The sequence below is a fragment of the Arabidopsis lyrata genome, assembly GCF_000004255.2.
Source record: "Arabidopsis lyrata subsp. lyrata unplaced genomic scaffold ARALYscaffold_3, whole genome shotgun sequence".
Lineage (NCBI taxonomy): Eukaryota > Viridiplantae > Streptophyta > Magnoliopsida > Brassicales > Brassicaceae > Arabidopsis > Arabidopsis lyrata.
In genome coordinates this window covers 9,386,642-9,518,916 of record NW_003302553.1, presented here as the reverse complement: position 1 = coordinate 9,518,916, position 132,275 = coordinate 9,386,642, and the positions used below count along the sequence as shown (strand labels likewise).

Here is a 132,275-nt window from a genome sequence, read left to right as displayed (position 1 = left end):
ACAACCAAGCATTTGGAGCCATTGATCTCTTGACATTCACAGAATCAAGTATTTTACCATGTAATTCCTTGACAGCCTCTTCACACACAGAGCTAAATTCGATCAGGAAACATTCTAACTAGCTCAAATTCCAAGTAAATCGTCAAAAAATCTAGAAACCTGTAGGATTCTCGACATGTTTTGTTTCAGAGGTAAAGTTAGCTCTCAGCATCATCAACCCCGTCATAGGTGATTGAGCGTACAACTGATTACAAGTATCCATTTTTCCTATGAACCAAACAACTACTACTGATGATAAATTTCTTCAATCATTTAAAATTAGATTATGTGTGAAAATGAAGAGATCGTACCTGGAAATGCAGAGTGGGAAAGAGATCGATGGCTCGGCCGTTGAACAACATGAGAGGCATTGTATACAAATCTCACATCGGTCTCCATGAGAGCCACCCTAGCGATTCTACGAGAGTACGATAGATATTGCATGACTTCGGGATCAAGTGCAGAAGAAGAGTCTGCAAGAACTCAGGATTTTAGGGTTTATGAATTTTGCCCCCCAAAAGGATAGTATTTGCATAAAACACCCATTCTTATTATTTCTTTACACATGACCCCGTTATTTCTCTCAGATATACGTTAGTCCTCTCTCGTATAATAAGGGTTTTGCGCAAAAAAAAACTCAAACTAGTTCATTTTTGCAACATTACCATTCACTTCCAGAATTAAAAAAAAAAAACTAATATATGTGACTAGAAAAACGTTTACAAAATATGTGTAATGGTTATATTGCGTATTATTTTGGATTTCGTAGGATAAATCTGCATTTTTCGGAGATAGAAGGCAGAGCCGGCCTTAGGGACAGGCTGATGAAGCATCAGCTTGTGGCCCTCTTAAATATAAGTAAATTTTCGGCCTCCAATTTTAACAAAGTATCCTTTAGTTCAGGTGGTTACGTTTAAGTTAATAGAGAAAGTTGGTGCAGGCTTCGAAGTCATTATTGCTCTTTATAAAACTTTCAGTTTTTTTTAGCTTATTAATTTTATAGGTCCAAAAAAAATTGTTGCTTGTGGCCCATAAATTTGTTGGGCCGGCTCTGATAGAAGGTAAAGTTGCAAAAATGAGCAAATTGGAGAGTTTTTTAAAACAAAAATCCATACAATAATCATGACAAAATTTTCTATTTATCATAAATAATATATTTTAAAATTACTAAAAATTAAAAATTCAGTGTATTCAATCTGAGGATGGTTGAGTGCACAAGAACAGTTTCTTCGATGCAAGGACTCATGATGTTAGGGTTAACGGATTTTTCTCCCCAAAAATATAGTATTTGCATAAAACACCATATACTTGTTATTTCTTGCAGACATACGCTAGTCCCTCTCTCGTTAGAGTCAGAGAGACGACAAACACACAAAGTTACGAATATTATTACTTTCTCTCTACTTCAATTTACTAGTTATTTCTAAGATTAGAAAGTTTGATTTCGACATACAATATCTGGAAAACAGACGCGTCATGATTGAAATTATGATATATGTATAAAACAAACAAATAAAAGTATTTATTAAACACAACTTATTTTTAAAACAAATCATATGTGCTATCGAAGTGCATAGTACTATAGACATTCTTGAGTTTTCATAATTGTGAATAATTGCCAACTTGAAATTACAAACACGAAAGAGATTTTCGTTGTTTTTGGTACAAGATTATTTTATAACACTAGTAAATTTTCAATATATAAAAAGTAGCTTTCAAATTACTATAAAATTGAATATAGTTTTTTTAAATTGCTTATATAATTTAATATATTTATAAAAATTGCCTACCAACTCAAGTGAAAGTCGGATTAGGAATGTTTTGGCTATTAAATTTTTTTTTTTTTTAAAGTGTTTAAAGTCCAAATTAAAATTAAAAGAAGTTTTCACGGAAGTTCGAATTTAATAAATTTTATGAACATTTTTAAAAGCTGTTAAAGTGATAAAGCTCGATTGATATAAGTATGGTTTTAATACTTTTAATACTTAAAAGTAAAATAAAAGTTCCTACAATTTTTAAAACCTAAACACCAACCGGCCCCTAGTAGGATTTTGAGTATTGACACGTATTAATTGGTTTGGTTTTGGGGATGGCAAGTCGGTAATGAGATTGTAACAAGTGGTGATATATGTTTATATTTGGGAGAATCGATAGCTTTATCCAACAGGCCCATTCATGAATGGTGGTCACGTTACTCTCAATCTGTCATCATATTCTCTTGATCCTATTCCATGACACAGAATCGAGGAATATATATATATATCTTTTTATATATTTTTTAGTTAAATGAATAAAGGTCGATACATGCATATTATTAATGCATCATTATTCAAGTGTGGAACAATTTGGCGCTATTCAGGACAATGATATGGATTTCTGTAAGAATGTTAAAGACTTCAGGACAACGTTAACAACATTGTTTCCTATGTTATAATGAAGAAACAAAAAAAATAAAAAAATAAATAATAGGACTACTGACGACGGCTTTGTCTAGAGACTTGTAGATGATGACCAGTATCTTAAATTTAAATTTTTGGTGTTGGAGAAACAATAAATTTCAGGAGATTTTAAATTTAAAAAATTGGTCCCAAACAAGTGAATTTCAAATTGCAAAATGTCAACTCCAAAATTATAATTGTTTTCAAAAAAATATGAAAAATGGATATAGAATTTTCGAGTAGGTGAACATAGAATATCAAGAATATATCTATATATCTAGCTAGATGCGCCAATGCTCATATATAATATGACGATAAATGCTTCAAGAGGTCCAAAGATCGTCCACTAGTTTTATAGCGTGATTTATCTGACTGATCTTATTAGAATATTACTAATCATCAACGGTTTCGGTTACATCCGATTTTCGTGATTACCTCAGCTTTAGTTTCGATTCAAAGTTTGGATGATAAAGAGAATTAAGTATATAGTGTTTTGAGCCAATTAATCATCAACAGACATATCGTTGCATCTAGTTTGGTATCAACTTCAGAGGACACGTTCAGTGGCGGATGTAGAACATTTTTTAGTCCGGGGCACAATTTTATAAATTAATATAAAATAATAGTAAAAATAATGTTTATTATAAAATTATCCTACAAATGCATCATATTTTCCTTCATTTTATAGAATATTTTCATCACTATTTTATTCGTCATTTTACCAGACAGTTTTTTTCCAACAAGACTATCTAAAAATATTGTTTACCAACAATATCCATATGAATTAGTTATAAACGATTAACTTACAGTGCTCATGTCGTTATGTGATGTTCTTGGCTTCTTGCAACTTGAGAAGAAGATAAAAAAGAGTTGAAAATGACAAATTATGTTTATCTAGGTCAACAATGCTTTATGCATATGGTTTAAACTTTTTATATATGACTTTTTCCAACGAGCCTTTTTGTCGAATTTAGGAAAAGCAGTAGGGTTTTATGTGGATTGTTAGGTTAATAAATTTTTGGGCTGAAGCACTTTGGTTTTCTTTCTCAATTGGGCAGGGGCACGTTTCTGATCTTTTTCAATTGGATTAAAGAAATTTGCTGAAATTTTATAATTACTTCTATAATTACAAAAGCAAAAAAAAAAAGTAGTAGGGGGCACGTGCCTCCCCTTGTTATGCCTTAGATCCGCCCCTGGACACGTTTCGAGAATCAAAGTCAGAACAGTGTAGTACTTCAAATTCTAAAAATAATTATAGTATTACAAAAGGTAAAAAAGTAAAAACGAATGAAGTACACAAAATAAGAACTAATAATTTGTTTGTTTACTTAATCATCAAAGCATAAGTATACTTAGATTGCTCGTTGTGACGGAGAACTCTGTCCTTCAGGCCAATTTTAGCTAATTAATCATCAATGGTTGCGGTTATATTATATTTGGTGATTAATTACATCAAACATTCTTTCGATCAAATCGATAGGAGATTAAAATCTCTAATGAGGATATATGAATCCGAATCTTACCATTTACCTAGAATATGACTGTAGCACACTAAACCAATAGTAGCTAGCTACTTGAGGAATTTTGCAAATACAATTGCCATGTCGCCACTTGCATTACCGTACGGTTCTTTGTTTTTGGATTTTGGCTTCTTTGATATCTCAAGAGTCACAACGAATTCTATGTCCCGTCATCTTTAATTACATCATCTTAATCACTAAGAATATGAACTGTTTTGTTATAGTAAACCCAACATGCAATTACAAAACTTTAACAAATTAACAAAAACAACATGCAATATAATTACAAAACTGATCGAGCGTGCATGGAGTGTGAACAACTCTACTATGGACGATGTTTTAACTTAATAAAAAAAAAAACAAATTAATTATCTACTTTGAATTTGTGTTTCTGTCTAGTTCTTGTCATAAATGGCGACGTAAATCCCCCTGCGGCAAGAAAGTGATGATCGAAGAGAATCAATGCAAAGTTGACATTCCCTTAACACGTAATATTGATCCCCAAATATTGGAATTTTTTCTCTTCACACATCATCATGATCACAAGTTACTATATGCATATCTTGATCTCTATTCTCTTCACTCTCTTACTCACAATTTGTCAACTCTCCAGCATCATATCATCAGCTTCTCTTATCCACAATCCATCTTCCCACAAAATAAGATTCTCCCTTTAGCGTTGCTCCGTCATTAATCCAAAGATACCTCTATTCATAAAGATTACATGCGAGTATGTGTATATATAGAGTTCCAAGACTCACCTCTCCAAAACAAACTCATCAAAACAAAATTAAATCTCCAACCACTTCAAAGAAAAGAAATATATACATACCAAAAGAGTATTACTATACAAATGGATGTGGTAGCAAGATTAGCGTCGCAAAGAGCAGTGGTGATATTCAGCAAGAGTACGTGTTGCATGTCTCATGCAATTAAACGGTTGTTTTACGAGCAAGGTGTGAGCCCGGCGATTGTAGAGATCGACCAAGACATGTATGGGAAAGATATCGAGTGGGCCTTGGCGCGATTAGGCTGTAGCCCTACGGTTCCTGCGGTTTTTGTCGGAGGGAAATTCGTAGGAACGGCCAATACCGTCATGACTCTTCACCTCAATGGATCGTTGAAAATGTTGCTCAAGGAGGCTGGTGCTTTGTGGCTTTAGCACTCATTTGATCTTTACTTTGAGTCTTTGAAAGTCTCTTCACTTTATGTACGTTTAATTAAAGCATATGTGAAGAAGTACTACTTTGTATTGAGAGTTATTAAATATATGTCTATGTGGAGGTTGATTTAAGGATCAACTATAACCCATTAATTCACAATCCAAATACATGCAACTTTCCCTTCAAGAAAGTTGTGACGAACAAGCTAGTATAATGTTGATTATTAATAATTTTGGACATTTCTCGAAAACAACACATTTTATGTCTAGTTTTACAAAGCTATCATCAAAATCCTAAATTGTAAACATAACATAAATTTTGGAGATAAGCAAGCTTTACAAAAAAAAGAGTTTGCAGGCAAGTCCCCCCATATGTAAAAGAATTTCGTGCCCATGTCTAAGAGACCAAATAGCCTCACATAGTATTTGCAAACGGTAGAATCGAACTCATGACCATAACAAGTTTATGTCATTTTAATATTATAGTCGAGACTCGAGACCACTATGAAGATGCAGTTATTTTGGTGTTCTGTACTAGTCGTTGATGTAGTACAGAAAGTAGTACAAGATGTGATTCAGGAAGATGAGATGCATAACTACTGATGAGGAGCTCGAGTACTTGGGTGTTTGAGCGTTTGTCAAGTCAGGAAAAAGAAAATTATCTTTGTTTGAAGACAAAAGGAATCATGTAAGTAAAAGGAAGTGTGCTTGAAGAGAAAAGGAAATTGGCAAAAAGGAAAACCTTTTCCTTATGGGATTTGGAAACTTTCTCTTATGTGTGATTGGAAGAACTTGAGGCGCAAGTTTTTGTTTGTTATATAAGGGGGACGTGACCTTATGAGAATGTGGATTGGCAAGAGTAAAAATCCCAAAGAGATTTGATGTGAGAGATTGTGTGTGTGATCGTGTGCGACGTAGTTTCGCGGGTTTGTGCTTGTGTGATCAAGCTTATTTGTGTGTTGGTGTTGACGGTTCATATTGGAGAATCTTGGTGATCGTTGGGTTCGTTGGCTTGACGGTTCGTGTGTGGTGGTTGTTCCAGAGACTTGGAGAATTGAACTCTAGACTCAGGGGGAGTTTAGCTCAGGGTTAGGTTATCCTGATTAAATCTAGGCTCAGGAGAGTTTAGTTAAGGGTAGAGATTTATCCTTAAGATTTCATGTTGATAGAACGGAGCGGTGAATCAAGAGGGTTGTGCTTGGTTTACGCGTTTGCGAATAGGTTGTATTTGCTTTCTTGTTTTAGTGGAATCGAAATCTGGACTTGGTCCCGGTGAGTAGGAAAAACCGAACCTCGTTAACAAATTTCTTGTCTCGTTTACTTTCTGCAATTTATTTGACCTCATCCGTACTTACACACTATGCCAATATGCCCACACTATATTATCCAACATAACTGACAAGTCAAAATGTTTTAAAATATCATATATAAAAAATGATCATATAATAATTTAAAATTTGAAATCATGTTTTAAAGTTAACATTAAAATTTCTTAACATTGAAAAATCTTAGAAAGAGAGGCGAAAAAATAGAAGAGCAGCATATTTCAACCAAGAGTCGGAAGGTGCTATAACTTCGCCGTCACTTGGATTAAAGTTGACATGTTTCATTTTAAAGTTTGAATGGGGGATTTCTTCTCACATCCATCTTTTGATTTCATGAAAGAGCAAAGGATGGTTTCTTCAACAAATCCACAAACAAAGATTCTTGGCGACAATTTTCTGGCTAATCTTCCATCTCTTAATTAATTTGTTATACGTAACCGAGAAGACTTCTTTTTGTTATATTTTGGTGGTCCGCTATTTTTTTTTTTTTTTTTTTGTGAAACTTTGCTTAATATAAATAAACTCAAACTCCCAAAACAGAGGAGGAGGAACAAGATAACAGTGCTGACTTAGCAAGCAAATCAGCCTGAGAGTTTTCAATAAGAGGAATAAAATGAAACGAGACAGAGAGAAAGTTGGCCTTGAGAAGCTTGATGTCTTCCATAATGCCGTCAATCTCGTTAGCATGACCTTCGGCATTGAGGAGGAGCATAAGCTCTTGACAATCCGAGAAGCAGGCCACTCTTGATGCACCCAAAGCTAAAGTCGCCGAAATCGCCGCTTTTAAGCCAGTGACTCTGCTACAAGAGCAGAAGAAACAAAGGGTCTTGAGGAGGATCCATGTTGGATCAAAACCTTGGATGGATCCTTGATGATCCACCCCAAACCGCAACTACTGCTCTCCGCCTTCCATGCCGCATCAGAGAAGCAACACAGAGCATCACTGCGAGGGGGGTTGCGGATCTCACGAAGTTTGCTTGGCTGAGGAGGAGGAGAGAGAGCTCTGGCCTCTTGCCACGCTTTTGCTTCCTTAATAGCTCTGCGGACTGTATCTTCCTCAGAACAGAGTTAGTTTTCAAAAACCAGAATATTACGAGCCTTCCACAAGAACCAAAGCAACCAAGGGAAAAGATGAGTCAGCCCAACACCCACCGGAGGGAGAGTGATCACTTTGCGTGCTTCCACAAGAAGCTCTTTCACACTCCAAGGTTCACGCAAGATAGGCAGCCTATTAATTGGAAGGAGTTCCCACGTCCACCTTGCAAAAGGGCAATTAAAAAACAAGTGCTCAGCACTCTCCACTTCTCCACATATCTTACAATATGTATCAGCTTCCAACCCTCTAGCCGCCAGAGCCAAACCAACAGGGAGAGCGTTGCGAGCCACTTTCCACAGGAACATCTTTAGTTTTGGTGAAGTACGGACCTTCCAAACACTAGTTCCCCAATTGAACTTGTCGAGAAGAGGGAGGACTGTGCTGCTCCTGCTCAGATTGTAACCCGATTTGGTCGAATAAGACCCCGCTTTGACCGGGAGCCAGCGAAGCTTGTCTGGTTTTTTAACAGAACTCAAAACTATTTTGAGTATATTTTCCTCATAAAGAGGTACATGCAGCCTTATTGCTTCAAAATTCCATCTTGTAGAATTAGGAAGAAGGAGATCCTTGACCAAAAGATTGCAAGACAACAGAGGCGGTGGGCCCATTGGGCTTAAAGGGAGGGAGGAAGACAACCAAGGCGTATTCCACACACTAACAGACTCCCCATTTCCTATAATCCACCCCACACCTTGTTTTAAAAAATTTCGACCTTCAATGATCCCTCTCCAACCATGAGAAGCCGGTACAATGGACTCCATAAAGGAGGAGGAATGACAATATTTGCCCAAAAGAACTTGAGCGAGCAAGGACTCCGGATTACTCAAGAGAGACCAACCGATTTTTGCAAGAAGGGAGTCATTAAAGGTAGCAATATCTCTAAACCCCAACCCCCCACTATCCTTTGGCTTTGTGAGCTTACTCCATGCCACCCAACACATCTTTCTTTTATCCGGTTTTTCATTCCACCAAAAGCGGGTGAGAGCCGATTGGAGGCACTTGCAAAGGGACTGAGTTTTTGTAGTAGTTTGTTATTCTTTTATTTATCCATTTCTTCTCTTGGCTTTAAACCGGGGATATCTACAATTTTCCACATCCACGTTGGCAGGTGAAGCAGTCATGGAATTTTTCCAGTTTTCTTCGCTTGAATTCAAGAGGTTATCTTGTCGTAATCTAATTATTTAGTTGGTTTATTTCACTCGAACTTTAGTTGAGTATATCTTGAGGTTACCGATGTCGTCGAATAACAAACGACTCCAAAATTTTAAGAGATAGACACATCGAGCTAGAGTAATTAAGCATATATTTTAACTTTAGAAATCTACCAAGCATCAAGCGAGGACATTCCATATATTTTCGGTGAGCTTTGTGGTTTCTATCGACATAAAAAAAATTCTGATTAGAATGAAGAACTGGTGAATATACACAATTAAGATTTTTTATTGCATGTGTTTGCCGATTCTCTTTGTTAATTGTGGTGAATTTGCAACCGGATGAGTTTGTTTATATTTGTATCTTCTACCTTTACATGTTATTGTCATCAGCGGTGAGAATCTAAAAGAACCGATATTCAGTTAAAGTTTTTCCAGACGAAGATTTGTAGTTCATCGGAACTAGGTACAGAGACGGTAGTAATTGATGGAAGCCCTTACTGTTTTCCTCCAACATATGTCGCACACTTAGTTTTTGTTAAGGTTCATTACAACTTACAAGTGTATAATATGATGTAGATAACTTCATCCAATATTTTTCTTAGTAATATCCTATGTTCTAATAATGTCACGGGCTGTTTTTCTTTTCGTAGGCCCATTTAATTAGGGCTTTGTAAGATTTTTATGTCAAGATAGATTTTTGAGATATTACAGACGGTTAAATTTATTATTTGAAAAAATATTGCAAGCTTTTGAATAATTGTAGAGCAAACATGGTAAACAAAACTATCCATAAAGAGGTGTTCATGTACCAGCCTTCCCTTAAAACAATGTGTTTCTATTGAGCTGGATTGAAGCAGTTCAAACATAGCGATACCACGTGTCGCGTTTTAATTTGTAAGTGATATTACTTCCAACAACAATTTAATACCGGAGATTTTTTTCGATATTTGGTATATTACTTCCAACAACAATTATAATTTTCCTAATAAGTAATCTTTCGACAAATATTTCTTAGTTAGTTTACTTTTACCATTTAAACAACTTTTTCAAATAAGAAAATACATTGAACAACAAACTATTATCAAATCTATGTTCTCTATATAATATCTTATCCCAAGAGATATACTACAACGGGATCACCAAAGCTCTCGTTTCCAAATCTATTAAAAAAGGTATGCGATTTTTTATCCACACGTAGATGATAATGTCTGACAGTGATTTACTCACTAGTGTCGCCGTCGTTTCACCATCAAAATTTAGTTTCAATGAATACAATTGTGATTTTCAGTTTTGCACTAGTGTCACCGTCGGTTCACCACATATTTCTAATTGTCAAGTGAACGCGATTGAGATTTTCAGTTTTGTATTAGTTTCGCCGTTGTTATACCATAGAGTTTTAGTTTTTCAGTAAACGTGATTGTGATTTTCAGTTCTGGTGTTGCCGTCGATTTATCGTAAAATTTAATTTTCAAGTAAACACTTGTAGCGCTGAAAAGAAAACAAATCATTTTGGGGTTATGCTCTTTTTTTTGTATGGAAAAGCTTGTTAGATTTGATTTTGACCTTACAGATTTTTATCTGACTAACTGTCACCAGTTATCTATATATGTTGTTTCCAATATTGATTGCAGTGAAACAAACATATTTCTAATGATCATTTATATATTCATAATAATGTTCTCTCTGTTTTTTGTGGGTCTGGAAACATCAACAGATTCTCCTCGATGTTGACGTATAACACAATGATGGTTATCTACAAAGCTGCACCAATTGCGATCATAGCGATTCTAATCGCTCTCTTCTGGATTTCCAGAATGCTGTGTGGCAAAAACTCCCAGACCAGTTCAACCGGTAAGTCTCTCTTCTTGAAATTATAACCACACTTAGTGTTTTTATACATATGATGTACTAATAAAATGACAAAAAAGCTTTTTTAAAAATGTGTCTTTTCTATATATATATATAGAAGTAGAAGACAAAAACAAATAAACATTAAGTATTAGTTAATGTGCAAGTACTGTTACATATAGATTTAACTACTACACCTTTTGATGCTGATCATGTAAGTAATTACATCTTTTGATGCTCTTGTAATTCACGTCTACAAGTGACGCCACAACGCCTGATTGAGTTCTCGATGGAGGAATTAAGGCAAGCAACGAACAATTTCGACCTGGATAATAATCATCTTGGGTTTGGATGTTACGGATTAGTTTATACTGGGCTGATCGGAGACAGGATCGTTGCGATCAAAAGGGAGTGGCTTCATCTCCAGCCTAGATTCTTGGATGAGGTACACGAAGAAAAGTTTGTTGATTTTCACTGAAAATAATATATATGTATATGTGACATATTTGTGGTATGTGTCTCAGGTTTCTTACATGTCTAAAATCCAGCATGAAAATTTGGTTAATCTGATCGGTTATTGTTGCGAAGAAGGGAACCAATTGCTCGTCTTTGAGTATATGGTCAAGGGTAACGTGCGAGATTATCTTGGTGGTAAGTAATTAATGCATTATAGTGAACTCTTGAAATCTGATCCATACATCATTTTTTTCTGTGATATATCATCTCTCTTGTTCATTGAGTAGATTCTAGTGACTTCACGTTCAAGAAAAGGATATCTGTAGCTCTTGATGCAGCCAAAGGTAAATCAAAATGGATGATCCAAAACTCACATCAATTGTTTGTAGTGTCTTTCTACAAAATAATATTAAAAGTCTCTCTGTTTTTCAATTCAGGGTTGCTACACTTGCACAACTTAGATCCTCCAGTACAACACAAGAGATTTAGGACGGGTAAAGTTTTGCTTGATGCCGACCTCAATGCCAAGGTATCGGATGCGGGAATGTTGGGACTGCTTCAAGATCGTGATCTTCGTCTCCTTAATCCAAGGTATTAATTCACTTATGATAACTTTTATCAATATTCCTTCAAAGTCCTAACAAATATATTCTTGTGAAGATTTGATTTTTCTTATCTTTTCTATAGAGGTGGTTTAGAGGAGACCATTGATGTGTATAGCTTCGGGTTGTTCCTTCTAGAGCTTATCACTGGTGAAAAACCTGGACTGTTACAATCAACCTTTGAAATTATGCAATGGGTAATAGAAAAAAACCTCTCTTTCTCCATGGCAACCTTTTTTTCTTTTTTTTTTTTTTTAATTAAATTATTGTATGTACTTAAAAATATATTGTTTGGAAATGTATCTGTGATTTGTAGATACTTCTGCGACGTTCTACAAACACACTTTTGGATGATAATATGCCTGGAACGTTCACGAACCAATCGTTGGAGGCTTATATGAAGATTACTATAGAATGCTTGACATATCCCGCGATAGATCGCCCGAAGATGGATATGGTTGTGACCGAGCTTGAGACGATTTACCAGAATGAAGTCATCAATGAAGAGCATGAGGTTGCTCTAGGAAGTGAGCTTTTTAACATAACCATTCAGTGAGAGCGAGACATGTTGTTTGTATCAGTCTATTTCGAAACCTTAAAAGGCTATAATAAAAGATAAGACTATAATAATAAAAGATTTCAAACAGAATCCAATTTGGGTCTTGTAGACTAAACCGGTTTAGCCAATACAACCCCCGCATCGGATTCGAATAAATTTGGTTACAATAACCGGATTAAACCAAAACGGATTTAATTTGTAGGTTTGTTTAAAAAACTGATTGCATCTTCGCAAAATTATATAGAGAGAGTCTCTGCAACAAAATCGAAACAACGAAAATTTACATTTTATCGGATTTTTCTAATTTTTATTTTTATTTTAAAGTTTTTCGCGGTTATATCCCCAAAAATTGTTTCAATCTCTTGTTTTGCTGCTTCTTCATCTTCCACAATCGCTCCTTCGATCGCTCAAAACCCGTAGAAGCTCTGATCTGTTCATATTCCGATCTCTTCCCGGATTTCTCCGATTTCTCTCTGTAATTTATTCTTCAAGTCCCGGCGATGGCTTCCAAGTGATTTTGGATTCGTGTAGGTAAGCTCTTTCAATCCTCTCTATGATTTCTTTTCAAATAACTTTGAGCTTTAATCGTTCTTCCTGCAATTTTCGTTTTTTAATCGGTAGGAAAGTTTTCTGGATTAGGTGCGAAGTTTGTGAGTTCAAAATTTGGTTCTCTTTTTGTTTCTGGGGAATCTTCGCACTGAATATTGAGCTTTGGATTTCGAAATTCGAAGGGTGTCAGGTCTTGTGATTTGAATTCGCCTAAGTTTCAGTATTACTACCTACCTGGAGTTGCTTAATTTTCCAATTTGGATAAGTTGTTTCTTAAATCTTCTCTGGGTTTCATACTCTATTGAGCGCAAGTAGTGTTGACACTGATAATCAGCACTCTTTTTGGTGTGAGGTGGGTTTTGCATGTAGACTTTAGTTTCATTAGTCAGTTTCTTTGGAGATGATTCACTAATTAATAGGTGTATTTAATCTATAAGGATTGTTGAGCCTATGATTTATTGTGTTTGTATCTTGGTGAAATCTAAAATTGGTTTCAATTTTGGGAATGTTTCAGGTAACAGAAGAACTTAACTTATGGCGCCCTCAAGATCAAAGAAATCTAAGTACAAGAAAAAGCCCCGTGCTAAAGCTATTTCTCCTCACAAAGACGAAGATAGTATGAGCAAAACCAAACAACGGGTAAGCTATTTTCTCAATGTTTAACTGGATGACCTCAACTTTAGGTAGGGTTATGTATTGCTCAGCCTGAAATTTGATTGGGAAATTTTGCTTAGTTAGGCTGCAGAAGGATACCAATCTTTAGCATATACCTAGTTATTTGCTAGACTTTTGGGAGTTTACCCCTGATATCTGTTTCTTGATTGATCCACGTAATAACCTTTCTTTATTCTGGTTTCAGCATTTACTCAAATCTTTTCTGCGTTTAAGTTGTTGTTTCTGTTTCCATTCCTATTTCAAGGATGAGACATTGTTTTACCCTTGTCTCCAATGTTATGTGCGAGCAAATTTTTTGCTGTTATTCTGCGACCAATTTTATCAGCTGGTTTCCAAGCATATCTTATAGTGCTCCTTACTTGCAGAAGAGGAAGCTGTCAGATATGTTAGGTCCTCAGTGGAGCAAGGAAGAGTTGGAGCGCTTTTATGAAGGATACCGCAAATTCGGAAAAGAATGGAAAAAGGTTAGTTCAATTAGTAAAATAGACATCAATTAACATTTGGAATATGATTTGTAGTACAACATTACATTATTCCAAAAGAAGGGTAATAAACTGCTGCCATAGTTTCCGATAAATGTTATGGGTATGGTAATGTCATTTTTACAATAACTTTGGTTTGCAGAACCAGCAATATTTATGGTGTTTTTTCCTCTATGGTTGTAGGTGGCTGCATTTGTACATAGCCGTTCTGCAGAAATGGTAGAGGCCCTATACACTATGAATAAGGTCAGCATGTTCTCCTCCTTCTTTGATTTGTATTGTGATATTTTTCTAAACATTTTCAACTTATATTATGCCATCTGTACTTTAGGCTTACTTGTCTCTTCCGGAAGGCACTGCTTCTGTGGTTGGCCTAAATGCAATGATGACGGATCACTACTCTGTTTTGGTAAGAGTTTTAAACCATTCAAATATGGTTATAACTTACACGCACTTGGTCCAGTTCAGCATACTTATTTCCATTTGAAACTCAAAAAACAATTATACATGTCTTCCACCCGTTCGTATGGAACATCTGTCAACTAGAGGTTTGTTTGTTCAGATTTTGTCACTTGAAAATATAGTTTAGGCGTTTAGCTCAGGAAAGACAAATTCTTACATTCGTTTGGTTGGGTGTTTCTTTGTTAAGCATTATGCATATCTTAGAAACATGGCCAGCTAACTTTTTGAATTTTTGGGGACGTTAGTGACGTTGATTGTTGTTGAGCCTTGTAAGTAAAGTATTTCCATTTCTGTTGTGAAGGAATATAATGTGGTAGTATGGGGTGGGTTTGATTTCATATTGTTATGTAACTGAGTTCATCTCTTCTCTAGCATGGAGGAAGTGACAGTGAGCAGGAAAACAATGAAGGTATTGAAACTCCGAGGTCAGCCCCTAAGCGCTCTAGAGTAAAATCCTCAGATAATCCCTCTATAGGACTAGAGGGTCTGTCTGACCGCTTGCAATTTAGGTCCTCCTCAGGCTTCATGCCGTCACTGAAGAAGAGACGTACTGGTAGTGTTCTCGGTTTCTCTTTTCCTCAAAATCTGTTTACCCATTTCACAAGCACGAGTTGTGCGAGCACATACAATTCTATATATGCATGAGTCTTTTCTTGGCGCAATTTTTTTTTCTCAACTATTGCAGTCTTGCTGGTGTCGTACCATGTCGTTGATGCCTTTCAGAATCAGCTTAGATAGAACTACTCTTTCCTTTATTTTACCAGCATCAATATCGTACACTAGAAATTTGTAAAATAGAAGTATCTTGAGAAGATGCAACTCAAGTTAGTACCCTCCCTAAATGTATGAAGAAGGATAAAAATGATCTTCCTTCCCGGAATTTTATTGGCTCATTAACTATCTCTGTCCAATGGAAACGATCTAATGGTTGCTAACTTTTCTGTTAATCGTAATTTGCATGTGCCAAGAGACTGTGCCTCGTGCTGTTGGAAAAAGGACACCTAGAATTCCTATCTCATATACCCTTGAGAAGGATACTAGGGAAAGATATTTATCACCTGTTAAGAGAGGTCTAAATCAGAAGGGGGATGATACTGATGACGATATGGAACATGAGATAGCATTAGCATTGGCTGAGGCTTCACAGCGAGGTGGCTCTACAAAGAATTCCCACACACCAAATAGAAAAGCAAAGATGTACCCCCCTGATAAAAAGGGTGAAAGAATGGTAATCTCCTTTACTGTTACTTATGTTTCATGTACTCTCTTCATGAAGCTTGTGATTCTCAAAATGTGTGCTGCTTGTCTAGACTATAGGAAGAAGTTTTAAGGAACCTTGGTTTTCCTACATGATAGCCTATTGCAAAATCAAAGTAGAAGGAAATAAACCTTTTTATGTAAGTAGGAACTGTTTTATAGAAATATGGACTAATATATTTTGATATTCAGCGTGCCGATATTGACTTGGCGATTGCCAAGCTTCATGCCACTGATATGGAAGATGTCCGCTGTGAACCAAGCTTAGGAAGCACTGAAGCTGATAATGGGGATTATTCTGGAGGTAGAAATGACTTGATGCATGGAGAAGGTTCTAGTGCCGTGGAAAAGCAGCAAAAAGGAAGAACGTACTATAGGAGGAGATTAGGCATTAAAGAAGAAGATGCAAAAGAAGCCTGCAGTGGTACAGACGAAGCACCAAGCTTAGGCGCTCCCGATGAGAAATTTGAACCAGAAAGGGATGGGAAGTCTTTGAAATTCACGTATAAAGTTTCAAGGAGAAAAAGTAAAAAAAGTCTCTTTACTGCAGGTCTGTTCTAGTCTCTCACTTCGCTGTCTAAATTTACCTATATGCAATGCGTATGAATGTAGGAGAAAAAGGAATTCATAGAAACTTCAATTCCTTTATTCAAAGCACCCCTAGAAATGCAGGTGAAGACATGCCTATACTTAGGAAAACCATCAGTTAGAGTCCAGTTATCCAATTAAAGAAATAAGACTTCATCTCAACCAGCAGATACACTTATGAAAGTATATTGGAAATCATAATTTGACTTACTAGTGTATTTAGTGGTCACTCTATCTTGTGTTTGTCAACTTTATTATTTCTGATCAATGACAATTTTTTGGTCTTGATAAACTTCGGGAGCAACTACTGCCTGTTTCTGTTACCGAGCTTGGAATTAAACCAAATCCATAATGGATTATGATTTCATTCTTCCTGAAGATTCTCCTTAGCGATGACAATGTATAGAAGCTCCTTTGCGTCTGTTTGGAATTCAACTCATGACATTCATTTGAACTAATAATTATAGCCATTCTTTGCATATATGCATGGTAGTGTTGCCATGTTTCAATTTTTACTGTTTATACCGGCCCTTCAACTTCTTTTTCTTCTAAATGCTCTCTGCAGATGAAGACACAGCATGTGATGCTCTCCAGACGCTGGCAGATCTATCGCTGATGATGCCTGAAACTGCTACAGATACTGGTGGGATACATATGTTTGACCTATAAGCAATATACATTTAAAATTTTAAATGGGTGTCTAATTGGCCATAGCATATAATTACACTAATACGCAATTAAGTTCAGAGTCAGATTTACTTTCATGAAAATTCATGATTGTTAGCTAATTTCTCAATAATTTTGATGTAATTTCAGAGTCATCAGTTCAAGCTGAGGAAAAGAGAGCTGGAAAAGCTTATGTTTCAGATTTTAAAGGGACTGATCCAGCATCCATGTCTAAAAGTAGTTCTCTTAGAAACTCCAAACAGAGAAGATCCGGCACCAATGACCTTTGTGATACTGAACCCGAGCGAAAGAGTCCAAGTAGCTCTTTAATTCGAAAGAGACGGCAGAAAGTATTACCAGCTAAAGTAAGAGAAGATATATATATTTAGCAAAGACAGACTTGCTTGAATTGAACTGTTTTGTTGTCAGAATTCATGATCATGTTGAAGCTGTTCTCTTCCTGCAGCTGCAGGTTCTTAAAGATGAGCTTGCTGCAAGCTCAAAAGTCATAGAGCCTTGTAATAACAAGGTATGTGTCTTCTTGTTCAAAACAACTCTTGTAATTATACAGTATTCCACACAGTACCTATCGGCATGCTCTTTGGAATGTATTATATCTCTGACAACCAAATTATTTAATTATTTCCTTTTTTTTTTCATCGTGGAGTTTCTTTTGCAGCTTTTATCTTAGGACTGATTGTGATGTTGTAGGGAATAGGTGAGGAAAATAAGCCTGTTGGTAGAGGTAAACGGTCAGCAAGTATTCGAAACTCACATGAAAAGAAGTCTGTCAAACCTCATGATCGTACTTCGTCAAGTAACAACATAGTAGAAGAAGATGAGTCAGCTCCATCAAATGCAGTCATTAAAAAACAAGTTAACTTGCCAACTAAAGTTAGGAGCAGAAGAAAGATAGTAACTGAGAAACCTCTAACTATTGATGACGGGAAAATTTCTGAGACTCTAGTGAGTGAACTTACTGATGCTCAGACTCTATTCCCAAATGATACAGAAACTGCAGTGACACATCTGTCAATCTTAAGATCATTAACTTCTATGGAATTTAGTCTGTGAGTTCCCTGATTATATTTATACCATATCCTTTTAATCTGCAGGAGAAGTTTTCGCATTACACATCTAGTTTCCGAGCACGAAGATGGTGTCTTTTTGAGTGGTTCTACAGTGCAATTGACTATCCATGGTTTGCCAGACAAGAGTTTGTTGAGTATTTGGATCATGTAGGGTTGGGTCATGTTCCTAGATTAACTCGCGTTGAATGGGGTGTCATAAGGAGGTTATCACTAACTAAGATGCTGTTAATTTTCTACTTTTTTGTGTGTATATGGATGTTTCCTTAATCATACTTTGTTGGTGCAGTTCTCTTGGGAAACCGAGGCGATTTTCTGAACAGTTTTTGAAGGAGGAAAAAGAAAAGCTATACCTATACAGGGACTCTGTAAGAAAACATTATGATGAACTAAACACGGGCATGAGGGAAGGACTTCCAATGGATTTGGCCCGGCCTCTTAATGTTTCACAGAGAGTCATTTCCCTGCATCCAAAGTCAAGAGAGATTCATGACGGCAGTGTCCTAACTGTTGATCACTGTAGGTACCGGATTCAGTTTGACCACCCTGAATTAGGGGTAGAATTTGTTAAGGTACTCTTCCTTACACTGAAACTTTTTCTGAAAAATTACTGTGACTATGGAAAAATGAAAGTAAACAAAAGGATAAACTAATCGTAGCAGTTCACCTGCACATTTGTGAATATGACCAAAGTCTCAAATAGTTTTGGTGAATAGAATCGCTACTGAATTTCCTACAACTGTAATTGAGCACTTAATAGTTTATCAATTTATCTGTTACTTGCTTGAGAGTTAGAACGAATTTAGAAAGTTCATGACTTGAAAGTTGGAACGAATTTGAATGTTCATAATCTTTAGATAACATTTAAATCTCTCTTTTGGTGAAGGATACTGAATGCATGCCACTGAATCCTCTAGAAAACATGCCAGCATCGCTGGCAAGGCACTATGCTTTCTCAAATTATAACATTCAGAATCCCGTTGAGGAGAAAATGCATGAGCGGGCAAAGGAAAGCATGTTGGAAGGATATTCCAAACTTTCTTGTGAGACTGGCCGTCTCTTACCCTCACCAAATTATAACGTTAGCAATTCACTAAAGCAGGAAAAGGTTGGTATTTCTGACTATTATGCCATGCCTCATATTCAGCTTTTCTTTATTCTCCATTCTTTATGGAAATTCATTATTCTGCATACCTGGAGGAACTAGCTTAGTTTACTGGTTTCTTAAATATAGATGGATTTCCGTCTAAGGTATTCAATCTTTGGAATTTCTCTGCCTGATGTTGTGGACCAATAATTGTACCTAGCATCAGTCTACCCTGGGAGATTTACCTAGAGAGCTAGTTTGATAATTCAAGTCTCTTACCAATCTTATACAAAATATAATGTGAATGTTCTATTACAGTGCTTTCTGAGACTATAGCTAATGTTATTCCTCACATGCATCCAATTTCTCTTGTAATGCTTTGTTTAGCATTTGACTACAGTCATCTTAGCTACAGCTAAATTAAATCTTGCTAGATATATATCAATCATATACAACTTTTCCTTAAATTTGCAGGTAGATATCTCAAGTTCAAATCCACAAGCTCAAGATGGAGTCGATGAGGCTCTTGATTTACAATTGTTTAATTCTCAGCCCTCAAGTATTGGACATATCCAGGCAAGAGAAGCTGATGTCCAAGCTCTTTCTGAACTAACACGTGCACTTGACAAGAAGGTTTGACCAGTTAATTCTCAGTCTTCTATACATATGTGATATGTTTCCGTTCTTAGTCTTCTTCACCATAACTCTTTTATATTTTCCTTTTCAATGGCCTGGATGCATTTTTTATCTTTCCATATTCATAATAGGCGTGCTATCGTTAATCATTTCATTTCCTTCACATAATAAGTAGAGATTTCAAGAAGATGTGGTTGAATAGAATAAAAGTTTCTAATTGACTAATAAGAAAATAGGAAATTATAAATATGACTAATAAGCTTTAATGGACTCATAAATTTTTGAGGTTCGATATGTTACTCTTTAATTCACTCCATTTTTTTTTTGTTTCCTTCATGTCTTCCATGTTTGTGTAGCTCTTTCGATATTATGGTTTCCATTTCAACTAATTGTTAATCTACAACACTACAGGAGCTAGTTTTGAGGGAGCTAAAATGCATGAACGACGAGGTTGTGGAAAGTCAGAAAGATGGACATAATGCTCTGAAGGATTCCGAATCTTTTAAGAAACAATATGCAGCAGTTCTCTTTCAGCTAAGCGAAATCAATGAGCAGGCATGAGTTTATGAAGGAACTATATGAGTTATCTTGCTGTCTTTACTACATACTGTTTCTGATATTTCTCATTATATGTCTTGCTATGCACAGGTTTCATTGGCACTTCTTGGCTTGAGGCAACGAAATACTTACCAGGAGAATGTGCCATATGCATCAACAAAACGCATGAATAAATCAGGGGAACCTGATGGTCAGTTAACCTACGTAGACAATTATGTATCTGACACTAATGGATTCCATGTGTCTGAGATCGTCGAAAGTTCTAGAATAAAAGCACGGAAAATGGTATACAGAGCTGTACAGGTGTGTGTATAACGAGTTTACCTGTTTCTATGTTTGGGATCCACATATGACAAAGCTTTTTAGTTGATAATTTACTCATCATTGGTTGCACCTCGCAAGGTCTAAGTTCAACAGTTTCGGCTACGTAATGATTTTGTCTCTGTTTCTGGTGCAGGCATTGGCATTACTGAGGAAAGACGAAAATAATAATGTAAATATGGAAGAAGCCATTGATTTTGTAAATAATCAGCTCTCAATAGATCAAACAGAAGGATCATCAGTCCAGCAAACACAAGGTGCCCAGGATCAGCGCCTTCCCTCTACACCAAATCCACCTAGCTCAACTCCTGCCAATGATTCCCACCTAAACCCACCCGATCAAAATGACCTGCAAATCCCGTCTGAACTTGTGTCCCGATGTATGGCTACATTGCTTATGATTCAGGTGAAAATCTTAAACCCATTCAGTAATGTTTGTGCTGAGAGCCATCTGCACAGTTACATTATTAGGCTCGACCTTTCTCTTGACAGATTTAGACATTAGAAAAAGTTAAGTCCTTAATACTGTTCTTTCTGGTCTCACTCTGTGGTAGCTGCATTAGTCATCTTGTATTGTGTTCTTCTTCTGTTCTTAGTTTGTGATCCTGACACAGCAACCTTGTGAATGAAAAACACAATGCAGAAATGTACAGAGAGGCAATTCCCACCAAGTGAAGTGGCCCAGGTTCTAGACTCTGCGGTGGCAAGTTTACAGCCTTGCTGCTCACAAAACCTTCCTATCTATACAGAGATTCAGAAGTGCATGGGAATCATAAGAAACCAGATTCTAGCCCTCGTACCCTCCTAAAGTAAGACTCCTAAAGCCATAACTTTAACCTTTGTGTCTCTTCATAGTGCTTGTTTCTCTTGTAAAATCCCATATCTCCTTATAGGAAATCCTTTTATATATACCTCATTTATTTGGAGTGACTCACAAAACTTTTTCGATTTCACATTTATTTATATGTAACACATCATTTGTTAGATGGGACTGAATCGCGGTCCATTGTCATTGTCTTACAAGGTACTAACTAGTTTCATTCCATATCGTGTTTGAATAAATTACATTCTTGTACTATGTCTTCATCTTCTAATCTTTAAACCATTCCTTATCGTGTATGTTTAAACTCCATTCTTTGTTTAGTGTCGATTTTTTAGTTAGGAAAATATTTGCTTGAAAGTGACTTGAATTCAACAAATATGTAATGTAGACATTTCTTGTTTTGGACTGCAAGCACAGCCCTGAGTGGATAAGACTTGTCAATTGGTCCAGCCGGGTCCCTTTATGTTCCAATTCGGGATAGAAGATGTTTGGTTTGGCTCAGTCTGATTCCGAATCTAAATTGGTCCGGTCCTATTTTGGAGTCAGATAAAGTCGACTTAGGGTTTTTGTCTTTATTAACAAGGCAACAAAGAGTTAGAAAAAGAATAGAGTTTTCACTGTTGAAGTGACTCGTAATTTCGTATATATACACAGAGACTAAAGTGGTGAGAATAAATGGCTGCATGTGCAACAAAATTTTCTGAACAAGTGATTAATTGAGATTTGGCTTTTCTAACAAGGTAAACAATTTGATTCTATACGAGAATGATTAGGTTAAATCATTTTGATATGATATTTTGTTACATCATATGGTTCCACCATTTAACCTGCGTGTAAACACATCATCCTAGTGAACGCATTTGGGACAATAAGGACAAAGAATTAAGAACCCACAATGCATTTCTGATGTAATTATTAATGGGGGCATTATTAACTAATAATCAAAAAAAGTATATATTTTGTTCTTTGTCATGTAATGGAAGCCTTTTGTCGTTTGGCAAGACAAATAAAATAATAATGGACCCTTTTTCTTTATTTTGTCTTGTTTTCTTGTGATTTTATCTTCCAAAATCCAAATTGTCCAAATAAATCTTTGAGCATTCTCCTTCACATCCCGTGAAGGAGAAAACAAAAGACCAAGATTTGATTACACTCAAGTCGTAACTATATCTCTCTTAGAGACTAATTAATGAGATTCAAGACTTACGAATATAATCTTTGGAATATGTTTATAATGATACAAACTAATGAAACTAAATGCAATAATATAATTAACATATACATTGGATGGAATGTTATTTTTTTTTCTCTTTCTTTTGTTCCTTCTCGGCATATACATATACACACACACCTAATTCCACCCACACACATACATACCAAATATTACAAGTTGTATTAACATTGGGGAATTTAATCATGACACTAAAAACCCTAAGTGGGGGACATTCCTATACATTATACACACAAAAGTTGCAACAAATAATTTTTCTTAAAAAAAAGAAAGCAAATAAGTGGTAACTAGTTAATGGAGGGTGATGGGGTGAAACTAATATTAGTTTAATTGAGAATCTTGGCAAAATCAAGGGACTTCTTGCCTTGGAGCTTGTTGGAGACATAGTGATAACTATAGTCACCATGATTGTAGCTTCTATACTTGCATGGGTTGGTCTCATCATTAACCAACTCACTCATTGGTTCTATTTTAACCTCATAGTTTGGTGCATAGAATGTCACTATTGTAAGCCTCTCCTTTTCCCTGTTTGTTACTGCCCTATGCTCTACACTCTTGTACTTCCCATTACTTAGAACCTATACATATACATACATATACCCAAATTAAACACTTTATTAAAAATGTGATATAATAATTTTAGGAAATTGATATAGTAAAATTAATACCTCAATGGTATCACCAATGTTGATGACAAGGGCATTGGGAAGAGGTTTAACAGGGACCCAAGTGTTGTCTTTGAGGATCTGAAGGCCAACACAACTGTTCTTGCTCTGTTGAAGAACAGTGAGAGCACTTCCATCAGAATGTGGGCTAAGTCCCAAGACAAGATCAGGACTTGAACATGGAGGGTAATAATTCATTCTCACTGCTTGCACTGCCTCCCCAAACATTTCTTCAAACCTCTCTTCTTTTAGACCCAAGCTTAATGCGATGTACTTCAACAACCTCTTGCATAGTTCCCTTATCTCTTTTGAGTAACCTTCAAGACTTTCACTATAGATAGAGAAAAAAATAATTATTATATACTCAAACGCAGTCCAGAAAAATGGATTAAAATATAAAATAAAAATATCTAAGCTATGATTCATCCACTAAAGCTTTTTAAAATTTGAACCCTTATTATGTCGAACGCGGATGACATTTTTTAGTAGAAACTATTTGAATTTACGTGCCATATGCTCACAAATTCACTACACTATTCCTATATGATCACTTAAGAAGTTAAAATGAAAAAGTAAGCAAAACAAGTTATAGTAAAAAATACCTGAACCGGGCCGGTTTAGAGGGCCATAGTTTGGGGTTGCGAATTTGTGGGGGATGAACACCAAGGGCAAACATGTTGCACCAATCAAGTTTCTGATCTTCAGAGAAGATAAACGCTTGACCATAACCTTGTACGGTCCCTGGCTCCATTGGATACTTCTTCTTCTCCTCCAACGGCATATCAAAGAACTCCTTAGCCACTTTCTCTACATCTTCCACAACCTCCACTTCTATCCCATGATTTATAACCTATCTTGCAGTCAAAAAAACCAATCATGAGATTCATTGTTCTAAACTTTATTATATGGCCTAGTAAACCCAATTATATAAAAAAAATATTAATTGTCAAAACTTTATTATATGGCCTAGCTAGTAAACCCAATTATATGACTTTGATAAAAGAAAATATTTCTTGTTGAAGGAAAATAATATACCTGGAAAAATCCCCAGTCTTCACAAGCTTGTGAGAGCTTAAGAATCTCAAAGAAAAAATCATCATTGTGGGGTTTGGAGAGCTTAGAGAGATCAATAACAGGAATCTGATGATGAAGATGATGAGTCTTAAGAGACGACACAACGACTCCTCTCTCATACTCTTCTCTAATGAATCTCTCCGGAACTTTGTTTGGTTTGGATTTTATCAGTTCTTGAACATCATCTATTTGCCCAACTCTAATCGAAGAAATAGGTAGAGGAGCCATATTCTTGAAAGCAGACCAAGAAATAAAATTTGATTTTTGTTTGTGTGTTTGGTTTTGGACTTTAGCTCTTTGCTCTGTGAGTCGTGAGAGAGTGAGAGTCTAAATATATATATATATAGAAGAAATACTCTTGGAGGTCAGTGATGTTTATTATTGTTTGCATGTTGTGCGTATAATTGAGTATGTTGCAGGTTTTGTGGAGTTTGGGGTCCATTTTGTGCACTTTCGAAATTCTTTTTTACAAAAATAATAATATCAGAGAATCAACATTTGTTAAGTATGTAATGCTATTATTTTATCATTGATAACCAGTGGAGGAGGTAAGAGGAGATGAGGGTGGGACATGTGTTCCCAATAAAATTAGTATATGAAATTATGTTAGTGTAAATTGTATCGAATTTGGTGAAATATTTCGTTTAAATTAGTTTTTGGTTGTAATAAATTTGTATTTGAATTGGAGAAAGTTACTAGATTAACTCAAATTATGAGTTTAATTATTAGAGTGTCTTAAAAAATTTAGGGGTTAAATGAGTTGTTTTCGTGACCATAATACCCTTTCTCTCTTTGTTAGGAATAAAAAAAAAGTCAAAATTACCTTTAAATAAATAATAAAAACGTGGGCAAAAAATATTAGGAAAAAAAAATTATTTGAAAAGTCTGCTGGATAAGTTGTGACAGATTTAATTTCCATGACAGACTTATTTGTCTCCAACAGATTTTTTTGCGACAGATTTTTTTTCTCCCACAGACTTACTTGAAATAGGTGACGACAGATATTTAATTTGTAACAGATTTTTTCTCTACGACAGATTTATTTTATGATGACACCACATACTTTTGTAATTTTGACAGATTTATTAAAATATGTGGCAGATTTATTATTTCAGTGGCGTCAGACTTATATTTTTTGATAAAAATCTGTCATAATGTAGAAGATTTGTTAATGAAAAAATAATTACTAGTTTGACTTATTAGTGATAGCAGATTTATTTTATGTTATGACAATTTTTTTTGTTTTAACAAAAATCTGGAGTGTGATAGCAGATTTGTTATTTAAAAATATAAATTGCTAGAATGACATATACTCGCAACCAAAATGTTTTATGTTATGACAGATTTTTTTATATTATGACAGATTTCAGATTGGATATAAAAAAATTTGTCATTGATGACAGTTTTATTGATGAAGATAGAATTTTAATCTGCATAATCTGGTAATGACAGACATATTCTTACCGCGACAGACTTATTTATATTAAATGACTCATGTGTGGCTCTCATCTTGTTAATATATGATTAATTTTTTTCGTTTTAGATAAATATATTTATTTTTTCGAATTTCTATTTTTTTTTTCGTTTTGTATTTTTTATTTCATTTTATATTTTTTTCAATTTTTTTTTATTTTTTTTATTTTTTCGTTATATATAAAATTTTTAATCTAATTTTTTTATTCGTTTTGTATTTTTTTTCGTTTTATATTTTTTTTTTCAATTTTTATTTTTTATTTTGTTTTATATTTTTTTCGTTATATATATAATTTTTTTAATTTAATTTTTTTTCGTTTTATATTTTTTTTTTCAATTCTTTGTCGTTTTGTATTTTTTTTTTCGTTTTGTATTTTTTCAATTTTTTATTTAATTAAAATATTATATGTTAATTAGTTTATTTTAATAGAATTGAAAATAAAATGGGTATTTGGTCTTTTAACACAAAAATTGTGTTATTCTAGTAAACCACAATATTTGAGTGTTAATCTAGTTATTTTTCCCAAAATTTGGGTCAAACTAGGTAAATTTCAGTTTGAATTAATATGATCTACATATTTACTCCTATTATACGACCATGTTACTTTCATATTTAATTTTGTTTAATTGGCAAAAAATTTAACGAAAAGTGAATGAGACGATCGAGATGAGAGGTGACGTTTTATCCCCTACTTTAGCCTCTCTATGGAACCAATAAGTGATGAAAAAAATGCTGTGATACGAATTTTTCTGTATGCACCATAGTATGAACATATATTGTTATGTATGGTTTGCTTGCATTTATTACATTTAAAGGATAAAATAATGTGTAAGAGAGTCATAGGATCAGTGTTTTAGGAAAATCCAGCAAAAGAGAGATTCGTTATGTTACACTTTATTGACGGTATACGAAATGAGACAATGCTTACAAATTAAAAGTCAAGTTTCTTGAAAATTCAGTTTTCCTAAAGTTTGCCTTTTTTTTTTGTTTCTTTTCTCTTTCTCAAAAGCAAACGCAGACCAATTATAGTTGAAATTCACCTAACGTGCCAATTTGTTAGATTAATCGAAAAAAGACCATAATGTTAAGGTTATTGACATAATGACCATCTTATAACTCGAATCCATAGTCTCTTATATATTACGTTGCATCTAATTTCTATCTTACTTTTGATGCTTATAGTTATACATCTCGACAAAATTAACAACTAATATCATATTAACTTCTATAAATTTTCAATAATAATTGCCCATTTTATTTGTTATTTGGGATCATCAATAGTTGTATAGATCTCATTGCTAGTGTCCACCACAGATGCTTCTTTACAAATAGTGCTACTGAAATTAAATTAAATTAAATTTTGAGTCAAGCTTAATTATTGGTTCATAATCCGAAATCCTTTATTGGACCAAACCCAAAATTGAGCTTCTCTAGAAACATCATAAAAATATCATCACCTCTTCAAGTGTTTTAAGAATCCTATTCTTTGATTATCTAGATATATATGTCGAAAAATCTAGATATTATGGTTGAATTAATGTTCTATATATTACGATAAATATTCTTAGATATTTTGTAGTTTTGGATTCTATAAATAGTTCATCTTTCCTCCATTTTTAACCAAGTTAAACAAGTAAAATCAAAGCAATAATGGAATTTAAAAAATATATTTTCATAAGTTACGTTCTCTAAAGTTTCTCCTAAATTTTTCTAAGAGGGTTTATTCTTTTGATTTTCTCCATGGACGACCAAGGCTAGTGTTAATCACTATCGATGTTTCTTTACAATTACAACTCACAACTTTGGCTGTATTTTCAATGTCCATTTTTCATGTTCGATTAAGGCCAATATATCTAAAAGTGAACACATCAACTGAAATTATTTTTCAACCAAAGTTATTTTGATGAAAACAAACCAGTTGATCAAGTATATGATAGGTAAAGTATATAGATAAAACATTTCAAAAAAGCAATCTAATAAAAACAAATATATATATATATATATATATATATATATGTGTATATATCTCTAAGAATAATTTATGTAGACTGAGTAAGAAGTATATACGTGTATTAATTGAACGAGAAGGGTTACAAAAAGTATGATGAAGTGGTGGTGACTGAATTTCAACTTGCAAACCAATGTCTTAATTTGGAAGTCTTTACTCATACTTGAAACTTGTACGTCTCTCTCTCTCTCTCTCTCGACCTCTCGACCACGAAGATTGAAGATCAAAGTAGACTTGCAATCCAATGGGGAACAAAAGTACAAAATATATATATTAGAATAATTGTTTTTTTAAAGGAACAAAAAAAATAAAAGAGCACACTAAATGTGGAGAGGGTGAGCTTGAGGATATTAAAAATTGTGGGGTTGAAAAGAAGAAAGTGGGTACGTTAAGGTAGGGGCCATGCTTTGTGTTTATGAGTTTGAGAGAGAAAGTGATGTGCCGACCAAATCTAGTGATCTTCTCGTCGCATTTCCTTCCCACATTGTGCCTTCCTCTCTTTTTCTTTCTTTTACTATTTTTCCTTGTTACTCTTTACTTTTGCTTAAAGTAAGTTTCATATACTTATTTAACATAAAAAAATTTGAGGTTTATTCATACGGTGTATAACATTTGACTCACCAACCACAAACTTAGATTAAAATATTTACATATTTCTTTATTTTAACCATGTTTTTAATTTGTATTTACGTCAACACACGAGATTGTGATCAAGTCTAAAGACAATCTAGAAGTGTAGTGAAATTTTGTTTTAGAGGAATCTTTTCAGCTTTTTGACGAATTGTTTAGATGAATCTTTTTTATTACAACTTGAAAAAAAAGGCTAATGAGATCGAAATAATGAATCATAACTAAAGTTCCGTTTAGACGATAAAGATTACAATCTGTGGGAGGAGAAAAACAAAAAAAAATAAACTAGAAAGTAATAGTTATTCCGAAGAAAGAGGAATGTGTTTTGTTTGGTATCATGATTATGTCCAGCGACAAAAACACACAAGACTACTACTGGCTCAAGCAACAAAAAAAATATTTCGGAAATGCTACTTTTTCTCCTCTAAGCTAAGCAGAGAACCTCTCATTCTTTTCTTATCATTGGTAGACTTTTCTTCACCACCAGAACATAACGACCAGTGGAAATGTGCTCAAGATATATAATGAGAACAAAGCTATGAAAGTACTGCTATTCGTATTCCAATAAACCAAACCAAAGAGACTTTATTAAGGAGAGAATACTTACCTCTCAACCAAATGTCAAACCAAACCTAACTAGAAAATCTCCTCTTCAACAATCTGCCAAGACAGCCTTATAAAATCCATACCTCACTAACTGTTCTCTAACCAACTCACAAAAGCTACGTACAATCTGCTAGATTCAGGTACTAGGTTAGTTAAAGTATACCAATAGCTAAAGCTTGACCACCTCAACTTGTTCAAATAAAAACACACATAAAGATACATTATAAGCTACTAGATTGCATTTACATGAGAAATTCAATACTCTGATCAATGGAAAAGGCCGATAAATAGCATTTTCTCTCTTCTTCAACGTTGGGCTTATTCCTGGTTCGATATTGGTGTATCTTATTGCTTGCTTTCATTTGGGCTTTTAGTATCATCTTATTGTGGGCACCGGCACACACAAAAAGTGAAAAAAGTTTGTTAAATGAAAGATAAAAATCAAATTTATTTAAACCAAAAATAAAATCAAATTTATTTATGGAGAATTTGAATGTATAACCAAAAATAAAACTTAAATTAACAAACTAACCAAAAAAAAAATGTGAAGTGATATTCTATATATTTACTATAATATATACCAAAATACCCCTTCTTTTTCCTACAACCCCACCATCACCAACCACCATCTCTACCTCTATCTCCAGCCACCGTCGGCCACCACCGAGAACCACCACCGTCGGCCACCACCCCGGCTACCACCACCACCGACCTCCGCTGGCCACCACCACCCCCGAACTCCGCTGGCCACCACCACCCCGGCTACCACTACCACCAACCTTCACCGGCCACCACCACCACCGCTGCTGGCCACCACCACCGCTGCTGGCCACCACCACCGCTGCCGGCCACCACCACCACCACCCCGGCTACTACTACCACCAACCTCCGCCGGCCACCACCACCACCACCGCTGCTGGCCACCGCCTCCACCGCCAGCCACCACCACCGTCGACCACCACCACATGCCACCTCCCCTCTAGCCACCACTACAATGGCTAATTTGGTCATTATACTACCCTCTATGGTTAGTTACTATATTTTCAATATTAGTGTGTTAGTTTCTTAATTAATTTATCAGTTTTAGTTATACACCTAATTCACCCTTAATTTATTCACTAGGAAATTGACTCTAGAGCTTTTGTGGGAAAAAATACATTTTAAAATATAATTCACTTTACTTTTATTGCTTTATTTATTCTTTTTTTTTCGTCGATTGCTTTATTTATTCTATTTTAGTTTTCTAAACTAACTTGGAGAAAAGAAAAAAAAAAAAAAAAAAAAAAAAAAAACAAACTGTAAATGGCCCACCGCAACTTTTTTCTATAATATAAAAAATTTTGTCGTACGTGCGGCCCAGTCCCAAATATATATTTCAGATTCTTTCTTTACTTTACTTACTTTAATTGCTTTATCCATCTATCTTGGTTTTATAAAATTAGATAAGTTGACAAATGTTGATCCACGCCACACCATCTTTATTTCCAAATATTTGAATCAGATTTTTTTTTAAACAATCTTAATAAGATGGCGTGGTTCCAACATGTTAAATTATAGATTCATGCATAAATCTATTCACAAAGATCCAGAAGCGGTAACTCTTCATGGCCATGGATTCCAAAGAGTGTTCATTGTTGCCTTCTGAATTATGTGAAGAAATACTTTGTCGAGTTCCAACTAAATCTCTTATACGACTCAAGTTAACGTGCAAACGATGGCTCGCTCTTTTCCAAGACAAGAGGTTCATTTACAAGCACTTAGCTCTTCTTCAAGAACATATCATAAGAACCAATCATATGGTTAAGATCATCAACCCGGTAATTGGAGCTTGCTCATCTTTATCACTTCCTAACGAGTTTCAAGTTAGAGGTGACATTTATACTATGGTTCACTGCGACGGATTATTGTTATGCATTTTCGAATCAGGTTCAATGGCAGTTTGGAACCCATGTTTGAACCAGCTTAGATGGATCAAGCCCTTGACTTCTTCTTACAAGGGTTGCTGCTACGGCATTGGATACGACTGTTTGTCTCGAGATAACTACAAAATCTTGAAGTTCGTAAACGGTGCTTTTACGAAAAACGAGTATGCAAATACGGGATCTTACAAACCAGAAGTTGACATCTATGAGTTCAAGTCTAATTCTTGGAAAACTTTTAAAGTTTCTTTGGATTGGCATGTGGTTACGCATTGTAAAGGTGCGTCACTCAAAGGAAACATGTATTGGATTTCTAAATGGAATCGTAAACCCGATATCTTCATCCAAAGTTTTAACTTCTCTACAGAGACATTCGAGCCATTGTGCACTACTCTTCCCTTTGAGTATAGAGTATGTGATGTTGTAGCTTTATCAGCTTTCAGAGGAGACAATCTTTCTTTGTTACACCAAAGCAAAGAAACATCAAAGATCGAGGTATGGGTTACGAACAAGGTTAAGAACGGAGTGAGTATCTCATGGACCAAGTTCTTTATTGTGACAAGATCTGATCTCCCGGTGTTGGTGGCTTCTGAGAATATTTCTTATCCGGTGCATTTCATTGATAAGAATAATAGGATTGTAGTATGTTGTGAGGAAGTATTGGCAGATAGGAGAAACGTAGCCGTCAACATCTACGTTATTGGAGAGGATGAGATCAAAAGCCAAGATGAGATAGAACAGCATCAAATAGGTTTTAGTTGGCCTTATATCTCCGGCTATGCATATCTTCCAAGTCTTGTTCCGGTTCCATCATCGGAGGATAAACCCGAATAAAACTTTTAACGTTGTTTTCTTATATCTTTGTCTTTATTTATTATAAAGTCAAGTTTTTCCCAACATGTTAATTATAAAGACAATTCAAGAAATGTTGGAAAATTCAAGAAATGTTGATTTCTTTGATTTTTGGTCCATGAACCATATGATTGTAATAATAAAAAGATTTGGTGTTTATGTTTGTACTTTTGTCTCAATGAAACCGATAAATATAAATATATGAAACCATCATGTAAATTGTAATGGCACTCTTCCAACATAATGGTCTTTAAGGAAGATAATTAAAATGGACACTTTTCTAAGTTCTTAATGCAAAACAAACATTTTAATAGCAATGCGTTTTATTCTCTTTTATATATTGTCAAAAGTGTTAAATTGTAATTCTCCCTAGTTTTTCATCAAGAGCTATATTTTGCAATGGTAATTAACTAATTATTTCAAAGACTCAAAAGGGTTATATTGCAATATTAATAAACACATGGCTATTTTTTGCGATGGTAATTATTGTCAGAAATGTTATATTGCAATATCAATAAAAAGTGGCTATATTTTGCAACAGTAATTATAGTCAAAAGTATTATGTTGTAGATCTCCCTAGTTTGAGATTTAAATGTTTTTAATCTCAAACTTAATTTATTTTAATTCTCATTCATTTCTAACCAGATTTTGGTGTGAAATAAAGACACGTTAATGCATTATATGCATACCAATAGATTATTAATATTTTAGGATATGCTTTTTTGGGTGAAAATTTTAGGAAATACAATGTGCTAAATATAACGCATGGATACATCGTAGATTCGAAACTCATACCTCTTTTCCTTCCTTTTTTTCTTGAATTCTCATGGCTTCGTCTTCAGAGGTTTCATTTTTGCCTTCCTAATTATTGGAAGAAATACTTTGCGAAGTTCCAGCCGAATCTCTAACGCGATTCAGGTTAACATGCAAACGATGGTTGGCCCTATTCATGGACAAAAAATTTATCAACAATCATTTGGATTTCATTCAAGAACATTTCATACGACTCAACCTCAACCATATGGTTCAAATCATCAATCCAGTGACCCAAGCTCAATCATCTTTACCAATACCAAACAAGCTTAAAAAAAACGATATTATTAGTATGGTTCATTGTGATGGATTTATTATTATGCAAATTACAATTTTGCAAGCTGGTAGTTTGGAACCCATTTTTTCAATTAGTTAGAAAGATTTCTCCCATCAATCCTTACTCGTTTAATGATGTTTACGGCATCAGATATGTCAGTTCACCTTGTGAATACAAAATATTGAGGTTTTACGATGGAGAATTCGTAGATAGGTTTTAATAATTCAATCTCTCCTTCAAACCAAAGACCACGAACATTGGGCCTTCTCTTCAGCGAAACCTTGGCACCCTTAACTTGGCACCTTCTTATTCGCGAAATTCTTGAGGCACCGTCTTATTATGTCAGATTTGAGGGCTTTTTCCACACCGAGTTTTAGCCCATACCCCTATGTCCACAATTTTTGCAACCTAGGCCCTCATACCATTTATTAGACTTTCTAAGCCCATTCCAACTTCTCATTAGTATGATATTTGTCCGCTTTGGGTTTACATGCTCAAGTCCACACGAATTTGTATTGGATTCCTTCCCAAAAAGCATCATATTAGTAGGAGTTGAATTTTACTTATATATTATAAACTTCTTTTTTAAACTTTTGATGTGGAACATATTCTCCTCAAAGAAGAAGATTTATCATTGATAGACACATGCAAGCAAATATCTCAAATAATTAAAAAGCTGTATGATATTTACAATGAACAACTATTAACAAATATCTCACTAGCTCATCTTGTATTTTTCAAAACAACAATTTTGATCTATCAATAAGCAACGACCCACATATGAAATAAAGAATAGAGAGTTAATTGAAGTGTTAAATACATCATTTACGACCAAAGAACAACCCTAAATCATGATTAAAAATACCATATTTGCATTCAATGGCAAAAACAATGGATGACAAAATAATAATTCTAATAAAATAAATATGTTCTAATTATTTTTGGACTAAAACATTTAGTACAATACAGTCCTGTCAAATACCAACGTGTTGTGTCACCACCCAAATTTCAATCCGCATATAATATATTGTTGACGAAAACAAAAACAAAAAAATGGATGAATTTGAACAACTTTATCTTCTATTTAAAAATCACAAAATATACTTTGCACAATTCTTATAATTAAAATTTTAAATATCTTCTAGCTTAAGCTAGATTCCGTATGCATATTTTGCACAATTCTTATAACTAAAATTTGAAGTATCTTATAGCTTAAACTATGTTCTGTGTTGCTGAGAGTGTCGGGGAGTAGCTGCAATTCAGTGACAGAAGAAGCAAGATTCTTCACGTAGAGTTTCCGATATATTGGGGCAGGAGGCTGAGCCAAACTCCTAACAGCTACAGAGTCATAGATATGAAACAGATCTCCAGATAATGGTATGGTCCTCTAAGCTAACTCCACATCACGATACTCAACTTCCCTGCAAGTCCAGCAAAGAGAGATACTTAAATTCAAGCACATTAGGACGAAAATATCAAGAAAAAAAAACGGTAGTGACACGATAGAAGGAAAGCTCCTCCATCAGTGAATAAAGGACTAATGAAAGTTCGATAATGCTTACAATGGAAAGTAACAAGTATGCAAGGGTAGTGACATCATATTCATCATTATCGCAATGATACTGCATGCAATGGGAAGTAACAAGTGTGCAAGGTATTGCCGCCATTTTGATCACTATCGCATTGATAGTGCATGTAGTAGGAAGAAACAAGTGTTCAAGGTATCGCCATCATCCACATCACTATCGCATTGATAGTGCATGCAATGAGAAGTAACAACTGTGAAAGGTATTTTGTCATCATCCTTATCAATATTGTATTGATAGCATCTATGAACACAAGTAAACAGAGTACTTAAAAAATCGAATCAGCATAAATATATGATATACCAAGTGCACGCACATACACAAAACTTGTATAGTAAGAGAAACTGAAAGACAAAAACATATCCTTTACTCTTCAGGGAGTTGCTGAGAGTAGGGAGTTCTCCAATTGTTTATGTTTTTTTAAGTATATGAAAATTGAAAGTATGTGTTTAAAGCTTTGCTTAGACCACCGGAAATATATCGAACCGGCCTTGAATATGCACCATGATGAACAATCCACAAATATCTCGGTAGCTCATCTTGTATTTTTTCAAAACAACAATTCTAATCACTCTAAACAACAAACCATATATGAAAATAAAGCACCATAAAAATTACAATATTTGCATCCCTTAATTAATGTTGATCTACCTTAATTAAGATGGGCAGTTGCCACTCCCTTTTTAAAAAAATCTTTAAAGTGTTTTAAAGAGTTAATTTAATTGCACCTATAAAAAATTCCTTTGCTCAAGTATACATCTGGGCGGTCTCTCTCCACTAATCCGCGTTTATTTTCCTCCGAGAAGAGGATTAGAGAGAAGATAAGCTAAGGTCACATAAGGTAATTCAAAACGACATAGTAATGACTTTATGTTAAACGCCCTCTCAAAGCGAGGATGCGCGTGTAACCCTTTCAAGACGAACACGTTCTTCTTCTCTCAGCTGATGAAGGAGCTACTTCCACTACTACCCTTTGATTCCAATTCGAATTCTCCCCCTCCATTGTAATCATCGGATGCAGCAAAACAAACCTACAATTCGATTCTTGTCGTAATCAATTGGACTCTAAAAGAGAGAGAGAGAGAGACGGTGTGTGTGTGTTTCTGCGGTAATGGGTCAGCAATTGCGTCGAGCTGTTGGGAAAATCAAAGAAGTTGAGAGATCATCACCATCAAGGGTCGTCGTTGATCGGAGATCGCTTCCAACGGAGGAACTCAGCGCCGCGAATTCATCATCTCCGTCTACTGCCGCCGTTGATGGTGTTTCTGGTATAAAACCCTAAGTCTCTCGCATTTGGGTGTTCGAAAGTTTTCACCTTTTTAAACATTTAGATTGATGGTGAAGCTTGGGCTGCTTTTGATCTGAATTTGGGTATGTATCTGTTAGATAAAGGTCGAAGAACCAGTGAGGATAATGTTTTAGAGGAACGAGACCCGAAATACGATACAATGTTGAACCAAATGGTTGGGAGAATTAGAGCTAAACCTGGAGGCAAAGCTGAGATGGGAGAGGTTAGTTGTGTTTCCCTTGCTTTGTTTGTCTCTTTTTTGATTTGTTGATGCACTGATTCGATTCTCATCCGGACAAGTATGTGTTTTTGAATTTTGATATAGATCCATCTGATTACCTGCATTGATAGTTAGTGCTTTCTTAGTTATGTAGCTGTTGAGAATGGTTTAGGAACGATTTGTGTTGTCTTTAAGTCACATCTTGTGGAGTTTTTGTCAGTAGTCATGTAAAGGTTTTGTTACTGGTTGATTTTAAGGTTATAGGTAGATGGATTCAAAAGGTTTCATGAACAATCCTGGGTTGGTTTCTAAATCTGCTGTAGCATTTCTGGAATATATGTGAAGGTTTTTGCCCCACAGTCTCTGCGACATTCTAGAATTTTATATTGGACTGAACAAGTTCACATTTTAGAGTAACTGTTTTATGTAGCCTAACCAGATTAGGAAACCTTTGATAACGTATTGTGTCACACCAATGAAATAGTTAGCATAAGGAAGAAGTGAACAGATTTTGTCACATTTTATGCTGCTAATCTTAAAGCTGACAATGATTGGTGGTGTTATTTAAGGTTGAGGATAACAGATGAAATGTGGAAATGTAGAAAATGCAAAAGGGCCATATATGAATTTGTATTGTGAGTGATTATAGTTGCGGGTTTTGGTCTTTCCTGTGTTTAAGTCCAAGAAGACATATCAATCTGCATAAACAATGATAAGACTTTGTGATTTATATAGGCATCAGTAGTTGAAACATCGAAAAGGCCACTCCCAAAGCTCCGGAACACAACTCCTGAATCAACAAGATATGAAGAAAACCCGGTGCCTCAAGGAACATTGAACGTAGCACAAGTGCGACACATCATGCTTCTCTTTCAGGGAAAAGCTCAGGATCACCATGGTCCAATGAGTGTTAACCAGATAGCTGAAAAGTACCGGATCGATGTCTCTCAGGTACAGAAGATCACCCAGTTCCTCTCTTTGCCTACAGAGGTTACTGATAAGCAGAAGAAGCAATATGAATAAAAAGTAAAGGCTATGTTCGTTCATTTTCAGAAGTAATCAGAACTGGTTGGTTTCTTTTGTCCTTGCCAGTTTTAGAAAGTTTTGTGCGTCGATATGTAACACAGAACCAGAGATGACATTGTCTTCGATTTTTTTTTTCTCTGAGTAATAATGTAAAACTGTGTAGCTAAGAATACAAAACCATTTTTCAACCAAGCCATGATTCTTTGAAAAACAGCAGTCACACTTTGCTGATATGAATGAAATAGATTTATTAGTTAAAATCTACCGTTCCTAGTATGAAAGAGTTTGCATTATTGGTCTATTGTTCAAACAAGTATGAAAACTTATATTATTATTACTCAAAAGCAAAATAGAATAAGATTTACAAATAAAATTTGAAGAATTTTACAAGTTCATGTCAAATTTGCCTCAAACCAATCGGATGCCAGTTCATAGGCCACAAATGTTACAGCACCAGCTGGTGCAGCTTTTATGGTTGATGGAACAATGCCTTTGTAAAGGCCGTGCCAACCTTCTGATCTTAATATCTGCCCTAAACCGTCAAACATGTTCTTGTAAGCATTTAGCTCTACTCGGGCTCCATATTTTGGGTGACGTTGCAGACCTTCGACCTGCAGTGACAAACATTCTTGTATCAAACCTTGATGTTAGATCTAAAATGCTTTGTAAAATCACTTTAGGCTTCAGGTAACGCGGACTACAGTGGTCAAACACATTACGAACACAGAGCTAAAACACAAGCGGAAGTCAAATGGCAAGAAACTAACTTGGAATCTTTTCTTGACAACATCAAGCGGATGACAGACTAGTTTAGAAACAGTGCCAGAAGCTAAACCGGAAAGGAAGAGCTGAAAGCTAGAAAGACTATCACTTGGATTCGTTGAGCTTGATGAAGATGATCGGTATCGCTTATTATATACCTAGCGCAAAATGTATACCAACAGTGAGATTGAAAACTCCAGATACAGCTTAAGATAATCTGCTGCTTAGAACACAAAGTTGTGGTGGAGGCAATGGTGTGTATCTATGTTATATATTCCAAAGGAAAAAAAGATTGAGAACATTCATGAAGCTATAGCTTACCATACTCCAGCGTTTAAATGTGTCATAAGTGCCGAACTGCAGACCAGCATAAGGAATGATCTCGATCAAAGTTGGGGACAATCCTGCATACAACCCTTTGATTCCACGAGTTTGCACTATACTCAGAAATGCTGACCTCATATTTGGATATACCTACCCCCAAAAAAATTTGACATATCAATTGTCAATAGCTGATAGTATCATAGTAATTCATGGTTGAGTAAGACATATCAGTGAAATAGTAAAATTTTCTATGAATATCAGAGAGCTCCATAGATGGGTTTCAAGCTTTCTCAAAAAATGACTTTATTTATGTCATCTCAAGACAGTTTCTTTTTCCTTTCTTTCTCAAAATATATTGTTGACTTTGCGGGAGTAGACGTTATAGAGAACCCATAACTTATGTCATCACAATTTTTTACTGAAGAAACATTGTACCTTTGGCTCACCCTGGGAAGCCAATACAGTCCGCAATAGGTCAAATGGATACGATCCAACTGTTGCTGCACACCCTGCTAGTGCCCCGCTAATGTATGAAAGATAAGGGCTCAGTTGAGCATGATTTTCTGCAGAAGATCAGAATTCAGAATTCCTGTCAAAAACAACATGCTAAAATTTATCTCTTAACTTTCTGAGACATTGTGAATGGTTCTTTCTTATGTGGCTTGTGTAAAATTTCAAGGGGGTTGTAACATGTAGATGAATATATGAAGCCAAGTCATCTAGCCAAAAACAGCTCATTCAAAGTAGTTAAATCCACATGAACCCAAAAGTTTAGATATGTAAAAGAATCACATCTTGGATATATAATACACGTCACTAACAGATTTATTCAAAGTTAGTGATGTACCGGCCTTTGATGAACCAGCGGCAAAAGACTTCACCTTATGTAAAACTGCAAATTGTACGGATGTATAAGGCACAACCATAAGTAAAGCTGGGACATTTCCACGCCAAAAACCCTGCCATAAGCAACTTGATTTAAAAGTGTCTATAAGCCATAATTATGATGAAATCAATTCCAAAAGAAGTCTAGAATATGTCATTCATCCACTTATCAGTGTCCACAAAATTTTAGAAAGAAAAAGGCTATGAGTGCTCAAAATCTGCAGTTGACTATCATGTATCATAACCGTGGAGATTCTCGAACATCAGACAAGTCTAAATCAACGAGGCTGCATCGTCATCAAGATATATATAACACTACACAGTCCAACTCAACAAAATTAAGCTTACCATTAGAGATGATGAAAAAATCATATGAGAAAAGAATTGGTGTGAACACTTTGCATCGGTGACATTGGTAAATGACTCAGCATAAGAAAATATAAGAGTTAACACCTTCAAAAGAACAATATCTAAGCAAGGACTTACCGATAAACCTTCCTCTCTAAAGATATCCTTTGTTGTTCGAAACAAACCATTGTACTTTGGTTTCAGCGGAGAATCTTTTTTAGTCAGAGCCCATGAAGCTGTAGGCTCCAATTGAACCTGAAAATTTTCAATACTTTCACTTCAATGACCATTCCTTTTGCTCTTAATTCTCAAAGCAAAGATGTTCAACAACATGCCAAGACCTTTTCCGTGTTAAACTTATGCAAAGCAAACTCTCCCACAATCTATGTTGCTCCTTTTTCTTGAGTCATAATCTAAATCCACAAAACCCAATGAACTAAGAATCAATACTTACCTGAAATCTAATCTTGATAACATCAAGAGGAGAGGTAACCATACGTGAAATGGCACCAGCAACAGCACCAGCGGAAGCATCAATCACAGCACGTTTTAACTGTCCAGGCTCTTCTAACTCTGTACCACTCATGATCACCAGCTCCTTGCTATAACCTGAAATCATCGTGTCACAAAAATTGCATAGAAAAAGAGACTGAACCACAAAAATGGAAAATTAGATTGAAAAAAACAGAGGAATTAGGGTTCTATGTTAGAATCAGTCGATGTTGCAGATAAAACTAATTGAAAAGCAATAAACTACTCAAACTTTAATGAAATTCTCCAGAGAAACTATGTGGAAGAATTACAATGTAGAGAAATCGATTGTAAAAGAAATTGGAAAGAAAAAAAATTGATCGTTGTTGTGATTTAGATAAGTATATAAAAGAAAAGGAACGTACAAGGAAGGAACCGCCATGAAAGTGGTTATTGGAAGCTTTTAGGACTTTAGAGTAAATAAACAGAGGACTCTGTTACCGCCATTTATTGATGGGATCTCTAAAGAAGAAGAAGAAGAAGAACAATCCGTAGCTGAGAGCTACCAATAAAAACACAACTAAAAATAATAAAAGCAATAACACTAAAAAATAAAAGAGAAACTTTAAAATTTGTGGTTCTACAGAAAAAAGTTGTAAAAGCATGGACCTCAAATTAAGTCAAAGATAGTAGCTTAATAAACCAAACATTTATATTATACATGCTAAACCTTACACATGTAATTTCTACTTTGATTATATGAGAATTAATAAACCTAAATTGTGGAATATAGGAAAGACTTTATAATGATAATAAACAATGTTTAGAACAAAATAAAATTTTGGAAGATTATTATCCATTATGCATCAAATCATCAACATATCTATTGTATAACTATTCTTAAATGAAATTATTTAAAATTTATTAAGATTCTTATCCATTAATTTTCTATTTTAAGAAAATTTGATTTGTATGAAGTATTTTAATTTTGATCCATTTCATGCCAAAACAAAATCATATTATAATAAATAAATATCTTTTTTTTAGATAAAAGGTTTTCAAATTAAATTGCAGGGTAACAAATCATATATGATTTTTTGGATCATATAGTTTATAGAAAGTATGTATAGCGAAAGTAATGACTATGGATAAGGAGAGAATTAGTGATGTGTTATGCCACTAGTCTCCTCCAATGGATGATTCGTCGACCTCCTCTACCGCCACAACCCACAAGGCCACAACTGTCCACATTTCTTGAATCATTTTGAAATTGTTATTCCGATATGAAAACCTAATTGAAATTAGATATATATATCACATATTTTGAACTATAACACAACGTAACCAAGATTATATATATATACACCTTATAAACAGTGTTACAAACTCAAGTACAACATAAGGAGACATTGAAACACAAACACAAACAACACACAAGTAACACATAGGCAAAGTGCGTGAAAGACCTTATTTACCATTTACACACGTACAATGACAATTTCTAGAACAGAGCTTTTTTATAGCTCATTTTTATTTATTAGACTGAGACTTTGAGAAAAGATTAAAAACTTCACTTGGAAATGGGCTTGACATGGACTCCAACTTGGTGAATTATGTCAGCACCGGCTTTGCCATGGAACCCAACGACCTTGTGGCCATCTTCTTTGAGTAGGACGCTTTTGGCACCTTCAAGTCCAAAAGGTGGAGAGGTTCGCTTGTTAGTAGTGAACCTAAGCATCGTTATAATTTCACCTTCATTTCCAAATATGTTGTCGTAGTTAATCTCCACCGATGTTATATGTTCGTTCGGATATTCAAGCACGAACTGCAAAAGAAAAAAATAAGATTTTATGAAACAAAATTTTGATGTTGTATATACTGATTCTGCAATGTATATATATTTGACCTCTTCAGGTGCAAGTAGTGTTCTTTTCCCATGATCATTTCCGGGGACCTCCTTAGAGTCCTTGTCGTAGACGAACTTGACGTATGATACACCGGAATCGCCCTGACCTATATACACTTTCCTCACACCATCATGAGGACCATCGTCCCATGGATTTCCCACGTTACCACCTTTTGCTTCTAGTTTCTTGGCACCAGCTGATCCGGCTGACTGAGCTGATCCAGCTGGCTGAGTGGCTGAAGGAGTACGACTACCACCGGATGAAGGAGCGAAATAAGCTCCCAGAGCATGAAGAAGTTCGCCTACTCGTCCATGGAACCCAACTAGTTTGCCACCATTCTTGTCCTTGAGTTCATATTTTTGTGAACCCTCGAGTCCAAAGGGTGGTGAGATTTTTCCCTTGGATGTTTTGAAGATTAAGGAGGTGATAACTTCCGTGTCTTGCCCAAATATCTTGTCGGATTGCACCTCCACTGATGTGATGTAGTCGTCTGGATCAACCTCAAACTATACAAAGATTTCAAATGAGTTCATTCTTTGGCAAGGCAGGTCATAAGATAAGCAAACTGCAATGAATTTGAACTTTCTAGTTAAAATTTAAAAAAGGAACTAATCACACACACACCACTTCTGCTCCTAGCAAGGTCTTCTTTCCGTGTTCGCGTGATTCCTTCTTACCGTCCTTCTCGTACTCGAACTTGACATAAGTGACACCAGAATCACCTTGTCCAGTGTACACTCTTCTTACATGATCATGAGCACCATCGTCCCATGATGTTCCTCCTTTCCCACCTTGAGCATCAACTTTGTTGGCTTGACTCAAACCGGACGACGACGTGGAGGAGGGGGAAGGTAAGGGAGCAAAGTGGACGTCAATAGAGTTGAGGACATTGCTGCTAATTCCTTGAAAACCAGCAATCTGATTATCTTTGGGTGCATGAATGGAGAATTGGTTCCTTGTTTTGTTTCCGTAAGGACCATATTCGGTTTTATTGGTCTTAAAAGCCAAGGCTGCTATAGCATCTTCAGCCCCCGTAGTTTTGTAGTAGCCAGTAACATCTGTTATGTACTCGTCAGGGCTCAAGCTCACCTACAATAAAATAAAACATTCGATTAAACTAAACATTCGATTAAATATATAGTTTATATATATGGTAGACCAAAATTTTCCTAGCCCTAGATCATTTGTATATCCCTTTATTAGACCTAGCAGGACGGGACATCAAACCCCATCATTCTTTTTGTTTTTCATTTAGTAATTAAGTGAAAACTAATCAATATTAAGACAACCCCGTCAAGACCACAAAACCGACCAAACTAGACCAATTGCAACATCTATAAATCGAAATATCATATGTATAAATGGGGAAGGTCGTGATGAGTACTAACGCCGTCAGATTTCTTGCCAGGAGTGCCGTGACGGTGAGGGTTATGAGTGTCTCCGTCGTATTCAGCCTCTATGGAGTTGATAACATCTTCATATGTAATCTGCACTCTTTTCACCTTCATGTGCTTCCCGTCGTCCCAAGACATCGTTGCGGCCGCCATTGTATCTGACCATTTTACTACCGACTGTTAATTTTTATTTTTCATTAATAAAGGAAAACTGCTATATATGTACGTAATTTTCATTTATTAGGTAAATTTTTAGCATTTTCATTACACTTTTAAGATAATCGAAAAGAAAAAATAAAAAAGAATGAAGAAAATTAAGTTTTTCCTTTTGTAGTTGTAACTTGTAACGCTATAATAAATTCAAATAATGAAGTGAACCATTAGGAAAGAGAGGCTACGTACCTCTGTGTTTTTTTTTCTTTGGTTGACAAAAAGAGATGAGAGAGTTGGTGTGGTGATGACTGATGCATGCAAGTGTGTTTTTATATAGACAGGGAGACTTATTTAGATAGCGACTAACTCAAAACCAAACTTGTGGCGCTCTAAAGATCACACGTTACTCTATATGATAATTGTTCCACTTGTTGAAATTCTTGCGACATCCACTTATGACCCTTCAAATATCAAACACTTGGTCTCAATATACACATGTACTTCTACAGAATCATACACTCAATCTTAACATCCAGATGTAAAATTTATTCGACGTACACATCATGTGTAGCACATGTGAATATTACGAACACATGCGAATATTGCGCCTCAAAAAGAGGAGACTATTACACAAAAATGACAATGTGCATGCAATAGTGAGAGTGACAAAGAGACACTTGGACTTCAAGAACTCATCAATCTGCATGTAATAGTGTAAATACACTTGGCGGCCTCCAAATACAATTTTTGCTTTGAACTTCATCACCCGATCGGTGCTACGTACATGCATCATGTATGTATATATCTATAAATATATAACGATATTCTCCTTCTAAATTGATTCCATCAATAGTTTTCCACTTTGTTTTGAAATTTGACCAAAAGCACACTCGTGAGCTTTTACACAAAGAATCAACAATGAAGTTTCCTCTATTGGGGTTACTTTTGCTCCTAAGTATTGTCGGCTCTACGACAAGGGCCGAAGAAGGACCTGTTTGCCCGAAGACCGAAACTCTTAGCCGTGCAAGTTTTCCGGAGGGCTTTATGTTTGGTACCGCAACCGCAGCCTTTCAGGTACATGCATATGTATACGTACAAACTAGATAAAATATCCTACTAAGTTGGGATATTAACACAATTACAATGGGTGAAGTGAAGAATATGTTGGGAAATGTAACAATGAAAATTATGTATATATGTGGTGAATCTAGGTGGAAGGTGCAGTAAATGAAGGTTGCAGAGGTCCAAGCCTGTGGGATATCTACACCAAGAAATTTCCACGTCTGTCTCTCTTCTTTTCGACCACGAGCATATATATGTCCACTTATTAGTAGTTGAATTTTTATTTTTTCTTAACATGCCAAGAGGTGTTAACGACCAGTGTTATAACAAGGACTGTGTAGCTAACCATATATCTAATGAAAATAAATCACATGTTCGTACTATGTTAAACTGCAGATAGAGTTAAGAATCACAACGCTGACGAGGCCGTCGATTTCTACCATCGCTACAAGGTATTCCAGATCTCTTTCTTTTCATTTTAAAGGTTTGATCATTGATAATATTAGTTTCTAACGTTTAGTTTAAACAAGTGAAATATGATTGAAGTAGTCTACATAATTTTGGAACAACATTTTATCAAAACAGTATTAGAATAATTTTGAACAATGTAAGATGAATAGTGAAATCGAATCAGAATTAACTAAGTTGGTAACTATATAATACTTAGTAGAGAAGTGAATCATAAGGTTCTTCATAGAGATTTTTTCAAATAAGTTTATCGATTAGAAAGGCTCTAGGCTTTTATTTATTACTCCCTCTGTTTCAAATTATAAGATGTTTTAGGGATTTTTGTTTGTTTCAAAATATAAGAAGTTTTACAATTTTCAATGCACATATTAAATGTAATTAACATTTTTGACTATTTATATTCTGCAGTCACTTTTATAATTGGTTGATTTTTAAAAAATTAAATATTAAATGATAGTTTTTTTTAAAAAAAGCCAATTTTCTTAACTAAAACCTCCTATATTTTGACACCTCCTATATTTTGAAACAGGGCTCTACAAAGTCATATTTAAAATTTGTAACTAATGTTTCGTTTGCCTATTTAAATCAACAGGAGGATATCCAGTTGATGAAAAAGCTGAACACTGATGGTTTTAGACTTTCCATTTCGTGGCCAAGAATATTTCCTCGTAAGTTCAACCATTCATGAGTTTCTCAACAAATAAAAGTAGGCCACGAGAATTTTAGAATTATGATTGGTTCTAACAAGAGTTGGATACTGAATAATAATATAACAGATGGGAGGATGGAGAAAGGAATCAGCAAAGAAGGGGTTCAATTTTACCATGATCTTATAGATGAGCTCTTTAAAAATGGTCATTGATTCTATATCCATTATTATCTATTTATCGTATTAACATCTAGTAACTTAAAAAAAACTAACTCTTCACTAAATTATTGTTTCAGACATAACACCATTAGTAACGGTTTTTCATTGGGATACTCCCGCCGATTTGGAAGATGAATACGGTGGCTTTTTAAGCGAACGTATTGTGTGAGTTTATGCTTTGATTTCTAAAGATATTTGTACTAGGAATTGAAAAACAAAATGATTTAATCCACATTTGTAAATATCAAATATAATTATTTTCCTAACAATGTGAATAGGCCTGATTTTGTGGAGTACGCAAACTTCACGTTCCACGAGTACGGAGACAAAGTGAAACACTGGATTACGTTCAACGAGCCATGGGTCTTTAGCCGTTCGGGCTACGACGTTGGAAAGAAAGCACCCGGACGTTGTTCTCCTTACGTCAAAGACTTTGGACATCTTTGTCAAGATGGACGGTCAGGATTCGAACCTTATGTCGTCAGTCACAATTTACTTGTGGGTCATGCTGAAGCTGTTGATGCTTTCCGAAAATGCGAAAAAGTAAAAACAAAAATAAATTTAATCACATTCTTTACATGATATAAACCAACTTTGTTTTGAAGTTTCATTTACTTTGGTTTTTAAATAGTGCAAAGGTGGTAAAATCGGGATTGCTCATAGTCCGGCTTGGTTTGAACCGGAAGATGTGGAGGGAGGTCAAAATATGGTAAACCGTGTGCTAGATTTCATCATTGGCTGGTAAAACTCAAAACCATCAAATCTTGATAATTCTTTCATACTCGGTTTATTATATACACTATTCAAATATATGATGTATTTTTGTGATTATTTTTTCCTCAAGGCATTTGGATCCTACCACGTACGGAGATTATCCACAGTCTATGAAAGATACAGTTGGAACTCGGTTACCAAGATTTACAAATGCTCAAAAGGCAAAACTGAAAGATTCGACAGACTTCGTGGGAATAAACTATTACACTTCCTTCTTTTCAAAGACTGGCAAGCCTGATAGTCGGAACCCAACTTGGGCTACAGATGCTCTAGCCGAATTTGAACGTACGTAAGATTAGTTTATTTCGTTATTCATTTGCTAAGTTATTTATAGTGATAAATGGTTCATAAGTTTAAATGATTATGTTATATACTATCAATTGATATATGATTACTAAAACGAAAATTGTGAGATCTTTTCATAAAAAAAAAGAGCAATAATTATTCCATAAATTTATACTAGTTAAGTTCATCATATATTCTACATTCAAGAACTTTTTTACTTAAAACATTTTTCAGCGAAGACTGTGGATGGATCCATTAAAATTGGTAGCCAGGTACACTACTTAAACAAGAACTTCTTTACAAATTGGGATTTAATTGCTTTATAATTTCTCATTTCTTGTATATATATGTTGTAGCCCAACACTGCTAAGATGGCTGTATACGCAAAGGGTTTGAGGAAGCTCCTGAAATACATTAAGGACAGATACAACAACCCCGAGATCATAATCACTGAGAATGGTTACTAAAGAATCTAAAATCTTTTTATATAAAAATGGTATTTATACCGTTTTTCTATTTTTGTTGTTATTTCGAAAACATTTATAATAGGTTACGGGGAGGACCTTGGCGACAAAGATACAGATCTTAGCGTTGCTCTCAACGACCACAACAGGAAATACTATCTCCAGAGGCATCTTTTGGCCCTGAATGAGGCTATATGGTGAGATGATCAGTTACTCAGTTGTAGTTAATTAGGCTTTGATCTTTAGTAATAATTCAATTTTTTGAATCTTGCAGTGAAGACAAGGTGAATGTTACATCGTATTTCTTGTGGTCTTTAATGGACAACTTCGAGTGGCAAGATGGGTACACAGCAAGGTTCGGGGTTTACTACATCGACTTCAAGAACAACTTGACTCGTATGGAGAAAGAATCTGCAAAATGGCTTTCTGAATTCCTCAAACCTGGCCTGAAACCATCTAAGTCCTCGAAGCTCCATGAGGAGCTCTGAGTCGAGTTTCTCTGCAAGATCTCCAAGCAAAGCTTCAATCCCGCGGACAATAAAAGAAGGACGAGTTTGTCTCTGGTTTCTTCTTATGTTGTATAGTTTCTGCTGCAGTGTAATTAAGAGATGTTTTGAATAAAGAAATGGGTTACTATAATACCCAAATATATGTATGCAATATGTACAGTGTTTCATCCCTTGTTTGAAAAATCGCTAGGCGCTAGTCGGGCGTTCGGCATGGGCCTAGCGATTAATCGGAAAATCGGATTAAAATCGGGGATTAATCGGGGATTAATTTTAGGGTTATTTTAATATTTTTAAAATATATTAATTCAATATTGTTTTCAAAATTACAGTAAAAACAAATTTTTATGATTTTTATTAAAATTTGAATACAAGTTATGTAAAACATCACAAACTCCCAATTCAAATGATTGAATAACAAAAATAAAATATTTTTTTTATACTTGTAATCTAAAAAATAATCGGGGTATGTAAGATTAGGCGGGAAATAATCGGATTAGGCGGAAAATAATCGGATTAGGCGGAAAATAATCGGATTAGACGGAGAATAATCGGGTTACTGATTTTTTAGGGGATTAGTCATTAATCGAGGCGGAGAGGGTGGGCCTAGCGATTAAGCGGGGAGTAATCGGGGTTAGGCGGGGATTTTTAGAACAGGGGTTTCATCTATCCAAAGCTTTGATTTATGTGTGGAAGACAACATAATCTATTTGCAGAGTGATGCAAGAACCCGGCGAGGAGGTTCAAATGGTCTTCGAGAGTGAAGAACCGCCCAGTTATCGATAAGCAGAACATCTCCTCTCTGCCACGGAACAGCAACACATTCCTCTTCAAGGATTCTGAGACAGTCATGAACTATATCCTCGGGTAAAGGCTTTCCATCCCCAAAAGTCACAGCCTTTCTTGGATCATTCCGCTTATCCTCCCAGCCCGTATAAGCAGCTACCATACTATTAAACCATACTTTGCGGTTTCTCGACTCGTCATATTTGATAGCCGGTATCGGACCCATTACCGTCTTGGCTCCACCATCCTCTGTCCATTCCAATTTCATTCCCAAATTAGCCGCCCTGTCAAAGCAAGTTTTATCAAGAAAACCCTCTCAACAAACCCACCATTTAAAAATCTAAAACAGCTGATGATGAAGTACCTTTGCTCAGCAAGGTTCTTGTCATGGGTCAAGAAAGTAGATTTCCAACCACGTCCAATGGGAGATGAAGGATCATCATCTTCACCTAAAACCCTAACATAAAGCAAACCATGTTCCTCCAATCTTTGAACAAACTCTGGATGTTTCTCTTTCATTCTCTCATACACAACATGACTCAACACAATTGGAGTCTCTCCACCAGATTTAGGCTCAATCTCACAGTAAAAGAACAACTTTGATGGAAACTCAGGTACCTAAAACACACCATCTTCAAATTCCATAAAGCTCAACACTTTAGAGATAATTCAGATTCACATAATCAAATTCACATATACCTGAGCCATCTCGTGGTGAAAAGGAATCTTCTGATCAGGAGGAGATTCATTAGCAGTGAAGACACGGCCGACGACGCTAGTGCGAGGAGCAGCGCCTCCGACGTAAGGAAACTCATCGAAACCGAAAGCTTCAACGACGTCGTTGAAATCCTCGGCGGAATTCACCGGAAAACCTCTGAATATCACTGTTCCGGATTCGTGCAAGAGCGAATCGAGGTAGGGTTTCTGATTCTTGATACTCTGAGTGAATAGTGGAAGAGACACAGCAGGAATCGGAATCGACGAAGACGGTGGTGATATCACCGCCGGGAATGGTTTGGATTTGTAGTGCTTTTGCTGTGGGATTCGAGTTTCTTCCACCAACAATTCCGCCATTTTTGTTTTCTGAGTTTTTTTCTCAGTTATTTTCTATTTATATATTTTTGTTATTTAATACGTTTAAGATATAGATGAAATTTCAGTAAAAATATTTGAGCTTTGGTTTTTTTTTTTTTTTTTGGCTAAGAAGGTAAATATTTTATAAAAATAAAAAAAAATATTTAGAAATACAATCAAAAATCATAAGACCATCTTTATCAATGGATTTTTAGGAAAATCTTAAGATGATCTTAACATTTAATTGATTAAAATTAATTCTCAAATGCATTAAATCTAAGATGGGTTCCTTATCTAAGGAACAAAAAATTCTAAAAATTCTTAAGAACCAAAACTAAGAGACTATTGATAATAGTGCTCTAAGTAGTCTATGCAATGGTCTCATGGTAAAAAAGATTAAAACATGGAAGTATATATGAAAAACACATTTTCAGTCCATCGACGTACGACGCTAACACCAAAACTAACAGAGTTGGATAAAGTGATTAGGATTTTGAAGTTCTTCTTCTTAAGTTACAGAAGACGAAATACAACAAAGCAACTTGTAAAACACACATTTGATTTGAGCTTTGGTCTTCTAAATTTCTAATCCTAGAATAAAAGTTTTTTTTTTTTTTTTTACCGTTGATCCAACATAGATTGGTTTTTTGATGTGAAACACTCTCTATAATGTGTTAGAACTTAGAACATTTATCTCATACATATTTGTGTGAAAAGACCAATTAATGTATTTTACATACTTTATTTCATTTTTAGATATAGGATAACACATGATTCTAACAAGGAATATTCGAGAGACGAAAAAAAAAAAACGAATATTCGAGTCACAATTGGCCAAAGCACCACCCTAACATTGGAAGAATTTAAGCGGCTACACTTTTATTCGTCACAATTACTAGTAACACTACAACAACATAAAGTAGATATTGAACACTAAAAGTAATTAAGAGGCTTAATTAAGTTTACGAAGACGCTAACAACAACGACAACAAGTTCCCGGTGGAGGACGTGGGCATTCACAGCAGCGGCAAGCAGGACATGCCACTTTATCACTTCCAGTAACGTGAGAGTCTACAAAGCAAAATAATAATACAAAACATTAGGAATAAAATAAATTCATATTGAAAATGCTTTCATAAAATAATATGATTGATATTTCTTGATGATGTTTGTTAATGGTCTTGCCTGCTGGTGCGGTGGGACTTCTAGTAGCATGAACATCTTCAAATACGAATAGAAAACACACACAATTAAATTGATTGGTAAATTGTCAACTTAAATCAATTAATTGAGCAACTTAATTACTTACCAGCGATACAAGAACGAAAACTTGTCGGAGATAAAACCATGGATGTGATGAAAAGGATTAGAATCATTTTCTTCATAGAGCTATTATATTATTATTAGTCATAATGAGTTTTGAGTATGGTTTCTGGTTTTTATAAGCTTATATCTATCTAACTGTGTATTTATAGAATGTTAATGGATAACAAAGGAGATAAGAATTGACGAAAAATATTACATGTTCCCATGCATGGTCATGTGTTCAATTTTTGTTGTTTGAATCTTGTTATTTTATTTTGAAATAATGTGGTTAAAGCTTTTGGGCATGGATTTTTTGCCACTTAAATATCTGTGTAGAGAGACGTCAGTAATATTTAGTTATTTACAGAGGATATGATGTTTGAAGTCAAAGGCTTTAAAGCTACTATTAAATTCTTTTTGTTTGTAGTAATTGAAAGCTCGAAGTATGTTATCGTGTCATATGACTCAATACCAAAAAATTTCAATAATTGTTGAAGTTTGAACGATGAAGATATATTTTTGGGTGCTTTTTTTCTTATACGTTGTTTGGCTGCGTGTTAGTACTGACTTACTGTACAAAGTGGACTTTTACAAATATTATTCTTTTGCATGTTTATTCGTCAGCTTTAAAAGATACATTAATCTTTTCATTTAGTGAACATTGATTATTACGTTCAAATACTTCTAGTCAAATCTATACATGCACATACAACAAATATGTAAAAATAAAATAATGGGGGAAAGTCATTTGAGGTTGGTAAGTAAGTGACGAAGATGAAAGATACTAATCGGTTATGGAATAGTGAAGATATTTTTTTCCACACGATACTCTTGATCTTTTTTGTTAAGACATACCATAATTTTTGCATCTTCAACTTCTTTTCACATTAATATGATTTTCGCTGGATGTTTTCCACCCATATTTCGAAGAATCTTATTATAGTGTTCAAATATCCCACATTAGAAATTGACATATTTCTATACTAGTATGTAAAATCAATATATAAAGTTTATGGACTTATTATACCAATTGGTTTTGAATTGATCTCATCAACATCTTGTAATCAACAAATAATAAGAAGAATTATATTGATACAAAAATAAGGAGAAATGATACAAAAATGAGTACTCTAACTCACATTTTCACCAATGTGTTGAGTGACAAAAAAAACCTCGATCTTCTTACCAACAATCTCAAGTTTGTCATTTAAGACACTTTGTGCTGTAATTGAATCTTCAAGTTGGGCAAACTACTGAAGGGAAATAATATGTGTAAGGAATCCAAAACCTTTGTACGTGTTGCCCTGTTTCAAGGTCAAGCGTTAACTCAACAAGGTCAAAAAGACCAAACTTCGTGAATACCTCTCTAAGCCGCAACTCTGTCACGCTAGAATCAAGATTCTTCACATACAACTTCCTATATATACTTTTCTAAGCTGCAACTCTGTCATGCTGGATTCAAGGTTCTTCACATACAACTCTCTAAAGCCCACTTTTAGTTATTCATTTTAACTTTTTTTTTCTATTATAATCCGAAAGAACAAATTTTTAACATAGTTGTTAACTCAATAGGCTGTCGATATTTTATGGTAATTCATCACCTCTCCGAGGACATCAAAACTACCTTATAAACTTAAAATTGTTCAACAGAAACCAAGTTTTTCTTATTCAAACACACAATAAACTTTTTGTTTAATTATTCATACGTATTATATTACACATCACAATAGCTCATCTTAGAGCATAAGTCAGTCCTCAGGGACCGTCAGGACAACGACATGGGCAACAAAAACCAGGTGGAGCCGGTGCACAACATTCACACTGTGGACACATGAGAATAGGTGGTGACGGTGCCATGAGCTTACGCACTCCACCTTTCCATAAAAACATCACTTTTTGTCTAAGAAAAACTGAAACATAGAGCATGATAATAAGATTGGAGTAATATTAGAGATGAATTAACTTACCTCCTAGAGGCATACCATCTGCTTGACATAGAAGTTTTGGAGACAAGACTAGCGCGAGAACAAAAACATATAGGGGGATGTTGGATCTTGCTGACACTGTTTTCATTGCAGCTTTAGGATGTGTGAATGTGAAAATGTTATTGAACTAAAGCGATTTGCAGTTGAAACTTGAAACCATGGGAGAGGATGATTATATAGCCGGGGGAGCGAGAGGAAGTAAATTGAACAAGTTGGCCAAGAAGATGACTTAGCAATAAAATAATTAAGAGATCAAATCTAGTTACCATTGACCAAAATAAGCCAGTAGTTTTGATGATGCAACTATCTTTTGATTTCACACGGTAATTGATATAACTATCTTCTGAATTCACCATCTACATGCTGCAATTATTGCTATTAGTTGACCTTTAGTGAGATGACTTGTTTGGGGAAAATTTATGAGAAGTAATCAGGCCAACAATTGTGTAAAGAGTTCATATTAAACGATGAGAAAAAGTAGAAGAGCCTTTGCTAGTACCAAAAAAAAAAAAGTATTTACACGCATAGATGAAGAAACAATCTTGATGAGCTTAGAACTTCATTCTTTTAGCAGGACCTAGCTTGATCGATAATAGGATCGATTTGAGGCGGTTGTGACTTGTGACTCTCCTCCCTGTGTTCCAAGCTCTTCCTTTTCTCCTAATGCTTCTTGGCTAACATAACCTTCAGGAAATGGTGTGGCAGTGGCGGAGCTAGCCATTACCTTTATAGGGGTCAATTGACCCCCTTGTTATGCATATACCTCCGCCCATGCGGTGTGGTGGAGGTGAATAAATCAAAATATTGATGAAGTTATCTATCTCAAGTGCAACAAAGAGTAACTAATATACAAGAACTTGTTTAACTTGAACAAGAGTAGCTTCCTCAGTTAACTGAAAAACTTATAGGCTATTTCAAATTTTTAACTATGCACACTTGCATCCACAAACAGTTCATACAAATGATAATTTATTAATCCCCTTTTTTATTCGTATTAACTTTTTTTTTGTTCAACCTTAACTTTTTTTTTTTTTCATAACCTGAAAGATAAACTTCAACATTGTTGTGAACTCAATAGGCATTTTTTGGAGTGACATTTGTGGATTTTTCTTTAAAATCTTATGAATTTGCCATTTTTCAGGCCATAAAAATACGATTAAACATGCGTTTAGTGAAATAACCGTAGTCTAGTGGTAAAAATAAGTCTACTGAGAGCAGACACCATCATACCAGAGATCGAGTCCCGCTCCCAATAAATGTAGGGATTTGGCTAATGGGCCGGCCAGTTGTGGCCCAATGTTGAAAAAATATGATTTAACATGTGTTTTACCCGTTATGTTTGGGTTTAGTCGTTTCTATTTATTCTTAATGTTTAATTTTTTTAATAAGATTTTAGAGAAACTGACAAAATCCATAAATGTCACTCTATAATCCCTATTTTTATATTAGTTCATCAACTCTTGTGGTCTTATAAACTTAAAATTATTCACCAGAACCCAAAGGTTTTATTATTCAGAACACATAATACACTTTTTGTTTACTTGTTCATACATATTATAAGGAATTAAGGATTACACAGATTTTAAACAAATCGAAGTAGCACATTGTATAGCAGATTTTAATACACTTCAGGGACCACCGGAACAGCCACAAGGGCAGCAAGAACCGGGTGGAGCCGGTGCGCAACATGCACACTGTGTACACATGAGAATAGGTGGTGGCGGCGCCATCAGCTTACGCCCTTCACTTTTCCATAAAAACATCAATTTCTCCCTAAGAAAAACCAAAAGTAGATTGGAGAAATTTCAGAGATTAATTAGCTTACCTCCTAGAGGCACACTAGCTGCTTGACATGGAAGTGTTGGAGACACAACCAGTGCGAGAAATAAAACATATAGGAGGATGGTAGATCTTGCTGACCCGGTTTTCATCGCAGCTTTAAGATGTGTGATATGAAAATGTTATTGAACTAAACCGATTTGCTGTTGAAACTTGAAACCATGGTGAGAAGATGATTATATAGGCGGGGGAGAGAGAGGAAGTAAACTGAACAAGTTGGCCAAGAAGATCAATTCTAGTTACCATTGACCAAATAAGCCATTCGTTTTGACTTTTGATGCAGCTATCTTCTGAGTTCTGATGTAACCATCTACATGATAGGTATTGAAATAAATACATGCAATTAGTTGACCTTGAGGTAGTTGCAGTGAGACGACTTCCGTGTAGCGAAAATTTATGAGAAGTAATCAGGTCGACAATTGTGTAACGAGTTCAAATTAAACGATGCGAAAAAAAGTAGAAGAGCCTTTGCTAGTACCTAAAAATTCTATACATGCATAGATGAAAACAATCTTAATGAGCTTATAATTTCATTCTTTTAGCCGGACCTTGATCGATAATAGGATCAATTTGAGGCGGTTGTGACTCTCCTCCCTGTGTTCCAAGCTCTTCCTTTTCTCCTAATGCTTCTTGGCTAACATAACCTTCAGGAAACGGTGGCGGTGGGGGTGCTGGTGCTAACTACACACCGCAACACAAAAAGCAAAACTCAATCAGAAGAAAGGTATAGGAAGTTAAGTCAGCAACATTCACCAGGCCTGCAAGAGAGATCTTTAGTGATCCAGCAAATACATTTTCTCAGAGTTACAAATGTACCTTTCGGTATAACGAGGTAAGAATGACATCAACTCGCTTCATTTCTTTTAGATCAACTGTCTCACTAGCAGGCTTCGACTCAGAGGGTTCGTTCTGGTTTTCAGTATCAACTGAAATACATAAATAAAATCACATTATTGAAGAAGTTATTCAAGTGCAACACAGAGCAGCCAATAAACAAGTACTTGTTAACATCATACACTTGTTCAGCATTGCCCGTGGGCTTGAAAAACTTCTGGCTATTTCAATCAGTTCATACAAAGAACATATATAATTCGTCCCAGTTTCTTTGATTAAATGGCCAAGCTGGCAAAAAACTTTGTAACACATCAATTGAGAACAGAACCATCAATCATTTGGAAGAAAATGAAACCTTACCTTGTCTAATGGTCTCCAATTTCGATGCAGCAACAGAGAAAGCCTTGGATATATTATAAATAGTCCGACTCTGATTCAAACATACAAAACGAGAAAGAGAGAAGTAAAACAAAACATACCAGAAAACTAAAGAAGACAACTTTCATCTAGTATCTACCCTCTCAGAGGAAGAAACTTACAACACGAGCTGCGAAGACACTACAAAGCTGAGGAGCTTGGTATATAGAACCATCCAAGATATAATAAGTTAGCATGGGTGTGACTTTCTCAGGACCATCTCTCTTCTGCTTACGGAAGACGAACAGGTTAGGTTCAGTAGCATCAGTTAGCATATACTCAAGTCCTGTCATCTTCCTGCATATATAATCTCAATGGTTTCAATCAAACATTGTCACTCAATTCCCTACCTAAATCTAAGGAATCAAACAGAGACTAAATCCTAATCTGACCTAAATTCGAAACCTTATGAGATTCAACATGACTCTATAGAGCTAGGGTTTTCTTAATCCGGCGATTGAATTGGAAAGGTGAAAAGTAGAGAGTGAGCTTACGAGAGGTGAGAGAGATCGAGAGGGTGAATGGATCTTCTCCGAAGAATCTCATTGTTGCAGGTTGTATCGTAGAAGGGAGACAAAGCGAAGTAATCGAAGATGTAGTTACGATCAAGAGGATATGAATTGATCCAGAGCTGATCCCTGAAGGATATTCCAGTCATATCCGTGCCCGGAGGTTGCGACGGAGGAGGAATCTGATCCGTCGCATTGCCGTTGAAGGTATCGGCCGTAGCCGCCGAGAGTAGAGAGGAGTCCATGGAAGAGTGTGACTCGCTTCGCCGGGAAGGAGAAGAGCCACAGAGAAAGAAAGAGAGAGTAATATGGTTCGGCCCATTATGAACTTTGGGCTTTTTTGAATTATATTAGCCCAAACTTAAAGGAATACATATATCTTTCTAAATTAAACTACTTCCAATGTTTTTTGTTAAGCTTCCGCCTTCGGCGTGAATGTAAGATTTTAAACAAAAGCAAATAAATAAGTGATGAATGATGAATTTGTGTATCAACTCTTGAACTCTCTCGGATTATAACCTAGTTAATTAGAAGATAAACAAAGACAGATCTTTGTGTGTTCTTCTAGATCAAATTATCATCTAGTGAAATAAAACACAAAGGTCAAAGTCAACGAATCATATGTAAGAAGGTTTTTGTGTGTTGCATGCACGTCTCCTCCCTGGACCAGCTAGCGACGGCAATTGCTACATTTAGTGATTTTTGGGTCTTTGGAACCATTTTGATCCTCACAATCTTTGCTTCTTTTAAAAACATGTAAAATTTGTCTTCCACAGTTCCACGTTGTAGCTTACCTATTCATTTGCCGAACAACCAATTCAATTGAAGAAAAAAAATGGTTTGTTTTTTTGAACTATGTATGGATGGCAGTTTTTAGAAATTGGATTTCAAATTAAAACTAATTTATTGTGTCGAACCAAACCAAGATATTGTTCAATATGGATGATCTATGTTTATAAACTAAAAGAAAGAAAAAAAAAAAAAAAACTCAAACGTAACAAACGCACCTAACCAAAATTGAATTGAATACAAAAACCAAAACCAAGTTAATATTATTTTACTTCAATTTGATTTATATAGTCGAAAATAAAATACATTAGTGCATTATGCATACGTACGAATACAACGTTAAAAAACCGGAACATTGACATCAACTAAACGGCATTGGAAGATTATTGGATCCTTAATTTTAAATCTTTATAGAATGTTAATCAAATCACACATATTATTTTACTTTTATTTAGGTCCGAGACAGCTGACTCTGTTTGTATATTTTTTTTTCAAAAGTTGACCTACAAAAATAACGTCGTGCTTATTTGTTTTTCAATAATTTCAATTATTGCCTAGAAATCTCAAAGCTTTCTGCTTTTTTTTTTTTGTAAATGTGTCTCTCTTTTGTTTCATAGAAGAATAATGGAGTATCATCCTCAAGCAATTAGGTTATGTGCGTTGATCTTTATCACTTTCAATGCTATTTTACATCTCGTTGAAGCAGAAGACCAAAAAGGTATATACATACACATTTTGTTGTTGTTTTTGATACATTTTCGTCGAAATCAAAATATGTTCTTACTTAGTGTTTCGATACATTTTGTTCGCATGTGTCACTAGGATTCATCAGTTTGGATTGCGGATCATTGCCAAATGAGCCTCCTTACAACGATCCTTCAACCGGATTAACATACTCGACGGACGATGATTTTGTGCAGAGTGGCAAAACCGGAAGAATCCAGAAAGAGTTCGAGTCGATCTTCAGTAAACCATCTTTGAAGCTTAGATACTTCCCGGATGGAGTCCGAAACTGCTATACCTTGAATGTCACGCAAGACACAAACTATTTGATCAAAGCCGTTTTTGTGTATGGTAACTATGATGGTCTTAACAATCCCCCGAGTTTCGATCTTTACCTTGGTCCGAATCTATGGGTAACGGTAGATATGAATGGACGGACCAATGGTACTATCCAGGAGATCATCCACAAGACCTTATCTAATTCTCTCCAGGTCTGTCTTGTTAAGACAGGAACAAGCTTACCTATGATTAATACGTTAGAGCTACGACCACTTAAAAACAATACTTACAATACTCAGAGTGGCTCCCTGAAGTATTTCTTCCGATACTATTTCAGCGGTTCAGGCCAAAACATAAGGTATTGATCACGCCCTTTTGATTTAATCAACTTAAATTTTTGGTTTCTGGTTCGGTATGAAAATTTTGGGTCGATTGGTTTAGTATAAATTTTCAATTAATAGTAAAGATATTAAATTAAATTTAATGAAGATTATATATTTTTAATACATTTAGGTGTACATTTTGAAATTTAGAGATTAATTTGAATTAATCTTATTAGGTTTGGTTGCACAAAATTCGGTTCGAGTTCATTTAGTATAAACATTTTTCTACCATCTTGGTTATTATGGATTTTTGATTTGTTTCAGTAAGTTTGTTTTTAAGTAAAATGTTAGTCTCTAATACATGACTAAAATATTTCTGTTAGGTACCCCCATGATGTCTATGATCGTAAATGGTATCCGTTCTTTGATGCAAAAGAGTGGACAGAGTTAACTACCAATCTAAATATAAACAGTTCTGGTTATTCACCACCACAAGTTGTAATGGCGTCAGCCTCAACGCCTATAAGTACTTTTGCAACGTGGAACTTCTCATGGTTATTGCCATCTTCCACAACCCAGTTCTATATGTACATGCATTTTGCCGAGATTCAAACTCTACGGTCCCTCGATACCCGAGAATTCAAAGTGACATTGAATGGAAAACTTGCTTATGAACGCTACAGTCCTAAAACGTTAGCCACGGAAACTATATTCTACTCGATGCCACAACAGTGTGAAGATGGGACATGCCTCTTGGAGTTAACGAAGACACCAAAGTCTACTCTTCCTCCTCTCATGAACGCTCTTGAGGTTTTCACCGTGATCGATTTCCCACAGATGGAAACAAACCTAGATGATGGTATGTCTTTATGTTTTAATTTTCCTCTATATGAATCTTTTATACTTTCATGGGTTTTTATGATATAACAAACTTTATTTTAGTTGTTGCTATCAAGAGTATCCAAAATACTTATGGGTTGAGTAAAATCAGCTGGCAAGGAGATCCATGCGTCCCTAAACAGTTTTTGTGGGATGGTTTAAACTGCAATAACTTAGATATTTCCATGCCGCCTGTTGTCACTTCCTTGTAAGATCAATCTTTTTAAGGGTTTATCTTGTTAATTATGTATTTATGTTTCATCGTTTTATAATATTTACATGAAATAATGTGTTCATAAATATATGTCTTTAGAAACTTATCCTCAAGTAATTTAACGGGGATCATCGCGCATGACATTCAGAATCTTACACACCTACAAGAATTGTAAGTATTTCGAATTCTACAACTGAGCATTAATTATAAAAACTGATTATTCATTTGAATCGTATCTTATCTATAAAAAAATTTGTACTTATAAATGCTTTTTTAGAGACTTGTCAAATAATAACTTGACCGGAGAAGTACCCGAGTTTCTTGCCGGCATAAAATCCCTTTTAGTAATGTGAGTCGTTTTTAAGATAGTGCAATATTTTTTGATCAATTAGCTTCTTCCACTATAAGATTGCCAATGTTTCTAACATTGTATCTATCTTAACAGAAATTTAAGTGGGAACAATCTTAATGGCTCTGTTCCTCAAACCCTTTTACAGAAGAAAGGACTAAAGCTGATGTAAATTTCTTATCATATAATATTTTCATGACTATATAAAAAATGTGTTCAATTTTCCTAAAAACACGTAACTCATTTTTTTTCCCCTCAACACTGGTAACTCATAGTCTTGAAGGAAACACCAATCTTATTTGTCCGGATGGATTATGTGTAAACAAAGCTGGCAATGGTGGTGCCAAAAAAACGAATGTTGTAATACCGGTTGTTGCATCAGTTGCGTTTGTGGTTGTTCTTGGATCTGCTTTGGCGTTCTTTTTTGTATTCAAAAAGAGAAAGACATCAAACAGTCAAGGTATGCACAAATGTTCTTTTTAAATTTCCTTGAACATTGCAATCATATGTTCACTATGTATAGAAAGTCTCATTATACTGATGCATTGTAACATTAGGTCCATCTTCATATACTCAAGTATCAGAAGCTAGAACAACTAGATCTTCAGAGTCGGCAATAATGACTAAGAACAGAAGATTTACATATTCGGAGGTTGTAACAATGACAAATAACTTTGAAAGAGTTCTTGGTAAAGGAGGATTTGGAATGGTTTATCATGGAACTGTAAATAATACTGAACAAGTAGCCGTTAAAATGCTTTCACACTCATCTTCTCAAGGATATAAAGAATTCAAAGCAGAGGTGAGTTTTAGTAAAGTTATTAAGAAAAGTTTTTTTTTTGGTGAGTAGTTATTAAGAAAAGTTTGTAGAAACACTATCGTTCTTTTAGAGTAACATGAAATTTTTTGATGCATTTTTTCTTCCACTCTTCTAGGTGGAACTTCTTCTCAGAGTCCACCACAAAAATTTGGTTGACCTCGTTGGGTATTGTGATGAAGGAGAAAATTTGGCTCTTATCTACGAGTACATGGCTAACGGAGACTTGAGAGAACATATGTCAGGTAATTAAGTATTTATAGTTGCTACAAAGACATATTTGTTTTGTGGTGTTTCACATATTCATATATTGGTTCAAATATAGGAAAACGAGGTGGGTCTATTCTAAATTGGGAAACTAGACTAAAAATAGTCGTCGAGTCTGCGCAAGGTTTGATATGAGTTTTAATATACATTCTCCTAGTATCCTCTATTCATTTGCTTAAACCTTGATGAAAATGAAATATGTTGCATAGGTTTGGAATACTTGCATAATGGATGCAAACCACCAATGGTTCATAGGGATGTCAAAACCACAAATATATTGTTGAATGAACATTTTCAAGCCAAGCTAGCTGATTTTGGGCTTTCAAGATCTTTTCCAATTGAAGGAGAAACTCATGTGTCAACAGTTGTTGCTGGAACTCCTGGATACCTTGATCCAGAGTAAGTGTCATTAGCTCATTGATTATCGTTTTTGTTTTAAATCAATTTTGAGATATATTGTCAGTTATCTTCTTTCGTTGGTTAATTGTTATCATATTTTTTTGCATATTTATACCTTATCCATTGGAATAAAGAAACTTCTTTTTGCAGATATTATCGAACAAATTGGTTGAACGAGAAAAGTGATGTTTATAGCTTTGGAATTGTACTATTAGAGATCATCACAAACCAACCTGTGATCAATCAAAGCCGCGAAAAGCCACATATAGCAGAATGGGTGGGGTTAATGCTTACAAAAGGAGACATCCAAAACATTATGGATCCAAAACTCTATGGTGATTATGACTCTGGTTCTGTCTGGAGAGCAGTTGAACTAGCAATGTCATGTTTAAATCCTTCTTCAGCTAGAAGACCAACAATGTCTCAAGTTGTTATCGAATTAAACGAATGTTTGTCATATGAAAACGCAAGAGGAGGAACGAGTCAAAACATGAACTCAGAGAGTTCAATAGAAGTCAGCATGAACTTTGATTTTGGAGCTACCCCTGATGCTCGTTAGACTGCAAGAGTCATTTTATCTTTGTTTTCTTGAGTGAAGTTTCTTTATTTTAAAGTAAGTTTTTGTAATGAATTTATGATTGATGAATGTGATTTATTGGAATCAAGATTAGTAACAACGACTCGATGAAAACGTAGAATTGGAAGTAATCTTAGTGGAAGAGACACAGCAAATTTCTAGGACGAGAAGCCAACATGTTTATACTTTCTTGTGATCAAAGTATCGAATCTCTAGATAGCAATAGGCCCGGGATGAGTCAAGTAGTTGACGGATATCATTGAGGGGAAGAAGCATCAGCCAATTGCTGGCTACGACCATCTTCTGTCTCTCAATTCACGTCATTGTTTGATATGACAGTGACTTGTTCTGTACGTTTCATTTATGGTTTTCTAGTTGACTCAATTACTTGTAATAAAAGAATTAATTAATATGATAGTTCCAACAAAAAGACATTACAAATGAGTTAAAAATTACTATTTTTTATAGTTTATTTTTATTACTATATCATAATTGTTCACCAAAATTGAAAATTTACTAGAGTCAAATTCGGTATCTGGTTGTGTATTCTAATTAAGTGCATATTAATTAGCCTATGGTAGGTATGTGGGATGATTAAAAAGATAATACTATTATAAAATTTTAAAAAGTAAAAAAAAAAAAGTTGAAATTAATTTCATTTTCTGAAATAAGAACAAGTTGAGGAATAAATAAAGTCAAATGAGGATGATAATAGAGAGTTATACCATATCATTTGATGATTGTGGACAACTGGATGTTTTTTTTTTTCTCAATTTAAGCGAAGAAGTTGCCAAGTTGATGAAATAAAAAATATCCAGCTTTCGTCACCAAAATGTATCCTCTGATTTGAGAAGATACTTTGTTCTTCCTTAATTTTGTAGGACTGCAAATAATAAATGGGCATGTGTGCTAATAAGGTAGTTGGTTTGATTTGCGGACCATATTAGAACTTTGGAGGGCCTTTCTCTTATGATTAGTAGGACCAAAACCTCGGATTTATTAAGATATATAAAAAGAGTAATTAAGGTTATGTCAAAACTTTCCAAAAATAGATTTCTTCAAAGGGACATCTTTGTCTAAAACGTTAACATGGAAACAAACAAAAGACTATAACCGTTCAATTAAAAAGTCAACAAGAATGATCAATCTCTCTTATCTCCCCAGCTTGCAACACCCATCGAATCCTGACTTTTTTGTTGTGTATTATATATAATTGCTTTTAAGAGTTTTCTGTTTGTTGGGATTCAACTTGAATATATGATTTTATGATATTAAATAACGGAATCATATGTTATCTACTAAATCATTTTGACTACAAATGTTGTTAGACGATATTTTTACCTTTTTCATAAGAAACTACCAAACCTAGTAGGTTGCATCTCCGATTGCGTCATTGCGTTGGTGACTAAATTTAACCTCAAGAACAAAAAAAAAGGACTATACTATGGTTTTGACTTGATTACCGTTACACGATGGACTTTAATTCTTTCCAATAGCCAGTTGCAATAGGCCTTACGAGACTCTTCAAAATGGAACCTTGGTTTAGTTTAATTAGACCGTTTTCTTCTCTTCTATGGAGTTCACGTTCTAAAAGGTTTTCATTGACAATCAAATTAATAAAAAAGAAATATAGGCATGCTTCAAGAAAAATCATTCCACCACCGAGATATTTACATGCGAAAACAAAAATTAAAATCATGTATATATGTTTATGTGTTCTTTTAGAAATGCAATAGGCACAAACATTTTAAAATGCGGAATTAAACACATCAAAAACATTTTAAAAAAATAGTTTCACATTTTTATATTCAAATAACATGTTTTATGTTTTGAAAATTCATTTAATTGGGTTTGGTGAAGTACGCGGATATAGAATAATTAACAAGCCAGCTCAAAGATCATGTTATTTTATTAATGTAAAAGAAGCTTAGAATTTGCACAAAAAAAAGCTTAGAAAAAATAGCATGTTATTTTGAAAATAGCATTTAAGTAAGTGTAAATTGCAAATAAATAAAAAGTTGATAGTCAATACCCCCAAGTCAAAAAAACACATCCATCAAAATAACATAATAAAATAAAATTAAAGGAAGGAGAATGTGTTTAAGGAGATTTAGGGACGAAATAAGACAAAAACCAAAAGACAAAAAAGAAGAATAAAAAGATGTAGAATGAGATAGAGAAGCATGTGGTGAGCATTTTAGGGTGTACGAGTCAGGTGAAGTTATATTCTCAAGGCGCACGCCTTCAACATTCTTAACTCTTACTAATCTCCATCCAAACTATGTTTTGTATTTAAACCAAACACAAAAACACTTATGTGAAAATAAAATTATTAGATGATAATAAGTTTCTTCCACTAACACTAGTCAGTAATTCTGAGTTCTGTTATTATATATTATCATGAAAATAACTCTAAAATCAATATTTTATATAAATAATGTTCCTAAGTGACACAAATTAAATAACTTGCAATATAGATATACATAGTTTACTTTACAGAGACAGACAGAGTTTATTGAGTACAAAAAAAAGAGGATGAATATGTAATTACTTTTATATTTTAGTACTCCAAAAGAGTTCTTCAAGTAAAGCTAAACTTTTTTTTAGAGATAGATAGAGGCACTTTCTAAACACTTTTGTTGATAATCATCGCTTCATAATTGCAATTCTCTTACGCTTTCTTTTCTCTAATAAAGTAATAAAAGGTTGAAAAATGTTGCAGAGACAGTAATTAACCTCTTGCGGCTCTGTTTTTCGCAAAAAAAAATTCAACCCTCGAATTCCACAGATTCTATATATATAAAAACAAACTTTATATAAAAAGAAATGCAAAACAAAGACTGGAAAGTGTAAACAACACTGCCCGACACCACCCTTCTCACAGAAGTTGCCTTTCTTGAGAACTGCTAAAACAATCAAGACGCCATGATTCTGTTGATGATGATGAAACTCAAAAGTTTAGAATCTGTCAATCAATCAAATCTGTAGATTTTTGTAATTGTTCAACACCCTGGATGATGGATTTGATTAGGGTTTTGCAATGGAAGAAAAGATGGGTGGAATAAGGGAAACGAAGGAGCAGAAGAGAAAGAGAGATTGGTTTGGTCAAGCTTGGGTCTCAAGTTTTCTAAAGCCTTTACTTGTGCTCGAAGGAACTTGAGATAATTAGCAGCTTCATCAAGCATTGAAGCTGTGTCCATCTTCGTCCCACCTGGAACTAATGTTTGTAAAACCCTAATCTTCTCACTTATCCTCTCCCTTCTCTGTCTCGCTGCAACCGTTTGAGGATCCGTCGATATCTTCACGTTCTTTCTCTTAGGTTTCTCCACAATCTCTAACCCGAAATTCACCGGTCTAAACGCAGCCGCTCTGTATATCATCTCCTTCATCTGCGCAATCGCCTCAGCATCGGGCTCGACATTGTCAGACAAACAAGTTGAATGTTGGAAGCTAATGTTTGAAGAACCGCCTCGTTCTTTCTCTGTTCTTGGTTTCTTTGATTTCGATTGATTCTCATCGTAGATAAGCTTGAAACCTCCTTTCTCCGAATCATCTTGAGGATGAAGAAGACTGAAGTGACTTCCTGTCTCGTCTCCTCTGTTTCTCTTCACATACTTAGGCTTTGTTGTTGTGGTTGTTGTCGTCTCAGTAGTTCCTCCATCTCCTCCTCTGTTTCTCTTCAAAGACTTAGGCTTTATCGTTGTTGTCGTCTCATTAGTGACCTCTCTGTTCTCAGACTCTGCAGATGAGACCCCACCAAAGCTCCAAAGAGTCTGACAATCTGAGAAAAGCACAGAAATCCCTTCATCGTCTTCCGTCGAAGTGTTGTTGCTGTTCGACGTCGCCGATAACAAACAATCGAGTGATGATGGATCTATCGAACTAGCTCTGTTTCCAACATGTTGCTGCTGTTGAATCTCACCTATGACTCCAAGATCAGACATGAAACAGCTGCTAAGATTCGGATTAATGAGTTGGTGGTGAAAAGAAGAAGAAGAACAGAGTTCTCGAGCCATTAGCTCATTTCCTCCCCAAATCAAATCTGATCCTTGATGATGCTCCATGATTTTGCTTTCTCGGGTCATTCCATACATAGCTTGAGCGTACACAGATTCCAATCCTTCCATCGGATCAAACACAATCCTAAGAAACACCCAAAACAAACACAAATGTCAGAGACATACTCAGAAACAGAGCTTATATGCAAACAGACATGAAACCTCGGATTTCTTGTTTCATGCAGAGAAAAATGATAAAAGCTGATCTTTAAACCAACCTTGTTGTAATAACGGCAGGACATGAAAAAGTGAAACCGGAAGAAGAGAACAAACAGATGAGTTCACAGGAAACTCTGAGAAATGCCTTAAAGAGATGGAAACCCAAAAGGGAAAGAAAGAGAAAACAGAGGAAAAAAAACAGAAAGAAGAAATGCTCAAAAAGGAAAGAAAGTAAAACAGTCTGTGCTGTAGAATTAGAAAGCTCTGTTTCTGTTTCTGTTCTGTTCTATAATGAGCTCTGCTAGAGTTATAGATGGTTTCTGTAAGAAAAGACTTGAAAGCCCTATACATACCCAGATTTGTTATTATGCTCATATATATATAGAATAAATATTAAAATATATTTGTATATTTATTATATATACAATAGTATTATTTAAAAAAGGTCCCAACTTTCGATGAGATCAATTGTTCCTCTGTATCAAGCACTAGTTCTGTGTACTTCTGTAGATTAGTATGGATGTTTAACTTTAAGAACTAGATTAATACCCAAGTCTGTTTAAATAACCCTATATTGATCATACTTTAAAACTTGTATTTATGTGAGCGCGAGCCGTCAAAAAAAAACTAATCTATAAGAGCATTTAGTCGGTAAACTAAACTACTCAAAAGATAAATTTTGCATTTACTTTTGAGGTAATTATTTTACCAAATTTTATGATAATCACATGATTTAGATGCAATTTAAATGATTTTTTTCTCAATGACATGCATTATGCAAACTCGAATATTGGTAGTGTTAGTGTATATATAAAAAAACAAAAGATAAAATGTTCGCTAACCCAACGTCAGCGACACGTTAAATTGAAGACGCCGGCGGCGACAACAACATTGCTTTTCTAGAAGAAAAAAATGTAAGATGATTTTTACGATATAAAAGTTGAAACCATTGGAGTTAATCTCTCTAGATCCTGTGATATCTCCAAGTGAGATCGTTGGATACACGACTATCATTACCGAAAATAAACGTTAGTGTTTACAACAAATCAATAACACTTCGAATCGAAACTTAATCGTCTCCTAAACCGGATTTAATTAATTAATTTAATCATTTCTTAATCCAAAATTATTTGAATTTTCATGGAATAGTACTTGATTCAAAATCAATGTCACACACGCAAAGAGAAAAGTGAGATCACTGATTCATTAACCTAAACGAATAAATAATGAAATTAATCTAAACGAATGAATTATATATTTATTTAAATGAGGTTGGTGTGCATAGTAGTTTCTGCAATCGAAGAGCATCTTTTTTTGAAACCCTAGAAAATAGATATAAATATTGATAAAATCATAGAGTATATGATTATGCACTTGATGAAAAGGGATATGTAATTAAAAATCTACGAGTGCTTGAGCAGAGAAAAAGGACTGACATCCTTTTAGCATCGTGCGAACTGAAAAAAAACTTTAAGGGAGAGATCGAAAGAAAGTTTTAGGTTTTGAATCCTTTTTTTTTTTGTGATCAAAAGATTAATGTTAATTGTATATATACAATATTATATTTAATCATAGTTTAATCGTAGTTGTAAACTTGTAATCATGATCAAGCTGTAAAAGTAATTCATGATTCTCTACCATTTTCTTATTCTTTTCTATGTGTTTGTTTAATTTACCTTTTCGCTATCATCATCAGTCAATAATGATCAATATCCACATCTCGATCTATATATCTTGTAGTATAGTTTATCTCCATTTCTTTTGGCTAGAACGTGTTATATTAATTTATACCAAACTCTCATTTTCTGGATTTTCTTGAACACTGGTTTATAATCATCATATCATAATCGATGTGGGATACTTTTTGGAGTATTTTTTGAAATATCGTAATTCTATCCATATACCTGTAGAAAAATAAATGATTAGTCGCTTCTCCATTCCCAAGTCCCTCCTCCTAAGGCTTGACATTACCAACAATCGAGCACCTAGATCAATAACGACGATATAGGTATAAATATAATGTATGAACCTAAATGGGTTTTCTTTATTATGTATTACATTTTTATAATTAAATATTTATAATATTAGGAATTAATTATAATTTCCTAATTAATATTGATTTTTTTAATTTTTATTTTTTTCAAGATCGTCAACAATCCATTAGTTATTTAACTGTCACATAAGTCGGTGATCCGTCGGTAATAGTAAAAGATCCCTTTTAAAGTTAAACAATCTTTTTTGGTGTTTCCGATGACAAAATTATGTGTCAGTATAGTTGGAATATTACCAACACATAATTTTGTTATTGGCGTTTATTTACCAACAATATTTTGGTAATATGAAAACATCGATAAATTATCATTACCAATAGATTCCGGTGATAACTCACCAACTTTCTAATAGCATATCTTACAGTACATCACCTCTAAATTTTTAAGACACCAAATTTAGAGTGTGTTGTTAGATTACGAACAATGAAAACTTATATGAATTGAATATTGTCTCAACATATATAACATTTTGAGAATAGTTTGTTTGTTTTATGATCTCATGAAGAAAAAAAAAACTTAATGATTTTATATCAATAATTGAGACCAAAATTTTATGGAAATTTTGTGGGGCTAAGAAGATATAGCAACATCAGTGGGGGAATAAAAGAAGAGCTTTTGGTTTGAGGGTAAATTATACAAAACATCGCAATCTGTAGAACGGTGAGAAAGAGAGAGCAAAGAAGGCGACATGACCTCTCTGCCCAACCACATGTCTACCATAATCCCACAGCTCATTCAATATTTTTTCCTTTATAATTGTCAACTTTGTAGTTTATATCATGTTTTTCACTCCTCTACGTTTTTTTTTATATACTTTCGGATATAAATAATAAACAAAAATGTTGGTGGATTTATTGCAGTAAGTATTACAACGGAGCTCTGTAATCATCACCAATCCTAAAACTATATAATGACTCATTTTCCTTGTAAAAAAGAACCAAAATAAATCTACAAACAATGTTTAACAGTGAAGAACAAGAGCACACAAATTATAAATATTTCGGAAAAATGTAACAACGTGTTATAGATGAAATAGTTGTAGCTACAAAAATTTTTAGATCCTTATAACAACTGTAAACGCACTTTAATTAAATCCTTATCAATATAAATCTCTACTACATTCTTAATTACTAGTTTTTAGAGTATATGCATAATGCCCTTAATGACCATATGGCTAGAGTTAATTTAGAGAATGATATTGATTTTTAATTTTCACAACGTTTTTATTTTGCAAAAAGAAATATCATAGTCATTTACCTAATTTACTCTCTTCATATGGGTAATCTACCGAATTCACCATTTTTTTTTATTGAATTTCTATTTATATCCACTTTTTAAATATAGATTAGATGATCAAACTCGTTAGTCCAATGTTGAGACTTAAAATGTGTAATACCAATATACCCAAGTTCTACAGTATTATACGGTATTAGAGAACATTAATAGAAATTAATATATCTTCCTTCAAAATATTATTCTGAAAATATCAAATTAATGTGTAAATCATATAAAATACTTAAGGATAACATAACTCAGTTTGCATTATATGCATACAACCATAACTAGCTAGTATATATAGAAGAAAATGAGTAAATGAAGATCAACATCAAATTCACAGTTGTTGACATCCTTAGGATACTCACAACGAAAGAGACCTTATTTTGTCCATACATGTGAACTCCAAATTTTTTTTTGAATAATACCAAAACGTATATTAATTGGGAGACCCATAAAAAACAAAAATTCTCAAATCAATATTAACTATTCTCACACCTCAATCGGGAACCAAAAATGTCGGTCGAGAACAACTTCTCAATTTAATTGACGAATTTGACTTCCCACGGTCATGTACCGATCCAATGTACCAAAATTGAAAGAAACCGACCATGTCGGTTTAATAAGTCAACTCAAGTCTAGTTGTGATAAAAATTAAACAGCGTTCATTACTAAATAATTTAACGTGTAAACCGGACGATAAATTTGCATGTAGATTCTAGCTAGGGTTTATATAGAATAAAATGATAAATTTAGATCTCTTAATGCTTCTTTATAAATACTATAAAGAGACTAGTGTATAAATAGAAATAAAGGATTTGTCGGGGGTATATGTCTATGATTCTGCACCCATGATTAAGAGATGAAAGTGGTCCATTATCTCACATATACATGTCAAAACAAAACATGAAACAAAATTTCTACGAGTTAAAGAGCAAGACGACGACATTTTTAGAAACCGATAACATTCTTTCTCTTTCAGATACATTGGCTCGGTACGGTTTAAATGGTCCAGACCGGAGCTGTACAGTAATCTAAGCTATCTGACTCTTCTTCACTCTTCTTGGCTCTTGCTCTCTCCCTTCCATTATTGAATGGTTCACACGTGAACACAACGTTCTCCATATGCACGTGGCTCTTCTTAATTGGTTGTGATCTTTGAGGATAGTAGTCCCACGTGGGAAATCAGCATGGCGTCATATTGTGGGGACTCGCAAGTTCTTCTTTTTTTTTTTTTTTGTTAAGGAGGACCCAAAATTTTTATTCATATTTCGTTTTTTTTTTTTTTTTTGGTAAAATATTTCGTTTTTTTGTTTTTGTTTTTTTTTAACCTTTTTTTTTCGTTTCCCTCTTGTGTATTGTAACATCACCCCGTTAATGAAATTGAATATTACTCCCTCCGTTTCATAAAGAGTCTCGTTTTAAAATTTTATTTTTGTTTCACAAAGAATATCGTTTTAGGTTTTCAATGCAAAATTTAATGATTTTTTATGTTTTATGACTATTAGTATTCTGCAGATTGTTTTACTATTGGGCAGATTATGTTTAGGTATATAGTTAATGATGTTTTTGTTTAGAAAAAACAAAAAATTTAATGTTTTCTTAATCTGTGTGTAAAACTCTAAAATGACACTCTTTGTGAAACAGAAGGAGTATCATGTAAGAATAAACGAATCTTGACAAGGATACGAGCTTCGATCATATTAATTGTACCTTGACAAACACATTCATTATTCATATACAATTTTTTTGTACTTGTAGCTCCATATATTATAACAACAATTTAGTTAAGGATACATTGTAAAGAATCAGAATTTTAAATCCTCATTTGAATCGAAATTTAAAATGAATTTTGTATCAAGCAAACTAAATTTAGTTTTTTCACATTATTATTTGTTGTGTTTGAAGTCTCATCAATGAGCGTCATCTGCCAATATTAAGCTTGACTATTTCTTTTAATTGTATTAAGATAAATATTTAAAAAGTTTGCTTTATAAAAAAAATTCATATTACAAACAATTATTGATGTAACTAATTTTTTTGTCAACCATGCATTTATATTAAAAAAAAAATTAGTAACCTAGTTCGGGAAATTTTTCTTATAAAAACAAATTCCGTAGTTTTATCTCTAGTTGAACGAGCTTAACAGTCAACTCTATTATAAATTTACTGAGTATAAGAAAAACGCGTAAAATGATAGAAATTTACCACAAAGCAAAGTAATCGAAAAGTTGTTGGAACTGAACTTATAATGTATACGTACATATTTGCTTATTTAAATTTCTCTAGTTACACAAATATAAGCAATGTCTGTTTTTTTTTTCTTTCCGTTAACAACATTCTTGAACTTGTGTAATGATATCACAAACATTAAATCATCAAAATCATCAGAGTAATTTTCAGTTGTCATCAATGAGATGACTCACACGGTCACACGGTGCTGCACCACTGTCTCCAAATATGCTGTCTGAAATCTAGCAAAAGGACCCCAAAGACTCACACTAAAGGAAACTAGTGGGCTCAAGCCCGCGTATGCACACGCTCTCTTACACACGTCTTGAGACGTCGACCTTCACGCGCGCTTCAGCACGTGGAAACTCATGGTCCTTCCTATGGGTTTTGTCCTAAACCACCCTTCGGTCCGACCAAACCGAGTAAGGTAAGAAAGACTCCGACCGAACACGCTTCTTCTCCCACAATAGTGTCAAGTGATTGTGATCAGAAACAGATATTTCGCTAAAGATTAGCCCAATTTAGGAAAGATGATGATGAAGTTAGCCAAGAGAGAGATAACAAAAACATGTGGCTGTGTATGTAAAAGACCGAGTCACCCGAACATCTCCACCTTCACGCCATTCTCCTACCACTCGGACCTAACCAACCAATACCCTCCACGTCATGTACAATCCGAGTTCCCGTGAGATAGGGATCTTTACTTGAAGCAACCAGACATGACCGCAGAGTCACACACACACACACCCCTAAGCTTTTTGTCGTCCCCTCGTATGGAATCCATTGTGGGGCGACACAAAAATATCTTCTTTTGCTTTTCTGCTTTCTTCTTCTTCTTCTTCTTAAAATTTGTTTCTTTCAGGTGGATTCTATCTCCATCTACATAAAACAAAAACAAAGTTATAATCTCTTTTGGATTTTGGTATTGATCTAAAGTGAGATTTCGATCTTGACACTAGGTTTTGGAAGGTAACCTAACAATCTCTGGTTCTGATTTCATGTCTTTAGGTTACGTGTAGGTGAAGGAATTGTTAATAGGGTTTGTTTGTGGGCGTAGGGAAAAGATGGGAGGAATGAAAGATGAAGCAAAGAGGATAACAATTCCTCCATTGTTCCCAAGGGTTCATGTGAATGATACTGGAAGAGGAGGCTTGTCTCAACCATTTGATGGCAAAACAATGTCTCTCATCTCTTGTAAACGTCCCAATCTTCCTTCTCCGACCAATATCTCTGATTCTCTTTCCACTTTTTCTTTGTCAATTCCTCCACCACCAAACAATGCCCGTCTTGTGAGTCCTTTCTTGATTCACTCATCTCACTTTCTTGATTTTGTGTGTCTGCAGATTTATATACAAGAATGGTGACAATGCATATTTTGAATATCACTTTATGACTTGTTGAATACATTTTATTAACAGATTGATGGACCTGAAAAGAATCAGCTTTCACCAATCTGCAACACAAAGTTTGAGGGGAAGATGAATAAAAAAGGCATGAATTATCCAAGTCCTAGAGGATCATCAGTTACTAATACTAAACCTAGTTCAATAAAACAAAATGAGTACCTCAAGAGCCTTACCAACCTGGATTCTATTAAGGTTCCTGATGTTAGACGCTCAGAAACAGATCCAAAAGCAAACACAGATTTGTCACTCCAGTTTTGTACTAGCAGTAGCAGTAAAGCCGGAGGAGAAGTTATTGGTTCTAAGATCCTTTTGTCAGAATGTTTGGAAGATGAAAGCCAGAATGGGTCTCCTAAGGTGATGCAAACTCAATTATATAGAAGAAACTTTGCTGAGTTTAGCAGTGAAACTCTAAAGAAGCCTAAAACTCTGCCTCGGCGTGAACAAGATGCTTCAGACTGCTCTGCAATAGACTCTATGTCTGGTATAAGTGCATCTTCTTATAATGTTGCCAGAGTGATAGGTGAAAGGAGGTTTTGGAAGATGAGAACGTATATGATCAAGTTTGTCTCCTCTCACTTTTCTTGTGATTCCAGCTTCATAACTTTTGCCATATTCCAGCATCATAACTTTTACCATTTTTCATGTTGATATTTTCAGTCAGCAAAAGATCTTTGCCGGGCAAGTATTTGAGCTGCATAGACTCATAATGGTAAGCTGATACTTATTGTTTCAATAGAATATGGTTTGCTTTCTATGCTTCAGCTTACTTAACACGATGCAGGTTCAAAAGATGATTGCGAAATCGCCAAACTTGCTTCTTGAAAGTAAGCTTAATGGCGGCAAACATGGGACAATGAGGTCATCCCATCAGCTGACAATGGCCGCTTCAAAGATTAAAAAACCAAACATTGAGAATCACAAACCTGTACCTGAAGAATATCCAGAGCATATGAAACCAAAGCTTCCTCTACCTTCCATAAGCAAAGAACTCGTGACCCCAATTTGGCCACAACAGCTACTTCCTCCTCCTGGAAACCAATGGTTAGTTCCTGTAATATCTCCTTCAGAAGGTCTGGTCTATAAACCATATGCAGGACCATGTCCTCCTCCTTCTTCAGCCTTCATGGTTCCAGTTTATGGCCAAGATTCCATTGAGACAGCATTCAGGTTCCCTGTTTCTTCTCAATTTAGCCACAGCTACTTCCCACCACCTAACGCGAGGACAACAGTTGACCAAACAAACCCGTTTGGCCAGTATCAAAGATGGTCTAACACATCAAGCCACATGACTCAAGCCATACCATTTTCCTTAAAGAAGTCTCAGGAATCTAATGACAGTGACATACATGGAAGCACAGCTTCAAGTCCACCAGAGAAGCATAAATTTGAAGTGCTTCCTCTGTTTCCTACAGAGCCTACCCATCAAACTGATGAGTACAAGGAGAAACAGCAACCGGTGCTTCGTGCCATTAAAGCCGTTCCTCATACTTCAACATCTGCCTCTGAATCTGCTGCAAGGATCTTCCGTTCCATTCAGGAAGAAAGGAGGGACTCAGATCATATGATTAGTTAGTTTTTTATATTTGAAAGCCTTCCACATTCTTTTGCTCTCATTGCTTCTTCATCTAGTTTAGATTTTCAGTATATTCTATTTACTCTTCTTATGAAGATGTAAATCAAATACTGTCACTATACATCAAACATACACATACACATATACACATTTTACATTTTTATTGTATTGACAAACAGCTAATAAAAAGATAGACTTTTGTGGTTCTATTAATTTCTATAGTATTATAGTTTTGAAAGGGTTTGACAATGGAACAAGAAGATTCTGATACTCCTCGGGACTTGAAATATGTAAAGTTAAAGATTTTTTTAGCCATTGAAGTATCTATATTATAAATGTGGAAGGAGACAGTAAGGATCAGTTGTGTCCATGCTATACGAAGAACATTTCAGAACAAAAACCAAGAACCAAGAATAACACAAGATAGATTAGTTAGAACCCAAGAACCTTTGGTGCAAGTTTGAGTAAAGGCTCCAATGCGCTTGGCGAAAACTTTCTTGCAAAAAGATAACACACTTGAGATGGCTTATCATTGTAGAAGCAAGCTTGACCTCGTGAAAGCTTCTTGAGGAACCTCTCTGTTATATCAGTTTTGCCAAAAGTAGCTGGATGAGCACCACCTCTTGACCAATCTGTCCATGTCAATGTCCGATTAGCGAGCAAATCCGAATATCCAATAGAGAGCATTGTGGGGAAGTAATGTTCATCTACATAACAAGGAGGTCTACAAAACTCTTTGAATTTTTTATAGTAAACCATGTCTTCAACAATTTCAACAGCAAGTGCTCTGTTAATTTCAAACCACTGAGACCCTTTTCTCCACTCGCTTAGACTGACTTCTGGCCCCATTGCATAACTGTATCTGCCTCTCCCGTAAGGACCGTCCTCATCAACAGAACCCATGAAACTATATCTTGATCTAGAGACATAATGGTAGACAAAGTTGAAACCGCGAATAGGAATGCACGCTTCAGATAGCAAAACAAACCATTCGTTAGAGATATCGAGCAAGGCATTAGCCAAAAGCCTCCTTTCAGCATCACACATACTCATCTCTCCCCAAGCCACTGGCTACACACAAATAAAGAAACTCCTAAGTGAAATAAACTAAATGAAGACACAAGAAGCAACATTACACTGATCAACAAAAGTACCTGACTTGGGATCTGTCTTCTATAAAACACAGATGAGCTTGGGAAATCTGATCTATAATCTGGCAACGCATGAACATAGATTGAGTAAAAGCCCTCATGCCCGTTGAAAAACCTTTCCCAAAGTGGAGCAAATGGCAAAGGTCCTTTGGTGAGAAACATGAATGCCATTTTAGGAACCCTTTTATACGGATATTCAAGTATCCGTGGCTCCATCGAAGCACGCCAAAGAAGCTCACTGTCATTCATGGAGTGCCAAACACTCGATGGAGGCTTGATAAAGCTCTCTAATGTAATTCTCTCATCATAGGGAGAGATCAATGTGGATGGAGCCAAAGTTTGAATATTTAAGTACTTGATCATGTGCATACTAATGACTGAGATTCCAAGAACCAAAACAAAGAACAACAAGAAAACCTGAAGCACCCGCATCGGTAAAAGAGCTTTAAATTGGTTTGTATATCTTGAATTGGGAGCTGATGCAGCATTATCCTTAATCCCTTCCTCCATCCCCATCAGCTTCAAGTTCTTGATGAACAGAACCAATCCTGTTAATATGTTACTGACACAAGAAGAGGAACACAATTAGATTGTCTTCCATAAAATTTTTCACAAATCTCAGTAGCACTGAAACCAATCAGACAAGAATGAGGATTTACCAAATAGGGTTTTGTCCGGAAACGTAGGCAAGCGAAAACGTACGAGAAGTTCCAAATTCTAATCTAGCTCCTGTTGTTTTAGAAGAGCAGAGACAAAGAATGAAGAATTTGATTGGAGACGAAAAGAAAGATCGAAACTTTGAATGGGAAACTTTACCAAAAAAAAGGTAGAAAATTAGGATTTGGATCTTCTCAGACACGCAATTCGTTCAGCTGTCGGATTCGTTCATGATTTGTCTCTCGTGAGCAGGGAGACGTGTAAATGGAGCTTAAGTCTTGTCTGATGATCGTATTCGAGGGATGTCTCTGTAACTCTAATCTGATTTTGGTATCTACTTTTGGAAACAGAGAGCTTAAATGTGAGAAACTCGGTGAAGGAACATATTAAAGCATTAAACCCTAATTAGGACATTTGTATATCTGTTGGTCTCTTCTTCTGTAACTGACGGTCTTAGACGTTTTATTAAGTACAATTTAGACAAACGTATTTAGACTAACAATTCGGAAACATATGCTTCATTTAATTAATAAATTCTCACCGTATATTATTCCTAATTAAGTAATTAACCAACGAACTGCTTAATATGGGTTTTGGGTTCACATTCTTTTAATTTTCCAATGTTTTTTACTTCTACAGTTTGGTTAAATCTGTTTTATTTAGATTCAGTTTTCTAGCAAGTTATATTATATATCAACTTGGGGAATTTAAAAGTTTTTTCCGATTTTCATAGCTAATCAGTAGTTTGCCGCTTAAAAACAAAAACAAAAATCTGATTCCAAAGTTGATATCAATAGAAAAAGTAAAAGAGGCATACATACCCAAATTGTTGGAATATGAAAGTTGTTTTTGTTCAAATCTTGTAGTGGGAACAGAGCTTTTAGAAGTGAAACATTGCAAGACTTGTTCTCTATATAGTCAAGTACGATTCTATTCTATTCCAACGATAAATTGATTATTAATCCACAAAAGATAAAGAGCAAGAAGTATGATTAAAATTTGAGTGTCTCACTGTCTCAGGCTGCTCATTTTTATAATTTAGCAGGTTATATAGGGTTTATCTATCTTTTTTTTCTCTGTTAAACCTCATGGAAAATCTTCGGTTATATGCAAATTAAGCTGCAAAAAAATGAAACCAAAGAAGATGAGATATCAAACTATACCATAGAATGATAATTAACATAAGAGTCATAGAAGAATTGACATCCTTTCTTATATAAGTATTGTTTGTAGCCATGATATAATCCAATCCTTAAGCAAAATATATTAAGAAGGATGAAAACATCCAAAACTATCTAAGAACAAAAACCTCGTCAGATTCAACTACACATGTGCAATGCAGGTTCTACCTAATGGACACAGGTTCATGAAGAGGACAATAAGGCAGCAGGACCTGTACGGAAAATGACCTTTGTACATTACCAGTCCTGGCCCTAAAACCAGTATTGTGAAAGGTTCAGCTCCTACGTGTGTTTCCTACACTACACTATGTTTTCAAGTTTTCTATCCTATAATTTCTTAATCCGTCCCGTGATTTGTTTTCTAAAAGTAGTAATTTTTAAAATTTAACGATTATTTATTATATATAAAAGTTTGCAAATTGTATCATTTTCTAAGATATTTATATTTTATAGTTTACAATTGTTAGTAAGTAACATTATACCACAGGACAATTTTTGGTTTTATACAATCTTTTCTAAATGAGACTGATTTAATATGTATAATATTGGTGGTATTAAAAAAAAAATTAAGGATATAATCTGTATTGAAGCGGCAGATTAATGATATTTTAATCTTTTTATTATTGTTGATTCAAAAACCCGTCCCACCAAACCCGTCCGGCCAAAAAACTCATTTATTTTATTAATGTTGATCTTATTTATGATATGATTCTGAATCATTGTCTAAATATTTTAATCGATGTAGAACATTGAACACACATTTTTGTCAATTGGATAATATATGTCCGTTTTAAAAATTTTGAATCACAGTGAATATGCCGAAAAAAAATTTATTTGTTTTTTATACTTTATGTATTATATGATGATTCAAAATAGTTAAAAACAAATCAAACAAAGATGATAAGAGAATCATAATTCTAAATCTTAATCAAATCTTCTAAATATCTAAATTATTAAATATGAAATATCCGGTGTATGAGCTGAGTTAAATATAACTCGACCCAACAAACTTTTTATGACCAAAATTTGTAAACGGGTCGGATATCTTAAGTATCTGAGAACAATTTTACCCACCCGACTCAAAAGTGACTGCAAAAATAATTTTAATCAGCATTCATTACCAGTTGCGAAACGCTGTCGTTATGGGTTTAGTATGTGATTAGGGGTTGACGCAAAAACGCTGTCGTTTCGACATCCATTCACGCCCTTCTCTTATCGCAAATTCTGAAATTAGCACCCGACTCGAGCTCGGTTTCAATGTTGGCCACGACGCCTGTTCATGGACTCAGGTACGTAGTTCCCACACGCTCATGGCTTCAAAGGTTTCGTTGCTGCTCCTCTTCTCTCGCTTCTCTCTCTCCTTCTGAATTCTCCGGCGGTAATAAAACCCAGAAGAAGCTCAACGACGAGAACATCAACGGAAGCAATGAGAAAACGGCGCCGTATTATCCGAAACGAGGGCAGACAGTGGAGCTTGTGTGCGAGAGTTTAGGATTCAAAGGCAAAGGAATCTGCAAAGTTGATGGAACTGGCTTCGTCGTTATGTGTGACCGAGCTCTTCCCGGCGAACGTTTTCTCGGCCGTATCACTCGCCGCAAAGGCAGCTATGCTGAGGTTTAATAAAAACTTCACCTTTTTTAATTCAAATTACGAATTTTTAGTTATAAAGTTACGATTTTTATTTTTGATTTGTTGTTGTTTGGTTGTTTCTGTTACTGAATTGACTCTTTAGGTGACAAAAATCAAGACGATATCTCCACATAAGGACTTAGTAGAAGCTCCATGTGAGTATGCATCTTACTGTGGTGGTTGCAAAACTCAAAATCTCTCTTATGAAGCTCAGCTTAAAGCTAAAGAAGAACAAGTTCATGAGCTTATCAGACATGTTGGAAGGTTTTCTGATAACAATCCTGGCCTTGAGATTGTGTTAAAGCCTATTGTTGCTTGCGATATCCAATTCAATTATCGGAATAAGGTTTGATTGATTGTTGTCTAATGTGGTTATTGGTTGGTGCTTTGGTTTGAGACTTAGCTGCTTATAAATGTTGATATTATGAATTAGATGGAGTTTTCATTTGGTCCACAAAGATGGCTTCCGATTGAAATGTTGCACGAGAAGGAAGATGGTCCTAAGAACTTTGCGTTGGGGTTACACGCACCTGGATTTTTTGACAAGGTTTTGAATGTCGATAAGTGCTTATTACAGAGCGAGCCAGGAAACTTGGTATGGTGAAAGCAGTTATACAAAATTTTGATTTTTATAGTAGAGCTCTCCTTTCAGAATCATTAATAACCTTTTTTTTAATCCAAATAGGTTCTTGCTGCTGTCCAAGATTGCTGGAGAGATCCTGCATTAAGTCTTTCACCATATAATTGTCGTTCACATGTTGGATTTCTTAAACATTTGATGCTGAGAACTGGAAGGTATTAAAGGTACTTAAATCATATTGTCGATAGAATAAGCAACTTGTTCTTGTAGTATAAGACCAGTAACAGGGATTTGTGTGTTTGTCATGATGACCTAGAAATGATGGAAGTGAAAATGATAGTTAAATCTGTGCTTGATCTTATTCGATTGTTCTTTCATTGCACTAATTTTCGTAATGTTTTCGTGTGATCAAACTTGACCATAGGAATGTGGAGACAGGTTCACTAGAACTTATGGTCAATTTTGTGACATCGTCTTATGAGCCAGAGCTGTTGAAGCCCCTGGTTGATAGGATTTCATCAATTCCTCAAGTGGTTAGTACTGAATCCGATTTGCTTCATTCCTACAACCCTTAATCGAGAGCATTTTTCTTGTCTTGTATTTTAACAATTCGATACTTTTTTTTTGGCTTATGAAAATACAGGTAAGCATCATGAATAATGTAAATTCGTCGGTAGGAAATACATCTGTTGGTGAAAAGGAATATACTCTTTACGGGAAAGATACAATCACAGAGGTTTTAAGAGGCCTTACATTTCAAATTTCTGCCAACTCTTTCTTTCAGACTAACACTCATCAGGTATATGGTACCACTAAGTAACATGATTCCTTTTACACTCCAAACAGTAATCACAACATGTTGAAAATAAAATGGTGTTCACTGTGTAGGCTGAAGTTTTATACAAGCTTATTGAGGAATCCGCTGGACTTAAAGGAGATGGCTCAGAAGTCGTGCTCGATCTTTTCTGTGGAACTGGTACCATAGGCCTTACACTTGCCCGAAGGTAGAACAATGAGTTTAAAGTACTATCAAAGATTAGAAATAAAATTGCAGTTTTGTACCGTTGCTGATTGTTCAGTCTGATTCTCGTCCTTAAAGGGCGAAACACATATATGGTTATGAAGTAGTACCACAAGCAATAACAGATGCACACAAGAATGCCCAAATAAACGGCATAGAGAATGCAACATTCATCCAAGGGGATCTAAACAAAATAGGAGAAGATTTTGGGAACAATTTCCCTAAGCCTGATATTGTTATTTCTGGTGATAATCTTCTTCACATAGTTACATTTCATCTAGCTTCAAATACTTTCCAGTCTACCAATCGTAAGAAGTGTTTTTTTACAGATCCTAATCGACCTGGTATGCACATGAAGTTGATTAAGTTTCTGCTAAAGCTTAAATCTCCACGAATCATTTATGTTTCCTGTAATCCTGCAACCTGCGCTAGGGATCTTGACTACCTCTGTCATGGCGTGGTTAGTATCTATGCCTTCTCTTGAATCTTTTCTCTATAAATAATTTGCGAAAGTAATCAACAAAACTTGGTGATGGAAACGTAGGAGGAGAAGAATATCAAAGGTTGCTACAAACTGATGAGTGTTCAGCCAGTGGATATGTTCCCTCACACTCCTCACATTGAATGTGTCTGCTTTCTAGAGCTTGCTTGTGACCATGGCTGCTTCATTTGATCTCTAATCAGATGAGAGATAAATGAAAACAGAGATTTTATAGATTGAGGGAGTTTTTGGTTTTCCATTAGAGTTAAGTCTCTTTAATCTTTTTCATCGAGTTCTTTAATAGTATTCATAGACAAGAATGTAGACGTTTTTAAAAAAGGTAAAATCCCACCAAGGCAAGTGGTCTTAAGAGTTAAGATTAGACATTTATTATAAAACGAAGAGAGGAACAAAATAACAATCATTAGTGAATCTGCTTGTACAAGTTTCATGACTTCTCAACATCTTTTGAAATACGATAATTTTCACTAGGAATGATTAAACGAATGGGGGAGCTAAATCAATCTTCGAATAAGCTTTCTTCACCTATGTCTTAATCTTGTTTTCTCGAGCTAAGTTGACGAGCATAAGCCGCAACACGCTTTGCCCACTTGACGATCTCTGCCTTGACCTTTTTGGAATCCATACGATTCAACGACAATGGTTTCTTCTTCTCTTCCGTTGATGAATCTATGAACGAGAATGACAAGCATCGATAATAATGACTCGACTTGTGGCTTTCATTGTTCTTGCTCTCTAAAGCCCGTTTCTTTAGAGACATGTCAAAGATCTCCCAAGTTTTGAGTTATGAGGAGACTTTTAATATAGACAGACGCAGACAAAAGAAAGATAGTCTTACAAGTTATTAGACTTCATGATAGTTAGGGTAAAAGACGTGTAACCAAAGCATGTTTGGTTGTGTTCAAGTTTGACTTTGTCAACGCATATTCTTCTCTTCTCGTTACTTCGTAAATGGTATCTTTGTTTTCATTCTCTTTTCCAATTAAAACTTGTGATCTGACTTTTCTTTGCTCTCTTTCTTTTTGAACAGAGTCTCAAACCTACCAAGCAAAACTTTGTGAGGGTTTCAATTTGAAAAATCAGCCATAAGAAAACTTTAATTGGATTACAAAGCACAAATTGTTTCATCAAACAGAGATCCTGTGAAACTTACCAATGTGTTACCATAATACAGAAGAAACAAACAAAAAACATATGGCTAAAAAGTGTCTTCTCCTTTTGAGTTTGACAAGTTTAGAATGCAATCTGAGGTTTTTCTTCTTTTTTCTAAAATTACACCTCCAATCACTAATTGCTATTGCTAATATTTACATATACAAGTTCACTTCCATATTCTTCTCTCTTGTTCTTTCTCACAAGGCCTATATATCTCTCTGTATTGTACAGAAAAACCATCCATCACCCTCTAAAACCGGGTAATTTAATCTCGGTGAATGCTTAAACCGAGGTAAATGATCGTAGGAAACAAATGGCAGGACATAGAACAGAGACCAAACTCATCTCATTCTGTATTGCCTGCAGATGGTAATGATCGGTGAACTTGTCTCGCTGAGCCCTTCACTGCTTCGTTTATCCTACTGAAGACTACTTTCAGAGGGATGCACGCTACAATCCGTCCTTTTGTCTTCTCTATCATTACCTTTTTCTTGCTGCTTACTGTCAGCTTCTGGCCACTTAGAGCGGAGAGACACCTTGTCTTTATGGCTAGAGAAGAAGATTTCTTTGGCTTTGATGTCTGTGGAGGAATATGTGGTTTCTTTTTCTTGGATTTCTTTTTTGATGATGGTTTTGGCTTCGCATCATCAATTATATGACTACTCACAATGTGGCCACATGATCCATCTTCAAGCACTTCAACCGCTGAAGGATGCCCGACAATAGCTTCACCATTCAGTTTACTCCTAAGGGAAATCAGCGGAACATTACGGGGTTTATAGTTAGCTTTTACCTCGATCTTCACGTCATACAGTTCAGAATTTCTTCCCATAGCTTGAGTGCCAACGCTGAAAAGACCGTGTGGCTTTTGATCAGAGACAGACCAATGAGGTAAAGATTTGTTGTTGGCTTCTTCGGCGTAAGCATTTCTTCTTTCTTCTTGTTTTTTACTCATCTGCCTTGAATTCCTTTTCCCTTTTAGCTGCCATTTTGAAGTGCTCTTCTCAATCCCATTGAAAAGTGTAGCTGCTGGACTTGTACTAGGAGATCCTTCGTTTTTCACCACATCATCATGGCTACTCTGACCAAACCTTCTCGTCGGTCCAGAGATAAGAGCCTTCTTGGGTGAAGAAGATGTGAAAGGCGCCGTCAAAGTACCTGGAACAAGAATGGGCGTTGTTTTAAGTCATGCTGATCACAAACCAGAAAAAAAGAAGCCACCAAATCCGATCTAATTGATCAAATGTTTGATCCTAACAGCCAGAGAAAGAAATGATAGCAGATAACCATCTTACGCCAAGACCAAAAACACAAAGAAACAATTAGCCATAGACAAGTCAAAATTAGAATGCATCCCAAATATTTACTAGTCACTGAGTTGAACACAGAATTAAAAAAAAAGCATCCATTGCCCAAACAAATAGTCACTAGTATTCTGTCCCGGGCAATTTTTCCAAACATTAGTCTAATAAGCAATTTAATCCATCATGTCACAAATCCAATTGATGACTTTTCCGTGCTTTTCTGTGTTCTCTCTTCCTAAAAATGGAGACATTCATCTTTTTTCCACTAATAGTAACAGAAGTGTGAAAAAACATAGACACCCTGAAAATGTATCTCAGATAATCCATTGAACAAAGATAGACACACTTCAAAACAGACCATTCAATTACCAGAGCTTGTATAAAAAAGATTTAGCCATTTATACCTGCAGGGTATTTTTCATCTCCATTTAGTGGAACATCAAATAATCCATTGGATGAGGCATTCTTTGCCAAAACTGATATGTTGGAGACTTCACTCTCTTTCCCCTTGTCATTGATCACTTCAACAATATTTGCAGAAGCATTTAGTGAAACAGATACATTCTCAGATAAAACCTCATTGCTGTCCGAGTTATTATCGCTTTCAGAAAACCCAGGAAGAGGCAAACAATCAGAATTGACAAGTTTGTCACCAGTAACAAGGACAGACACCATAGCTGTACTCTCTAACACTTTTGTCAGTGGCCGTCGTCGGTTTTTCCTTTTAGAGTAGTCATTCGCATTGACGACATGCGACTTTTTTCTTTTCATTGACGGAGAGCAATCCCTGCTACTACCATTGGAAAGACTCCCATTTGACACAATATCATTGATATTTGTATCACTTTTACAACCATTTTCCAGCCTATCCTCGAGCAGTGCACCGACCTGTACTTTTCCTTTGGATCCTATACCTATTCCAATATCCTCAAGTCCTCTCATTCGTTTGTTTCTTTCAATCCCATCATCTTCCGAGTCATTTGGTGTTCTTCTTCTCTTCTCTGACGAAGGCTGCACCTTCGAAGCTTTGCCATTGTTGGTTTTTTTTAAAGACAAACTAGATTGCAATGCAACTTCAGTCTCTGCCACATCGCCGGAGTCCTCAATGCCCTTCCTGGAATAACACCTTCTAGGACCCTCGCCAAGCGTAGCAGCCTTCTCAGTAGACGACTCTGGGTTATCTTTAGCAAGGTGTGCACTCTCAATCTCTAGAGCATGGGCAATAGCATCTTCTCGACGAGCATACTTGACAGCCTTCTTACCAGTAGTCGAAGCAGTAGCCCTTGCTGTCTCAATACAAGCATCATACTCCCCACAACGAAACGCCTTAACTCTCTTGGACTTTTCAAGATTATACCAATCCCTGGAGAGACACAACTACTTAATATGTTGTTAAAGAGATCAAAAAGTTGTCCAATTTGGATCAATCTTTCATGAAGCAAAATCATATTGACAATGATAAAAAAGCAAGGCAAAAAGAGCAATCAGTCAATTGATGGAAGAGGGTTAGTACTCACACGCTAGCATCGTCACGACCTAGAAGCTTAATAGGAGTACCAGATTTAGGAGAAACAATAGTACCGTCAGGAACCTCGTGATGAGCCATAATCCGACCCGGCCACCAAGACCCGTTACGACGTCGGACCCAAACCAAACCTCCTACCGACGCATCAATCGCCTTACAGTTTCGCTCATCACTACTCCCCATCACCCTCGAAGCACAACAAAACCCAGAAAGCTCCCAAAATTGAATCTACAAATTCTAACAGAGGTTCATCCCCATCAAAGTCAATCTCTTCCCAACATGAAAAAATCGAAGCCCACGAGTTGTGAGACTAGTTGCGAAATAGGTTTATTGAAGATCAACGACCACCGGAAAATAAGAGATCCACTTAGTCTTGGGGAATACAGAATACTCTACGACGCTTTCTTCTTTCGGTTTTTTTTTTTTCTATCAATCAGTAGCAGAGAGAGAGACCGCTGTTTTTTATTGAAGGGTTTTGGGGCTTTCTCCTCCTTGAAGAAGAAACGCAGATATACAGAAGACGCCGGAACACGGGAGCAGAAAGACACAGAAAACAGAGAAAAAGAGACTTCCTTTTTTTTCTTTTTTTGGTCCGACTTTTTGATACCAAAAACGAAGGCCAAAGGTAACAACGAACAAAACGGCTGCGTTTTAGATTTTCCTTTAGGTTACTTTTTTTGTTTGCCTCTACAATACAACACTGTCATTTCGATTTATGCAACAAAGACAAATTATATATCGGACTTGTTGTACCCTGGCGGTGTCGGTAAAACGCGTACCGCCAGAAAATGGTAACGCGTACCGCCAGAAAATGGTAACACGTACAATCATCCTTACTGTTATATATCACCGATCAGACCTTCACATGGAATACCAGAATGCCATGATGACTTACTTTTATCAAAGTTAAATTAAAGCAGACAGCCAGAAGAATCTACATTGATCTTGATACCCATGTACATATTAGTTTATCCGACTGCTCCAACTAAACCAACTGTATGTAACAAATTTAAAGACCAATATAATCTATCAAAGCTCCTCCCTAAGTACAAGTCACACAAAATTGGGCCTATGAATCCTTTCTAATTTCACAAGATTAAAAAAAAAAAAAAAAAACACAGCTAATTTTTCAATCTATCAAACACCTCCTCTTTTCACCTCTGCGTATGAGGTCCAGAGAGTTTTTGGTTCAAGTTTCCATCAATCTTTTCCATGAGATGATGCATAGTCTCTCATTCTTTGTTTCAGTTCCTGCAAGAGGTAATCTTAATTCATTAGTATCAATCCATGACGAATGCTGAGGGAGATGAAACAACCCAAACTCCGGTTTATACGCGGGAGTTTTGTAACTCACCTTCAATTCTTCGTGGAGAACAACAAATACTTTCTTCAAACGTTTGTGCCTCTGCGTATTGTGTGACATACAACATATAAGAAAGCCATCATCAAGTATATAATAAAGGGCAATCAAAACGGGGGATAAATGCTCAAGTATGAGTCAAAAGCAAGTATGGCAGAAAAAACTCGCATGATCGGATCGGTAAATTAAATGCACATAAGCTGAGAGATTCCCTTTCAATATATAGTTACTTCTTCTCACTCTCCTATTCCTATGCTTTATTTTTTCCCTTGCTTTGTCAAAGATCAGATCAATCTAGGTAACAAGTAGACATGTTTCCCACCCCAAATCCAATTTAACCTATTACCTTATGCGATAACATTCAGATCCTTATGTCTTTCATATTTTCCCAAATCGTACACAAGTAAACAATTTTATCATTCATCATCCTCTTTGGATGAGAGGTCTGTCTCCAAATTTCATTTTACATATCCAAATTTTTATATGACACTAGAAATTCATCTGATGCCAGGAAAACTTCAGTAAATAAGTTGAGATCTATCTTCAAAGATATTAGAAAAGTTGAATATTTTGGTAATACAAAAATATAAGAGATAAATAGGTATTAAGTGGTTAAAGATAGAAGATTACCTCCCCATATTTGCAATAAGATTCCTTTATCTGCTCCACAATTTTGTTATATCTCTCCACATCCCTTCCTTTTGCAAACCCAAGGTCTTGCCCCAACTTTTGAAAGTCATTTCTGCGAATAATGGAAACATAAAGTTCAAAAAAAGCTGATAATCTAGGACAACACAAATGATCTGAGAGTTATAAAAAAATTCATCTAGCTACCTGTGGCTCTCTAATATCTTGTTAATGGAGCAGTAGCTATCATATTTATCAATATATTCCTGCATGTAGGCTTTATACCTGAAACAGAAAAACATTGTTATCTACTCAAAACATATATACTACATAACTAGATTTCCAAAAATTGAAGTTTCATTTTACTTACTGCAAATGATCACTAATGGGTCCCTTCAGCTCAGGAGAAGCTTTCTCGTATTTCAAATAAGAAGAGTCTTCTTCACCGAAAGATGTCATTCGTTTCTCCCGGACAACACTGTCACCTGGTATTGAAGTTGCATCTTTGTGTCCATTGATAGAATTTGAGACAGACGCATGTCTTTTGCTCTCCCTTGATGAGCGGGATGTGGACGCTCGTTTGGAGCCATGCTTTATAACAGGCGTTTTTTTGTTTGTTTCTCCATAACCTTCCACACTGTTTCCTACTCTTGCTCTACTATCTTTTTGTCTGGATTTATAAGCTGCGTCCTCTAAATTTTTATTCTGTGACCCGATTTCAGTATCTGTACCAGTAAGGTTCTGCCCATGTGACTGCAAAGCCCACTTTTGGGATCTTTCTGAATCTTCAACAATGTGTTCGGGCAATTCTTTGATACAATTGACTGCATGTGGAGGAGCTGACTTTTTTGAGTCAGATTTTTTAGACCTTCGTTTATCCGTGTCAATACCCGATTTCTCTGAAGTGCTTGGTTTTAAATTTGACTGCCTAAACGAAGTTTTATCTTCGAGTGGCTTCAATGCTGTATCTTCACCCAATGGCTCAGGGAGTTCACCCAACTCCAATTCCGAAACTTGTTTTTGGAGGACAGATCCATTTTCCTTAGGTGATTTCGCCAAATATGTTCTCTGGCTATCTAAGGGAGAAGAACCTATGCTCAAGCCTGAAACATTCTTGGGATCCTTGTCACTTCCATCCAGTTCACCGTGCTTTCTATCGGATGTCTCGGTAGGTAACGAAGGTCGAATGGCTGACTCACCATCTTTTTTATTCCTTGGAAATTTATTTTTCAAATGAACATCATCTCTTTGATTGTCCCTGAAGGCCTTTCCTGACCGACTAGAAAGCATTTCATGCGGAAAATGGTCCCCTTCGTCAGGTTTACGAACATTTCCCAAGGCATCAGAATGTTTGTTTGATTTACCTGAACTATCAACAGGCTTCATTTGATCATGTCTATTCGACTTTTCAATAGATGACTTCTGGAGTCCTCTAAGTGGATCTATCGTTTGACTCGCAGAAGCGTTGCGAAGTTCTGCATCATACTTGAGCTCTGAACGCTGTGAATCTTTACTTATGGCAGGTAACTGATTGCAGCTCTGGGATTTTCTATTTTTCTCTCGTGCTGATTTCTGACTGTAGTGCTCAAAATCAAGGGTTTTTTGGTTCTGGTCTTTTGCCAGCCTCTCGGAGATGTCACGTTTGTCATTTTTAAAGTTATCCTTTGTTGTATTCTCTGTGTCATCAAACAACTGTCCAATAAAATTTTGGCGCTCTCGTAGGTTGTCGTGACCAGAAGCAAAATGTTCCTGCCCTGAAATGCCAACTTCTTCATTTGCAGGGGGACTGGTACCAGTTGCTGTTTCTGTTTTCCAGCTATTACCAGAGAGTTTTTTTCTGTCAGCTTCAGAACCATGACCCTCATCTGAACTGTTCCCCTCGACATCAACTGCATCAGACCCATGACCATCAATATCAACTGCATCAGAATCATGACCGTCAATGTCAACAGCATCAGAATCATGACCCTCGATTTCAACTGCACTAGAACCATGACCTGGGAGATCAATTGCACCCTGTTCAGCGGACTGTATTGTCAGTAGAGGCTCTCTGTCACCATCACTCATGATATCCACGTCCTCATCAGAACCGTCCTTACTGTTAGAAGAAGCCTCACTATCACTGCTGCTCCCACTGTCACTTCCAGCTGCACTTTTACTGTCACTCCCACTGTCACTGTTATCACTATCACTGTCACTATCACTAGAGCTACGAGCCTGGCCTTCACTATTCTCGGATCGTTTTTCCTCATGAAAAAGACCAGGTGAATGATGCTCAATGTCAACATTTTCCTGCGTACTCAATTGCTCTGTTAGATGCACAGCTAAACAGTCTAGTGAACCTTCTCCGTTCTGCTCGCACAAAGAAATTTTCTCCATGTTATTTCCCCCTGGAACAGGTAACTGATCGCGACTGCACTCAGTGATCGGCAACAATTGTTGGTGTTCAGGTGAACTGAAAAATAAAAAATGCACTAAGACCAGATACGGCAATAAGGGGAAGAAGACATACTTAGAAGTATAGAAGATGCATATGTTGTAGTTTATAGCTTCTCGAGTTCATTCCATACTAAATTGGATATTAAAATTGTTCAATTAGAGTTCATGCTGCACTAAAAGAAGCAATGTTGCTTCACATTATTCTTTTCGTAGAATAGATTTTGTCCTCATGCACCTACTTAATTTTGTAAATACATTTATTTATGCGAATATGCCGATTTCTAAGGTACTCATACCTTCCGTTATCAGGTGAATGTTTTTTATAGCTTTCCAACTCTGCTTCTGGTTTTAAGAAATACCTTGGAGCTTGGAAATTTGCGATCTGGTTATCAACAACAATTAAGGACATAGTAATACATACTCCACCTTATAAAACCACACCGAATCACATATTACCAAGAAAAAAAACACACCAAAGTTTTCAAGACTTACTTTTTTCAAAATTGGTTCAATCTTCTTTGCGGCATTAGGGATTCTATCTCCAACAGCTTTCTCTAAAGCCTAGAGAGAAATGGAGAGATTGGCGTTAATCATGGAGGTACACATATTGGATACAAAAATAGCCATATATCTGGTGTTTCATCAATGTATTACCTTCAAGCTCATTGGAGCCTCTTTTAGGATATCAACCAGCAGTGACTGCAAGTCAATTTCTTTACTAACATTGGTTGCTTCGCGCCCAGATGTGTCCCTTAATGCATTATTTTTCCAGGTTGATGGTTCTCTTTCAAGCATCTTCTCTCTGCCCTTTGTCTGGACTGGTGTGACATTCTCGTTAGCTGTATGAGTTTTAGCAATATTCCCAATCCCAAATGGAGGGGTATTAAATTGATTACTAGGAGAGGGTCCCGGTGAAGCTGATAGCCTATTTTTCACAGTAGGAGTAGAAGCCCCTGGTCTGAAAGAAGGCTTTGGACCTCCGACTGGAACTGTTACAGTACCACAAGTGAAAAACTGTAGTATTAAAAAAACACCAAGGGAATATAATAGCATCCAACAGTATTTGAAACCCTAATATGTTACCACAGGCTCGTTGCAAAGTTTTTTTTATGTCTACCTGGAGGTGGATCAACTTTCCGCTTCTTAGGTGGAGGTTCCTTCTTCTGTTTATTTGACATTCTCCATGGACTTCCTGAAAGCACAGAGTAGATTTTACAATATTATTGGTTATACCCAAAGATGATCACATGCTAGACAATAAAAGGTTTTGAACCCAAAAGAGAAGAAACCAGACCACGCAGTAAAATTAAGAGCATGGGTTTCAGTTTCAAACAAGAATGGCTATCTACACTCATGTCCTTAAACCACCGTGTTGAAAAGAAAAGGAGAAATGTTACCTTCAGCATGAGCTAACTGCTTCGTTAATGATGGATTCCCAGGATCTAAAACAATTGCCCTGACATAAGCAAAAGAATAAGGGTATTTCAGGCACAACCACTTTGATGAGACTAAAGTTATGGACACAAAACTATGCAATTTGTTACGCATAGTGAGAAATTTTCTGTGAGTCTGAGTTTCACAATACAACTCAATATACCCAAGTTGAAAAATATATGAGTAAGCTAAAAGAGAAACCCATTTAAGCCATAACTAACTCCAAATGTAAGTAGAGACTGACATCCACAGCAGCGTAGCTGCAATAAGATGAACAATGCGTATACCGATACTATGTTCACAGCTCCACCAAAGGTTATATGCTATTGTGCCAAGACTCATAAAAAGACTACCCTACCTATAGAAGACTACAAAACCAGAAAAACTAAGAGAGCAGTCACCTTTGCAGCTAAAGACTATGCAAATAAAAGTTATAGAAATTGAGATGCGACCAAAATGTTTGGTTAGAACTTGTACTTGCGTGATTTGGTTCTCTGTTCAGCTTCAACTGAGCGCATCTTCATATGGCTTGTGGTTGACTCATCTAGAGTTCGCTGGACGTTCAATTTTCGCCAAGCACATCCAGCCTCAATCAGCAAACCATTTCCATCTTCACCACTTTGATGTTCTTCATATATATCACATAAATCACCACGCTCCCTAGACCAATTAAATCTGAACTCCTTTCCACCAACATTAATTATCTGTTTATATCAAGATCAAAAACAGATTCACCATGTCAAAAATTCAAACGAATTAAATAAAAACCCAAAAGGACACCTGAAGGAGAGGCATAGTAACAACAAAACCATAGAAGCAGCAATTCAAGGAGTAAACCAACATACTATACAATATATGCTCAACCAATAAGGCAAGTCAATGTCTACCCAGAATAGACCAAGGAACTAATATGATACTAAGCAGCAATGGAAATCTTTGTCAACAATTCAACTCAATCTACACAAATCCTCTACTTCTGAATTTCAAAATTCAGTAGAAACTCACATTCCCAGTGCTATTGTTAGGATACGCATCGAACTTGATCTTCGCAGCTCCACCTTGTGCCTCCACACGCTTGATCTCCTCCACCAAATCAGGAGCTAACTTTATAATCATTCCAAAAGCCGAAGAACTCTCCCTCGGAACAAGATTAAACGTTTCCTCAACCGTCCGTGACGACACCGTAGTCGCCGCAGTCGCCTTACCGTTAGTAGAATTACTCCGCTGGCGTGGAGCGGCGGCTGAACCACCACCACCACCAGAAGACATCCTCCCGACGGGAGAAGGATGTCGGTTTGTAGGAGGAGGGAATGAATTACGGTTACGGGACGGTCCACCGCTACCACCACCGTTTCCCCCTCTACCGCCACGTTTCGACGATCCTTTGTACATAATTCCGGTCACAATTGCGCCGACGTCACTGCAATTTCGTAACAACCATGTATTGAGGCATATGTGTATTGTAGAGATTGAACTGATTGAGACGCGCGAGCAGAGAAGAGCGAAGAAAGACGATGATTAGAAGAGAGAGAGAGAGAGAGAGAGAGAGAGAGAGAGAGAGAGGGGCCCAAAGAGCGCTTCTGTTCTTCTTCTTCTTCTTCCTCTTCTTTTTTTTTCTTTTTAATTTTAATTTATTGTTTATGTTAGTAAAACGCCGTCGTATTAGGTTTTAGGTCTGATGTCTTTTCTGTAGCAAGAGGGTGATAAAAACCCGACCCGACTAAACCCGGCCCGGCCCACCCGGTTCGGGTATTGGCGTATTTATTAGAGACGAATTCAGAAGAAGAGGGCAAGTTTTTATTTATTTCGTTTGCCTTGTCTTCAAGAAATCAATCAATCTCGTTTCTCTTCGTCATCGAACAATGTTAACAGGTGAAATTTCTTCCATGTATTGTTCTTGTTGCGTTTCTGATATGATTTATTATGAGCTTGAATGGGAATGTAACTTTGGTGTGAATTGTGTTTTGATTATCTACAGTGAGCGTGAAGTGGCAAAAGAAGGTGTTTGAGAGTATCGAGGTCGATACTCTCCAGCCTCCTTATGTTTTCAAGGCTCAGTTGTATGATTTAAGTGGAGTACCGCCTGAGCGGCAAAAGATAATGGTCAAAGGTGGACTTTTGAAGGTTATTGGATTCACTTGCCTGCTGCGTTGTCTTTTTATTACTACTAATTTGTTTCTTGTTGATGATGATTTACGACATGTTTCTTTTAATTGTCGCAGGATGATGCAGATTGGTCTACGTTGGGACTCAAAAATGTAAATTCTTTTGGATTCGTTGGCAATGTTTCCCCTGTAGTGATTACGGTTTTATTAACTTTTCTTTATTTCTTCACTCTAGGGTCAAAAATTGATGATGATGGGAACTGCAGATGAAATACTCAAGGCTCCAGAGAATGGTCCTGTTTTTATGGAGGATCTTCCTGAGGAGGAACAAGCCGCTAATCTGGTGACTTTTTCCTCTGAATTTAAGAGCGTTTGTATGTTTCATTTGGTTTGGTAGTTGGTGATAAGTTGTATGGTGCTTGGACCCGAATCAGGGCACCTTAATGAGAGTCCAAGGGAAAAAGAAAAGCATAGTTTTCTTCTAGCAATTGTGAAAACTGGTGGCCTGTTTTAAGCTTTTAGAAATTTTGGTTTCATATGTATTAACGAATATTACAAATTGGTTTCAGGGTTACAGTGCTGGCCTAGTCAATCTTGGAAACACCTGCTACATGAACTCAACGATGCAGTGTTTAAAATCTGTCCCAGAGTTGAAATCTGAATTATCCAAGTGAGTCTATCTCTTAATCTTTTCTGTTTTAACGAAAAAACTCATAGATTATTCATTTTCGCTATCTCGTGTAACCAAAATCTGATTCTTGATCTTTTCACACAGTTACCAATCTGCTCGAACCAAGGATGTTGATCAGACTTCTCACATGCTCACAGTTGCAACACGTGAGTTATTTAGTGAGCTTGATAAAAGTGTCAAGGCTGTTGCGCCTATGCCATTCTGGATGGTTAGTTTTTGTTCACCTAATGCTTAATAATATTTGTGCTTCTTATAATTATTCTTGTTTGTTCTCATCGTTAGTTTCCAAATTTCTTATCATAAGATTTGGGAGTTTGAAGTTTTCTCTCGTACCAACTTTTGGTCTTGATGCAGGTGTTACAAAAAAAATATCCTCAGTTTGCTCAGTTGCATAACGGAAATCACATGCAACAGGTTTGCTGCTTTTGCCAACTTGGTTGCATTATGGCTTTAGCCTTCCAGTTTTTGAATCCAGAAACCTTGTAAACGTGTAACAGGATGCTGAAGAATGTTGGACACAAATGTTGTACACTCTTTCCCAGTCCCTAAAACCGCCATCGCCTACCGAAGATCCTGATGCTGTGAAGGCTCTTTTTGGTCTCAACCTTCGTAGCAGGTCACAACACAAATTTCATTCTAATGCTCTCTTGTATGCTAATTTTTTTTAGATCTTTCCTTTTTGATTTTGTATCTCCAATCTATTTATGTTGCTGTAGGTTGCATTGCCAAGAAAGTAGTGAAGAAAGCTCGGAGACAGAATCTGTCTTTTCTCTGAAATGTCACATATCACATGAGGTGAACCACTTGCATGAAGGATTAAAACATGTGAGTAATTTTATCAATCCACTGAAGATTTTGTTTAGTTTTTTTATGAGATATATCATGATCATGTGGAAGATCCTCTTAAGTTCTTACTCAGACATATATTTTTTCTCCTTGAGAAAAATAAGTCCCAAACTTATGGTGCATCATCTTGGACTCGGATTCTTGGTTTTTATTTTATCATACAACCTTGTAACTGTATGTAAATGTTTGATATTTGTCTTTGAATAGTGTGCATAGAAACTCTTGGCCAACTTTGTTAGATGTTCATTGTGGCGCTATATCTCAGATAATTCATATAAAGAGTTACAATTCTTATGGCTTGCTGTAGGGACTGAAAGGAGAACTTGAAAAAACATCTCCTGCTCTGGGTCGTACAGCGGTTTACATTAAGGAGTCTCTTATAGATTCGTTGCCAAGGTGATTAGTCTCTGCTTAATATTTGTGCCCTGTACTACACTTCTTGACTCCCTACAATCCTCTTGTTACAAGCTTTCCAACCAACATGTTTATTACTCAATGATACTTTTTAAAACCTTCTTTCCTCTGGCAAGAAGTTTCTTAATTTTTTCTTGCTTATCTTGAAGGTACCTGACTGTTCAGTTTGTGAGATTTTTCTGGAAACGGGAGAGTAATCAGAAAGCAAAAATTCTCCGGGTATGGTAGCTTTCTGTTTTGTATTATAAAGAGAACTTGGATGTATAACATTGTTATGATAGTCTCTACTTTGTTGATCTTTGAAGAAAGTGGATTATCCGTTGGAGTTGGATGTATATGACCTTTGTTCTGAGGATCTTCGAAAGAAACTGAAAGCTCCTCGGCAGGTATACAAAGCCATCTATTTGTGTAGTCTTATTATCTGAGGTGCCGAGGTGGTTGGCCAAAACAACTAACAGCTGTTTCTTTCAGAAACTGAGAGATATTGAAGGTCAAAAGCTTGGTCTGCAAGCCAGTGCAAAGAGCAGCTCAAAGGGCGATGATGTGAAAATGACTGATGCTGAGGTACGTAATATATCTGCTAACTAACACCCCTCATTACAATTTTTCTAAGATATGTGCGCTATATATCTCTCCAGGGATCATCAAACGGAAGTGGTGAGTTATCCTCCGGTGACCAACCTGGAGGTATATTTTCTAAGAACCAGTTCTCAACATCTTTCTTGTCTATAGCTTGGAATGCACTGTAATTGGTCTAATTGTTGGATTCAAAATTTGGTTATATGTAATGTGCAAAGTTTTCCCTATGTGAATATTTGAAATAAATAACAAATTTTAAAAATAGTAGAGAGATGGCTACTTGCAAATAAAGCCATAATCAATAGTAGTTAGCTTGAGAACCTGGATATTTGTCGCCATTAGCTAACAGATTCTCTGATGATTTTTGCCATGGATTCCTTTTCCCAATCAATCTAAGTATCTGGTTGCTATATTCTTACTCTTGACCTTTGCAACAGGTGCTTCGTCTCACATGACCGGAATTTATGACCTGGTCTCAGTTTTGACCCACAAAGGCAGAAGCGCAGACTCTGGGCATTATGTTTCATGGGTCAAGCAAGAGAGTGGTCAGTTCCATTAAAAACCCAACCAAATGACTTATTGTAACTCTAAAACCCCACACATTTGTCTCATATAAAACTTGGGAACTCATGTTTTACAGGTAAGTGGGTTCAATACGACGATGCTAACACGAGCCTTCAACGGGAAGAGGATATCACTAAACTCTCTGGAGGAGGTGATTGGCATATGGCATACATCGTAATGTACAAGGCCCGTCTCATCTCCATGTAATCTCTTCTCTTTTCATTATCTCAGTTCTTGAAACATTTAGATCGCTTAAGCTTTTTTTTGTATAGACCATCTTCATGCTCCTCTTTGTAGAAATTTCACATTATTTTTTGTTGTCGTCATTAAAATGTTATAAACCAGAAAACTAAAATAAAAGTTCTGTTTTGTCAAGGATCTTTTTAGAGGTCCCAATCTGGATATCGTGAATCCACCGATAGATATGGTATAAGTTTATAAAATCAAAGAGATCATAATAATAATAATAATAATAAGAAGAAAAAATCTGGATTTGATTGAGATGTCACATGTACAACAGTGAGATGAATAGTAGTCGTTTCAGTTGTAGTAATTTATCAATCACGGATCGAGGTCAACAAAGAACAGTTTAAAGATATCAACTTTTCATAAAAAAAATGTGTTTTTATTTGTCGAGGCTTCACATATGGATTAATCAAAACTAATTTATCTTGGTAATTTTCTGATTAATTTGTTAATACCAATCAAAAAAAAAAGTTGGAGAATAGGCAAAACATGAAATGAGCAAAACAGCCCCCACAAGACATGTGGAAATTGGTTATATGTAATAAGTAAGAAGAGTGGACCATTACCAAAAAAAGTCATCAAAGTTATGAAAACAGTGAGGCCATCACAAGAGGGAATTTCAGAGATGATTGCTTAACACAATTAGTTAAACACTGTCAATTCAACTTTAAACCAATATTGATTCTTCATTTCAATTTATTTCCTCTAATTAGTCTCTAAGAAGTGGACCATTATTAAAATTCGGTATCTTAGCGCTATCTAGTATCTCTAGCCACATGGACCACCATTTAATTTGCCAGCCACTTTTTCATTTTGACTTTTTTTTTTTTAATTAATTTGTTTACATGAAAATAATTTATATTCAAAACTTGATTTTCATAGTATGGGTAGAGTCATCTATATCCATTATTACATGTATGCACTAGACTAATATTTGAAATTCTCTATCCAAATACATTAAGTAAAAATAGAATTGGACTTTTCTCATTTGACATATACTTTTCTATCTATTTATTTAAAATAATTAACAACTTTCTATTTGATCAATTAAGTATATAATATTATTAGTCGGATGTGAAGCTTTGATTAATCAGGGCCTAAATATTTTAAACCTTAGAGTTTGATTTGACATGGTCCGCAAAACATGCCTTGGTGCATTTTGATCTCTTAGAGTTTGATTGGACATTGCATGCAAATCACGCCTTTGGTGCATTCCACTCACAATTTAAGAAAATCCAAAATTGTGAACCAAATTTTACGTCCAAAAAAAAGAAAGGCAAAGAAAATGAAAATAATTACAGAACAAAAAATGGATGCAACTTGTTGTTCTTTGTCTCCCCGGTGCAAAACAAGTATCTCAAATTGGAAGATCTAAATTATGTTACCACATTGGATCTCTCGTATATCTATCTTTCCATTTCTAAAACAATATTATCGAACCACTACAACCCAAAAGCTTTATGGTATATATGTTGAGGTTAACAAACTTAGTTTATAGTAATAAATAAGATCATGTCTATATAGATCAAACATATAACCAACAAGATGTCACAACATAATCAACCGATATGAGAAAAAATAACTAGTTTACATATATAAACATAGAATGTTGGTGTGATGTTTTCTCAGATGAAGAGTACTCGTGCGTAAACTTCAACTAATCGCTATTAGTTAGGGAATAACAATAACTTACACGTATATAAAGTTCTTAAGAATAAAGTCTAAAAGACTAAAGAATACAAAATATATACACGTATATAAGTTCTTAAGAATAAAACATACATCCAATAAATCTAGAACGATACAAATAGAAAAATGGATCCAAAACAAAGTATTAAATAGTAGTATATATGATGAAACTAGTTTGATCTTATATGTAATATAATTTTGTTGTTTTCTTAACGACTTATACTTTTGTCTTGTTTGTCTAAATAATTGACAATTAAACCTTTTCATCACTATATCAAATTATGACATAAACGCCATCGAACATTTAAACCTAAAGAAAAACGGACGACTACTAGTAGGGAGTCAAAATCATGGTTCTAGAACCTAGGGTTTAGAGTAATTCTATAATCAAAAAATACGAATGTCACATGCCTTAAGAATGTTGTTGATCTATGTCGGTTCATGCACAAATAATTTATCCTAATATACGATTATACGAACCTGCTCTGCGCAATATTTAAAAAGGTTTCCATATTAATATAGTTTTCAAACTTCCTATCGTCGGCGAAATACCTCACGGTTCGACTTTAAATAATACTAATATGGCCAAAAATTCCATTTTGCCACGTCATGATTTTTGTGGATGTGGAAATTAAGTAAATACAAAACAGTCTAATTAAAAATACTTTACTAGTCTTTTTCTAGTATTCTACTAACATTCTAAAAATACTTTTAAAGGAAAGAGATCATTTCATCAAATCAGAGTGCACAAAATAAAGTGAGAATCATTTTATATTACACAAAATTAAAATTAAAACAGACCCGATTTTATAAATAGATATTTTATATTAAAAAAAAAAGAAAAAAGAGTAGGAGGAATAATAATATTACCAAAATGACATAACCTGATCGGAACTGTTCATTGTCTACGTGATCACCCAAAATCAGTTTGCATAATTTACCAAAATACCCCTCTCTTCTTTGCTTCTTCAGTTTTTCTCCACTCTATTCATAGCGAGATCGGTCCACGGGTTATTATTATTAGTACCCGGTTCGGTCCTCCTCAAACCCAAACCCATACCCGGATGATCCCAACCCGACCCGTCAAGCATGATCCCTCCTCCAAGACCAAGCTGCATATTAGACGCCAACAACGAGCTAAAGCTTCCACCAATCTCCATACCTTTCACGTCATGGTCACCGATCGGAAACCCGTAAAGCATCCGGGTCGGATCTATATCCGGGTTTTGTGAATTACGTGGATCAGGATCCGGATCCGGGTTTTTCGTCTTCTTGTTTTGGCTACTGTTGGAAGAAGGAGAAGATGAAGAAGAAGAAGAAGTGGATCGTTTGGTTGCGTTCTTGCGAGAACCACCACCGACGGGGACGTTACGGAGAGCGCCGCCTTTAGTCCAGTAACGACGGCAGCTTTTGCAAAAGTGACGAGGCTGTGAGAGATTGTAGTTGTTGTAGTAACAGAATTTAGTGTTGGGTGAGTCACAACGAGGACACTTTAGCTGTTCTTGCTCTGCAAATTGTGGTTGTTGTTTCGCCATCATCGTCTGGTAATAAGCTGCTGGATCCTGCATTTTTCTTCGATCGTTCTTCAAAAATCTTCTCTTTTCTTCTTTCTATCAAATTCCCAAGAAAAAAGATCGAATCTTTGGGATAAAAGATTGAACTTTCCAAATGGGTAATTCGAAAAAACAGAATTTTTAGTGTCAGAGAAAGAGATTTTGATAGAGGAAATTGTGGTTCTTATCGCATAAATAAGACAAATTCAAGACTTTTTTTTTCTGTCTCTAGAATTGAGAGAGGAGAAGGAAGAAGAAGAAGAGAGTGTTGGGTTAAAGTCTAAACGACAAGACAAGCTTGTGAGCTGTGGTGTGTGACCAGTCTTATAGGGCAACCCAAATTTACAAAGATTAATGCTCTCCTACGTAATCTTCCTTCTTATCTATGCTAATTATTTACTATTAATTTGGTATTTAATTTTTAATTAGAAGACAAGAGAGTGGGGTTGAACTTTTTCATTCACTTGTTGACTTCTTTAACTAATACCATCATAGAGTTGTTTTGTTTGATGTCATTGTGTCCGAAAGATTATTTTTTAAAATATCGGAAGTATTTTTACTTTTATATGACTAATTAGAAGAATTGGAAGTATCCAAAAAAAAAACTCCAACTAATTTATCCCTGACAAAAAAAATACAAACTATTTTTTTCTTCCAATTTCCTCTCGTCTCCGTTACGGCCGTTAACGCCGCCGTTGACGCTGTTACTATTTTTAGAAAAATTCCTTAAAAATACCTAAGTTATTTAATTTTGCCAGCAAAATACCTGAATTATTTTTTTGTTGCCAGAAAAATACACAGATCAAGATTTTTCTCTTTTTCTTTTATTTCATTAACAATGTAAGGTGGTTAGACCTCATAACTTTATGTGTTCTCTTGAACCTCATACAAATTCTCACTACAATTATATTAATCGATTTTTCAATTTCCCAATTAGAACAAATCTCTCAATTACATTAGTTGATTCCCTAATTTTTTAACTAGAACAAAAAAAACACAATTAGATTAGTCTTTTTTTTTAGCGTTGAGTTGGTTTGATTAAGCTAAATTTACCTTCAATTTTGGTGGATTTTGCTTGATTGGAGTATTTTTTTTTGCGATTTATGTAGAGAATTTTTGAAGATCTACCAAGATTTTTGGGGCTCTTATGAAATTTAGTGTTCCATTGTTAATGATGTCCCAAAATTTGTAAAGTCTGAATAGATCCAAAAACAAATCTAATTTAAAAATTTGAAAATCGACTAATCTATTTGTATATTTTTGTTCTTAAATTTAATTGTCCTAAGTAATAGTGAAAAATGAAAAATTTTATGAGGTTCAAGATAACACATAAAAGTTATTAGCTCTCACCATCTTACATTGTTGATGGAAGACAAAAATAAAAGAAAAGGAAAATGTTGATCTATGTATTTTTCTGGCAACGAACAAATAATTCGGGTAGTTTTCTGGCAAACTTAAATAACTTGGGTTTTTTTTCAAGAATTTTCCCAAAAAATAGTAACGGCGTCAACAACGGCGTTAACGCCCGTAACGGAGATGAGAGGAAATTGGAAAAACAAAATAGTTCGTGTTTTTTTTGTCTGCGGTAAATTATTCGGGATTTTTTCTGGCAAATATTAAATAGTTGGAGTTTTTTTTTGGAATTTTCCCGTTAACAATTAGATTGTTAGCTTTTAGAAATCTAGAAAAAATCAAAGTTGTAAGCATTATATGAATGGTTAAAAAGATTGAATAAATCGAGGGTTTTAACTTTTTCCAACATATTTGGATACGCCTGTCTTTGTGCCAAGATGGTTTGTTTGGCTTCATTTGTTTAGACAAATATCGATTCTACGTATCTTTTTGTTTTCTATTTATTTGTACTTTACTTTACCCCGGAAACAAACACAATTACCTTTTTCTTTTCAAGAGCAAAAGTCTCCTCTAGCTAAGTTCTTTTTTTTTTGTGATCATTTTTATCTGCAGAAATTTGATCATTTTTGTCTTATGATTTAGACTATCTCATGGAGGTAATTAACAGTCTCTAGTAATGTCAAAGTGTTTTTTCTGTTAGAATCGGATATGATAGTCCAGAGGAGTTTCTCAAACCGAAATTCATAATCCACATGACTCGATAGCAATAAAGTTGTGCAAGCGGAGTTAAACCGAGGAAAGAGCGAGAGTACGTCTTACAACATTCTCACTATATATTTACTTTTAACTAACAAATAGTACTACATTTTATGCTAAAATGTTTGCTTATAATTAAGAGAATTCACATTTTAATTCTTAATAAACATGCCGACAAAAAAGAATTCTTAACTAAACCTAACCAAGAAGACGTCAAACAAAAGACAACCGAAACGTCAAAAAAGAGTTGTTCTCTCCCAAGTCCCGCCCACTTCCCATGAGTTTTCTTATCCATGCACAAGCCCTACACGTAGAAATCATAAAATAAAGAAAATTATAAGTAATTTATTATCTAATTTGCAGTAGATAAGCATCTAGTATAATTATTATAATTAGCTAGCTAAAAAAATATGAAAACAATTATAAAAAAAATGCAATGAGTCCATCATTTCAAAAACCCACTCTTGCTCAAGAATAAGTAGACAAATACTAGTTAGCGTTCTTGTGAAGCAAGTATGTATGTTTTGCACTCGATGAGATAGATCATTACACTCATAGTCATCAGAATATCGAATCGTAGCCGTTGAGATTTGAGAATGAATCAAAACCGTCCGTGTGTCAATAATGGAAATAGATTAAGGATATTGTCGTAGCGTTAAGCTGCCGTAAGAGCTGACCATTTCGCGTTCGTGTGTTCTGTTTCCCCCAACACGTGGGACTATCACTCCACTTCCCCTTTCTCATTCCCATCATCGCGTCTTTTCTACGGCTACGATTTGTGGCTGCGCTTCGACGCATGGACGGCTTTGATTTATTGTGGCCCCTTTCGAATATTTTCACAACCAAATCATGAGTAATGCTACGAGACACCAAATTAATAAGTCGCTATTTTTTCCCCCAAAATTTGTTAAGTTACGTAGCAAAGAGTTTTAGCTATAAATATAGCAATTTTTTATCGTCCTTGTTAACTAATTCGAAGCCTTTGATTGTTTCTGAGTGAATGATACATGAAACAATATAGGAGAAACGAGTTTTTTTACCCAAACTTAAACAAACAAAAACATGGAGATATATAATATAGTACTAATTTTAATCTTAAAATAGTTCCAAGAATATTCCAAAATAACAACTCTCACAAGTCACAAGTCACAAGTCATGTGAGAGAGAATGCTACAATCACGATTTTGCTTATAATCGGATTCTTCCCTTTTCTGGTTCTTGTCCAACATTTATCAGAACACAAGTAAAAGCTTCTAACAGAGAATCATTACCAGTCGTTGCTATTTCCTCCCCCGAAAAAAAAAAGAAGTCGTCAAGGATGATACAAAGAGAGCATAGTTTTTAGCTGTGATATGAAGATGCTGATGATGGATGTTATATAAGCATTCTCTGATCCTTCAGTTTCACAAGTGCCAAAGCTTCCTTCTCCATTTGAGTATTATGTTTGTTTTTTTCTTTAAGCATAGTACATGTACAAACTGTTCGCAGCAGCGCAAGCTATCGAGTTTTCTGTTGGATGCCATGCGAGATGCAGCAATTTGGTTGTATGGTCAAATGAATTACCATTCCCATCGACTCCGGGACTCTCTGCTGCTCCTGTTTTCCATTTTCTCAAAGTATTCATTTACCTATATACTCACTTGCCTTTAAAGGGCTTATGCTTAAGATACATGGAAGAAAAACACTGACCTCTTCTAACCACGCGTGTTATACTGCTTAGCGATCTTGATGGCCTCGAGGGAGTTGTGACTTGTCTCCTGTAAGTTAACAGACAAACTTTGGGTCCTCCTGTTGATATAGAATTTATGAAAAATGAAAGAAAAGATTGTCGTCACTAGCACCAGTTTGTTACCTCATTGGATTTTTGCTTGCTTCCAAGGTTGTACTTTCAGTACTTCCCGGGGAAACACCAAACACACGGAAGAGATTGCTAGAAAAAAATTTAAAGTAAGTTTATTCCAAAAGAATTGAAGAGAATGTTTAACAGTGAAATTTAAGAAGATGATGTTCGTTGCAATACCTGTAAGAACCTGTAGACACTCGCAATCCGTCCCCACTTAGACAACACTCGAACTTATCGAAGATGGAATCATTTTCATATAAATCACAGAGCTGTAAATGGTCATAAAATGGTAGCCATCAGTTATGCACGAGAATGTTGATGCAAATCTCTCAAAGTACAGAAAACTGACCTTTGGTCTTAAATGTTCATGAACCTGGAAAGTTGATACTGGACCTGAGTCCATGTTAATGTCCCATAACTGAAATGTAAAACATAACCATGAGTCCAGTTTTCCTTATACAGCCAGTTTGAAACCAACTACTAATAACTTCAAGGCCATGGCATAACCAATGCCAATATAACAGAAGTTCCCAAATGCAACTCTCTAAATTTAATGAGACAGAATGCAAAATGGAAATTTTGAAAAACTATGGACCTTAAGTGTCATGTAGTCACGGCTAAGTATATATCTTCCTTCTTTCGCAAATTTGATGTCTGAAATTGAAGCAATTATCTCCGTAAAAAATGATCTAGAACTTGGTGTCTCTGTGTCCTCAAACCTGCACATAACAAGCAATTAGACCTACTTTGTTGCAACAAGTCATAAAACGCTACAAGAAAATTTGGTTTCTTTTGTGTTTGCCATGCAACTATGGTATCCTCATCATCAGTGGAATAGAGACAGTGATCCCTAGCATGAATATCTTAGTCAAATGTTGCTTGCTAGTTATGAAACAGCAATCCCTTTATCCTAAAAATGTTACTTCAGACATGATTCCCAAAGTAATTGAAACATTGCTATCCAGATGATACACCTTGTACCTATTGTGTTAGCACGAGGGATGTTAACAATCACATTCTCATGGAGTAACTCAGATATTATACAAAACTGGATCCTCCTTTCTATAAATTGCATTACTGAGAACCTTTAGTTGGTCTACAGTCTCAAGACTTACAATTTGGAATGTGAGTCACATAAAGCTGATTGTCGCAGATCAATCAGGCGAATTGAGCCTTTCGAACTGCTATAGGCTAACATATTGCAATGGGTAGGATGAAATTCGGCTGATGTTATAACCTCTGCAACAACAAACAGGATAAATATTGCAGCTCGAATTAACTCCCCTCAGCACAGACTTTTTACTTAAAAAGAAAATCAAGAAGCATGCAGGAAGCAAAATGACAAGAAGAATGCACTTAAATATAAACGAGTTTAACATTTATTTAACTGGGCCAAATGATATTTGAGAGCTGCATCTCAACAGATTATTTTTGTAGCACTTCAAAAGAGAAACACAGCTTACCAGTTAGATCTTCCATATTTGCAGGCTTGACATCAACAATGTTAAAACTTTGATTGCTGATTTCCAGGTTCCAAAGATTTATTCGCAAATCGTCAGCAGAAATAAATGTCTCGCCATCACTTGAAATTTGGTAGCAAAATAACCGAAGAGAAGAACATGATCAATGCAAGTAAAAGGAAGGATAACAACTCTATGTGACCAAATGGACGGATAAACTACCTATTGTTTGAGATTGAATTGATATGATAATCATGGGCATGAGTGTATACTCTTCGACATCTAGCCACAGGGCTAGTCTCATGACTAGTAGTTACCTGTAGGTTGTCAAATGAATTATTAGTCTACACTCGAGCCAAATTTATAACTCCACAGATGAAAAGAATAGAAATTTCCTACTCAAAAGTAAAGAAGAACATGTAAGGAAAAAAACACAGGAGAGACTAGGACTGAGAAACTCAAGGTACTTAGAATCTTCAGAGCTAGCAAACCCCTAAATTGATGAGAGTATTATTATTTAAAAGCTCACTACATGCCAATACTTTTTATTTCAGCTCACTTGATCCTGTAAGTGAGTTAAACAATAGCAAAAACCAGGTGCCTATTGTATTCTTATTGAAACTAAGATCACCACGAACGATAAAGAGGGAACAAAAAGTCGTGCGAAGTCAACTACCACAGGTAATCGCAGCAATGGGATGCCTCCTGGCGGCAATGAGAAGTCATTACTTAAAGAATTGTTTACTTTGTCAGGTAATCCTCCATTAGTGAGGCAGGTGTTTGTACTGTTTGAGTTACTTGAGCTTGCAACACTTCCATTTCCTAGAGTTTTGGAAGGATCTGTATTTATATCACAGATTTTCTTGATCTTTTTATCTTGAACCTGTTCAAACACATGAGAAGAAGAAACGAATTTTGTTCAAATATTCAGCTCAAAAGGTAACTGATAACCAAGATCTATAGAGAAAAATCATAGAAAAAGACCTAGACACAATGACCACTCAAGTATATGTAACATATATCCATCTGATCACTACATTCAAGAAGTAGAGGCATTTAACAGTGTTGTTTCCCAGAAGGTTTTAATTCCAACATTCTAAAGACTGTACGTGAAAGGAACAGTTTTTCTGTCATACACCATAAATGCCCAGTAACAAACACAATGTAGTGCAGACCACACTTCTGATCAAAACAATTGTGTCATTCAGAAGCCAAAACATGTAATAAAGATATGTCTCACCTTCCAAAACTTGATGGTTTTATCATTTGTCGAAAGGAGAAAAAGAGCACCATTTGCTGTTTGAGACCATCTAATTTTATTGATTTTCTCCTCTATCTCCAAACTCTTGAGGTAATCAAACTGGTAGACAAAGATCGAGTATGAAAGGCCAAAACAAGGTATAACCTATGTTGTAGGAAGGAAAAAAAGAAAGTGAAAGACGAACCTCAGGTTCATGACTTTGAAATTCAGTTTTATAACGAAATTCTGGGTGCCTCAGAGGATAGTCTGTTCCTTCGAGATCTCTCCTGGCTCCACTGGTCTGTAATTAGTAGCATGTAGCAAAGCATCACAAAACATAACCATCTCATATCGTATTTCAAAAAAAAGCTTGCAAGACAGTAATGAGTGAGGAAATACATTTTTGTAATCTGTTCTCTCGAAAAGAACAACACGTCCACCACGGTCCCCAGTAGCAAGATGGTCACCAGATTTATCAAACTCAATCGCAGAAATTATATCAACTGCAGAGGAAACACCAGCTACAGTATAAGGATTCCAATCCAATTTAGATAACATCTTTTTCGTAATGTGACTACAGTGGAAACTCTATGGAAATCTAGTAAAACGCTTGTTGCATAAAGACATCAAACTTAACCAACTTAACATCAACCACTTCAGAATTATTATCCTTATGACTGTAACTAAATAAGTAGATAGAGAAACCAACGAGAGAACATCCAAGAAATCCAGAAATTTCGATCAAAGACCAAGACTTTACAATGACCCACAATCTAATTACGCCTAAAACATCCAACAAGACTAATAGATCTATCTACACGCCCAGATTAAAACCCTAATCTCAGATCCAATGGGCGAGCTAAGGAGATGCATGTATATCACAAGTGAATCAATGATGCGTACCTTCTTGAACTTCTTCACCAGCGCTGCGTTCACCAAAAACCTGAGAGAATCTCCAATCAAGAGGCTGAGGTAAGTCTCCCGAAGCTCCGGCCTCATCACCACCGTTCATTCTCTCTCTCTGTCTCTGTCCCACTATCACTCTCCCTCAGATAATCTAATAGGTTAATATGAATGAATCAACATCCGCAAATCAGATCAGGAATCGCCAAAATCCAATTCGAGCTCGTAGATGGATTTGTTCTCCTCCCTAAAGAAGAAGCATTTGATCAATCAATATCAGAAGATTCCCAGATTTCGACAAACAAAATAATCCACACTCTCTCTCTCTCTCTCTCTCGACATTTTTGTATAGATTAAGAAAAAAAGAAGTCTTTTTTTTTTCCTCTGTAAAAAGGGTAAAATCGGTATTTTGGTAGGAAAAAAAAACGACCGAGCCAAAAAAAATCACTCTTACCGTTGGCTTTTTTTCTCTTTTATCTTGCACGAGTTTGAGACGTCTAATGTTTATGTCACATGCGTTGACGTAGAGCTCTCTCAATGTTCATCACTATTAGACTGTGAATATGACTCTAGTGTATGTTTATGTAGCCTTGTTAGTGTTTGTATCGAACTCCAACTTTGAAATGAACACTGTAACCACATAAATTGCAGAATTCGAAGGAGATTATATATATTAGGGATATTATAAGGTGAGATGAGACATAGACTAGTCTTTTGGAACTAATTGAACACAGGTTCACTTATATCGAACTAAATATCAGGTAACTAAGAAACTAATCGATATTATGTTTAGAATTATCATTTATTTCGATCTAAATGTCGACAGAAATATGATGCATTAATTTAGGAAGAGCAAAAGGGAATCATCGGTATTGTGGTGCAAACATCATGGCTTGAACCCATCAGTGATTCTATTGCGGATAGAGAAGCTGCAGAGAGAGCTCAAACTTTTTATTCCAATTGGTATGTTCCATAATTACTAAGATCTAAACTTTACATACTATAAAAATTCGTCTGTACCATGATTTTAGATCCGGTTATACACGGAGACTATAACCACACATGAAATGAGTTCAAAATTTAATAGTCTTTTGGAGTCTCATCTAGTGAGAGCTCGAGTTGCAAGTTGCAACCATGACATGGTCACGCAAGCTCTCAGGAGGACCAGTGAATTCTTGCCTCTCGATAACCTCGAGCAGGTGACGAAAAATATTCTTACTAATCACCTTGTGTTTGGATCATTAGAATTGGCTGCCATGTTAGGGACCTCTAGTAGCATGGCACATCCTGACAATCAAGCATTTCAGGATACAATTTGCGGGGAAATGTGATTTTGCGATTTGCCGAAAAAACACAATTCTTTAATTTTGGCAGGAAATGTGTTTTTGCGGTTTTGGTGGAAAATATGAAATCATATTATCTGGACCCGCGGACAGCCCAATTGGTCATGGTTCTATTTGGAATCTGAGAGAGGTAACGTGAGGCACAGAGCAAGAGGGTCGGCCAAATAAATTGGGCTATAGGGTTTCTAATAATATAATGGTCGCTAGGTTTGTGATGTGCACAAGAAGAAAGAGACTCCAGAGGTTTTAAAGATTAATGACAGGAGACAGCCACCTAAAACTCTCTATCACCTAGAGTATTTAGTATCCTCTAATTCCTTTTTTCCTTTTTTTAGAAAAATGATTTTTCATTGTAGAGTAATCATTACTTTATTTATTTTTCTGAAATTAGAAAAATTAAAAAGATAGCTAGTATAAACTAGCTCGTACATCTCAAAACTATATATATATATACTCGATAAAACTAATGATGGTGGTAGCAGGTAGTAACGACGATATCACTCATTAACTCATTATATCATAGTAAAGAAATCTCATCTACAACTTTAAAACAAAACATTAACTAACTAATTTCTGTTTTGTTTCATAATAATTCAAAGGTGTGTTGGTATATGATAAGTATTTTTGTAATTGGGTAGTACATAGAGATGACATTTATCTGCACAACTTGATTCAAATTTTTATGTACTCTGCCTCAAATTTAAAGTTGTCCACATCTGAAAAAAAAAAACACCATGCATAAATTTAGCTGATCTTAATTGGATGGTTTACATTCTTATAATGATTTTTCCAGCATAACCTAACAAGTACATCGAACCCTAGAACAACTCTTTTTCTTAATCACCATATTTCGTCAAGTATTTAGTTAATTTCGACTAGTACTCCACTAAATAAGGAATCCTATAACTCACTTTAATTTAAAACATATTATATCTGAATGAAAAGAGGTATGTGTATATTATATGTATTGTAGCTGCTTGATACAAATAAAACAACCTAAAAAAAAAAACCTCATAGAATATGCATTTGGATGGATTATGCATTTATGCTCGTGATGTGTTACAGGCCATTGGTTATTTAGTTAAATTTATTTGTTCGACATAAATGAGGTATATACTATTTCGTTTAATTGTAATAACATGTAAACGTACGGTCTAGAGTTTAAAACATAAAATTACGCATAAAGAATCTTCAGTATTCAGTACTGATCAAGGATAGTTAGAAATTACATGGGAAGCTTGTGTTACATATCTGGCAATATTCAAAAGTTAAATAATTTTGTTTTTTCTTGACAAATTTGTAACTTAGACGGGGATGCCTTCCAATCCACACCTGAAAAACTCGCGGAAGATACGATTTGCTTCAATAAACGGCCACCAATATATTAAGTCTTTTGATTTGAGCATGAGGAAAGTAGTATCTCGTCTCTAAAATGCTACATGTACCAATATCTTTGGGGATACGCTAAGGTATAGTAACATATCAATAATATTGCTGCTACACGTTGGCTCGCTCGTTCTTGTCTTATCTCTTTTTGTGCTAGGAACGGATAAGAACAACTCAACAACTCTTGTCTCTCATGGGACAAAGAAGCACAGGGCCAGCCCGCAGGACAGGCCACCCAAGCGGTGGCTTGGGGCACCACAATTTTTTTTTTTCTAAGGTTTTTTTTTTTTTTGGTAAAAAGGCCCATAAAATGAAAATATTTGGTAGAAACTAAAGTCTTTTTCGAAAAAAATAAATAAAATAGGGTCCAAACAATTAAATTTGAATGTAATAATATTCAAAATATCATTATTTTGTATAATTTACTAAAAATAGGTCTAAAAAAAATTTTAGCCCTAAAACTTATAAATATATTGGGCCTCATTTTATTTTTCATGTAGGGTCTCACAAATGCTCGGACCGGCACTGAAGAAGCATAAAATACGTGTTGCACGTACGAATATATATTGCATTTATGGTAATTCAAATTCAAAAGCATAAAGAAACTCACCGAAACAACATGTTAATTATACACTTCACAGGATCTAGGATTTTTGAGTCTTGATTCAAAATCCAACCTTTTGGCTTGGTATTCTTACATCCATGGCAACGTAAATGCCAAGATAACCATTATTAATCGTCTAGACACCTAGCTAAGATTATCGAACATAATCGAGTTTCATGTATTCTGAATTAATATAAATCACGTTCTATCGCCGGTCCTATTAGCTAGTTGTATTTGATCGTTAAAACATGATGCAGAGTATATAAATGTATATATATTATGTATATTATATTTTGGCTCAAAATATGTATTATGTATATGTAATCATTGTGATGTATCTATGGATACTTAGCTAACATAAAAGAATATATATTGGTATATCCGATTAATGAAGAAAATGTGAAGGTTCCTTTTTTTCATCCCTTGCATGCCGTACGACCTACCAAACAACATCGAAGCCGAACCCTAGAACAATATAATTATTTTATCATCATTTTTTTATTAGTTAATTTCAACTAGTATTTTATAGAGTTTCGGCACAAATTTAAAATTTTATTTAGCCGGTTTGACTTGCTGATATGCATATTTTCTTTAGTAGCATTTTCAAATTGTTAGATAGATAGACATTCTAACACTGCGATCGTTACAAACCATAAAATCTCATCGACCATTTTTTTTTTTGAATAATCTCATAAGTCACCTATGTTGGAGATGACCATGTAGGATCTTATAGGACATTAATTAATTCCATTATAAGTTATTAAGAGGAGGCATATAAAAGAAACTTGTACGTCAATATTTGGCTAGATTAATATCCCAAAATGTGTTACAGGTCATTGGTTTAGTTACATTATTTGTTTGATCGACATCATTTTTAATAAAACGAAATGAGTCAATAGGAGACGGATACGTGTCATGTTACTGCCCAAGCGCTTCACTTAATTATATCACAATATAATAGTTACATGTTAGTAAACGGTCCTTAGTTAAACAAAAAAACTAGAATTAAAGAATCTCGTATATATTCACATCATATAAAATTAGAAGTGGCATGGGAAGCTTGTGGTATATATCTGGCAATATTCGAAAAGTTAAATATTATTTGATCTTTCCGAACTAATTTTCATACCTTATTCTTATTGTCTGATGTCCTTCTTCTAGGACAAAATAGAACAGCTAAAGATAATGGCGGAGACTGGAGATTAAGCTTTTCTTCAGAAAAATAAAAAGATAATGGTGGAGATACTGTATGAGAGTTTAAGAGAATGCATAATGATGAATTATTTATTTTTTATGTAAAGTAACCACATAATTTAATGCGAATCATTTATAGTTATTCAAAATTACATGTAATTTAGTTTGAGATTATTATTTAGTGTAATTTAACTTAGATGTCGCCCACGTGTAATTTAGCTAGTTTTAGGGAATGTTTTGAGTTATCTGGTATTCGACCCTAACATATACATATAGATATAGTCCATAAAAAGATATATAGTTGCATAGTATGCTGGCAATAACAAAATAACAAAACTCGCATAGAGTTAGATAAACACTATCCATAAAGAGTGGAAAGATTCCCTTACCAACATGGCAATTAATAGGTAGTTTTTAAAAGAAATTACTAATTATTATCAGTAAGTACGACAAAAGCTTAATTCACATATTTAACCCCCAAAAAAAGTACGACAAAAGAAAAAGATTACTATTGTTAAGTACTACGTATGGAGTACTATTTTATGTTAGAATCTACATCGTGATTTGTGACCCTATGGTCTGGAATCTGGATAGGAACCAGAGTGGACCGTTAGTTAATGACGACTTAATAAATTCTAAACTAATCTATAACAAAAATAATACTACTAATTTTAAAGCAAGACGGGTTAAATTATATATATATGCTGACAAATAGATTAAGAAATATAAACGGCACTTAGCCATGTTAAACTTATATAATACAGAATGATAATTAGTTGGTCATTCATGAATCGGGATGAGATTAGAGGGAGTTGAAATGATACAGACCATCTAGTTAAATTAAGAAATATAATTTAATAAATATGAAATAATACATAAGCAAATAGATTCGTCCCACTAATAGTTGGACGACTGCCTTACCCACCAGCATGTTCGATAGATTCTAGACAATACTTTGCTTAGCAAAGAGACCGTTCAATTTAAGTTACAATCTTCGTGTTATATATATATGTATGATTATATTTATACATTCATGTTCTTTAAGGTTATCTCTTATCCGGGTTTTAGGTCTTGAGATGTGAGCACAGCTTTCTTTGCTAGTATCCATCCTTTATGCCATTCTAATGTTAATTAACTTCGTGCCAAATGAAATTAATTAACATTACATGATAAGTTATAACTCTTAAGAAAACTATAAAGGTTCATTTTTATTATCTCTAATCACGACGTTTGACCCACAAATTGAACTCCTTAACTGCCCCACTTCCTAGCTCCATGTACGTTTGCACACAAAACGACACGCAGACACTATATATGTGGATTCTTGTATTTGATGATGTATATATATAATTAAGTTAACTTTAGTAGTATTTTGCTAAAACTGTGCACACATTTGCTACTACTAGTTCTCCAACCTACTATTCTTTCATTTGGACTCTAAACACTAATTCGTATAAGTAAGTTTCATCAAACTTTAAATTTACTCAACTATGTATAATTTCCTTTTCTTTTTTTTGACAAACCTATGTTTATAATTCTGAAGCTTAATTATCTCAGACTTAATTAGTTACTCTCTCCGTTCTTTTATAAACGATGTTTTAGGAGAATGCATACAGATTAAGAAATCATTTAATTTGTTTTTGTTTAGAAATCATTTATTATCTAATCAACCAATAGAAAAATAATCTGCATAATATAAATCATCAAAACCAATAAAAAAATTAATTAATATTGCATTGAAAACTGAAAACATCATCTTTTTAAGAAAAAAAAAAAAAACTTAAAACATTATTTATATAAGAACGGAGGGAGTATGTATGAATGTGGTATTGTGTTAAGTGAATATAAAACTTGAAAAAAAAATCCAAATGATATCCACACCGTTCTATGTGAGAGTTGATAATATATTAAAGTCTCAAAATTTTATTTGTCAAGTATATGATGAATTTGTCGTTAAGAGGAGGACAAGATCATGCTCCTCGAGCTAAAAATCAAGACACACACTTTCGTCTTTTCATTCGGAGGTGAAAGAGCTTGTCTAGGAAAAAAAACGGCCGTGCAATATTATCATGTAGTGATCCAATATAATTAGATTTGTTTTCACCTAATGGAATTGATAACGGTGCAAGCTGCCAAATTTCTTTAGCTAACAATATTGAGATATGAGATTGTTATCACTCTCTGGCTCTTTCCCACATAATTGACTTATATATGCTCGTCTGGTCTGCGAAGGCACTCTCAAGTGCTAACGTGTGAGGTGTTATCGATGAAATTCATCAAAACCATTTATCGGTTCATTGATTTTTAGAATGTTATTTGTTTTCGTTGATATCGATGAACCGATTGTTTTTTGCTTCTATATTTTATTTTTTGTTATGAAATAAAAATATATGATTTACTTTCATAGGCCTAGGATTTTCTCTGAGTTATCAAAATATACGATTTACTTTCATAGGCCTAGGTCTGCGAAGACACTCTCAAGTGCTAACGTGTGAGGTGTCATCGATGAAATTCATCAAAACCATTTATCGCTTCATTGATTCTTATAACGTTGTTGTTTTTGTTGATGTCGATGAATCGATTGTTTTTTTGCTTCCATATTTTTTTGTTATGAAATCAAAATATACGATTTACTTACATACGCCTAGAATTTTCTCTGAGTTATCAGGAAAAAAAAAATGTAGGATATTTTTTCAAAGTATTCCACCATAACTAATTGTCTATTCAAGAAAATATAAAAGTGATTTGAAAATAATAATAATTAATATTTTAATATGTTTGAATTTTCTATAAGTTCAATTAATAACAAAATATTAATCTTTTTAGCTGAAAAAGCAGTAAATAATAACAAAAATAATTTTAAAATGTGTAAAAGATAAAAGTAAAAAATTAGAATATACAAACAGATTGATGATATTATTTCTAATACAGCTGCTTTGTCATTTTGTATTAAATGATAAACTGTAATTTTTTACTGAATCATGTCATTAAATTTTCTCACTCAAAACAAAATGAACAAAATAACTACTTTTTCCTGACAATTTGTGTGATTAAGGAGAAAAGTAAACGATCAAAATGAATAAGTAATAAACAAAACAGATAAAACCAGGAACCAATAACGATGGCTAGGTCAAACATAGGGGTCGCCAATCACTATCATCTCGATAAGAGATTCGATAAATTAAACAATTATCATCTATTAAGAGAAACTTCTACATACATAATCTATTAAGTACGTACATAAATATGTTATAAGATATAATTAACAAATATCCCGGAATCAAAAACTCAAAAATAGAGAGATTCAATAACCGATTATAAATAGCCAAATTTCCTGATAGATGTTGGTTCAGTAGAGGCATACACACATACAGTCGAGACTCGAGAAGGTAGCTAGAAAGCAATAACTGGAACAAAGATGAAACGAAAGAGATGTGAAATGGAAGAGACAACAAAGAAGAAGAAGATAACAGAGATTGGTTCTGCCATTGAAGAACTCTCTGTTCTTTCTATAGCCAAGACCACAATAGTTACCACCGAAAATGAAGCCACCAACATAGTCAATTTACCTTTGAAGCCTCTCCTCTCTTTCTGCAACATTATCGTCCAAGTTCTTGGTAATTTATTATAAATCTATGGGTTTTTTTTTTTCTTTCCTTTCCATAAGTAGAAATATTTTTGCTTGATATATTAAGTTAACGTTAAAGAGTTTTTGTTTATCCGAATCTAACTCACTAGTGTTTGGTTTTCTTGGGGAGTTTTCTTGAATTAAAGCATAACTAGTTTCCTCCAATGGTTGTCCTGAAACTTTGTTGATTGATTAATTGCAGATAAGATTGGCCCGACAATGGCTGTTCTCCGACATGACATTGATCAAAATATTCAAGTAATTAATTTTTGTTTCTTTCAATTAATTTAATACTAATATATATATATATATACTTCATTTTCAATGCTCGTAAGCTCTTGCGTAGCCCATTTTAGATATATATACTCCTTATATTAATATACTAAGTACATTTTTATTAAGAAACACATTTTTTAATCTTGTTACGGTAGAAAAAAAAAAGAATTATATATATATATACATCATTTTACTTTGTTACCGTAGAAAGTAACAAGATCTCTTTAGACACGTAGACCCATCCATACCTTTACGTTGCTTTCATGGTCATTTTCGTTATACTCTCTCTCTCTCGAATGAATGGACCTCGTTTTTCCCTCCACCCTCATTTTTCTTATTAATTATCAACAATCATTGACCTATTCTTTTTATTGAGTTTTTGTTGTTGTTGTTGTTTTGTTTAAACTGTTCTGTTTTGTAGAGGTTAGAGAAGATGTGGGAATCTGATCCTCTTGTTTACTCAAATTTGGTTGAGATACTGAGAAAAGAAGCCAAGGAGGGATCCTCTAGGAAACCTAAAAGCTGTAGCAGAGCTGCTCTTTGGCTAACGAGGTACATATCAATTTTAGTACATATAAATTAATTAATATAACCCAAAATGAATTTTAACAACAAAATATTGAATCCCAAACTATTATAGAGCGATGGATTTTACATTAGCGCTATTGCAACGGCTGGTCAAAGACATGTCACAAAACATGGAACAAGCCATAGAAGAATGTTATAATTTGACTATAAAGCCATGGCATGGATGGATCTCTTCTGCCGCTTTTAAGGTAATCATTAATTATATTATTCGAGCATAAAAACAAATTAGTCTTAAATAATTGTGTGGAATATGTTTTTTGTGTTTTTCCGAAGGTGGCTCTTAAACTGGTTCCAAACAACAACACATTCATCAATGTGCTTGCGGCTAAAGACGAAACTCACCAAATTGTCCAAGATGATATACGAAGTCTAATTTCATTGCTCATTCCACTTCTAAGCCAACTCCATTCTATTTTGGTAAGAATTTTTTTTTGTCAGTAGAGAAATAGTATTGTGTATTTCTTTGTGATTAATTTTTTTTTTTTTTGATTGGAGTAGGAATTATACGAAGTGAGCAAGCTAAAGTCACCGTGAGAAAGAGAACCGAAGGGTATAGTTTTGGGTTGTAACAAAGTCTAACTTGTAGCATCATGCACTTGTTTGATAATTAAGTTTTATTAATTTCTCTTTTTAACGAGTTATTGATCTAACTGTTTTACAATGCATACAATGGTGATTTCCATTTAGTAATATAAGCCCAATAGCCCATGCATGCACATAATCAATTTCATGTTATAGGTACAATTTGAGTCGTTTTCACTTTTATTTGTGCTATGCAGTACGTAAAATCCACCAATTGTCTCTCGTGAGTCGTGAGTTAAAGGTAGATATTCCATTTAAGAATAAAACCTAGCTAGCTGAGTCAATCTAATAAGTAAGAAGTTAGAATCCAATTCCCATTAACCATTAATGACTTGCACACAAGATAATAACATTTAATTTAACTTAACTGATAAGACGACATCATTCTCGACCTCACTGGCTAATCCATTAACTAACATCGTAATTCGATATCGTAATCCATTGACTTTTTAGTAGTATATGTTTGTTGTTTATAGATTAGAATAGTCGATTGATAATTGTTTTGTAAATATCTGAATATTGGGAGCCCATTACACTACAGGCCCAATTTGTTAACGTAAAGCCCAACTAATTAACGGGCAGACCCGCCACCGTAAAATCCTGCGGGCAGACGCAGTGCAGCAAAATCATACAGTATATATCTCCTAGAAATCCGCCTTGGGCTGTGCGTGTAAGATACACGGCTCGAGAAAGTGCAATGAAGACCAGACCACGACACCATATCCAGAAAAGAGAAAACAATGCTTCTTCTTCTTCTTACTTTAACTTCACTGGCCTACCAAAACTGCCAGATTTGTTATTTTTCTTCAACGAACGACAAAGAAATCAGTAAACACATGTCAAATATTAGTAGCAAACAAAACCAGAAAACAGAGTTTTTTTTTTTCCCTTTTCTTTCTCACCTCCATAAAATGGCAAAAGATCCGACATTATCGTTGAATTCACATTGAAACTTTTATAACAAACAGATCCAAGAATTCGATTACGTAATCAGTTACGTACTCGAATTGTTTAGAGTGGGACAAAATAGAATCGCGACGACAGATTAGACAAAAAGCTGCCTAATTTCGATTCAATCATTTCATTTTACTCTGACAAAGATTCATATCGATACGTCGTTTAGCTTTAGTGAACATCAACCGCACGTTTCATAAAGGCAGAAGCTTTTTTCTTTCTCTTTGGATCTTTTTGGTTAATTGATTGAGCTCTGTTGCTTGCTTCTCCTACAATGGCGGTTTCGACTGGTACGAATTTACCCATTTTACTCACTCATTGCTGCTTGTCTTACATGCTTTAAATTTTCACGTTTTGTGGTGTTCTTGGTTTGTGTTGTAGGAAAAAGCCAAACTTTTTAGAATCTAACGAGTTTAAAATAATCTGTATATTTTTGTACAATCATTGATACTACCTCAAAAGACAAAAAAAAGTCTGATTATTTAACTATATATTATGCATTAAAAACTGTTAGTGATTTGCTAATTGTTATCTCTTGTGTATGTATGATGCAGGGACCTTTCCATGGTGTGACGTTGAATTGAATTTGGCCTCTTCTTGCTTCCAAAGAACCGCTATAGATTTCGTAAATTTGTTCTTCCTCTGCATCTTCTACTTGTTCTTGATAGCTAGTTGTGTTTCCAAGCATTTTATAGTCAGGCGCCGTAAGAAAGGATGGATCTTTGTGGCTGCAGCTATATGTTGTGTTATTACTTGCTTCATTTTTCTTGGTGTTGGGTTAAACAGTCTGATTTATGGTGGTAATGACGTCAATGAGATCTCTTGGGTTGCTTGCTTTGTTGAAGGGATCATTTGGGTCTCACTTGCGGTTTCGATGCTTGTTAATGGATCTAAGGTGTTTAAGATTCTTGTATCTGTTTGGTGGGTGTCTTTTGCTTTGTTGGATTTAGCTGCAAAGAGTGGGATACTTTTGCAGGGAAATAGTATCCGAATCTTCGACATCATAACCTTGCCGATAAGTCTTTTGCTTCTCCTTTGCTCCTGGATGAATTTGAGATCTTCTTCTGTAGCAGCTCAAGATTGCAGTGAAGCAGGACTTTCTGATCCTCTATTGACTAAAAATCCTAGAAAAGAATCGGCGAGGTTAGCAACAGCTGGATTTTTCAGCATTCTATCGTTCTCTTGGATGAATCCTTTACTCTCGCTGGGATTCAAGAAACCATTATCCCCTCAAGATATCCCAAGTGTAGTCCCGGAGGATGAGGCTGAATTAGCTTACAGTAAATTTTCTCAAGCATGGGATTCTCTTCTCGCAGAAGGAAGCTCATCGAAGGAAAGAAACTTGGTGTTTAGAGCCGTTGCAAAAGTTTACTTCAAGGAGAACATATTCATAGCAGTTTGTGCATTTTTCAGAACTCTTGCTGTTGTTTCTCTTCCACTAATGCTATATGTCTTTGTGGATTATGCAAACAGTGACCACAGGGATCTCCGCAATGGGTTCTTCAACTTAGCTTGTCTAGTTATGCTGAAACTAGTTGAATCCTTGACAATGAGACATTGGTATTTTGCATCAAGAAGATCAGGAATGAGGATAAGATCAGCACTAATGGTAGCTGCATACAAAAAGCAGCTAAAGCTATCAAGTTTGGGGAGGAAAAGGCATTCATCTGGAGAGATTGTGAATTATATCGCGGTGGATGCATATCGTATGGGAGAATTCTTATGGTGGTTCCACTCAGGATGGAGTCTTACACTGCAGCTTTTGCTTTCGACAGCTGTACTTTTTGGAGTGGTTGGAGCAGGAGCTTTTCCAGGTTTAATTCTTCTTCTCCTATGTGGTCTGCTCAATCTACCATTTGCAAAGATGCTACAGAACTGCCAGACCCAGTTCATGATCGCGCAGGATAAGCGATTGAGGTCCACCTCAGAGATTTTGAACAGTATGAAAGTCATTAAGCTGCAGTCATGGGAAGACGAGTTCAAGAAAAAGATAGAATCGTGTCGTGATGATGAATTCAAATGGTTGGCTAAGGCTCAGCTGACAAAGGCCTTTGGTACTTTCTTGTATTGGATGTCTCCAACAATAGTTTCTTCTGTTATTTTCTTGGGATGTGCTCTATTGAAGAGTGCGCCGCTGAACGCAAGCACCATTTTCACGGTTTTAGCTACACTAAGAGTTATGTCAGAGCCTGTCAGACTTATACCTGAGGCAATTTCTGCTATCATCCAAGTCAATGTCTCGTTCGATAGATTAAACAAATTTTTGCTTGACGACGAGCTAAAGATGGATGAAATCGAAAGAAGTGGTCTGGAGGCATATGGAACAACAGTTGACATACAAGCAGGTAAATTCAGTTGGGATCCAGAAACTAAGATTCCAACTCTCCGAAATATACATCTGGAAATCAAGCATGGGCAAAAGGTTGCGGTTTGTGGACCAGTTGGGGCCGGAAAATCATCGCTGTTGCATGCAGTACTCGGAGAAATACCTAAAGTTTCTGGAACTGTAAGCAAAACACCACCAAGACTGACTTTCACTTTTTTTCATTAGATATAAGTATGTTTGTTCCAAATGTTTCCTTTACGTTGTCCAATTGAAACAGGTAAAGGTCTCTGGGTCCATCGCTTATGTTTCTCAGACCTCTTGGATCCAAAGTGGTACCATCCGGGACAATATCCTTTATGGAAAGCCCATGGAAGCTAGAAGATACATTGATGCTATTAAAGCATGTGCGTTGGATAAGGACATGAACGGTTTTGGACATGGTGACCTCACAGAAATAGGACAAAGAGGGATTAACTTGAGCGGAGGACAAAAGCAAAGGATTCAGCTGGCCCGTGCTGTCTATGCCGACGCTGATGTTTACCTCCTTGATGATCCTTTTAGTGCCGTGGATGCACATACAGCTGGAGTTCTTTTTCATGTAAGTGAGAACATTGCTTTTGAAGAAGCTTTTCTTAATGACTGCTTCTCAATATGTTGAACTGTGACTGCAGAAATGTGTTGAGGACTCGCTGAAGGAGAAAACTGTCATTCTGGTCACTCACCAAGTCGAATTTCTCTCAGAAGTTGATCAAATTCTGGTAAAACTTGAGTAGCAGTAAATGCAAAAACACTTTATCTATGTCTTAACCGTTTGATTATTACTGACTGATGATCTTGACAGGTTATGGAGGAAGGAAGAATCACTCAGTTAGGAAAATATGAGGGGCTCTTAATGATGGGGACTGCATTCCAACAGCTGGTGAATGCTCATAATGATGCAGTAACTGTATTACCTTTAGCGAGTAACGAAAGCCTCGGAGATCTTAGGAAAGAGGGTAGAGACAGAGAGATAAGAAACATGGCGGTTGTCGAAAAGATCGAAGAAGATATCGAAAAAACGGATATTCCAGGGGTACAACTTACACAAGAAGAAGAAAAAGAGAGCGGTTATGTTGGGTTGAAACCTTTCTTGGACTATTTCCGTGTCTCTCGAGGATGGTGTCTTCTATGGTCAAGCGTATTGGGTCAGGTTGGATTTGTAGTTTTTCAGGCTGCATCAACATACTGGCTGGCTTTTGCCATTGGGATCCCTAATCTCACTAATACAATGCTTATTGGAGTCTATAGCATTATCTCAACTCTTAGTGCTGGTTTTGTATACGCGAGAGCTATTACGACTGCTCATCTTGGACTAAAAGCTTCCAAAGCCTTCTTCTCTGGTTTCACAAATGCAGTCTTCAAAGCCCCGATGCTTTTCTTTGATTCTACACCAGTTGGGCGCATTCTCACCCGAGTAAGATCTCTTTGCTTACGATGTATATGAATACACTACAGCTCAATGTATAATATAGTTGAATGTAAAATTTGCAGGCTTCATCTGATTTGAACGTCTTGGACTTTGACATTCCATTTGCATTCATATTTGTGGTAGCACCGGCTGTTGAGCTCACTGCAGCTCTTATCATCATGACATATGTCACATGGCAAGTAATTATCATAGCTCTTCTTGCTTTGGCAGCCACGAAAGTTGTTCAGGTACATGATTCGATTTTGACTTCTTTTTTAGGTTGGTTTATGCAGCAAATAAGTCATTATTTAACATCTGCTTCTTTGAAAAAAAAAAGGATTACTATTTAGCCTCTGCAAGGGAGCTGATTAGGATCAATGGAACAACCAAAGCTCCAGTGATGAATTATGCTGCAGAAACCTCACTTGGAGTGGTGACAATACGAGCTTTTGGAACGGTAGAGAGATTCTTCAAAAACTACTTACACCTAGTTGATGCAGATGCCGTACTATTCTTTCTGTCTAATGCAGCCATGGAGTGGGTGATTCTGAGGATAGAAACTCTGCAGAATGTGACTTTGTTCACTTGTGCACTTCTGCTTATCCTTATTCCCAAGGGATACATAGCTCCAGGTATATGAATTATAACTTACCTGTTTCATCAGTATAGCTTGAGCTTTTCTTTGAAGAATTTGTTATATTTGTTCAAGCCTTCAAGGTATTCATCAAACTGAAAGGTTCTGCATGAACTTGTGCCTTTGTGTTGCAGGCCTCGTTGGACTTTCGCTCTCCTATGCATTAACACTGACACAAACTCAGGTGTTTCTGACCCGATGGTATTGCACCTTATCGAATTCCATCATTTCCGTAGAGAGGATAAAACAATATATGAACATACCAGAAGAACCTCCTGCAATTGTGGATGATAGAAGACCACCTTCCTCATGGCCTTCCAATGGTACAATTCACTTGCAGGAGCTTAAGGTAAGAAGAAAACATGACTTGTTATAACAAGATGATAGTAATAATTATTAAAAGGCATTGATTGCTTCATTTCTTTCTTTCAGATAAGATATCGCCCCAATGCTCCGTTGGTTCTCAAAGGAATCTCTTGCACATTCAGGGAAGGGACAAGAGTAGGAGTTGTCGGGAGGACGGGAAGTGGGAAAAGCACTTTAATCAGTGCTTTGTTTCGTTTGGTAGAACCAGCAAGTGGTTGCATATTGATTGATGGGATTGACATAAGTAAGATTGGCCTAAAAGACTTGAGAATGAAACTCAGCATCATTCCTCAAGAACCAACTCTTTTCCGTGGCTGCATAAGGACAAACCTTGATCCTTTAGGTGTTTACTCTGACGATGAAATATGGAAGGTGAAATAGCAAACAAGAATCAGATTTCTAAATCAAAAGACTTGAAACATTTCTGATGGAAACCATTCCTTTTGCAGGCTCTAGAGAAGTGTCAGCTCAAGACAACGATTAGCAATCTACCAAATAAACTTGATTCTTCAGGTAATTGGAAAAACAAGAATATTTTCATTTTCACATAATGGGCTTGACAATTATGTTTATGTTTTTTTCGTTGGTGAGAAGTGAGTGATGAAGGAGAAAACTGGAGCGTGGGACAGAGACAACTGTTCTGTCTTGGAAGAGTATTGTTAAAGAGAAACAAAATATTAGTGTTAGATGAAGCTACAGCTTCCATTGATTCAGCAACTGATGCAATCATTCAGAGAATTATAAGAGAAGAGTTTGCAGATTGCACGGTGATAACAGTTGCACATAGAGTACCAACTGTCATAGACAGTGACATGGTCATGGTTCTCTCCTTTGGTAACTAAACATAATCTCTCTCTTTCTTTCATCTCTTAAACCTACTCATCATGACCAATGAATTAACCTTTTGGTTTTGGTTTTTGAACAGGTGATCTTGTGGAATACAACGAGCCTTCAAAGCTAATGGAGACTGATTCTTACTTCTCTAAGCTTGTTGCTGAGTATTGGGCTAGTTGCAGAGGAACTCAGAATCTCCAATTATAAAGCCTCATTATCAATGCTTTAGTATATAGCTGTTATTTGAAACTGAATATGTTAGAGATTGTGTATCACTTTCTTCATCTTCCATTGTATTTTGAGAAAAAGAAATAAAAAAAAATTCAAGCATGGTTAATGATAGTAGAGTAGCTCACCAACCCCTACATGAACTTTGAGATTACGATTACGACCAATAATACTCAATCATTACTTAAAAGACAAAATACCCCTACATCAAGAAAACTATTACAATAATACCATTTCACCAACCCCGAAATTCTTTATATGGAAACACTGATCATCAAACTCTGTTTCAGGTTCAAACAAAAAAGCTAACTTTCGCAAAAACAATTTTGTTTAGATATCAAATTCTGATTCATGACGACACAAGATGTGATAATCACTGATCAGAAATAGAGTAGTAGTAATGACGTCATTTTCCGGTCGAAATTGCCGGATATTTATATCCCTAACCACCTACCACTCCACGACTACATCTTCGAAAACATCTCTGAGTTCGCCGCTAAACCATGTTTGATCAACGGTCCCACCGGCGAGGTATACACCTACGCCGACGTCCACGCCATATCGCGGAAACTCGCCGCCGGTCTTCAAATACTCGGCGTGAACCAACACGACGTCGTAATGCTCCTCCTCCCGAACTCTCCAGAAGTAGTCCTCACTTTCCTCGCAGCTTCACTCATCGGCGCAATCACCACTTCAGCGAACCCGTTCTTCACTCCGGCGGAGATCTCTAAACAAGCCAAAGCCTCCGCCGCGAAACTCATCGTCACTCAATCTCGTTACTTCGATAAAATCAAGAACCTCCAAAACGATGGCGTTTTGATCGTCACCACCGACTCCGACGTCATCCCCGAAAACTGCCTCCGCTTCTCCGAGTTGACTCAGTCCGGCGACCTCCGAGTCAACTCCAAGATTTCGCCAGACGACGTCGTGGCGCTTCCTTTCTCCTCTGGCACGACGGGTCTGCCCAAAGGAGTGATGCTAACACATAAAGGTCTCGTCACGAGCGTGGCGCAGCAAGTCGACGGCGAGAACCCAAATCTTTACTTCAACAGAGACGACGTGATCCTCTGTGTCTTGCCTATGTTCCATATCTACGCTCTTAACTCCATCATGCTCTGTAGTCTCAGAGTCGGTGCCACGATCTTGATAATGCCTAAATTCGAGATCACTCTCTTGTTAGAGCAGATACAAAGGTGTAAAGTCACGGTGGCTATGGTCGTGCCACCGATCGTTTTAGCTATTGCAAAGTCGCCGGAGACGGAGAAGTATGATCTGAGTTCGGTTAGGATGGTTAAGTCTGGAGCAGCTCCTCTTGGAAAAGAACTTGAAGATGCTATTAGTGCTAAGTTTCCTAACGCCAAGCTTGGTCAGGTTTGTTTTCCTAATTTTTGTGCTCTTGTTGATATTTTGATTAAAAGTTTTAAATATTTGGACACTTGTTAGTAATGTTAAGCAAATTCTGAACTTTATTACATTTGTGGTCCCTAATTTCCGAAATATTGGACAGCACGAAATAATGAATATTATGGTGTTTGGACTTTGGACCCATTTTATTCAATGTTTTTTGGTAAATGATTTAAAACTTTTGGACTATTACAGTACTTTGATTTGTACGCTTTGCCAAAAAGCCATACTAATTTTCTCCAATTTGATCAGACGTCTCCAAAAGGATGCATTTTATACCCTTCAATTTACTATTTGAAATATGGATTTTAATAGACTTAATACTTTTTACTTTGTCTGAAAGAGAAATCACACAACCAAAGTTTATGAAAGATTTTAAAACGTTTTATATTGATTTTGGACTTTAACTCCAGTGGCTATGAACATTTTGATTTGAAGATTATTATCCACAGCCGCAATAGTCTATACAATTCTAATAATTCTTTTGTCCAAAAAGTTATATATGGATTTTGAGATATATGTTGAGTATGTGAGATTAGTGGTATAGGTCATGTGATTGGTCGATCTTTATTTGAAAATTTTGGTTTATCATGCAAACACAAATTGTATTTGAAGTTTAAAAAGATTGAATACTAAAAAGCGGTTCTGTTTTAAAACTAAATTAAACGTTTTGGATGTTGCTACGAGTAGGGCTATGGGATGACAGAAGCGGGTCCGGTGCTAGCAATGTCGTTAGGGTTTGCTAAAGAGCCGTTTCCGGTGAAATCAGGAGCATGTGGTACAGTGGTGAGGAACGCCGAGATGAAGATACTTGATCCAGACACCGGAGATTCCTTGCCTAGGAATAAATCCGGCGAAATCTGCATTCGTGGCAACCAAATCATGAAAGGCTATCTCAATGATCCCGTGGCCACCACATCAACGATCGATAAAGATGGTTGGCTTCACACAGGAGACGTTGGATTCATCGATGACGACGATGAGCTTTTTATTGTCGATAGATTGAAAGAACTCATCAAGTACAAAGGATTTCAAGTGGCTCCAGCTGAGCTTGAGTCTCTCCTCATAGGTCACCCTGAAATAAATGATGTTGCTGTCGTCGCGTATGTGAATTTTAAATACGTTTTTTTTTTTTTTTCAATAACAACAACCACGACATTAGCACAAACCATTAGGTTTCGAATACGCCTCAATTTGTTGTTTTGTTTCTTATGTGTAGAATGAAAGAAGAAGATGCTGGTGAGGTTCCTGTTGCGTTTGTGGTGAGATCGAAAGAGTCGAATATCTCCGAAGATGAAATCAAGGAATTCGTGTCAAAACAGGTGAACTAATCAATGTTCTTTCTATGAAAAATTATATTCATTCGATGAACTTTGGATCGTGCATGATGTTGATCATAGTGTATTATTTGTTTGTGTGTGATTCAGGTTGTGTTTTATAAGAGGATCAATAAAGTGTTCTTCACTAACTCTATTCCAAAAGCTCCATCAGGGAAGATATTGAGGAAGGATCTAAGAGCAAGACTAGCAAATGGATTAGTGAACTAGCTAGCTAGGTTTTAAATGATCCACATATATGAATGTAATCTTATCGGAAAAAATGAAACGAAATTTCGTTTATTGAACAAAGGAAATAAATTTACAGGCAAAAATCTTTGCTCTATTTTCTTTGTATTTATGTAATGGATAAATGGTTGTATCTTTTGTATTGGTGAAATTATGTTACTTTCCGATATTGTGACATAATGCTTGAATATAACATTTCAATAATGGCCTTCGAAAGCAAAACATTCACCCAAAAAGAATAAGGCCTTCGAAAGCAAAACATTCACCCAAAAAGAATAAGCATCTTAAATTATTGGGGGCAATATACTTGAGTATCAAAGACTAGAGACGGCCACCGATAGAGAATAGAATCCACTGATCATGAGGTCTAGATAGATCAGAATTTGGAGTTAAAAATGGCATAGAGACAAGCCAAGGGAAGATGCCCATCTGTGAGATGTATAGACGAATTGATTAGCTGAACAGTATGTTTCATTTCCGGTACTTAAGAGTTTATTGAGGTTTTGTTGTGTTCGTATAATTAAAACTAGCCGGACCGGTTAGCAGAATATGCTCGTGTGTTAGGTGAAGATTTGTTGCTATTTCAATCCCTAGACATTTTAGCAATCAAATTGACATTAAAATTTATATGATAGAGAAATTACAACACATTCGTGGTCTTTGACCATTGGTGGTTCTATAAGTCTTATATTTGCAACTTTTGAGTCAATGTCATATCTGGGGCCACCAAATTCCGAATATTTCATTGGTAATTCCACTTAGTTATTTGGTGACACTCAAACTATAGTGACATAAAAAGATTTTGGGGAAAAAAAAGAAAAAAGTTTTTGGGGAGGCGATACATAGGTTTACAACATAATGTTTAATCAAAAAAGGAAGGAAAAAACTATTTTTACACCCATGTAGTGTTTACAACATAATGTTTAATCAAAAAAGGAAGGAAAAAACATAGGTTTACTCTTCTTCTTTTAGGATTGATCACTCATCCAAATCGATATCAATTATTAAACTCTAAAGTATTATTTAAGTATGACTTATTGAAAACTTATAAGCAAGTGGCCAACATAGGAGCATTTGGACGAGTTAGACCATCCTTATTGATGGTTTCTTAAGACAATTCTTATGTTAAGAGACATGTTTTATAACTAACAAAATAAGAGATTTTAAGACTCTTTTGTTAGTTATAAAACATGTCTCTTAACATAAAAAGTGTCTTAAGAAATTACCTAATGTTGCTCTTAGAGAATAATCATGAAATCCTTTATAGAAATCAGACATATATAACCTGTTTTAGGACTAGTAATAATAATAATCATGCCATTTTCAATTAAACTGTAAAAGAAAACAAATAGTGAAAATTTTAAGAAAATATAATGCAAAGTTTAATAATTTCTTCAAAAGTTTTGTAATAGTCAAAACTATACATCCGTAGAAATGATATAAGCCGGTCACCATCAAAACTTAACCACTTGGTTACGACTTCCGACCTTTTTTTTTGCTTCAAGTTCCTGTTTTGTTTGGTTCTCGAGTACGCGTTAGTCGCTTGACACGCTTATGAACATTTCGTAGAAACTCTGCATAATCAATATGTAAAATTATCTCAAGCCATATTAAAAAAATAGTTAAAAGTTAAGTGCATTTTCTCATATTAGATGTACATTATTTGATTGAATATATTCAAGATTATCGGTCCAGTGTTCACACGAGGCCAGTTAAGATAGATGATCACTACTAGTTTGACCAATTATTAACGTAAATACAGTAATACTATTGTATAGCAATTTCTTTTCGGGTATTTTTAAATTGTCCATAGCAGCAATACTATAATATCCTACCAAACAAACAAGCAAATATTATTGACCAAGAAATGCAAATAGATTGTCCTTCGAAGAGGAAGTCACAATCAACTCTATAATTTATAAATTTCGTACAAAACTTATTGTCACGTTTAAAGTCTAACAATAGTATGAACTATGGAGTCTTCATGCTCAAATTTGGGTATTCACATTATGCTCATGGTAATTTTTTTTTGGGTATATTTATAGCCAATATTTGAATTTCATAACTTATTTTTATAATTATAATATAAAAAATTACTTCATAAAAGAATAACATATTAAGTACACCTATCAAATTTTGATGTTAAAAGGAATTTACGTTTCTTATAATATAAAATTTGACTAATTATAATAAAAAAAATATTTCCATAAAAGAATAACATATTAATTATAACTATATTCACATTAACAAATTTTAATGTTAAAAACAATTTACGATCCTTATATATTTATAATAATGACAATTGTGATGAAGAACAAAAGGAATGGCCCACTCACCAACTACGTAGCAATAGCTTATGGAAAAAATCATTAAGAAAATCGTATCTAATGGAAATAAATCACTATTAATATAAAACAAAATCAGCCTTAGTCCATTTTATTAATAATTACTAATCCAAACGTACCATTATAAAAAGCCAATCAAAAGAAAGAAAATAAAAAAGCAAGCGTTACATTTTGAAAAGAAAGTTTTTTGAGAGTAGTAAGAAGAATTAGAATCTCCACACAAATGGTGCTCCAACAACAAACGCATTTTCTCACAAAGAAGACAGATCAAGAAGAAGAAGAAGAAGAACCTTCTCATGATTTCATTTTCCGATCCAAGCTTCCTGATATCTTCATCCCCAATCACCTCCCTCTCACCGATTACGTCTTCCACAAATTCTCCGCCGATGGCGACGGCGATTCCTCCACCACTTGTATCATTGACGGTGCCACAGGCCGTATCTTAACCTACGCCGATGTACAAATCAACATGCAGAGGATTGCTGCCGGAATCCACCTGTTCGGGATCCGCCACGGTGACGTCGTAATGCTCCTTCTCCCGAACTCGCCGGAGTTTGCTTTATCTTTCCTCGCCGTGGCTTACCTTGGAGCTGTCTCCACCACCGCGAATCCGTTCTATACGCAGCCGGAGATAGCAAAACAGGCAAAAGCCTCCGCCGCGAAGATGATCATCACGAAGAAATGTTTAGTAGATAAGCTAACAACCCTTAAAAACGACGGCGTTTTGATCGTTTGTGTAGACGATGACGGTGACGGCGTTGTTTCGTCGACTGATGATGGTTGCGTGAGTTTTACGGAACTGACTCAAGCTGACGAAACAGAGCTTCCTAAACCTGAGATCTCGCCGGATGACACAGTGGCGATGCCGTACTCCTCCGGGACAACGGGACTGCCAAAGGGAGTGATGATTACTCACAAGGGTTTGGTTACAAGCATCGCTCAGAAAGTCGACGGAGAAAACCCTAACCTACACTTCACGGCCAATGACGTCATCCTCTGTTTTCTCCCAATGTTTCACATTTACGCTCTCGACGCGTTGATGCTTTCGGCTATGAGAACCGGTGCGGCGTTACTGATCGTGCCTAGGTTCGAGTTGAATCTAGTGATGGAGCTGATTCAAAGGTACAAAGTCACGGTGGTTCCGGTGGCTCCTCCGGTTGTTCTAGCATTAGTTAAGTCCCCGGATACGGAGAGATACGACTTGAGCTCGGTGAGAATGATGCTATCAGGTGCAGCTACATTAAAGAAGGAGCTTGAAGACGCCGTGCGACTCAAGTTTCCTAATGCCATTTTTGGTCAGGTCAGTTTTAATTAACCTCCTCTGTACTTTCATAATTATTTTTGTTATTTTCTTCATAAATTTTATTGCAATTGGGCATATGGACTCTAGTCAAAACGTAAAAAATCCTATTAACATGATTATTGAGATGAACTTGAGAGTTATCTAGATCTACATACGTTTCATGTGGTACTTGAGAGTTATTGATTTTTGTCATCTTCGTATAAGTAGTAAAATATACAAGATTAAGTTAGTAGTATATACTGCCGGTAGGTGAAGATTTGTCGCTATGTGCTATTTGTCTAGTAACTTGAGTAATCAAATGGAAATATTTAAGAAAATGGATGAGTGGTTCACCAAATCTAGGCTTTAAAACTATTTATGCCATTGTCTAGATCTTTGGTGACACCAAATTTCGAATATTTATTGGTAATTGAGATGTTAAAGTACCAATATTATTTTGACTTAATAAAACTAGAAGATTTTGGCTTTATCAAAAGTAGACAGTGATTACCTATCGTTGTCATTATCTTGAGTATATACAAGTCGATCAATTAGGTGAAAGTTTAGTGTCTCGTGGTGGGTAAACGATTAATATATTTTATCCAAAGACAAATCCAAATCATATAACCAATAAAGTATATATTGTATTCTCTTAAAAGCTAAAAACTTAAAAACCAATAGGTAGCACCCACGTTAAGACGACCAAATAGAAGGTTTGATTCATTTCTGGACAAATTACGCCATTTTGATAGACTTTGAGACTTTTAAGAATCTCAAACCAGTTTACTTTAGTAGCGTCATAAATTGATCAATCTATGGTTTAGTTTGTGCTTTGTCCAATTTACCTGGCTATTGTAATACAAAAATGATTGAAATGTAGGTAGATTAGATCCTTGTATTAGGCTAGATTTATCTGACATGCAACGAACCTAAAGCAATAACAAAGGGGTTCTAGTTATGTGGTTTTTTAAGATTAATAATGGTCCAACTTCACTAAAGTACTTATTTATTGTAGAATTTTTCATGTGATTAGTTTGAAATTCAATACAAAAGAAGTGATAGTAGATTAATAGTACCGACACGAAACAATCCTCAACAGAAAAAAATTTCTATAAAGAGATAACAAATAAAAAGTTATTTTTACATCCATATTTTGCATCATATCAAAAGATGAGAAAGATGCAAAACATAGACAAATAAACAAACATATCATTTGTGAAACACAGTACAATAATTTGCTTTTAAATGGAGTTTAGGTCACACACACTGACACACACGATAAAACGATAATGTATGTGGAAAAAACACTTTAATCACATTGCCTAGAGGACACTTTCTCCACTTTAATCACAAGGCCTTGCCGTGTTGCTTTCATCTTATATAATGATTTTTTTTGGATAAGAATTCACACATTTTAATTTTTGAAGAAGATCCTTATAAGTTAATATTCCATTTGTTTCACAAAGAGTGTCATTCTGTCATTTTCACATAAATTAAGAAAAATAAACAAATTTCATTTCTACCCTTATTAATACACTAAATAATACTCTCTCACTAATTAATAAACTAAAATAGTAGGGATAAAAAAAAATTAGTCTTTAAAACTGCATTGAAAACACAAAACGACACTCT

At 35.4% G+C, this 132,275-nt stretch overlaps 30 protein-coding genes across 41 annotated transcripts in view; 14 read left to right on the top strand and 16 right to left on the bottom strand.

Moving 5' to 3' along the window:
• Positions 1-505, bottom strand: part of LOC9321508 — a 2,739-nt gene extending 2,234 nt beyond the window's left edge. The window contains exons 1-3 of the mRNA XM_002883260.2: positions 351-505; positions 160-267; positions 1-78 (exon numbers count right to left, since the gene is read on the bottom strand). The exon at positions 1-78 is cut by the window's left edge and continues 77 nt beyond it. Coding sequence (XP_002883306.1) covers positions 1-78; positions 160-267; positions 351-483 — 319 coding nt within the window. The 5' untranslated portion in view covers positions 484-505. The remainder of the gene's footprint in view (positions 79-159; positions 268-350) is intronic.
• Positions 506-3,768: 3,263 nt separating this feature from the next.
• LOC9321507 (monothiol glutaredoxin-S10) lies at positions 3,769-5,312 on the top strand. The gene has a single exon (XM_002885395.2). It carries the CDS (start codon positions 4,722-4,724, stop codon positions 5,157-5,159), a length of 438 nt encoding a protein of 145 aa, XP_002885441.2. The 5' UTR covers positions 3,769-4,721; the 3' UTR covers positions 5,160-5,312.
• Positions 5,313-10,770: 5,458 nt separating this feature from the next.
• Positions 10,771-12,289, top strand: LOC9321506 (probable serine/threonine-protein kinase PBL15). Its single transcript, XM_021031568.1, has 6 exons — positions 10,771-11,027; positions 11,107-11,233; positions 11,326-11,382; positions 11,476-11,629; positions 11,726-11,837; positions 11,957-12,289. Exons 1-6 carry the CDS (start codon positions 10,872-10,874, stop codon positions 12,194-12,196), a joined length of 846 nt encoding a protein of 281 aa, XP_020887227.1. The 5' UTR covers positions 10,771-10,871; the 3' UTR covers positions 12,197-12,289.
• A 176-nt stretch (positions 12,290-12,465) lies between these two features.
• Positions 12,466-22,139, top strand: LOC9319373 (protein ALWAYS EARLY 3). Of its 4 annotated transcripts, none has more exons than XM_021031566.1 (21): positions 12,466-12,730; positions 13,263-13,387; positions 13,789-13,887; positions 14,089-14,151; positions 14,237-14,314; positions 14,740-14,920; positions 15,336-15,595; positions 15,817-16,174; positions 16,778-16,855; positions 17,029-17,243; positions 17,345-17,407; positions 17,590-17,844; positions 17,994-18,172; positions 18,256-18,538; positions 18,853-19,074; positions 19,528-19,686; positions 20,101-20,244; positions 20,338-20,550; positions 20,705-20,974; positions 21,212-21,377; positions 21,807-22,139. In XM_021031566.1, the coding sequence occupies exons 2-20, from the start codon at positions 13,283-13,285 to the stop codon at positions 21,374-21,376; spliced, it is 3,390 nt and encodes a 1,129-aa protein (XP_020887225.1). In that variant the 5' UTR covers positions 12,466-12,730; positions 13,263-13,282; the 3' UTR covers position 21,377; positions 21,807-22,139. The 4 variants fall into 4 exon arrangements, with proteins under 4 accessions (XP_020887225.1, XP_020887224.1, XP_020887223.1 ...); XM_021031565.1 differs by lacking the exon at positions 21,807-22,139 and adding an exon at positions 12,839-13,100 and having other exon boundaries at positions 21,212-21,680; XM_021031567.1 differs by lacking the exon at positions 21,807-22,139 and having other exon boundaries at positions 12,467-12,730; positions 14,740-14,792; positions 14,877-14,920; positions 21,212-21,680.
• Positions 22,140-22,662: 523 nt separating this feature from the next.
• LOC9321505 (protein SRG1) lies at positions 22,663-24,791 on the bottom strand. Its single transcript, XM_002883259.2, has 4 exons — positions 24,323-24,791; positions 23,890-24,137; positions 23,291-23,618; positions 22,663-23,200 (listed from the first exon to the last, which is right to left on the bottom strand). The coding sequence occupies exons 1-4, from the start codon at positions 24,587-24,589 to the stop codon at positions 22,949-22,951; spliced, it is 1,095 nt and encodes a 364-aa protein (XP_002883305.1). The 5' UTR covers positions 24,590-24,791; the 3' UTR covers positions 22,663-22,948.
• Positions 24,792-30,456: 5,665 nt separating this feature from the next.
• Positions 30,457-31,849, top strand: LOC9321504 (F-box/WD-40 repeat-containing protein 1). The gene is given in 2 exon segments (XM_002885392.2): positions 30,457-30,628; positions 30,631-31,849. Coding segments are annotated over 2 exon segments (1,224 nt in total). The 5' UTR covers positions 30,457-30,606; the 3' UTR covers positions 31,833-31,849.
• Positions 31,850-35,398: 3,549 nt separating this feature from the next.
• Positions 35,399-37,252, top strand: LOC9319372. The gene is made up of 3 exons (XM_002885391.2): positions 35,399-35,794; positions 35,913-36,037; positions 36,770-37,252. The coding sequence occupies exons 1-3, from the start codon at positions 35,638-35,640 to the stop codon at positions 37,055-37,057; spliced, it is 570 nt and encodes a 189-aa protein (XP_002885437.1). The 5' UTR covers positions 35,399-35,637; the 3' UTR covers positions 37,058-37,252.
• A 79-nt stretch (positions 37,253-37,331) lies between these two features.
• On the bottom strand, positions 37,332-40,427 carry LOC9319371 (mitochondrial thiamine pyrophosphate carrier). The gene is made up of 8 exons (XM_021032449.1): positions 40,276-40,427; positions 39,834-39,988; positions 39,518-39,634; positions 38,994-39,105; positions 38,582-38,709; positions 38,144-38,296; positions 37,828-37,980; positions 37,332-37,671 (listed from the first exon to the last, which is right to left on the bottom strand). Exons 2-8 carry the CDS (start codon positions 39,963-39,965, stop codon positions 37,453-37,455), a joined length of 1,014 nt encoding a protein of 337 aa, XP_020888108.1. The 5' UTR covers positions 39,966-39,988; positions 40,276-40,427; the 3' UTR covers positions 37,332-37,452.
• Positions 40,428-41,185: 758 nt separating this feature from the next.
• LOC9319370 (jacalin-related lectin 36) lies at positions 41,186-43,316 on the bottom strand. Its single transcript, XM_021032801.1, has 4 exons — positions 43,146-43,316; positions 42,382-42,846; positions 41,757-42,263; positions 41,186-41,675 (listed from the first exon to the last, which is right to left on the bottom strand). Exons 1-4 carry the CDS (start codon positions 43,302-43,304, stop codon positions 41,421-41,423), a joined length of 1,386 nt encoding a protein of 461 aa, XP_020888460.1. The 5' UTR covers positions 43,305-43,316; the 3' UTR covers positions 41,186-41,420.
• Positions 43,317-43,531: 215 nt separating this feature from the next.
• Positions 43,532-44,125, bottom strand: LOC9321503. Its single transcript, XM_021032800.1, has one exon. It carries the CDS (start codon positions 44,095-44,097, stop codon positions 43,888-43,890), a length of 210 nt encoding a protein of 69 aa, XP_020888459.1. The 5' UTR covers positions 44,098-44,125; the 3' UTR covers positions 43,532-43,887.
• An 82-nt stretch (positions 44,126-44,207) lies between these two features.
• Positions 44,208-47,880, top strand: LOC9319369 (beta-glucosidase 19). The gene is made up of 13 exons (XM_002885390.2): positions 44,208-44,378; positions 44,516-44,585; positions 44,763-44,818; positions 45,427-45,502; positions 45,611-45,688; positions 45,780-45,867; positions 45,981-46,245; positions 46,334-46,443; positions 46,547-46,761; positions 46,996-47,033; positions 47,118-47,220; positions 47,311-47,422; positions 47,500-47,880. Exons 1-13 carry the CDS (start codon positions 44,223-44,225, stop codon positions 47,711-47,713), a joined length of 1,581 nt encoding a protein of 526 aa, XP_002885436.1. The 5' UTR covers positions 44,208-44,222; the 3' UTR covers positions 47,714-47,880.
• LOC9319368 (clavaminate synthase-like protein At3g21360) lies at positions 47,827-49,634 on the bottom strand. Its single transcript, XM_002883255.2, has 4 exons — positions 49,217-49,634; positions 48,882-49,135; positions 48,399-48,801; positions 47,827-47,903 (listed from the first exon to the last, which is right to left on the bottom strand). Exons 1-3 carry the CDS (start codon positions 49,589-49,591, stop codon positions 48,438-48,440), a joined length of 993 nt encoding a protein of 330 aa, XP_002883301.1. The 5' UTR covers positions 49,592-49,634; the 3' UTR covers positions 47,827-47,903; positions 48,399-48,437.
• A 2,764-nt stretch (positions 49,635-52,398) lies between these two features.
• Positions 52,399-53,041, bottom strand: LOC9319367. Its single transcript, XM_021033321.1, has 2 exons — positions 52,864-53,041; positions 52,399-52,770 (listed from the first exon to the last, which is right to left on the bottom strand). Exons 1-2 carry the CDS (start codon positions 52,967-52,969, stop codon positions 52,652-52,654), a joined length of 225 nt encoding a protein of 74 aa, XP_020888980.1. The 5' UTR covers positions 52,970-53,041; the 3' UTR covers positions 52,399-52,651.
• A 402-nt stretch (positions 53,042-53,443) lies between these two features.
• On the bottom strand, positions 53,444-56,774 carry LOC9319366 (mediator of RNA polymerase II transcription subunit 6). 2 transcript variants are annotated; one of them, XM_021033320.1, is made up of 6 exons: positions 56,466-56,774; positions 56,094-56,268; positions 55,915-55,984; positions 55,537-55,646; positions 55,365-55,401; positions 53,444-53,565 (listed from the first exon to the last, which is right to left on the bottom strand). In XM_021033320.1, the coding sequence occupies exons 1-6, from the start codon at positions 56,723-56,725 to the stop codon at positions 53,459-53,461; spliced, it is 759 nt and encodes a 252-aa protein (XP_020888979.1). In that variant the 5' UTR covers positions 56,726-56,774; the 3' UTR covers positions 53,444-53,458. The 2 variants fall into 2 exon arrangements, with proteins under 2 accessions (XP_020888979.1, XP_020888978.1); XM_021033319.1 differs by lacking the exon at positions 53,444-53,565 and having other exon boundaries at positions 55,103-55,401; positions 56,466-56,773.
• On the bottom strand, positions 54,371-54,999 carry LOC110230432. The gene is made up of 2 exons (XM_021033323.1): positions 54,707-54,999; positions 54,371-54,622 (listed from the first exon to the last, which is right to left on the bottom strand). The coding sequence occupies exons 1-2, from the start codon at positions 54,810-54,812 to the stop codon at positions 54,510-54,512; spliced, it is 219 nt and encodes a 72-aa protein (XP_020888982.1). The 5' UTR covers positions 54,813-54,999; the 3' UTR covers positions 54,371-54,509.
• A 767-nt stretch (positions 56,775-57,541) lies between the features above and the next one.
• LOC110229697 (receptor-like protein kinase At3g21340) lies at positions 57,542-62,487 on the top strand. Its single transcript, XM_021030399.1, has 13 exons — positions 57,542-57,987; positions 58,092-58,629; positions 58,978-59,453; positions 59,537-59,681; positions 59,787-59,858; positions 59,965-60,036; positions 60,133-60,204; positions 60,312-60,496; positions 60,594-60,838; positions 60,972-61,098; positions 61,179-61,244; positions 61,330-61,519; positions 61,670-62,487. Exons 1-13 carry the CDS (start codon positions 57,894-57,896, stop codon positions 62,076-62,078), a joined length of 2,691 nt encoding a protein of 896 aa, XP_020886058.1. The 5' UTR covers positions 57,542-57,893; the 3' UTR covers positions 62,079-62,487.
• Positions 62,488-64,756: 2,269 nt separating this feature from the next.
• Positions 64,757-66,661, bottom strand: LOC9321502 (transcription factor bHLH87). The gene is made up of 2 exons (XM_021033640.1): positions 66,373-66,661; positions 64,757-66,239 (listed from the first exon to the last, which is right to left on the bottom strand). The coding sequence occupies exon 2, from the start codon at positions 66,221-66,223 to the stop codon at positions 65,099-65,101; it is 1,125 nt and encodes a 374-aa protein (XP_020889299.1). The 5' UTR covers positions 66,224-66,239; positions 66,373-66,661; the 3' UTR covers positions 64,757-65,098.
• Positions 66,662-71,775: 5,114 nt separating this feature from the next.
• Positions 71,776-75,107, top strand: LOC9319365 (protein HEADING DATE 3B). 3 transcript variants are annotated; one of them, XM_021033074.1, is made up of 6 exons: positions 71,780-72,656; positions 72,734-72,840; positions 72,929-73,160; positions 73,290-73,837; positions 73,935-73,986; positions 74,059-75,107. In XM_021033074.1, the coding sequence occupies exons 3-6, from the start codon at positions 72,936-72,938 to the stop codon at positions 74,848-74,850; spliced, it is 1,617 nt and encodes a 538-aa protein (XP_020888733.1). In that variant the 5' UTR covers positions 71,780-72,656; positions 72,734-72,840; positions 72,929-72,935; the 3' UTR covers positions 74,851-75,107. The 3 variants fall into 3 exon arrangements, with proteins under 3 accessions (XP_020888734.1, XP_020888733.1, XP_020888732.1); XM_021033075.1 differs by having other exon boundaries at positions 71,776-72,840; positions 74,068-75,107; XM_021033073.1 differs by having other exon boundaries at positions 71,780-72,840.
• Positions 75,108-75,153: 46 nt separating this feature from the next.
• Positions 75,154-77,062, bottom strand: LOC9321501. 2 transcript variants are annotated; one of them, XM_021033077.1, is made up of 4 exons: positions 76,818-77,062; positions 76,661-76,730; positions 76,005-76,563; positions 75,154-75,921 (listed from the first exon to the last, which is right to left on the bottom strand). In XM_021033077.1, the coding sequence occupies exons 3-4, from the start codon at positions 76,515-76,517 to the stop codon at positions 75,283-75,285; spliced, it is 1,152 nt and encodes a 383-aa protein (XP_020888736.1). In that variant the 5' UTR covers positions 76,518-76,563; positions 76,661-76,730; positions 76,818-77,062; the 3' UTR covers positions 75,154-75,282. The 2 variants fall into 2 exon arrangements, with proteins under 2 accessions (XP_020888736.1, XP_020888735.1); XM_021033076.1 differs by lacking the exon at positions 76,818-77,062 and having other exon boundaries at positions 76,661-76,809.
• Positions 77,063-79,008: 1,946 nt separating this feature from the next.
• Positions 79,009-81,995, top strand: LOC9319364 (uncharacterized RNA methyltransferase CT0009). The gene is made up of 10 exons (XM_002885388.2): positions 79,009-79,453; positions 79,572-79,814; positions 79,902-80,063; positions 80,154-80,263; positions 80,473-80,581; positions 80,692-80,847; positions 80,937-81,052; positions 81,148-81,314; positions 81,399-81,529; positions 81,614-81,995. Exons 1-10 carry the CDS (start codon positions 79,097-79,099, stop codon positions 81,740-81,742), a joined length of 1,680 nt encoding a protein of 559 aa, XP_002885434.1. The 5' UTR covers positions 79,009-79,096; the 3' UTR covers positions 81,743-81,995.
• On the bottom strand, positions 81,956-82,445 carry LOC110230501. Its single transcript, XM_021033728.1, has one exon. It carries the CDS (start codon positions 82,329-82,331, stop codon positions 82,104-82,106), a length of 228 nt encoding a protein of 75 aa, XP_020889387.1. The 5' UTR covers positions 82,332-82,445; the 3' UTR covers positions 81,956-82,103.
• A 269-nt stretch (positions 82,446-82,714) lies between these two features.
• Positions 82,715-86,241, bottom strand: LOC110230500 (uncharacterized protein At1g51745). 2 transcript variants are annotated; one of them, XM_021033727.1, is made up of 4 exons: positions 85,548-86,241; positions 84,435-85,393; positions 83,520-83,884; positions 83,289-83,431 (listed from the first exon to the last, which is right to left on the bottom strand). In XM_021033727.1, exons 1-4 carry the CDS (start codon positions 85,736-85,738, stop codon positions 83,390-83,392), a joined length of 1,557 nt encoding a protein of 518 aa, XP_020889386.1. In that variant the 5' UTR covers positions 85,739-86,241; the 3' UTR covers positions 83,289-83,389. The 2 variants fall into 2 exon arrangements, with proteins under 2 accessions (XP_020889385.1, XP_020889386.1); XM_021033726.1 differs by having other exon boundaries at positions 82,715-83,884; positions 85,548-86,233.
• Positions 86,242-86,446: 205 nt separating this feature from the next.
• LOC9321500 (dentin sialophosphoprotein) lies at positions 86,447-93,007 on the bottom strand. Of its 2 annotated transcripts, XM_021033725.1 has the most exons (13): positions 92,421-93,007; positions 91,893-92,119; positions 91,379-91,437; positions 91,099-91,173; positions 90,878-90,970; positions 90,636-90,799; positions 90,474-90,542; positions 90,278-90,363; positions 87,913-89,997; positions 87,750-87,827; positions 87,546-87,657; positions 86,910-86,960; positions 86,447-86,806 (listed from the first exon to the last, which is right to left on the bottom strand). In XM_021033725.1, the coding sequence occupies exons 1-13, from the start codon at positions 92,805-92,807 to the stop codon at positions 86,756-86,758; spliced, it is 3,537 nt and encodes a 1,178-aa protein (XP_020889384.1). In that variant the 5' UTR covers positions 92,808-93,007; the 3' UTR covers positions 86,447-86,755. The 2 variants fall into 2 exon arrangements, with proteins under 2 accessions (XP_020889384.1, XP_020889383.1); XM_021033724.1 differs by having other exon boundaries at positions 90,636-90,970.
• A 15-nt stretch (positions 93,008-93,022) lies between these two features.
• Positions 93,023-97,010, top strand: LOC9319363 (ubiquitin carboxyl-terminal hydrolase 7). Its single transcript, XM_021033721.1, has 16 exons — positions 93,023-93,287; positions 93,394-93,539; positions 93,638-93,673; positions 93,756-93,863; positions 94,090-94,190; positions 94,296-94,419; positions 94,566-94,625; positions 94,709-94,827; positions 94,928-95,036; positions 95,365-95,453; positions 95,621-95,690; positions 95,777-95,857; positions 95,943-96,035; positions 96,110-96,158; positions 96,488-96,595; positions 96,691-97,010. The coding sequence occupies exons 1-16, from the start codon at positions 93,278-93,280 to the stop codon at positions 96,819-96,821; spliced, it is 1,434 nt and encodes a 477-aa protein (XP_020889380.1). The 5' UTR covers positions 93,023-93,277; the 3' UTR covers positions 96,822-97,010.
• A 2,245-nt stretch (positions 97,011-99,255) lies between these two features.
• Positions 99,256-100,423, bottom strand: LOC9319362 (dof zinc finger protein DOF3.1). Its single transcript, XM_002883249.2, has one exon. It carries the CDS (start codon positions 100,115-100,117, stop codon positions 99,518-99,520), a length of 600 nt encoding a protein of 199 aa, XP_002883295.1. The 5' UTR covers positions 100,118-100,423; the 3' UTR covers positions 99,256-99,517.
• A 2,857-nt stretch (positions 100,424-103,280) lies between these two features.
• LOC9321499 (serine/threonine protein phosphatase 2A 55 kDa regulatory subunit B alpha isoform) lies at positions 103,281-107,996 on the bottom strand. 2 transcript variants are annotated; one of them, XM_002883248.2, is made up of 14 exons: positions 107,658-107,996; positions 107,154-107,257; positions 106,960-107,055; positions 106,755-106,874; positions 106,191-106,397; positions 105,737-105,831; positions 105,518-105,636; positions 105,170-105,293; positions 104,650-104,773; positions 104,404-104,472; positions 104,232-104,323; positions 104,064-104,141; positions 103,901-103,968; positions 103,281-103,807 (listed from the first exon to the last, which is right to left on the bottom strand). In XM_002883248.2, the coding sequence occupies exons 1-14, from the start codon at positions 107,764-107,766 to the stop codon at positions 103,668-103,670; spliced, it is 1,545 nt and encodes a 514-aa protein (XP_002883294.1). In that variant the 5' UTR covers positions 107,767-107,996; the 3' UTR covers positions 103,281-103,667. The 2 variants fall into 2 exon arrangements, with proteins under 2 accessions (XP_002883294.1, XP_020889379.1); XM_021033720.1 differs by having other exon boundaries at positions 106,194-106,397.
• A 7,426-nt stretch (positions 107,997-115,422) lies between these two features.
• Positions 115,423-117,366, top strand: LOC9321498 (glycolipid transfer protein 3). Its single transcript, XM_002885386.2, has 6 exons — positions 115,423-115,801; positions 116,015-116,070; positions 116,510-116,640; positions 116,729-116,864; positions 116,950-117,093; positions 117,175-117,366. The coding sequence occupies exons 1-6, from the start codon at positions 115,603-115,605 to the stop codon at positions 117,208-117,210; spliced, it is 702 nt and encodes a 233-aa protein (XP_002885432.1). The 5' UTR covers positions 115,423-115,602; the 3' UTR covers positions 117,211-117,366.
• A 92-nt stretch (positions 117,367-117,458) lies between these two features.
• LOC9321497 (ABC transporter C family member 8) lies at positions 117,459-124,169 on the top strand. Of its 2 annotated transcripts, none has more exons than XM_021033718.1 (12): positions 117,459-118,502; positions 118,767-120,718; positions 120,816-121,136; positions 121,210-121,296; positions 121,380-121,991; positions 122,069-122,233; positions 122,323-122,617; positions 122,754-122,968; positions 123,052-123,357; positions 123,435-123,498; positions 123,580-123,819; positions 123,911-124,169. In XM_021033718.1, exons 1-12 carry the CDS (start codon positions 118,487-118,489, stop codon positions 124,024-124,026), a joined length of 4,389 nt encoding a protein of 1,462 aa, XP_020889377.1. In that variant the 5' UTR covers positions 117,459-118,486; the 3' UTR covers positions 124,027-124,169. The 2 variants fall into 2 exon arrangements, with proteins under 2 accessions (XP_020889377.1, XP_020889378.1); XM_021033719.1 differs by lacking the exon at positions 117,459-118,502 and having other exon boundaries at positions 119,910-120,026; positions 120,116-120,718; positions 123,911-124,149.
• A 72-nt stretch (positions 124,170-124,241) lies between these two features.
• Positions 124,242-127,196, top strand: LOC9321496 (4-coumarate--CoA ligase 2). Its single transcript, XM_021033723.1, has 4 exons — positions 124,242-125,418; positions 126,142-126,554; positions 126,671-126,773; positions 126,879-127,196. The coding sequence occupies exons 1-4, from the start codon at positions 124,666-124,668 to the stop codon at positions 126,996-126,998; spliced, it is 1,389 nt and encodes a 462-aa protein (XP_020889382.1). The 5' UTR covers positions 124,242-124,665; the 3' UTR covers positions 126,999-127,196.
• Positions 127,197-129,423: 2,227 nt separating this feature from the next.
• The window catches only part of LOC9319361 (4-coumarate--CoA ligase 4), a 4,357-nt gene continuing 1,505 nt past the window's right edge, over positions 129,424-132,275 (top strand). Inside the window, exon 1 of the mRNA XM_002885383.2 lies at positions 129,424-130,661. Within this exon, the coding sequence (XP_002885429.1) occupies positions 129,585-130,661 (1,077 nt within the window). The 5' untranslated portion in view covers positions 129,424-129,584. The remainder of the gene's footprint in view (positions 130,662-132,275) is intronic.

Excerpts from the sequence above, each read along its gene's own strand:
- LOC9321503 (XM_021032800.1), bottom strand. The coding sequence starts at position 44,097 with ATGATGCATGTACGTAGCACCGATCGGGTGATGAAGTTCAAAGCAAAA.
- LOC9321499 (XM_002883248.2), bottom strand. The coding sequence starts at position 107,766 with ATGAACGGTGGTGATGAGGCCGGAGCTTCGGGAGACTTACCTCAGCCT. Across the intron at positions 106,875-106,959 it reads TTCAAAGTCATGAACCTGAG|TTTGATTACCTCAAGAGTTT; the intron begins GTTCGTCTTTCA and ends TTTGTCTACCAG. Across the intron at positions 104,142-104,231 it reads GTGTCTACAGGTTCTTACAG|CAATCTCTTCCGTGTGTTTG; the intron begins GTATTGCAACGA and ends ATTTTTTTCTAG.
- LOC110229697 (XM_021030399.1), top strand. The coding sequence starts at position 57,894 with ATGGAGTATCATCCTCAAGCAATTAGGTTATGTGCGTTGATCTTTATC. Across the intron at positions 59,454-59,536 it reads GGAAACAAACCTAGATGATG|TTGTTGCTATCAAGAGTATC; the intron begins GTATGTCTTTAT and ends ACTTTATTTTAG. Across the intron at positions 60,037-60,132 it reads ATAAAATCCCTTTTAGTAAT|AAATTTAAGTGGGAACAATC; the intron begins GTGAGTCGTTTT and ends CTATCTTAACAG.
- LOC9319362 (XM_002883249.2), bottom strand. The coding sequence starts at position 100,117 with ATGCAGGATCCAGCAGCTTATTACCAGACGATGATGGCGAAACAACAA.
- LOC9319364 (XM_002885388.2), top strand. The coding sequence starts at position 79,097 with ATGTTGGCCACGACGCCTGTTCATGGACTCAGGTACGTAGTTCCCACA. Across the intron at positions 80,848-80,936 it reads TTCAGACTAACACTCATCAG|GCTGAAGTTTTATACAAGCT; the intron begins GTATATGGTACC and ends TTCACTGTGTAG. Across the intron at positions 81,315-81,398 it reads GCCTGATATTGTTATTTCTG|ATCCTAATCGACCTGGTATG; the intron begins GTGATAATCTTC and ends GTTTTTTTACAG.
- LOC110230500 (XM_021033726.1), bottom strand. The coding sequence starts at position 85,738 with ATGGGGAGTAGTGATGAGCGAAACTGTAAGGCGATTGATGCGTCGGTA. Across the intron at positions 85,394-85,547 it reads GGTCGTGACGATGCTAGCGT|GGATTGGTATAATCTTGAAA; the intron begins GTGAGTACTAAC and ends GTGTCTCTCCAG. Across the intron at positions 83,885-84,434 it reads AGATGAAAAATACCCTGCAG|GTACTTTGACGGCGCCTTTC; the intron begins GTATAAATGGCT and ends TTCTTGTTCCAG.
- LOC9319372 (XM_002885391.2), top strand. The coding sequence starts at position 35,638 with ATGGGTCAGCAATTGCGTCGAGCTGTTGGGAAAATCAAAGAAGTTGAG. Across the intron at positions 35,795-35,912 it reads CGCCGTTGATGGTGTTTCTG|ATAAAGGTCGAAGAACCAGT; the intron begins GTATAAAACCCT and ends TGTATCTGTTAG. Across the intron at positions 36,038-36,769 it reads GCAAAGCTGAGATGGGAGAG|GCATCAGTAGTTGAAACATC; the intron begins GTTAGTTGTGTT and ends TGATTTATATAG.
- LOC9319363 (XM_021033721.1), top strand. Across the intron at positions 94,191-94,295 it reads TTGAAATCTGAATTATCCAA|TTACCAATCTGCTCGAACCA; the intron begins GTGAGTCTATCT and ends CTTTTCACACAG. Across the intron at positions 95,454-95,620 it reads CTTATAGATTCGTTGCCAAG|GTACCTGACTGTTCAGTTTG; the intron begins GTGATTAGTCTC and ends CTTATCTTGAAG.
- LOC9319369 (XM_002885390.2), top strand. The coding sequence starts at position 44,223 with ATGAAGTTTCCTCTATTGGGGTTACTTTTGCTCCTAAGTATTGTCGGC. Across the intron at positions 46,444-46,546 it reads CTAGATTTCATCATTGGCTG|GCATTTGGATCCTACCACGT; the intron begins GTAAAACTCAAA and ends TTTTTCCTCAAG. Across the intron at positions 46,762-46,995 it reads TGCTCTAGCCGAATTTGAAC|CGAAGACTGTGGATGGATCC; the intron begins GTACGTAAGATT and ends AACATTTTTCAG.
- LOC9321497 (XM_021033718.1), top strand. Across the intron at positions 121,297-121,379 it reads CAGAAGTTGATCAAATTCTG|GTTATGGAGGAAGGAAGAAT; the intron begins GTAAAACTTGAG and ends TGATCTTGACAG. Across the intron at positions 123,820-123,910 it reads GGTCATGGTTCTCTCCTTTG|GTGATCTTGTGGAATACAAC; the intron begins GTAACTAAACAT and ends GTTTTTGAACAG.
- LOC9321496 (XM_021033723.1), top strand. The coding sequence starts at position 124,666 with ATGCTCCTCCTCCCGAACTCTCCAGAAGTAGTCCTCACTTTCCTCGCA. Across the intron at positions 126,555-126,670 it reads AATGATGTTGCTGTCGTCGC|AATGAAAGAAGAAGATGCTG; the intron begins GTATGTGAATTT and ends TCTTATGTGTAG. Across the intron at positions 126,774-126,878 it reads AGGAATTCGTGTCAAAACAG|GTTGTGTTTTATAAGAGGAT; the intron begins GTGAACTAATCA and ends TGTGTGATTCAG.
- LOC9319367 (XM_021033321.1), bottom strand. The coding sequence starts at position 52,969 with ATGAAAACAGTGTCAGCAAGATCCAACATCCCCCTATATGTTTTTGTT. Across the intron at positions 52,771-52,863 it reads AGATGGTATGCCTCTAGGAG|GTGGAGTGCGTAAGCTCATG; the intron begins GTAAGTTAATTC and ends TTTTATGGAAAG.
- LOC9319368 (XM_002883255.2), bottom strand. The coding sequence starts at position 49,591 with ATGGCGGAATTGTTGGTGGAAGAAACTCGAATCCCACAGCAAAAGCAC. Across the intron at positions 49,136-49,216 it reads TTCACCACGAGATGGCTCAG|GTACCTGAGTTTCCATCAAA; the intron begins GTATATGTGAAT and ends GGTGTGTTTTAG. Across the intron at positions 48,802-48,881 it reads AAGAACCTTGCTGAGCAAAG|GGCGGCTAATTTGGGAATGA; the intron begins GTACTTCATCAT and ends TTGCTTTGACAG.
- LOC9319365 (XM_021033074.1), top strand. The coding sequence starts at position 72,936 with ATGGGAGGAATGAAAGATGAAGCAAAGAGGATAACAATTCCTCCATTG. Across the intron at positions 73,838-73,934 it reads ATGAGAACGTATATGATCAA|TCAGCAAAAGATCTTTGCCG; the intron begins GTTTGTCTCCTC and ends TGATATTTTCAG. Across the intron at positions 73,987-74,058 it reads AGCTGCATAGACTCATAATG|GTTCAAAAGATGATTGCGAA; the intron begins GTAAGCTGATAC and ends AACACGATGCAG.
- LOC9319373 (XM_021031566.1), top strand. The coding sequence starts at position 13,283 with ATGGCGCCCTCAAGATCAAAGAAATCTAAGTACAAGAAAAAGCCCCGT. Across the intron at positions 18,173-18,255 it reads GAATGGGGTGTCATAAGGAG|TTCTCTTGGGAAACCGAGGC; the intron begins GTTATCACTAAC and ends TTGTTGGTGCAG. Across the intron at positions 20,551-20,704 it reads TGGTATACAGAGCTGTACAG|GCATTGGCATTACTGAGGAA; the intron begins GTGTGTGTATAA and ends TTTCTGGTGCAG.
- LOC9321502 (XM_021033640.1), bottom strand. The coding sequence starts at position 66,223 with ATGGAAGGATTGGAATCTGTGTACGCTCAAGCTATGTATGGAATGACC.
- LOC9321498 (XM_002885386.2), top strand. The coding sequence starts at position 115,603 with ATGAAACGAAAGAGATGTGAAATGGAAGAGACAACAAAGAAGAAGAAG. Across the intron at positions 116,071-116,509 it reads ACATTGATCAAAATATTCAA|AGGTTAGAGAAGATGTGGGA; the intron begins GTAATTAATTTT and ends TCTGTTTTGTAG. Across the intron at positions 116,641-116,728 it reads GCTGCTCTTTGGCTAACGAG|AGCGATGGATTTTACATTAG; the intron begins GTACATATCAAT and ends AAACTATTATAG.
- LOC9319366 (XM_021033319.1), bottom strand. The coding sequence starts at position 56,725 with ATGGACTCCTCTCTACTCTCGGCGGCTACGGCCGATACCTTCAACGGC. Across the intron at positions 55,985-56,093 it reads GTGTCTTCGCAGCTCGTGTT|AGTCGGACTATTTATAATAT; the intron begins GTAAGTTTCTTC and ends TGTTTGAATCAG. Across the intron at positions 55,647-55,914 it reads ATTGGAGACCATTAGACAAG|TTGATACTGAAAACCAGAAC; the intron begins GTAAGGTTTCAT and ends TATGTATTTCAG.
- LOC110230432 (XM_021033323.1), bottom strand. The coding sequence starts at position 54,812 with ATGAAAACCGGGTCAGCAAGATCTACCATCCTCCTATATGTTTTATTT. Across the intron at positions 54,623-54,706 it reads AGCTAGTGTGCCTCTAGGAG|GGCGTAAGCTGATGGCGCCG; the intron begins GTAAGCTAATTA and ends GGAAAAGTGAAG.
- LOC9319371 (XM_021032449.1), bottom strand. The coding sequence starts at position 39,965 with ATGAGTGGTACAGAGTTAGAAGAGCCTGGACAGTTAAAACGTGCTGTG. Across the intron at positions 39,106-39,517 it reads TTAGAGAGGAAGGTTTATCG|GGTTTTTGGCGTGGAAATGT; the intron begins GTAAGTCCTTGC and ends TGCTTATGGCAG. Across the intron at positions 37,672-37,827 it reads TTGTCAAGAAAAGATTCCAA|GTCGAAGGTCTGCAACGTCA; the intron begins GTTAGTTTCTTG and ends TTGTCACTGCAG.
- LOC9321501 (XM_021033077.1), bottom strand. The coding sequence starts at position 76,517 with ATGGGGATGGAGGAAGGGATTAAGGATAATGCTGCATCAGCTCCCAAT. Across the intron at positions 75,922-76,004 it reads GAAGACAGATCCCAAGTCAG|CCAGTGGCTTGGGGAGAGAT; the intron begins GTACTTTTGTTG and ends ATTTGTGTGTAG.
- LOC110230501 (XM_021033728.1), bottom strand. The coding sequence starts at position 82,331 with ATGTCTCTAAAGAAACGGGCTTTAGAGAGCAAGAACAATGAAAGCCAC.
- LOC9321500 (XM_021033724.1), bottom strand. The coding sequence starts at position 92,807 with ATGTACAAAGGATCGTCGAAACGTGGCGGTAGAGGGGGAAACGGTGGT. Across the intron at positions 91,438-91,892 it reads CAGAGAACCAAATCACGCAA|GGCAATTGTTTTAGATCCTG; the intron begins GTACAAGTTCTA and ends TGCTTATGTCAG. Across the intron at positions 91,174-91,378 it reads GCAGTTAGCTCATGCTGAAG|GAAGTCCATGGAGAATGTCA; the intron begins GTAACATTTCTC and ends CTGTGCTTTCAG.
- LOC9321507 (XM_002885395.2), top strand. The coding sequence starts at position 4,722 with ATGCGAGTATGTGTATATATAGAGTTCCAAGACTCACCTCTCCAAAAC.
- LOC9319370 (XM_021032801.1), bottom strand. The coding sequence starts at position 43,304 with ATGGCGGCCGCAACGATGTCTTGGGACGACGGGAAGCACATGAAGGTG. Across the intron at positions 42,847-43,145 it reads CTGGCAAGAAATCTGACGGC|GTGAGCTTGAGCCCTGACGA; the intron begins GTTAGTACTCAT and ends ATTTTATTGTAG. Across the intron at positions 42,264-42,381 it reads CCTTGCTAGGAGCAGAAGTG|TTTGAGGTTGATCCAGACGA; the intron begins GTGTGTGTGTGA and ends ATCTTTGTATAG.
- LOC9321505 (XM_002883259.2), bottom strand. The coding sequence starts at position 24,589 with ATGGCTCCTCTACCTATTTCTTCGATTAGAGTTGGGCAAATAGATGAT. Across the intron at positions 24,138-24,322 it reads AAGACTGGGGATTTTTCCAG|GTTATAAATCATGGGATAGA; the intron begins GTATATTATTTT and ends ACTGCAAGATAG. Across the intron at positions 23,619-23,889 it reads TCTAAACCGGCCCGGTTCAG|TGAAAGTCTTGAAGGTTACT; the intron begins GTATTTTTTACT and ends CTCTATCTATAG.
- LOC9321506 (XM_021031568.1), top strand. The coding sequence starts at position 10,872 with ATGGAGGAATTAAGGCAAGCAACGAACAATTTCGACCTGGATAATAAT. Across the intron at positions 11,028-11,106 it reads AGCCTAGATTCTTGGATGAG|GTTTCTTACATGTCTAAAAT; the intron begins GTACACGAAGAA and ends TATGTGTCTCAG. Across the intron at positions 11,838-11,956 it reads CCTTTGAAATTATGCAATGG|ATACTTCTGCGACGTTCTAC; the intron begins GTAATAGAAAAA and ends TGTGATTTGTAG.